The sequence below is a fragment of the Myodes glareolus genome, chromosome 10, assembly GCF_982192425.1.
Source record: "Myodes glareolus chromosome 10, mMyoGla1.1, whole genome shotgun sequence".
In the NCBI taxonomy this organism is placed as follows: domain Eukaryota; kingdom Metazoa; phylum Chordata; class Mammalia; order Rodentia; family Cricetidae; genus Myodes; species Myodes glareolus.
Genome location: NC_142035.1, coordinates 8,359,946 through 8,504,124, shown reverse-complemented (window position 1 = coordinate 8,504,124; position 144,179 = coordinate 8,359,946). Strand labels below are relative to the sequence as shown.

Here is a 144,179-nt window from a genome sequence, read left to right as displayed (position 1 = left end):
TTACTGCTTCAGCACTGTTTCGTACCTTCTGGAGCATCCTGGGCACAGATCTAAGCCTCTCACAAAATGTTTTGGTTTACAGATTCCAGTTTGTAGGGCCAAGGCTTAAATTCTGGGTTCAGAAGTGAGGGCTGTCACACGGGCTGGAGAGGGGGTGGCATGAGTTACCTCATCAGTTCCCATGTGGCCCTGCATGTTTGGGAGCCCTTTTGCCAAATGACTCACACATTCAGAGCCCAGGGGAGCGTCTAGGAGCAGAACACAGAGGGCAGGCCCACAGCATTCCCCGCTGCCAACCACCTGCCACTCCAGGGCATCCTACCGCCCTCTTCAATGAATGAATCAACCACCGATTCTAGTTCAGAGGAAGCGAAGTGTGTACAGAGCACTGACCTACTGAGAGGGGGGTCAGAGAGGCCAGGGAGGCCTGTGGCTTCCCAGTTAAAGTGTGACTTCAGCAGAAGAGGACACAGGGCATTGAGTTCACAGAGTTGTGTCAATGGAGCGAATCCCATGTGATGACTCACTTGTGCCTAAGCCATCCTGAGGCGGGCAGCTTTGGCTTGAGGACTGCATAATCTTCAGGCTCAGTGGGCTGTGAGGTGTTCACACACGGTCTTAGCAGGCAAAGACTCGTGTTGGGTGCCCCCTACCACTGCGAGGAAGCCAGGGGGGATCAAACCAATTATTCCCTTTGATGGATTGGTGGTGATTAATTCATTCCATTTCGTTATTTTTATTTAAAATTTTGTCATGTGGAGTGAAAATGCTTATGGAAGGATCGATGCTCTTGGCAGACTTGCTTGTTTGTCTTAAGGCAGGGTCTCCCTGTGTAGCCCAGGCTGGCCTGGCGCTCTTTCTTCCTCTACCTTAGCCTCCTGAATGCTGAGATTTTAGTTATGCACTGCCCACAGCACCCCTGACAGCCCTTTGAGTCCCATCATCGTCGCCTACAGGCACAGTGAACAGAGGGCAGAGGTTGTCAAGCTTCAGCGTGCCCAGCGCTCCATCTCTGGCAAGTCCATTCAGATGCAGAAGCCTGGCCCCGTGCCTCAGAGATGTACCTCATACGCATTTATTCTGGGGTCCATAGGTTACATTTTAAGATAATTAGGTGTGTGTGTGTGTGTGTGTGTATGTGTGTGTGTGTGTGTGCATGTGCACCCATGCTCACACAGTGCTTCAAACTCCCAAAGATTTGCCTGCCTTTGCTTCCCAAGTCCTGGCCTGGACAGTGTGCACCACCATGCCTGGCACCATCCATATATTCAAGTGTCACACCTACTTTGTAGAGAAATCGGTGGGAAGGAAGCAGGGAGATACGATCCGGGATGTTCCAGGGAATCGTGACTCTGTTTTGGTTACCAGTGTTTTTCAGTGATCAGTAAAGGTCACTCTGTGTTTGAATGAATGCATGGCTGGATGGGAGAACGCAAAACTACATCCCTTCAGATGTCTTCCTGCCAAGCGCCGAAATCCCCTTACACTGGTGGCACATTTGCCCTGAGCTATGATGGGACTGTGCTCCTCTGAGTTAAGTCTCTTCTCTATTGCCTGACTGAGGTAGTCCACAGAGGAAGTCTGCACAGTTCAGAAAGGAAAGCGGAAGAGCAGGCGTTTTAAAGCCCTCTGGAGGCCCACAGTGGCAGGGCCTGCCCAGCTCTCACAGGCCGTGGCTGGGCCTGCCGGCTTCTTTCCTTGGCATTGGAGCAGTGATTGCTACAGCTCCTGACATCCATGTGCCCCGCTGCCTTTTCTCATTTGAATCCTGTTCTGTGCGGATAGCTGTTTGACTTCACGGAGAGGGGCCATCTTTCATGCAGGTCACACACATGGGCATCGTTGAGAGATGGGGAGGAGACACAGCTTCCGGGCATCTTGGAGGTTTGGGGTTGTCCCCTGTCTCTCCTGCTTCACGTCCATCTTCTCTGCTGCACATCCTCCTGACCTCAGGAGCCAGCTCGGATAAGAACATGTGTCTCAGCATCTCATAATTCACTCCCCCAACAGTGTCCCCCTACCCTGACAATGTTTCCCTCCTCCTCTGCTTCCGAACACACCCTGAGCATAGTAACTAAATCGATGTACTTATTAATCCTGTCGTTTCTTCTGTTTTTCTAGTCTAACGTTTTTAGAAAAATATTAAAATAGTAAGGAAAAGTAACTCTTAAGCTCTTAGCTGTCCTGGTACCAATCAATCTCAGTAGTCATCAAGAAGAATGTTCTAGTGGGAGGGTGTCTCTCTCTCTCTCTCTCTCCCCCCTCAGGGTCTCACAAAGATGTTTGTGTTGTTTGCTTGCCCAAGAAGGATGCAAGGCAGCATCTCAGGTCTGGTTTTGCAATATGTGAACCCAGTGACTCCCGGATGAGCCCAGAAGGTGATGTGGTTCAGCGGGCAATCATTGACAGACCCGCCCCCTGCAGGGCTTGGCTTGGAGGCTGCTGCCTTGCACGGCCTTCCTGTGACTAAAGGTCAGGCCTAGTTTGAAGCCAGGTGTAGCAGATCCTAATTATCTTGGATGAGTGAGAGAAAAAAATGGAGTTTCGGAGTCAAGCAGAAGCTTGCAGATCAGATGCCTGTGTTTTCAAAGATCGGAAGAATGGAACTCACGGACCGATGAACAATAAGGGACCTGGGGCATCTTGCAGAGCTTAGACCTGCCGCATGGGAGCTCCAGGTCTGCCTCACCCCTTCTCACATCTGGTCCTGGCACACACAAGGCAAGTGTTCAACCATTGACTTCCACAGGCAATGGGAGAACATAATGAATTATTTGGCACTGGACGTTGAATGTAGCATTTCACATGCACGAGGCAGTGCTCAATCATGGGATTCTCGGTCCTGCTGCTCTGGGTCTCGTTAAATTGCTCAGGTTGACCTTGAACTCTGTAGCTCAGGCAAGACTTGAGTTTGTAATCTGCCTCCCGCACTGGCTTGAGTCTCCTCAGTAGTGGGATTGCGTATTTAGAGACCAAAGAGCTCAAATCGGCAAATTCTAGGACCCCACAAATACCCAGGTTGGCATTCTGATCTCTTTACCTTCTCCAGTTGTTATGGGGAGCCCATCAGATTGTTAAGAACCGATTGAAAGTCTTTATTCCAGCTGACTGGAACTACACACAGGTATTCAGGACTCAGATGTAGCACCCAGTGTTTACGGTAAAGGGTTTCTAAAGGCAAAAACCACAGCCTGGCATCTCACTAGGCAGCTACAGGGGGAGGTTTTGTGCAAGCAAGCAATTTAATAGGTGCTAAGATAAATTAGCTGGGGCATCTTGACCTTGGCTTTCTAGAATAGAGCTGAGTAATTTTCCACAGGATTCTCCATCAAGGAGATCAAATTCCAGTTATAGTTAAACCTAAAATGGCTGGCCTCATCAAGGATACGAGATGGAGGAATCTCTGCGCCGTCGTCTTGCCCTGTTACACGGGGATGTCTTTTGAGACTGTGAGGGGTTGTCTCCTAGCTCAACAGAAGTACAGAGGTTGTTCTCAACTTTTTTGTTTATTTGTTCTTGTCTTCATTTCTGAGGCAAAAAAGATGGTAAGAATAGTAACGAACTAACAGAACAAAACAAAAATTAAGCACGATCAATAAAAACTCAGAGACAGATACTGTGGTTCAACCTGAAGACCAGAAAAGCAAAACAGCCAGCCACTGCGCCACTGCCTCTTACCTCGACCTCAGCCAGAAAATGGAGATCCTACCTCCAGGCATCCCCAGAATGAGACTGAGACTGAGAGCTGTCTCCTCTCATTTTAAATCCCTCTCTAGTTCTGGGATTAAAGGTGTGCACCACTACCACCAGGATTCTATGGCAAACTAGTGTGGCTTCTGGAATTAAAGGTGTGTGTCACCACTACCTGGTCTGTGAGGCTGGTCAGTGGGGCTGTTTACTTCTCTGATCCGCAGACAAGCTTTGTTTATTAAAACACAAATGAAATGCCACTACACAAAAAACCCAACCTTCTCGTGACTTGTAGCATTTGCTGGCATCCCCAGTGTCCAGAGAGTCAGGGGAAAGAGTTGGAGAAGATGGACCAGGGGAGGACATGGGCGCTCTGAAACTGGGCAAGGAAGCTTCTGTTAACCAGCAGTGAGCAGGAAGTGGGCTCACACCTACACAGACAGATAAAGCCTTGAATACACAACTCAAAGCTCAAATCTGAAGATGAGTTTCTAGGACTTCCTGATGAAGTGTAACACAGTCATGTGAGCTAAGAAAAGGATTTCTGAGGGCCACATGTGGCTGGGAACCTGTGTTAGTGACTGGCGCTGAAGAACCTTCTAGTGCCTCGCTCAGCTCCAAAACAGGGCATGCATGCTCCCCTTCCCTCCCCTTCCCCCTCCTTCCCCTCCCTTCTCCTTCCCCCTCTCCCTCCCCTCCCTTCTCCCTCCCCTTCCCCCTCTCCCTCCCCTCCCTTCTCCCTCCCCTTCCCCCTCTCCCTCCCCTCCCTTCTCCCTCCCCTACCCCCTCTCCCTCCCCTTCCCCCTCTCCCTCCCCTCCCTTTTCCCTCCCTTTTCCCTCCCCTTCCTCCTCTCCCTCCCCTCCCTTCTCCCTCCCCTACCCCCTCTCCCTCCCCTTCCCTCTCTCCCTCTCCTCCCTCCTCCTTCCCCTTCCCCCTCTCCCTCCCCTCCCTTCTCCTTTCCCTTCCCCCTCTCCCTCCCCTCCCTTCTCCTCCCCCCTCTCCCTCCCCTCCCCACCCCTCCCCTTCGTGTCCTGAACTTACTGAGCCAGTGCGCCCACTGAGCACACTTTCTTCACCTTGATTCAGGCCCTGGACAAAGATAATGTTTCACTTCTGTTTCCTTCCTGCCATTCACCAGCTTGTGTTTGTTCAGCCAGGAATTCAGGAGCTGTGAAGAACCAGAGAACACTTGAATTTTTCATGCCAGCACTTTTTTATTATTAAAGAATTTTCTTTTTATAGTAAACTAGATGGAGGATGTTCAGAGTCTGGGTTCAGAGAGTACAGAGGCTTTTGGCTCAGCAGAACCCAAAATAGATTAGAAAAAAACCACAGCTTGGCAAATCTTTAATTCCCCCAGCACTATCCCTTCTCTTGATTACCACGGCCACTGTGGTGGCATCTCCCTCTGTACGGGGAATACAGCGCTGACTTGGGGTGTGGAGGTCATTCCACTTTTCATGTCTAGTTTATTTTATGTCTTGACATTCATTCGTTCGTTCGTTCTTCATTCATTCATATATTCATTCACTCAAACATCTTTAAAGCAGAGCATATGCCCAGCCTGACTCTAAGTCTGCACACTCAAGAACTCCAATTTCAAGAGGAGACGATTCATTTAAGACAGTCCCTAGGTGACAGCCCCTACCCCATTTAGTGAACACACGTGCCCACTTTACTAATTAAGTCACATGTACAAGGCATGTATATTTTGTTTACATAGAGCAAGGCATTTTCAAAATGATCATACTTCAACCTGTTCAGAATGGGAAAATTCATTGGAATAAACATTAATAGTCTGGGGTTATAATTCATTGTCAAAATGCTTGTCTGGCTTGCATGGGGCTCTGGCTTCACCCCCAGCATGGCAAAAACCAGGGTCATGGTGCACACTGTCACCCCGGCACTCTGGGTGGAGACAGAAGTGGCACATTGTCTCACGCGCAAGATTCAGGTCCACCATCGAGTACTGCTGTTGCCCTTCTGTTTTTAAATCTTTGTTATTTGTTATTGCATATGTGTGAGAGAGGACACAGGGGCTGACAGGTGCCATGGCAACTGTGTAGTGATCTGAGTCACTTCTCTGTGTCTGCACTCTGAAGCAGGGTCTCGAGTTTTGTTTCTGCTCAGCTGCACTCCCATCTAGCCGGTGTATGAGCTTCCAGCATAGTGTTGGGGTCTCTGTTCTCACCTCACCCTAGGAGCCGGGGATTATAATTATATCCTTATACTTATATAATTATGTCCTTATACTTATATAAGGATGTCCTTATACTTATGGCTCTGTTCCCACTTCACATTAGGAACTCTGGGATTGCAAGTCAGTTCCACTGCACCCAGCTGTTTTATGTGAGTCCTAAGGTTTGAACTTGGGTCTTCAAACTTGTGTGCCTAGTGCTGTTAGCAGCTGAACCATAGCATTGATCTTGCTTGCACTTCTCATGTCTTTGTGTAACATGAGGGCCGGCTTGTTAGGGTTTCTGTCCTGCCTGGTACCCCACAGCCGGCAACTCCCAAGGAAAATCACACACAAGACTCCATAAGATTATAAACTGATTGACCTATTAGGTCAGGCTTCTTATTAGCCCTTGTAACTTATATTAACCCATTATTCTGATCTATGTTAGCTATATGGCTTGGTACCTTTTCCAGCTGTCAGCTTACATCTTTCCTCTCCGGTGGTCTGGGCAGAATTGTCGAGGGAGCTTCCTGCTTTCCAGAATACTCCCAGTCTCTTTGCTCCACCCCTACTTCCTGTCTGGCTTTCCCACCTATACTGCCTGCCTGGCCAATCAGCGTTTTATTAAAATATGATTGACAGAATACAGACAATTCTCCCACACCATCTTTGTATATTTTTAAAGATTTGTTTTATTGTTTTTATCGTGTGTATGTGTGTGTGTGTGTGTGTGCGCATCGGTAGATATGTACACTTAAGTGTGGATACTTGGGGAGCCCAGAGGCATCACACATCCCCTGGAGCTGGAGTTGTAGGCAACTATGAGATGCCCCCACATGGGTGCCGCGAACTAAATTTGGGTCCTCTGCAATAGCGCTACGCACTCTACCACTGAGCCACCTCTCCAGCTCTCCCTAGAGAGTGTGCTGCTAGCTGTTCAGTGAGGCAGTCAGTGCATGCTCTCCTCATCACAGCTCACAACCAAGAGAAGTCATGTGACATTCCCGACAGAAGTAGATTCTGCATTGTTAGGAAAAAAATCCTAAGACGAGCCACTCCGCCGGTACACAAAAGTCCAATTAAAACAGATTAAAACAAATTAAAAAGCTCATGTTTTATTATACGCCACTCCCTGTGAGATTATGGGGGACAATTGCAAGCGACCAGAGCTGTAAACCTGTAACAGGAGACACTGGTGGTCTCCTCTTAGCCACGCACCCCTGGGGAGAACTGGGGTATTTTTATTATCTCATTGTTTCAGAAAACACCCCAAAATGATTCGGAAAGGAATGTTTACATATGTAAATCATCTTGGTCCTGGATAGGACAGCCATGGCAAGAACAATAGGCACTGTGTGAGGGAACCAGATTGACTTTTTAAAAAACATGGTTGAAGGTTCTAGTTTTTTATGAGGAAAACTCCTTCATGTTAGTGACTCCTTCTTCTTTTTTCCTACAGGAGGAGAGAGAAGGAATTCTGAGAGAATTTATGCCTGACCGTGCTGGCCTTGCCCAGTGGGGACGGTAAAGGCATCCTGTGTGTCCCAGAGCAAGCTGGAGAAGGGACTTCTGAGTCATTTGTGTCTAGACACATCAGAGGTCCCAGACACTTCTGTACCTGTTTTTCTAGTGCCAAACCCAGCAAGGGGAACCAACATGGCAGCCTCCCTCCTACTCACTGAGGGGAGGGGAGTTGGCAGGGTAAAAAGTTTGGCGAGAGCTGGTTTGCTCCACACAGGCAACATTCCTTCCTGTGAAGGCGAAATCATGTTGTCTCTTGCCAAATATGACCAGGTAATGAGATGATGTGGATTTTTGTCTCTGTCTCCTGGTGCCAGAGCAAACCCAAGATAGCTTTGAAAATGTTGATGAGTCTTAATCCTTATGAAGAATGTGACTGTCACTCAACAGTATAGGCAGGCAGTAAATACCTGGGCATGAATTCAAAAGAATACACCATTCAAACAAGCCACAGCTAATTAAATTAAGTTAAATTAACTCTGACAATTAATTAAAAGAAATATGGAAAAGATAAGTAGCCAAGATAAAAGGAAGGCTTTGGGTTCCTTTACAGAATAGTAGCTCAACACGTACATGTTTAAACCCTAGACTCTTGTTTCTCTCAAATTTCTTTTCTTTTCTTTTCTTTTTTTTTAAATTTCTCTATTTTTAAGTAAGTGTATGTGTGTCTATGTGGGTATGTGCACATGAGTGCAGTACCTGCAGAGGCCAAAAGAGAGCGCCAGAACTCCTGGAGCTGGAGTTACAGGTCTTTGTGAGAAGCCTCCTTAGGTGGGAGGAAACCAAACTATTCTGCAAGAGCGGCCAGTACCCTTTATCACAGCTGTCTCTCCAGTCCCCTGTTGAGTTGTTTTTGATGAGCTGTATACTCTATTTTTAGAGATAACGTGTAAGTCATTTTTACTCTTTTCGTCCTTTATAAGTCATCCAGAAATTTGGATCAAGGAAAGGAAGGATGTATATTACATTTTTAAGAATTGCTAGTAACAGCGATTGAGCCAAGCTTCCAGCATCTGCAACCTGCAAACACTTAGTTTGAAGAAACAGTCTCCTGAGCTTTTTTCTGTAATCCAGCCTTGAAACTGCCACCCTTTTACCCCAGCCTCAGGAGTCCTGGAGTTACAGGGGTGTACCACAAGACCTGACCACACTTTCTCCTTACAAATGTGCAAAATGTATCTTAGTGATATGTATAACCACATGGTGTTTTGGAAAGTTTTGCACGTGGAGAAGAGAGACTCAGGGGCTGGAGTTCAGGTTGCCACCGTCTATTTCCTATGTCTCATCAGACACTGGTGGATATATGTTAATCTCTACTGCCAATGCTGTGTCTGAAGGAACACTCAGAGAGGAGAAGCAGTGGGAAACGCCTTCATTATGGCCCCTACCGGAAAGCACCTTGCAGGTCACAGAGGTCCCGTCATATACAATGAGCTAATCTGCCCAGCCAAGGTCATTGAGCATTATTGGTTCTTAATTGTCTCAATGTCCACACGAAAAGAAGAACTCACTACTGCTTCAGCAACGGTTTTCAGAAGAATTTAAAGTCTTCATCACAAAGAATTTAAAGTCTTCATCGCAAAGAGTTCAAATTGTTTCCCCTTTAAAGTGAGAGCTCGTTTTCCTGGTTGACGCCTGGAACCATTCTGCATGTAAGGGTCCTGCCGGCTACAGAGCTCTGATCCTGGAGGAACATGATTCCCACACAGGGGGAGTCGCTTCCACACACTGTCAAGCCAGAGTCGCCCACCCACAGACCCTGTGCAGCACATCGTGGGGTGGAAAATCCTCATTATCCCTGGACTTGATCTTTAATGACTAAAACACCCACCTGAGGAGTGCACAGCTTGTACCCCCATCATCAGGGTGAGGCTGCTGGGGGGGTTAGTTGGCAATCATGTGATCATATTAGATGCTGAGCACTCAGGATGGGGTGTGGAACAATGTAGGATGGCAAAGTAAAGACAGATCATTCCTGTTTGAATGGAGTTCTCTTTGAAGCCCCCAGGGAAGGCTTCCCAGGTAACTGGTCACCGCTACAGAGTGCGGAAGGAGCCATGACTGCTGCAGAGTGGGTTCCTAACAGATTGGGATCAGGGCAGGGGTAGAGTACGAAGTTCCTTCCAACCGTATGTCTTTATAACCTTCTTCGTTAACAGACTACCATGCCATCCCCATTCAGGGCTAAGACTATTTCACTGCACCTGGCTTCCCTCCCAGTGCTGAGTCACGAATGGCTGTTTGAAATCCTGCAAGGCAAAAGGTGCCTCTGTTCCCCTCGCCATGGCTGCTCTCCCAGGGTGGTGTTCCTTGCTCTCCCTTCACCTGGAGTTTCCTGTGGTCAGGACTTTGCCTTGTTTGTGTAAGCCCGGCTTCTAGAGGTTCCCCTGTTCTCGCATCTGCTCATTCACAGAGCCGTGGTTATCTAGGGTGATCTCTGTACGGATGGGGACCATTGTGTGCAATGGAGTAAGCACGGTGAATAACCAAGATAGACTCCCCTGCCAAGAAGATTCACAATTGCACAGCCCTCAGAAATTCAGGGGTATGTGTGAGGTAGATGTAAAACCGTCAGGTTGTTATGAGTTTGTATTCCGGGGCCGTAAGGAATGTTGGGTTCCCGGGCCAGGTACATCATTCACTGAAAGGAAAAGTACCAGCACACAGGAGATGTATTTGTGCGGAAGGGACAGAGGACAGCAAGTAAGAGACAGACACAGGAGGTGGAGGATGAGGGAGAAGGGGAAGGGAAGTAGAAAAAGGGAACAGGGATGTTTGTCCCAGAGGCCAAAGGACTGCCTCTGGGTAGAAAGGAGACTGACATGGCCTGTACGAAAATGGCGGTTTATAGAGGTAAAGGGGAACCCCTGTGCTAGGATGAGGTGCTTAATTTTAATTGTCTATGTTAATTAGGTGAGCCAAAGGGGGCTATTGATTGCTGGACTTCAATACTTTGATAGCTGGACCTTGGTAGTCAGCCTCAGGAGGAGGACGTGGCCAAATAAGGGAATAGACCTTGGTGGCTGACATTAGGAATGGGGGACGATGGCAAGGCCTGCCAGAGCCATGGTTGCCATGTTCAAGCTGGCCAGAGTCCCTTCGTTTACTATTTCGGTAACCCGTGGTACATCCATCCCTTTGGTAATCACCTATTTCCTCATCTGTAAGCGGGAGATTACAGATCACTTTAGCCCATGATAAAGGAAAGATTAAAGAGGGAGAGTCCAGGGACCAGGAGACGACTGAGTGGGTAAGTGTGCTCAGCCGGTAAACATGAAGACTAGAGTTTGAATCCCCAGTAGTCATGTAAAAAGCTGGGCCTGATTCCTTGTGCCTCTAACCTTGGCATTGTGAGGTAGAGACGGTGCTCCTGAGATCTCACCTGCCAGCCAGCCTTACAAACAGTGAGCTCCAGTGAGACTCCCCCTTTCTTAAGGCAATGATGCAGAGAGGGCTGAGAAAGAGGCCTCCGGTGTAGTAGCTCCTCCTCTCCACCTCTGCCCCTCCGGCCTCTGCATAGGCACAGTGTTTTTGTGCTTCTGCAAACTAAGGCATGCCTTAGTTTGGTGTTTGAGGAGGCCCCTGCAGGTGTCAGGCAGGAAGGTGAACCCTGCACAGAGATGACAATGAGAACCCAGGGCAGATGGACTTCGTCAACCAGGACCAGACTCTGGGGAGTCTAAAGCCAGGCAGTTCAGTGTCAGCATATTTAATTTCGAACAAAGGTTTGGAAAAAGGTTTCTAGGCAACAATCAGTCCAATTCCAGGTGCACAATAAAGCTTAAGGTGGGACTCCATAGAAACTTGTGACTGTGAGGGTGGGTCCCATGGCGAAGAGACTGACAGTCTCGTGTGGTCTCTGGCCGATAGCAAGAGGCAACACAGTACGTGTGGATCTCCTCTAAGGATGGGCAACGGGCTAGGGAAAGAGTCTGGGATAATTCTTCTCGGGAATTAGGCTTCAGATAGCACAAAGGTCACCAGGTCATGAACAACATCCACTCTCAGCTCTCTGGATGGAATGAGGGTGTTTGATTTCTATCTCCCCCACTGAGGAGACAGACACCCAGCGTGACTAACACTCCTGGTTCTCCCAGAGCTTCTCTCCAAGGACCTCTGTGCCCCCAGTGCATGTTGACTTGAAGGGATAGTGAGTTTCTTGAGGTCTCGTCATGTTGCTTCAAGATCCTGGGTGCAAGCCTGTTCTACACCTTCTTCTTCTGTTGGGTCAAATTTAGCAGGCGCAGCGTTCATCCTTCCCTGCTCAGGGGCACCGTAATCCAATCCCAGTGCCGAAGTGCAATCAGCGCCCAGAGTCAAAAGACTACTGAACTCACGACTACTGGGAAGATAGTAAGAAACGAAGTTTTAAGTTCTTTCGGTGAATCTTCTAGAAAATAAGAATGATAGATAGCTACTGTTGGTTCATTTGTTTGCTTGAGACAGCATCTCAATGGTCTGGAATTTGGGATATAGCCCAAGCTGGCTTTGAACCCGTGGTCCCTCAGACTTCTAAAAGCCAGGATTTTAGGAGCCACACACAGCGGACCTTAGTGAATCTTTGACTATCACCCATTAGTTCAGGCTCCTTAGCACCTACTGTATATACAGTAGCTTGCAGGCTCAGTTGGGTGAGTACCTTAGAAGCCTATCTGAGCCCAGTTTTCATGGTTAAAAAAGGTGACGCCAGCACCCAGACCGAGCCTGCAGAATGAGTATTCACCTTAGCACCTCAATTTTCTACAAACTGTCAGAAATTGCTGGAAATTTGAGGGGGCATCCATTGGGCCACGTAAATGCATGATAGTCACCTAGGGCAGGGTGGGGGAATCTTTTTTTTCCTACAGTAGCATTTAGCAGAGGCTCCTGGTTATGTAATAAGAAATAAGATGTTTTAACTTATATAAATACGTTAACTCACTTAACATATTTAACGAATATGTCTCTAAAAACCACACTAACCACATCTTGTTCCCAAACCATTCCCCCCATTGACGGTGAGTACTGATGTAAGGTCCACAGAAATGGCTATTATTGGAAGACACTACTTACTAATCAATATATCTCCAGAGGAATTTGAACATTGGCAGGAAAGTCTGTGCATTCCCCAAGCTTTGCCTAATGCCCTGGAAAGATTCTTTCTAGATGGGATAAAGGAAAACTACACTTGGGGTCAGGATAAACTTAATTACCTTGATGGGTTACAATTTGGTTGGCCTAAAGAATTTGGCCAGAAAGCCAATTTTACTGTCAAGCCATATTGAAGAATGCGATCGCCAGCAATTGGTAACTATTTCTACAAATCTCTGGGGTTTCAGCTTCTACTGTGGACATCTGTGAAGTCTCAGGGGAGATGTAAACGTGTGCAGGAAGAATACGTATTCACTTTGGCACTCCTTCCCTTGAACAGAGTTAGCATCTGATGCTCGGTATTTTGTCGTATCCTTCAAAGGTAGTTAAAGTCAGAAAGTGTTGGTCATAGAGCTCTAGACTGTACTTCCCAGCCAGGGTGCTGTCACCTCCCGGGAGATGTGTGACGTCTTTGGTTGTCGTAACTGAGAGAGGGTGCCCTTGGCTTCTAGTGTAGCTGAGGCCGAGTGGCTGTGAAATGTCCTATCATGCACAGGGCAGTCCCTCAGCAAAGAACCAGCTGGCCCTAAACTCCAGTCGTGCTGAGGTCAAGACACTCCAACCTGCAGAGAGTAGATGCTGAGGGTAAGCGCTGGCCTGTGGTGGTGTCTTGTTTGTGCTGTAACAAATACAGCTCACCAGAGGATCAAAGCCTGAGGCCCCTTGCTTCTGAAGATTTTGGAGAGGTAAGAACTAATGGCTGGCTCTTCGCCCCTTAATATCTGACTCTGGGTTTTTACTTAGTAAGACTAATTAGTACTGTGTTGAACTGTCCTGGATAATTTACTAAAAGTAAATACTATGCAGATTCGAGGCAATGGCTCAGTTTGTAAAGTATGAGAACCTAAGCTTGATTCTCCCACTCACCCACCCCATAGAAAATCTTGGCGCAGTGGCTTGCGTTTGTAATCCTAGGGCTGGTGAAGGTTGAAGACAGGAGGCTCCCCCAGGCTCCTTAACCAGCCTGCCGAATCCGAGAGCTCCATGTGCAGTGAGAGACCCTGCTTCAGAAAGCAAACTGAGGGAGGGACTGAGGCAGACGCCTGATGCTGAACTCTGTCCTCCACACACAAGCACATGCATGTACACACGCATGAACACAGACACAGAAGCCTAGGCAACTTAAATAATGAAAGGATAGTGTTTGAGACCTTGGGCTTTACAAGGGGTGTCGTCGACTGTTCTTGCTGTGAATTCACAAGGGCACAGGCATGTCAGACTCGGAAGACACTTTTAAAGCCAGTCTCCCCGCCCTCTGACTTTTGTTACTTTCCCTTCTCCTTTACATGGTGTTCTTTGAACTCTGGGGTGGTAGTAGTGTTGGTGGTGTGTGTTTGTGTGTGTATGTGCATGTCTGTCCTGTGTGTGTGTGTGCGTGTGTGTGTGTTATGTTAGTTTTTGCCAATTTAACACAAACCTAGACATACCCAAGGAGAAGAAACCTCAGTTGATGAATTGCCTCCATCAGGCTGACCTATGGCCCTATCTGTGAGACGTTTTCTTGCTTGCTAAATGCCATAGGTGGACCTAGCCCTGTGTGGGCAGTGTCTTCCCTGAGGGAGGCCTGGGCTGTGGAAGAAGGGTAGTTGAGCATGAGTCTGGCAGCGAGTCACTTGCCAGTGTTCCTCTTTGGTTTCCTCTTCAAGCTCCATCCTTGGGGCCTGCAATGGCACCCATTGATGGCGGACCCATAAGCTGCAAGCCGCCCCTTCTGTCCCTGAGTGGCTTCTGGTCTGGTCTTTATCAGAGCAGCAGAAAAGCAGAAGAGTCATATAGGCCGCCCCTCATTTTTAAATAAAGTTTTATTAAGCGTTTGTTATTCTCAGCTGTTAATTCTGTAACTCTCACCAAACATTTTAGAAGGGACATTTTAATTTTTTTTTTTTAAATCTTACTTGCAGAAATTTTATGCCTAAGTGACAGGCACAAGTGTGAGCGACTGTGTGTGAATGGCGTCCATCTTTGGAAGGCCGAAGCACGGACTTGGGCTCCACAGCAGTTTTCCGAGAACAGCCGGAAACAGACAGCTGTGGCTGAGGTCGACATCGTGGTTGCTAACCCGTCCTTTCGCACCCCAGTCTTCTCCTCCATTCCTGTGATCAGTTTTAAAACGTCAAAACTCTAACTATGTCTTTTACGTCATCTAGATTTGGAAGAAAAGGGTTCATCTCTTGTGTCTTCTGCCCAGGCTACAGAAATGGGGATGGCGTGGGTGGGTGGGCAGGGGAAAGATAAACTAAAAGAAACACAGATAAATGAAATACCCAGGAGAGAGGGCTCAGCAGTTCAGAGTGCTGACCACTCTTTCAGGGGACCCTGGGGTTCAGTTCTCATCACTCACATTACCCTGGGCAGCTCCCAGACACCTGGAAGGCCAGTCCCCGGGGACCTGATGTTTCTGGTTGCCGTAGGCTCCTGTGCTCATGCGCACACACTCACACATGTACACATAGTTTTAAAAATCAAAGTAAATCTTTAAAAAAGAAATTAAGACATTTACCATTGAAATGAAGTACAGACCCCAAAGATTTGTCCTTTGAAAAAACTAAAAACTGTAGTCTGGTTTTTGAGGCGTAGGGGAAGCATTAAAGGCAATGCTAAGAGCCAGGCAGCAGTGGTGGCACACACCTTTAATCCCAGCACTCTTGGGAGGCAGAGGCAGGTGGATCTCTGTGAATTTGAGGCCAGCCTCATCATCTACAGAATGAGTTCTAGGACAGCCAGGGCTGTTACAAAGAGAAACCCTGTCTCAAAAAACAAACAAAACAAAACAAAACAAAACCCCAAACCCAAAACAAGACAAAACAAAAAACAAAACAAAACAAAGAACCACTGCTAAGAATAAAATCCCTTAAAATTGTAAGGTGTTTTAAAAACCACAAGTGAATATACCAAGCATCTCTGTGACATGTCTGTAAGTCTGAGGCTGACAATTTTCTATAAAGTAAAGCAACTTATTTAAACTGATCCCAAAAGACAAAGAAACCTGAACAAAACCGCAGCCATGAGAGAATAGAAGTGGTGTCCAAATGCCCACAGGGCCTGGACCAGGGCTGGCTAGCGGGAGGATGTGCTCCCAGGAGCCCTAGATTGCATTCATTGCTCAGTGGCTACCATATTGAAATTCTTAATTTTTTAAAATTTAGAGTCTCTCATATTTATCTTGTTCTGGGCACTACAGATTATTTTACAGACAAGATTCAAGTTATGTTTTAAGGTACAGATAATTTAAAGCCTTAAGAAAAGAAAAACGTCGCTGAATTTGTTTTTGACAAGATCAGTGTTACTAGTGTTCTTTGCAAACTTCCAAGGTCTCTTGGTAAAAGTCATGCAGAAATCTGTGGGTAAAATGTGATGTCATTGGACTTGCCAGGGTAGGAAGGACCCACTGAAGTATTATATTGACCTACACAATGGATAAACATCTTTCAGGGATGTTTACTGATTTTCTTCTTCTGCTTCCAACAAAGAATATGCTGGACAAGCTTTCTGTAGTTTGTGCTAGGGCAGTTGATGAGTTAACTATTTTAAGCTTTTCCGGAACTTGGAGACTTTTAAAGTCTTAATACGAATTTTTTTCCAGGTCACTGGCTAGTGAACCACGAAAAGCTTTGGCAAGTTGACATGATGCTTGCCCAAGGGAGGATTCAGCATGACTCTTCCGGAAGCTCTAAGAAAGCAGGTTGAATCGTAGTGTTAGGAACCTCACCAAGCAGTTTTCTGTAGCTATGGTCTAGCCAGCACTGTTCCTCTAGTGCATGGGTTGATTGTGGCGGATCTCTGTGAGTTCAAGGCTACCCAGGTCTACAGAGTGAGTTCTAGGACAGCTAAGGCTGTTACACAGAGAAACCCTGTCTTGAAAATTCAAAAGAAAAGAAAAAAAGAGAATTTCAGTTGTTCATTTGAATCAATAACCTGCTTTCATTATTGAGTGAAAATCCACATCACCACGACCTCAAAGCCCCGTGTCTCACCTTTTACCCACTTCTGTGTTTTCCTCCTTGCAAGGAGAATTTGTAGACTGGATTTTCTGTTTGTTGTTGTTTTGTCTTTTTGTTTTGTTGAGGTAGGGTCTCAATATGTAGCTCTGGCTGGCCTGGGACTCACTATGCCTGGAAGTCAAGGGTGGTACTACACATTCGTACTGGAAAGGTAAGGTGGGAAGCACAGGTTTGAGGCCAGTCTGAGCTACATGGAGAGAACCAGTGGGCACAGGATAATGGCCAGCTGTTACTTCATAGCTCCAGCTTTGATATCAAGAATACTAGATGAGCAAATAGAAAAACAGGCTGATTCCCTCTTCTGGTTCTGTTGACAAACATTGCCCAGAACTTGGGAACCTCTATCCTGCCTTCTCACCTAATTCCAGAAGCTTCTCCGGGCTTCTCTGGGCTGTTTCACAGGGCTGCCATCAGCCAATTGGTGTTGGGGTGTGTGTGTGTGTGTGTGTGTGTGTGTGTGTGTGTGTGTGTGACTTTCCTTATTGCTGTCCTAAAACACCAGATGAAACAACTTGAAGAAGGCAGGGTTTGTTTCGGCTTGCGATTGAGGCTGTGGGCCATCCTGGTGGGGAAGGCACGGCTGGCACCAAACATGTGATGGGGCTGCTCACACCGTGTCCACAGTGGGGAAGCAGAGGGATGGATGCTGGTGCCCAGCTGGTCTCCTCTCTATTCACTCCAGGACCCCAGCCCACGAGATGGGGCCACACACATTCTCTACTCAGTCACACCCAACTAAAAACACACCGAAAGATACACCAGAGGTGTGTTTCCATGCTTACTTGAAGTACCAGCAAATGACTGAAGAAGCATTCACCATAAATGAACTGAAACGTAAATTAAAGTAAATTCTACTTGTCGAAAGGAAAACAAATGCAGGATGAATATGTATGATGGAAATTGTAAAAGAGATAAATCTTTAAAAAGGGGAAAAGAGGGTGACGGATACAGAAGGGCAAAACAAACCATCCATTTTCTGGGTATGTAGAGAGAGCTCTTGGCTCCATATTAATCCATATTAATCCTTATGTCCTGGCCCCTTAGCCCCTCCCTCCCCCAGGGCAACTCGGTCACCTCCTCACTTTGTTCTAGGTTTGCTAAGAGCATCATTCGCCGTTTTCACTTGGGAAAAGAATGAATACATGGCAGGGAAAGGGTTCTGCCGGGCAAGTCTAAGCCATTTGACAGCGCTGGCACTGGGCACGGATGCACCTAGAAGGTCTGGGACATCAAGGTGATCAGAATGGTCTACAAGCATCACGTGCCATGGATAAAGAAGATGAAAGAGGCCTGGTGCCAACAGAGGAGGGTGTTGTTCAGAGCCAACATGGGGTGGCCAGTGAGTGGTTCTGCACCGAGGTCAAGGTCCTGCTCAGGAGATTAGAGACAAGTCAACACTTTAGCTTGAATCTCAGAATCAGAGTCTTGGCTCTTAGCCGGTCAGTTTATCCCAGATACTTGCCAATAGGCTCATTGACCCACTGAGGTACTTAAAGGGCCACAGAGTAGGGGATAGTGATCAAGGGCTGTGGAGCCTCGGTGTGAACCCGAGGTTCCTGCTCACCGTGGTTCTCTGAGCCAGAAGTTTAACTTCTCCACGCCGTTAACACAGGAAGCAGACTCCCAGCTTCTTGGAGAGGCTACTTGAGGATTAGTTGAGGAAAGGTAACAGAAGCTTCTGAAATGCTTAGAAAATGCTTAACAAATATCAGTCACTTAATCTAGATGTTTTAGCTTATTTTCCCACTGCTGCAATGAAATACTTTGACAAAAATAATTTAAGGGGAAAACAGTTTATTCTGACTCAGAGTTCAAGGCACCAGGAACTTGAAGCAGCTGGTCACTGTGGTCTACAGCGGAAGAGGACAATGGGCGCATTTCCCCATTTTACAGTCCAGGATCCCACCCAGGGAATGGTGCCATCCCAAATGGTGGGTCTTCTCACCTCAATTAGTGTGTTCCTCATAGGCCGACCTGGCGGCCCATCTCTCAGGTGATTCTGGATTCGGCCAAGCTGATCACGCAGTCATCATACTGGATATTAGTACATTTTTAGTTTGTTGGTGAAATACACAGAGAATAGAAACATCCAGGAAAACAGTCTGCAGGTATCTGAAGCCAGCCATGGCAGGTGACCTAGAGTGAAGGGTGAGTCAAGGTCAGACGCTTGTCTTGTCTGTGCAGGGCTCTGGTGGTCATCGGTGGCCTGCAGGCTTTTTTTGGTTTTCATCTGAGACAGGACCTGGTGTACCCAGGCTAGCCTTAAACTCCTTACATAGTTGGGGAGGACCTTGAGTTCCCGATCCTTCTGCAGCTACTTCCTGAGTGCTGGGATTACAGGCATGCGGCCCCACTTGTGGTTTGCCTCGGGGTTTTTGAGTCATGCAGACTGGATCTGATTTCTGTGAAAGCCAGAAGCATGCAAAGATTCATCCTATCTTTGAGGCATTACACTTTAACACAGGGATAAACCAGTCAACACAACAGACCAGCAAAGGGCGGACAGACACTCACTGTTCAGAAAGGTAGCCTTAAGGGTTTAGACATGTTGTCTTTAGTTCAGTCTTTCAATAATGCTGTCAAGCACATTGTGATGTTTTTGAAGGTGGAAAAATTGATTAAAACCATGTGCTCAGCATCCCACAGTGGAGAACCTGGAATTCAGAGTGAAGCTACCCACTCTGCACTCAGCCCTGGCCTCCTGATGGAACCACTGATTCGTGCCACACTGTATTAGAGGTTGTATTATATTGACACAATGTCAGAGAAGCTACAAGAACAATACAAAAACTTCACACATACTATTCAACCAGACTTTGATCGTCTGTATTTCTTCTTTCTCTTCCTCCCAATGCAGGATGTCTGTTTCCTCCTTCCCCTCTTCTCTACACACCTAAATCTGTAGTAGGAGGGACTGCTTGTTTGTCCCCGCTGCTCAGAGCCCCGAAATAATCACACAGAAATCATATCATTTAAATCACTGCTTGGCCCATTAGCTCTTGCTTCTTATTGGCTAGCTCTTACATATTAATTTAACCCATCTCCATTAATCTGTGTATCGTCATGTGGAAGTGGGTTACTGGCAAAGCTCTGTCCAGCATCTGTCTCCGGTGGGGGCTACATGGCTTCTCTCTGACTCCACCTTCTTTCTTCCAGCATTCTGTTTAGTTTTCCTTGTCTACCTCTATTCTTTTGCCCTATCAGGCCAAGCCAGTTTTCTTTATTAATTAACCAATCATATTCACAGCTTACAAAGGGGAAACCCACATCACAAATCTGAAGACTAAATTCCCAGAGTATCTAGACTACTACACCTAGGACCCAGATCTTGGTGTCTGAAAGCCATTCTCTGCTGAAATGAACTTGGATTTTTTTTTAAAAAAAGAAAGGAGAGAGGCTTCCTGAGCTGGAACAGGCCAGGTAGAAGAACGGATTATGACATCCTATTGTTCCTGGCGATGGGAAGCTCAAAATGTAGTACATCGAGTGCTCAGCAGGACCTACTGGTTACATAAGGACAGCTGGGATGTTACAAGGAATGCAGTGACAGATTATAGTTCATTAAACAACATATTCCTCCAGCAAGTTCACACTGGTGGGCAGTTCTGACAGAGCATCAGCTGAGGAAGCTGGAGGGATGGATGGGCTCAGAAACGTTGCTAGTGGGTACCCATCACTGAATCACATACTGTATGTCAAATTCAATGTGCAGATTTTTAGTTTTTTAATATTTGGTTTAAAATCTCATACAGAACACTGGGACTAAAATGGAGATTGTTAATTGTCTTGATAATTTTCCAGGAGAGTTAAAGTCATAATTGCCACCAAGTCTCTTAGATACCATCTATTTGTAGAGAAAACTGATTACGCTTGCTTTCCCACATCTCCTTGCCTCCAGGGCCCGGGACATCTTGTCTGACACTCCCTGCCCCTATAAAGGCACGTGTTTCATTTCTACATATTTGAGTGAGAAATATGAGTTCTGATGCCATTCTTCCTCTGAATCAAGTCCTGAACAAAATACATCCCCATCCTTCTAAGCCTCATGAGAACACAGGGACATGGACACCAAGGAATGGCTTCTCTGTGGCAGAAACCCAGGGGTAACCATCACTTCTGAAAGCCGAGTTTCCCCACTTATGCCAACTTGGACTTTGTAGGCCACAGAGTTCAAGGGTGTTTCTCTGGAGCAGAGTGACATGACGGATTTGGGTTTGGAAATCAGCAGGCAGGGGTATGGTTCCCAAGGCTTACAGTGAGGTATGGTTCCCAAGGCTTACAGTAAGCTGAGCCTGGAGCTTATACACATCAACAGTGTTAGAGGGGGTTTCCGCTCCAAAAATGACATGATGTGATCCAGTCGGGTCAAGGGTCCACATGTGTTCTGCAAGTAACACACGCCAATATCCTGGAACCACATGGCAGGGCAAGGAGCTCCCACTTTGAGATGCACACCAGAAACGAGGCTGGAGTGTAGCCGAATCCATCTCCTGTCTACCGCTCTGCTTCCGCTGGGGCTCCTGGATCTGCATGAGCCTCTCTGCCAGTCAGCCTTGTGCTCCAACTAGGACTGACTGATGGACCCCGGCTGAAGCTGGTTAAAAGGCCATTCCAGCCTGCCTTTCCTCTGTCACCTGCTTGGCAGTTTCTCTACCAATCACTCGCTTCTACCCAGAGGAGCAGTTCAGAGACACTTGTCATGGCTCTAACCAGTAAGATCAGAGTAAATTCTGGGAGACATTCTCATGGCAAGGCAAGGGGCAGCAGGCACTGTCCTCGCTCCAGTTTGACCCTCTGCTGCACTTTTCCCTTCTGTGGGCCTTCTCTGGTCTCCCGCACTCCCAGTGGCTGGCCTCTATAATAGTCCTTAAAGACAATCCTTGAGCTGGTCTTGCCCATTGGACCTGGAGCTAGTGAGAGCTAAGTGTGACTAGGAATATATCCCCATGCCATGTGTGCATGATCTGAAGTGGGCAGTTTTGAAGGATTAGAAAAGAAGGTCAGAGGCTGTGTGGTCAGAGTCCAGAGGCACTGGCGATAGCTGACGTGGGCTGAGCTATCCAGTCGGCGGATCTAGGCTTTAGGGGGCAGGGAAGGTCAGTTTGCGGAATTGGATCTTTATGTTAAAGGAGTGGAGAACCAGTCATAAAGTAGGAATGAGATGGAGTCGAGATTGAGCAGAGTTGGGCATGGTTGTACGTGGCTGTAATCCCGTATTCGGGAGATGGAGGCGGGATTAAAAGTTCAAGTTTGGCTTCATAGCAAGTCTGAAGCCAGCCTGCATTACCTGAGGGCAGAGCAGAACAAGAATGACAGAGAGACAGAAGGACAGAGAGACAGGGAGAGGCAGCCAGCAGCCAGCCAGACACATGCACGCACGCATGCACATGCACACAGACACACACAATTGGAGGACAAGCACTGAGGGTGAGTTGCTAGAGCTATAACTCCAGTGTTCGAGGGGAGAAACAGTAGAGGCTACAGCTGGCAGGATGGCGATGGTGGTCATACTATATTAATGTAAATATAAATAAACGTAAAATACCAGGTGTTCATGTGTTTGAACACTTGGTCCCCCGCTGGTGCTGTTTTGGGAGGTGGGATCTAGCTGGAGGAACCGCTAAGGGTTGTAGCCTGGTCCCACTTCCTTCTGGTGTGCAGAGATGTGAGCCAGCCGCTTTCTGCTCCTCCCGCCCCAGCAGACACAGCCTGGCTCCTGCCCGTCTACCTTCCCGGCCATGGGGAACTAACTGTATCCTCAAACTGGGAGCCAGATAAGTCCACCTCCTTACGCTGTCTCTTACCAGGTCATGGTGACCACGTAAACACTGACATTGTGGTAGGAATATGGACAAATGACCTGAAAAGCCAGGAAGAGCAGAAGCTGGGGTTTATTTCGTTATTAAGGCCCCTCTTTCAGCCAAGATCTGAACTTCCATCCTGGCGGTGAGGGCTTGTAAGATGACCACACAGTTTCTACTACTAAAACAACGTTCAACCCTTGAAGAGCAGTTGTCTGAAGCTCTTCTGAGAAAAAAAAAAAAAACTCTGGTATTTAAATTTAAATTTAAAGTTCATTCTTACTTTCAAAGAATTCAAAGATACAACATATAAGGGCTGGCTAAAGGGCTTGGTGGTAAAGGTGGTTGCTGCTAAGCTTGAGAACGGGTTTGATCCTGAGCACATGCATGCTGAAAAGAGAGAACTGACTCCCTAAGTTGTCTTCTGACCTCCCCAGGTGTGATGTGGCAGGGGTTCCCTCCAATAAATAAATGAATGAGTAAATGGAATGATTTTTTTTAGAAAGACAAATGTATAAAAACGAAATCTGACAACAAGGGTGTACTTATTTATTTTACCTTTTATTTTCTGGCAGTTCTGGGGCTTGAACCCAGGTCTCACATAGACTAGGCAAACACTCTTGCCATGGAACTACATCTTTAGTCTCTGGACTGATAACTCTAAAAATAATCTCACAAGAGAGAGAAGGCACATACCTGTACTAGTCATACACACATATTCATTCAAATGTACATATGGATGCATATTTTGAATTATCCTAAAACCATAACCTAAAAGGGAAATCTTTACCAAATATGCAGACATAAACAGTAAACTTTATAGAAAACAGTGCTGGTTAGAAAATGTGCAAGTCACACGTAAACATTTCTAAGTTTGTGAGCCGTGCATAATTCCACATTTTGCGCTGATGACGTCATGCTTTCCTGGGGGTCTCAAGTCACACTACACAAGCTGTGCAGATAGTCTCAAAGTACACATCTATTACCATTATCACTTTGAATAGACAAAAAAATTAAGGCGCGGAAAGTCCCATTCTTAGAGTTTTAATGAGTACCTTTGAGCGGTGGCTAAATCTCAGGACACAGCCCCGCACTGCAGACCCTAAATTGGGTACCCTGTGTTGTCTCTGTGAAAGCAGACTGAAGCCTAGAGCCCACAGTCACACATACATGCACACTCACACACATGTGCCAGCACACGCACAGCTTAGAAACTGCTGATTTCATTCATCCACACTCCAAGACCACAGAGGAAAGGGCACCAATGACACAAAAGCTACAGAGTCCCCTGCATGAGCAAGGCATTCTCAAACAAGGAGCTGTCGTCACTAAAGAACTTCTTAAAATGTTCAGTCTGTAATCTGGCATGAAGCAGAGTTATAATAAATGGATTGTCAGACCATCTCAGATCCCCAGACAATTAAGCCATCGTAGGACTTTCTTTGTAAACTGGCAATGAGAATTAAGGCTTGGGAGCAGAAACGCTTAGCAACCTTTGCTAGAATGGCTGACCATCAGGAATAGCTGACTGTTGGCCTCCCAGTGATATCACAGAAGAGGGATGGGCAGCAGGTTCTTGAACAAGTCCACAGAAGGGAGGAGGGTTGTGATTGGCTGATGTAAACCAGGTGAGGTCTGGGGGTGGGGTTGCCATTCCTGAGCTGATGGTCTCTGTAAACATCATTGAGTAGACAAAAGCTTCTAGAATAGTTCTGCAGAAGGCACTGTGAGCCATCCATGGCAGGCTGTCCCATCCTCAGGTCCTTGACGTTTGCCATCTAGGAACACCGAAGCCATAAGCACCATTCTTGCAGAAGGGGAGAGATTGCTGGTCTCGATCTCGGTGGGAAAAAAAAATCTGGAAAATCAAGTAGACACCCATCATAGGTCACACAGGATACTTCAATCATCCGAAAACAAAAAAACTAAAATTAAAATTACCACAGGTGTCTGCCCAAAGTGTAGCTGACTGAGCGAAATGTGCCCTCCAGCCTTGCTGATGCCTGGGGCTTGTAATTAACATGCCTTCCGCCATCACCACTTCATGTGGCCTCTCAGAGTTTGACATGTTTTCTGTCCCTTACAGACACCATGGAAGTATTTCTGTATTTCTTGGGACCTCATTCAGAAGCTCCAACAATAACTGTGTTACTCTAAATAATCCACCCACCTCCATGGCTTCCTCTTTTGACCTTAATCACATTGTTGGAAAGACAGAGCGAGAGAGATTGTCAAGCTACAAGTCAGAGATGTCACCATCCACATCAGACAGCAAAATGTTTCCATCTCACTTCTGGCCACATTACTGGTTTTGAGCTCATTGTAATGAGAGCCCAACCAGACTGACGAAGCTTGCGGCTTACTGCAGAAGCGATTTCTTAGCATAGGGCTTCAGTGACATACTCAGGCCCAAGTTAAAAGAAAGAAAACAATTCAGTAGTTTACAAAAGAACTAGTAGGAGGGGCTAGTGAGATGGCTTCACGGCCAAGGACACTTGTTGCCCTTGCAGAGAACCTGAGCTGGGTTCCCAGCACCCATGTCATCTGGGGAGCTCACAGTCACCTGTAACTCCAGATCCAGGGCATCTTATGCCCTCTTCTGACTTAAGTGGGTATCCACACTCCTGTGGCACACAAACACACTCATTCGAAATAAAATTTATTAAAAAGGAAGGAAGGAAGGAAGGAGGAAAAAGAAGGGGGAGGTAGGAAGAAATAAAGAAGAAATAAAGATAAGTCTAGACATCTTCAAGCTTGGCTCGCTCCTGGCCAGGTAAGGCACCTGAGGGCATAGGGACCCAGAAACTCACCTTAGCATCCTACCGTGGGCAGAATGCAATGGGCAGTTCCCGGTTGGGTACCAGGATGCCGAGATGCAGCATCTCGACAGGTTCATTGTCCGTAGCCACAATCTTATATTTATGGATGATCTGTAACATGCATTGAGACAAAAGCAGAATTAACTCTCCTCTCTCTCTCTCTCTCTCTCTCTCTCTCTCTCTCTCTCTCTCTCCATGCCTTGTGGAATAGCCCAGAATGTGGTTCTAGAAATCCAGTGAACTTTTACCCAGCAAAGAGCCAAGTGGAGCTGCAGCTCAGCCAGTCGACGCCCAATGCACATCCTCTTCCCAAGGCCAAAGGGGAGGTGGGCAAAGGGATTGATCTTTCTCTCCTTTTGAAGCCAGCGTTCAGGTTTAAACTGACTGGAATCTTCAAAGTTGTCTTCACTGGAGCCCAGCACCTGGGTATTTAGCATTAACACCGTCTAAAAAACACACAGAAAGAGACGATACTTTCAAAAATTAGGAGCAAAAGTAATTCACAGAAACACAATAACGATGGTGGATTGTTTGACATGTGTTAGTGAGAGTATGATATATGTGTCTATGTGTGGGGTAGCACATATACCCATGCGCACATGCAGAGGCAAGAGGAGGGCACCTGATGTCCTCTATCACACTTCACCTTAGTCCTTTGAGACAGGGTTTCTCCATGAACCTCGATTTAAGCTGGCAGTCAGCAAGGCCCACTGATCCTCTGTCTGTCCTGCACGATGCTGACCCAAACAACCACATCCGATTTTCTACACGGGTATTGGGGATTCAAATCCAGATCCTCACACATGTACAGCATAATCTGACCTACTGAAACCCCTCCCCATTCCCAGAGCTCTACATGTTTGGGTTTCATGCTCGTGATCACCTCCTTCCTATTTTCCCGATGAAGAGGAGGGTGAATCTTTCTACGGCTCTCCAGAATGAATGCTCTCCTGGTGAAAAGTTTCGGGAAGATGGGATAGACTCTTAGGAAGTGTAACCTTGTCAGGTTTTGCTAAGGAACAGATGTGTAAATTCTACTTACTCCTTTGGGCAAAGCGTAGTCACCCAGAACCGTCGGCTTGTCGAGAGTCCGAGTTGTAAACGGCACACTTGGGGTAAGCCTGAAAAATCACAACTGGAGTTGTAAAAGTGGCCACAGACCACACTTGGATGTGGCATTAGGAACAGAGACAGAGTGAGAAGGGGAGATGCTGTCAAAGTCCAGTCAGGGTGAGAAACAAATCCTCTTTCTTATCCTGAGGGACTATTGGCCACTGACAGCTGCTGGGGAACTGAGGGAAGGCAAAGGATCTGCGTGGAGTTGGGGGAGGGGGTGAATATGATCAAGACACAGTGTATGAATCCACAAAGAATTCAGTTTTTATAAAAAACAAATCCCTCCTTCTCAATATGTTTTTCTCTTCTTTCTTATCACGTTAGTTAAATTTCTTCTACAAGGCTGGCTAGTGGCTCATCGATTATTCTGTTCCATTCAATCTGTGTGCATCTCGCGCCTCACCCAAAGCCTGCATCTCTTCTACTCTATGGCTGTCTGCTCTCCACAAATGTGGTGCTGTTTCCTTTTGATTCGAAGGCTGGAAGTTTCCTTTCCAGGAAGAGCTAGAGGCTAAAAGACCAAGAGGTCTGCCTCTGTGTTTTCTTGCTTTGCCTTCATCTCCAGCCCTACAACCACAGCAGGCTCCCTCCTACTGATAGCGTCTTTCACAGGCAGGCTGTAGGGCTGGCCCCTGAGGTTTGGAAAGTGATGAATATAAACCAAGGCCCTTGTCTCTAGCTTTATAGATGCCTATAATCAGCCAGGGGAGGTATCTTGAGGGGAGCCATCTAGAGGTGTCATTGTTATGTCCTAAGAGAATTCTTTTCTAGTGACATAATGTACTGCCCAAAGCAAAAGAGACTTTCTCAAGTATTGACTCAGAGGCATGTCCTTACCTCATGGATTCTTTTAGACAGGCCTTTAAGTAGGGCATATTCCTCACATCTTCCGCCCGGGGCGTCTGGTTTCCGGGCAACACGCTCTGGATTTCCAGAAGAAGTCTTTCTTGCACATGGGGATTCCGGGATAGATTGTAGAGAACCCACAGCAAGCTGTTCGCTGTCTGAAAGGCAAACAGATAAGAGAGTCTGCCGATCAGTCCGCCATCAGGAGAGCCAAAGGTCACGTTTAGAACCACAGCGGAACCGCTTGAGCGCGAACAAATGCGCGTACTACTGACAAGAGCTGGGTAAATGTAGGGACTATCGGGGCTCGTTTCAGACCTAAACGTGACTCCTGCATGGCCTCAAAATAAGAATTGAAGTAGCACTTGTTTAGTGGGCAAAAACTGAGTACAGAAAGGGCAGAAACGCTCTAGTGGTGCCAACGAAAGGCTTTCTAAAGAGATTTTCCCAATGCAGTTGAAGGCATAACGCACTGTCTTTCTGGAATCTAACACAAGTTCTTCCGGCTACACCCTAAATTACCCACAGACATGAAAAGGGTTCTAGCCACATGCAAAATGTCTTCATTTGAGAATGCAATGCCCTGCCGAAAGAGAATGGGGGACAAGGATAAATTCTAATATCGAATTGAGTACGCTAAGAAGCCAGAGGCTGTTTTTGACAAAGACTGGTGGCCTTTCAAGGGGATCTTTGGTGTCTTTCCCGGAGGTAATCAGGAGCAGTCACCATGGTCACCAGCAGGAGCGAGATGCACATGGGGCTCCTCAGCTGACTTAAACCCAACAGTCTCCTAAACATGGCGGTCATGTCCTCCCTCTGCAGACACCAAGGCGCTGGAACTGAAGCCATGGCCCACTCTCACACTAATGGGCAGAGCACAAGACGGGCCAGAGTCAGGTGGTATTTATTATTTTTGGAAGAACATGGCTCCCAGGCAGTCTTCTTCATGTCAGAGGGCCAGTGGCTTTGGTTGCAAATAAACCGTGGATGGCGTTATTACAGGACAGGAAGAGGGTGTGGGCCTCCACATTAAAGGCAATCGAGCCTCTCTGATCCACCCAAGGTGGCTTTCAGAATGAAGGGAACTGGAAAGGAAATGGATCAGGTGTACAGCCATATCAGCGAGCAGCTCACCACAAGTGTCAAATAGGGCTCCATGGGGCTGGGTAAGTTCAGCTTTCACCACATCCCGGGGGTACTGTCTGGGCCCCTCAGGAAGACGGCAGAGCTTAATTCCAGGGGAAGTGGGTAAGGAAACCTCAAGGGCTCAGCCTGTCCTGGCACGACCTTGGTTGGGAGGGGCACCTGTCTCCTTAACTGACCTCTCTAGCAAATTCACTCTCCACCCACCAGCCACAGTCCACTTGTCAAAGCCTAAACTGGCCAGCTTACTCCCTTGCTTAGAAAATGTTCCTTCATGGCGTAAACCACTATCTGAAGTAGCCACGGGTGTGTGCCTTCACATCCACTGTCTCTCTTCACCGCTGCCATCTAAGTTCTATGAGGAACGGGACTTTGCCTCTCATTCGTAGTGGTTCTCTCTCTCTCTCTCTCTCTCTCTCTCTCTCTCTCTATATATATATATATATATATATATATATATATACACACATATCTATATACATATATGTATATAGATATATGTGTATATGTTCATAAATATGTATATATACATTCACACACATATATTCCATAGTAGGTGCTCTGTAGTTCTTGACCTCTTTCATTTGTTCAGTAAGCGTTTGTTGACCACCTTATATATGCCATGCGCTCCTTTGTGTTTCTGGAATGACGCTGTAGACAAAGCAAGGCCACAGCTTTCACGGAATTCACACTTCAAACAGAGGAGCCATGGCCCTTGATGCTCTGTGGAAAGGCCTGCCACTCAATCTCACAGGGAGATCAGATCACTTACTGCATTTGTCAATCTCCTGCAGTGGGGGGGGAGAGGGGAGGGGTGTGTTCCTAATACAGGAACCCTGCCTTTCTCCTTCCAGAAGCCTTGAAAGGGAAAAATGCAAAGAAGCAATCAACCGGGGAGGTTTCTGCCTGGAGGCTTTAAGGGGCACAGAATGTGGGACTTTGAAGAGTCTGAGTGCCTGTCACACCAGTGACAGCTTAAGACAGGAATGGGAGGCGGCTGCATGGAGAATTAGGAGAATCAGCTGATGAATTGCACACGAGCTGCTGCATTTAAATCAAAACCAAGCTGTCCCAAGCTCATCTTGTTTATACTTATAAGCAGTAAATGTATTATTAGTCTGGAGGACTGTATTCCGATTTTTATCTCATCTTATTTAAAATATAATCAGCCCACAGGCAGTCACCATGGGGTAGTCTGAGTTATTACTAAAAGGCATCAGTGTGTTTGGTGTGTGTTCATGTCAGGGCACATGTATGTACATGCATGTGGAGGTACATGCATGTGGAGGTACATGCATGTGGAGGTTGGAGGCTAACATCAGGTATCTTCCTTAACCACTCTCTACCTTATTGTTTGAGGCAGGGTCTCTCACTGGTCTAGCTACTCTGCCTGTCCCCTGCAGCCTCCTTTCTCCACGTCCCCAGCCCTGTCATTGCCCATCTGGGCCACTTCACCTGGCTTTTTTTTTTTAATCAGATCCTCATGGAGGCACAGACAGTACTTTACCAACTGAGCTATCTCTCCATCCCTCAAGCTTGAGAAACTTAAGTTATCTTGCCAGATCATGGGCTTCCAAATTCAGTCATGGTGCTGGGCAGAGCCTACTCATGGCGCTATCATTGGAGCTCACATTATTACGCACAATCCCTGCCATGCCCTTAAGCACCGAAAGGCCAAGCTTTGCGTCCCCCATGGCGCCCACTATGGAATGCTTACTGCTGGTTTCGTGAGACTGTAGCTACTCGGGTAATTCTGGTGGAGAGAATGATTTCCGCATATGCTTAAAAAGTCAGCGTTCGGCCAAGCGAGTCCCCGCCCACCCTCACCGTCTCCACCGCAGCCAGCTGGAGCTCCGTGACAGCCGCGTACAGTTCTTTCTTGGAAAGATGATTGCGGTGGTAAATGTCGCAAAGGAAATCTGCGCCAGGCTGCTGGGAATATTTCTCCAAGCGGTTGTCGATGCAAGGCTTTACTGTGTGACAGAGTCAGAAAGGAGAGAGAGCCTGAAAATTCGCGTGAGGGCAAGAACCCAAGAAGACCTTGCGACACTGAATCTTTTCAGGGACACTGATAATTTACTAGACAGGTGTCCAGTGACTGTTCTTGCTACACTGGCAAGGACTGGTCAAGGCAGACAAGGATGGATTTCTCAGGATCCGTGGGCATCTTCTAAAAGTGTTGATTCAGAATCAGTGATTGGGGAGCCTGAAGCCAGTCTCTCTCTTTCTTCAGACTGGGACTCACTATGTAGCCCTAGCTGGTCTGGAGCTTGGTCTGGACCGTGCTCTGTAGCCCAGGCTGGCCTCAGCTATCTGCCTGTCTCTGTCTCTAGAGTGCTGGTACCACCCACATAGTGTAGGCGCCACTATGTATCGCCTTGAAGTCTGCATTTCTATCAAGCCCTGCGCAGGTTCTCCTGGTCTGTAGCCACCTTTTGATGAACAAGAGCTCAGTGCCCAGAAGGGATCAGCATGAGAGGGGATGAGAACTGGCCTTATGTGCATATTCCAAGCTTGGCTGTAGATATTACTAAACATTCATACAAGTACAGTGCCTGGGAATACTGTTGACACTCAAACTATTTAGCATTTATGAAACACTCAGACAACTGTCTCTCTCACTCCAATTCGTTACGTGGGCAGACACCGAATTAAAATCACCATGGAGCCAGTGGGCAGGGTGACTGCCTGTGGTGTAGCTCACACTTCAGTCTGAAGCATGGCCTGGTCTGGAGTCTTGGGAAAGCCGCTTAAGCGTGTCTCCGGACCATTGCTTGCAGGCTCTTGGAAGAGTGAGAAGGGTTTGCGTAAGGGTTAAACATATGCACGACTCCTAACGCCCCTATCTATTTCTATCATGGAGCAGAAATAGCCCTAACCACCAAAATACTGTAATCTACCCAATGCTTGTGCGCACTAAATGTTGTACCAAAGTGGAAATTGCTGCCAGTCATTATTTTAAAGATGGAGCAATCAAGGATGAAAAGGTGGTGACACACAGGCCTAAGTCACCACACATGGACTCAAGGCTGTCTCTGAAACTCTTCCCTGAGCCACCGTCAGCTTGCAGAGTGGATGACAGAAAGCTGCTTCCCGCTGCCCCTCCCCCACCCCGCTATGCTCATGACTTTGGAAAGCTGTAGAGAGGAGCGGAAGCATCGCCATGGGAAGATCATGACGACCCAGGCAGGTAGACCACACGAGGCCTGTCCTGGATACAGGACAACTGGATTGCCGTGGGCAGGGGGAAGGGAGGCCCTCTCACCTGATTTGAAAATGGTGTCCCAGGCCAGAGTGTGCGCCTGCCACACTTTGGTGTTGAGGCTCTTGTGCAGCTCCACGGGGGTCACCATCATCTTCCCAAACGTGCTCATCATCTGGAAGAAACACAAGAACTCGGACCCTGCATTCTTCTCTCTAAGCCAGCGTTCTCTTGGAGGGGGAGGATCCTAAATTAGACTCCTGCATCTCCAAAAGGTGGGACTCAATGGCCCTCCAGCTCCCTCATATCTCAAAGATGGCTTTGTGCTCTGTGTTTAACGAAAAGTATAAGTCTCATGACCCTTCTGATACACACACACACATTCATACATATGCACACATACACACGAACATACACACACACACACACACACATTTGGTTATATTAGGACTCAAACCTAGGGCCTTTTGGTTACTAAAAAGGCATCCATTATAGAGCTAAGCTATATTCCTTTTATTTTATTTTTTTTATTTTAGACAAAGGGTCATTGCATTCCTAGGCTGCCCTTGCAGTCACTCTGCAGTCCCAACCAGTTTCAGACTTGGAATTATGTTGCCTTAGTACCTCGACCCAGCGCAGGTATGACAGGCCTGTGCCACCATCCCAGTTTTTATGTGGTCTAATTGCAAAGGAAGAAAAAAGAACTGGACAACTATAATTTGTCTAGTGAGTCCAGCTCCTGAATACCACAGAATCCTTAGCTAATCCCAAATCAATTTCACTGCGTCTATGATATCTCAGGTTACCCACACTATTCAAAAGTGTAAAACCTGAAATATTCTGAAACTTTAAAAAGGTACCTTTGAACCAAGTGACCATTAGTCGAGACACCTTAAGTATGTTTAAAATGATTTTTTGTAGTAAAATAACTTTGCTTAGACTAATAAATAATAGGCTTTTTTGTATGTTTGTGATTGGTGCACATGAATATATTAAAATACAGATATCAAAGTGAATGGACTAATTATGAAAATACTTAAGTGTGTACACTCCTCCTTGGGAGACACAGGGACAAGTTCTGTTAGGCTGCCCAGAGAGACGGCTTACCGTCTTGATGGCCGTGATGAAGGTCAGAGCTTCTTCCTCAGCATTCTCCTGGAGGAGCCCAAATCTCTTCTCGTATAATACAAGGCAGATGCCTGTCATTGAGAATAATCACTACTGTTATTGAATCATAGCATGCCAGAGTCTATGATTAGCTGGCTTTTAAAGACTGAGTCCTGTGTCTCATGGCATTGTGGTCTCTTCTGGAAGGAAAGCAACATTTCAAAGAGTGAGAAAGGAGGCCAGGGACACTCTCTTCCCCCTCGAGACATCATTTCTGGGAGCAAATGACCCATGAGCTTTCCATCCTGATGAGAGACGCACCGTCCACACCAGTCCCAGGGAGGTGAGGACAGAGGTGTATCACTGGCTCAGAGCCCTGCACTGCTTTCCACCCTGATGAGAGACGCACCGTCCACACCAGTCCCAGGGAGGTGAGGACAGAGGTGTATCACTGGCTCAGAGCCCTGCACTGCTTTGATTCATGCTATTGGAGTAGTTATTGGCTTCTGCTGCCAAACACAGGATACAGAAGTAGCCATGAGAAAAAGGGCTGGAAAGAGATGAGCTAGGGACTAAGTTCCCGTATCTGCCAGGTACTGGACCAGCACAGGACAAGCGTTTCTCTGTTCTGTTTTCCATTTAATAATGTTTCCTAGGTTCAACCTATTTTCAAATAAGATTCCTTAGTCTTTAAACCCTTTTACATAGAGAATATTTGAATTATAGGATACCCATGTCCCCTGAATTAGATGTGATGATCGAACATGTTGTTTTAATTACTTTCTCCTTGACTGTGTGTCCACACAGGGATGTATATGGGTTGGTGTGGGTGGCAGCATCTGCAACAGTGTTTAGTTCCATGATGCTTTGCATCTGTACCATAGCATTAATCTAAGAATGACGATGTTGTCCTACATGACCATGATACATTACTAATGTCCCTGAGAGCTTGACCCGTTCTTTACTAGATCCACTATGTGGTTGTTTAGAAAGCCCCCCACTTGTCTTAAAGGGTACCTTCTGTAACTGCTAACGTTCCTGACTGAATGCATCCTGTTTAAGCTTTCAGTAGCCTTTTTATCCCACAAGGCCTGACTTGGGTACCACCAGGAGCCTGTGGCACAGCTCTGGGACGTCCCCTGACTGTGAAGCAGTGTCCATCACTTATTCTCACCGCCGTGCACACAATTGTGAAGCTCATCTTAAAGTTACGAGGCGTTACTGTTTCCCTTCAAGGTAAACTTTGATCAGTGATTGGGAATGTTCCCTGACTGTCTACTAAATACAAAGGCTTTAAGTGGTCATGGAAAATCCTGTATAGGAAGAGTCATGAATGGGTAAAGAACGTTTAGAAAATGACCACTCACAAAAACTACAGTAAAATCAACATCAAACTTCCTTATTCATGAACACCTAGGTTTAATAACTAGTTGATCCTCTCTGGGAAAGTTACTTAAGATCACAGGGTTTTGAGCTTATCAGCAGAGAATGGCACCATGGACATAGCAGTTCTGACCCACTCACACTTCTCTGTGGTTTTGAAGACAAGGCAGGGAGGTGGATTCAGTCAGAAAGTGCTGCTTTCCCAATTGTGGGCATTATTTTGGGTGCACACTGCAAACTCATGCCACAAAGTTTGTACGCCTGCGCAAACGCAGCTGCTGTTTGTACAAGGTCAGCTCTCCTCTTGCTCTTACCCCAGTTTACCCCTGACTTGTACAACGCTTTTTCCCTAAGACGACTCCAGTTTTATCCAGAGCATCCAGGTAAGAAATCAGGTCTATAGGCAAGAAATCAAGGTGGATCTGGAATTCTGATAGTAATCCTGAGGCCCCAGGACAGCTTCAGTAGCTATGTGACCCATTTTTTGATAAAGGAAAATAAACTTTCCCCCTATTTTTGAGACAGGATATTGCTGTGTAGCCCAGGCTAGCCTTGAGTTCATGTCCATCTTCCTGCCCCAGTTTCCTCAATGCTAGGACTAGAGGCATGAGCTACCACACCAATCAACCAATCTACTCTTTTGACTTTTTAGATCTCTCTCTCTCTCTCTCTCTCTCTCTCTGTGTGTGTGTGTGTGTGTGTATGTGTGTGTGCCTGTGTAAAGTGTGAGATTATAGATGCATATGTGCCCCCCACACTGAGCACGTGGATATTAGAGGACAACCTTGATGTTGGTCCTTCCTTCTACGTTGTTGGAGACAGAGTCTCTTATGGATTGTGATTTCTTACACCAGTCTAGCTGGCCTGGGAGCTTCCCGGGATTCCCTTCCCCCTGCCTCTCATCTTGCCACAGGAGCACTGGGATCACAGACTTGTGCTCCTGTGTCTGACTTGGTGTGAGTTCTGGAGATTTGAACTCAGGTCTTCAGGCTTGCACGCAGACCTTTACCTGCTCAGTTACTTCCTCAGCACTCTCTGAGGTCTCTTGATGCAAAGGCAGCAGAGTAGTCTATTTTTATCTCCCGGGTTCCCTGTTGTCTCTGCGTAGAGTGCAGAGGCAAGGGAGGGGCAGCTGCTGTTGCTTTGACTCCAGCCAACACGCTAAGAACATCCTTCACTCTTGTGCCTGGGTGGGGGCTTTACACTCCCGACTCCACTGTCTGGAGCTCTCATCCAAAGAGGCCTTTCCAGCGTCCTCTTTTCCTGACTTTCGTCTGCTTAGTGGAGAGGACTCCCCTCAGGAAGGTCCATGCGAGGCCCACATGTCTGTTCTTTAGTCCTTTAAATGTCCTGGATCTGTCACTCTGGAACTGTAGGTTGTGAAGCCAAAGACACGGTCCACTTTGTCCCTCGCCGTGTCCCTAGTACTTAACAGTGCCTGGCATATAGGATTTGTTTAATAAATGCTTGTTGGATGACTTCATAAACAACCTATTTTACAAGTCATAACTAAAATGGGTTTGTATGGTTTAGTCAGAGTTGCTGATAATCTATCATTATGGAAGTGTAAGAAGAGCTCAGTTTTACTCCCCAGATCCCTTGCAAACTTAAACGAACAAGACTACAAAGTCAACTTACTTTCAAAGGACCATTTGTTCAGCTCACTGTACAAGTCTTTGATGCGGCCTCCTTCGTCACACAGCTCATCTATTCTCCCCATAAAATCAGCCAAGACCTTGAAAGAAAGCAGCCAGGAAAGACACATCTTTACGTCACTGAAGGGACAGAGAAGGTTGAATCTCGGGAGCTCATTGGAGGGTATCTCTGCTGTTGGTGGTGGCTGGCACTAATTATGCACTGCCTTCTCCAGGTCTTTCCCTCACTGTTCCCTAAGCTCTTCCTGTCACCACTGAAACTCAAACTTCAGGCTCATCTTAAGGGTATCTCTGGCAATTGTCTTATGTTCACGTGTGTGCGTGTGTGTGTATGTGAGAGAGATATGTATGTATGTAGGTATGTGTGTGGGTGGCATGTGTCAATGTGCTCATGTGTGGAGGGCAGTGGCTGACATTTGGGTCAACATTTGGTGTCTACGTCTGTTACTCTACATCCTAGTGTTTGAGTTAGGGTCTCTCATTGAACCTGGAGTTCTGAAATGTGGTTGACCAGCCAGGCCAATGAGCTCCTAGGGATCCTCCTGTTTCTACCCCCAGTCCCGCAGCCACCAGTACTGGGATTTGAACTCCATGACTGGAGTACACACACGCGCGCCAGTTCTGGGGTTTGAACTCAGGTCTCCATGAAAGAGTGCAAGCCCTTTACTGGCTGAGCCATCTCCCCAGCTCTGGTTCTGATCTTCTAAGAAGAAAAGCACCCTTTGTGGGCAGACAGGGTGGGTGAACCCGAGGGCGGAGTCAGACTAACTGAAACAGCCGCTCAGGGACTGTGGTGAGTTGGGAGAGGCATCTCCACTCTGCACTTCCACATCTGGGCAGAAGCCCGTCTTCCCACCAGCTGCTTGTGTGAAGTATGTGGAATCTGGAGCCAGGAAACCTACAAGTTCTGGACATAGCTTCCTCAGTAGATAGAGTCACAACTTTGGGACAGCCATACAAGGCCTCTAGCTGCTGGAATCCAAAACCAGAGCCTGAGGAGACTCAGGCCTCACACTTGTGAAGTGTGTCTGGGACCACACGTGGTTATAAAGTGTGTTATCTTAGCCGACCTGCACTGCAACCTTGCAAGGCAGGAGGCACAGCTAATGCTCCCATTTTCCACATCACAGATGAGAAACAGTTCAGAGACACTAAGTCACTTGTCCAAATAACTGACGACCTGCTGAACTATACCCGAGAGAAGGGGTGAGTGGTCGGAAGCCTGCAGGTAACAAACAGGCATGCTTAGCTTGCTTATGTAATGCATTTAAAAGTAATTAGAATTTTATATAAAAAAGCCAAGGGAAGAAAAAAAGAAAGCAAGAAAGAAGAAAAGCTGAGCATGGAGGTTCACCTTTAACCCAAGACTAGGGAGGCAGAAGCAGGTGGAGCTGTATGAGTTTGAAGCAAGCCTGGTCTACATAGAAAACTCCAAGCCGGTAGGGACTACATGGGGGGAGGCCCTGTCTCAAAGAAAAAGGAAAAAAAAAAGATTAAGAAAGCCCAAGAGATTTCACATACATGTATGGATTTCCCATAATCTGGCTTATTAATGTTATCTCTATTACTACCACAGGATGACCCTGGGTGTGTACCTCCACATGACAGTAGCTAGCTGGATTTGGAGCAGATATCCCCTCTAGAAAAGGCTTAACTATGCAACTTGCTAAACATCCGACTTGGGGCTTGCATTACTGTGTTATATTAATTATCCCGCTTTCAGGAGCTCCTAAGCTGTACGAGCCCATCTGGTTCCAGGTCCAACTCAAATCAACCTCCAACGTGAATAAGAGTAAGAAGAGACCACTGTATGCTTAAGCCTGCTGCATGGCCCCCTGTTGGCTCGATGCTGTTGCTAAAGTCCTTTAGCATGGTATAAAGTCATTCTTAAGGGTAAGGTTTGCCCATTGTCAGGGATCTTTTCCGGATCATCCATCGGCATGGAATGTGAAATCTCTGGTCACATCAAGCCATTTCATCCCCCACCATTGTCAGAAGACTAGCCTACAGGAGCGCTTCCCACTGGGTACCCTCAGTCTCGCCTCGGTGCGCCTATTCTGCATGCAAAGGCCCCTCAAAGGTTGAGACCCAAAGACTAATCAGCAGCTCTCTGTCCTGGAGAGCCCAGGGAAAGCTGACCCAGTACACGCACACACCTCATTGATTTTATTGTCCAGTTTCATGATCTCCACCGGCTTCATCAGTTTCTTTTGGAAGGCGCTGCGGATCCTCTGCCAATCTCTTCCTTCCCTGCGGAGACAGATTGCGTTTAGGGCGCCCGGAAAGAAGCAGCGCAGCGATTCACCGAGCACCGGTAGTAAGCTAACCCTGCAGGTCGCCTGGGAAATTCTCTGGAACTTTAGCACGCTTTGAATATGCGCGGCTGTCCATTAGGGACCCAAGAGGGGCTTCCAGAGTCCCTCTGCTCCCTGGGGGAGCTGATGGCTGTTAATGGTTGATGGGGAAGGGATAGTCATTTTTCTTCAGTAGTGTAGGCTCCGACCAAGTTGACAGGGCGCTAAATAACCCCACCCATGCTCGTGCAAGCAACCTCAGGGAATCATGAACACCTACAAAAGCGACATAAAATTAGGATGGGGAGTTGTTGGGATGGGGAGAATCCTCGCGGGAGTGAGAGGGGGATCGAAGAGAAGACGCATAATGAAAGCGACTAGAAATTATATACGTATATATATATATACATATATATTATATACATTATATACACGTATGAAATTGACGAATAAATGTTAAAACACTTGATTTGACATTATGGTTAAATCTTGCCCATATTGATACCAGGAACACGAAGCTAAATTAAAAGAGATTGGAGCGTTAGGTATGTCCTGGTGGGGATGCAGGCATGTGTAAATCCCCTCACTGTAAGGCTCTTGGGGGGGGGGCGATCCACTTCTACACTATAATTTGAGGATTGCACAGGCGTTCAACGGAGCAGGGGCTTTTGTATTCGTTCTGCGTAAGAAAAATCCAACCCTAGGAAACTCTAACTACCCCCTTCCCTACTGCCCCGCATGTCCTGGCCCCCACCGCCTCCACCCCGCGGAGGACACTCACAGGATCAGAAGCCCGTAGCCCTCGTTGCGGTGGTCCCGATAGGCTTTCCAGGGTTTGATCTCCAGTCTTTGGGGATGCGCGCTCTCCGTCCGGTATAGAGCTTCTAGCAGGCTCGGCGAGCCCAGGTGCACCGAGTCAAAGGAGCCCAGCTTCATCCGGAAAATCTGGCCGTACTTCTTGTGGTACTCAACCTGCAGAGGGGCGGGCCTAATGCCATCAGCACGCACCCTTTGGTGCTGGGGGAGCTTTTTCCTTGAGCCACTGCTGGGCTGCCTGAGCTCCCTTCCCCTTTCCCCTCGCCTGGCCACTCCGACAGGAAGGAATAGGGAAGAGGGGAGTGACAAGTTATTTACCAGAGTGTCATGCTGTTTCTTCAGGCCGCCTTTCCAAAGAATCTCCAGTAGACTGCCTAGCAGTGGCCAGTTGGTTGGTCCAGGCAGGGAGGTGGCGTCCCGACTCTCACCACCTGTCACCAGCGGGCAGAGGGGCACCTCTTTTGGCTCGCGGGAAGCGTACGCCTTGGATGTCACCCCTCTAGGGGGCTGCCCAAGGTCCCGCAGCCGGCTCAGGAAGGCGATCAGAGAACGCCTTTTGTCAATGGGACAGCTCATAGTAGCAGGAGACACTTGAGTCACGAGGAGGAGCAGGCACTGGAAGGGGTAAAGTGTTTTGGAGGTGGTGTTGGGTTCTGAAGTCTTGGCGGTTTGGGAAGAGAGGCAAACTGAACCCGCGGGTGTGGTGGAGTGGTATAGAGCAGGAGGCAGATGCCCAGGGATGCTGCAAGGTTCAGTGGCTTAGGGCACAGGTGCCTGCCCTGAGCTGGCCACAGGGGCTGGAGAAGAGCAGCCGGGGTTTGGTAGTTTTGAGTAGAGTCCTCTGTGGGTCTCCAAATTTGACTTCTCCGATCTGAAGCCACAGGATGTCAAGGAGGGTAGAAGGGACGCCGCCAGGTCGGATGCACCTCGGTGTGCCTCCTCAAGCTCCCAGACTCAGGGACCTCGTATTTATGGATACAGGGCATGCCGCGATGGCCAATGAGCATGCTGAGTAGGGCGGAGGGGGACCTGCTGGCAAAGCTGGGAGGGACGCGGGGAGTGGGGGGCGGGAGTGAGAAGAGGATGGAGTCAGCAAGGTGAATGAGGGCGCCAAGGCCTAGGGTGACCGGTGCGCTGCGCACCGTGGACTCCACCCCGGAGATAACCCGGGCAAGGCGCGTCGAGCCTAGGGTTCAGCGAGTGCGTTGCGAGCGCTCCTCCCTGCCCTCCTGCAGGCTGCAGCTGGCCTTGCAGCTGCCCGAAGCTGCGCTTGCACAATCGCCACGCAGGGCGGGCAAGGTCCCAGAGGACAGCCCGGAAGGCCGCCCGCGCCTGCCAAGCCTAGTGGAGAGCGCGATTTTTCCAGCATCCCGGGAGACAGGTTTACGCAGCCTGAGCTGGACTACTGTTGGACGAAAGTTGCCTTTTTGAGCGACTAAAGAAGAAGAGGACTTGAGACTAGTATAGAATGCACCAATAAGGGAGGCTGTGACCTTCTTACCGTGGGTCTTAAGTTAGGCAGGAAAGTCCAGTACTGTTTGCAGAATTTCTCTACCAGATTCCTAGATGCTTCAGAGAGGGTTGTTAGGGAACTGAGTAAATCAATGTGTGTTACATAGGTGTGTGTCTGCAGTGCAATCAATAAAGGGTGCTAGTGGCATTAGCTCTTCAGGAGATTGAGGAATGCGCTGGAGGGCATGGCTTAGTTTCCTTTGGACAGCTTCCCTCACTTCCCCTAAGCCTTTCCTTCTGGCGATCCACCCACCCCATGCAGAGTAGAGGCGCCCACAGATTCCCAAGAACTCCACTCACTACCTAAAGTCCACCTAAGGCAAGCAGAGCTATCCACAGATGTAATCGTACTTTTGTGGCTGGCTACAATAGGATAGGACTCACTTTCTTAATTCTGGAAAGGAAAGTGCTGGTTCCAAGTGACTCGCATTGTTTCCTGCTGATCCAGTGCAAAGCCACCAGCACCCGGGCAGGAGACAGACCCACCCCCTCCAGCTTTCCAGTCACCTGACCTAAGGTTATTGTGACCCAGGTGCATGCAAATGTTTCCCTGTGAAGCCTTCCGTAAACTTATCTGCCATTTCCAAAAAATCTTCAGTCTGATTTGTGGTTTGGGCTCCAATACTGTCATTTCAAATTTGTTCTAAGAGGCCAGGGTGAATCAAAAACAGTAGCTACACATAAATAATGATTTAGATGTAATCTACTAGATCAATTCAAATATGCACTGCAGTGTACATAAGGCACAGCTATAAATTTATATAGTCTTTTGTGTATTCATGAAACATACATCTTATTATATGTAATGTAGTGCAAGTCAGATACTGTATGAAGGTATCATATGTCATATTTCTGAGAACTTGAAACAAAATAGGAATTTTGCACCAAAATTTCACCTCAGCTCAATATGGAAAATATGGGAGCTGAAAGCAGATGCAACCCCATCCCCCACACTTAAGAAATTAAACACCCTCCCTGCCCATTGTCACAGACATCAGTGGCCCCAGCGACATTCACACCCTGCAGTCTCTGACCCGGCCTGACTCTTCAGCATAGACATTCACATGCATCATCGTTTCTATCACTTTCATGAGACAGTGTCTCATAGCCGAGGCTAGCTCAGACTCCTCATTCTCCTGACTCCACCCCTAGAATGCCAGAATGACAGGTTTGCTCCACCATGCCGAGCACCACCCTGTGAATTATATCACTGTGTCTTCAACACGAATATGTGAGACTATTGGAACTATTCCTTCAGTGACAATGTCTTTCCTGAGGAGGATGGGGTTTTAGAATGTTTTCTTTTGGTATCTAGCATAGAGTGTGGTGTAAGAGGTCTCGTGCTGCTGGTGATGGAAAAGCACATCCCTAGAGGGAGGGTCTGTTTCAGCATCTCTTCCGACAGTGTCTGGATGCTGTAAAGACTGATGTGTGGCAACTGTCTTCCTATTTCAGCCAGTGAGCTATTTTTCCTTATTCTGTTTTTATTTTGGGTGCTCAAGAAGGAGACAAGTTTCAGATGAACTAGATTTTCCTGGGGATTGTGCTTTCTCCTCGGGGCTTCCTGCTCAAACACGGAGAATTCGGATTAATTATGGAAGCTTTGCTTTAACTTAGGCTTGTCTCACTTAGTTCTTATAATTTAACCCATTTATTTTAACCTATGTTCTGTTGCGAGACTTGCCACCTCATCTCTCCATACTGCCCATGCTGCTTCTTCCTCATCTGATTGGTGACTCTGCCTTTCTTTCTCCCAGAGTCCTCTCTGTCTCTGGAAGTTCCGCCTCTACCTCCTTCCTAGCTATTGGCCTTTCAGCTTTTTATTGCACCAATCACAGCAATGTGTTTTCATACAGTGTACAAATATCCCACAACATTTCCCCTTTTAAGTCTAAATGAAAAGGAAATGCTTTAACTCTAATACAGCAAAATTATATACAATAAGAAAGATTATCAAGTAAGAGTTACATTCACAATGTCCAATCCATTTGTATTTGTAAAAGTTGAAGAAATTTATCCATCTGTCTTGATGAGTTCAAAGTTTTGTACTTAATTTACTTTCTATCATAACCAAGGAAAACTGTAAGTATAATTATCTAATCTTCAACTGCATCAGAAACCCGAGAAAGATGTAATATTACCTATGTAAACAGGAAGTGTAGAACAAGCAACTTTCAAGACTAAGGAATAACAGAGACATCTGGCTGCCTAGACAGTCACCCCAAGGTTCCTCTGTAATGCTGGGGCATCCATCTTCAGCCTACAGGCCTAACATATCTAGCAGATGTTTCTGTGAGGCAGGAACTTTGAAGGCCTAGCCTATCTTTTCAGTTCAGCAATTGCCGTCTTTTGTGTCCTTCTTGTTCAGTTTGGACAGCATACTGTCAACAGTTGAGGCAAGGGCAGTTTCTTGCCCAGTAGCTAACTTTGCCATAAATGAATGCAAACTCCATATGGGGGTTTGTCAATGCCCATCATTCTCTTTTTGAAGTAAATTGGTGCTGCCATGAGCAGATGTGCCTTACTGTCATGAAAAAAGCCTTATGTTATTAAAACATTAAAATGCTATATTCTGTAGGACTCTGAAGTGTTTGAAGACCATCTATCTATTTAAAACATGTCTCTGATTGATCTTGAAAACATGTCTAACGTAAGTTTGTTTGTTATAGATGACTAACTACTAACCTGCATTTTCTTATTATCCTAAATAGCTTTCAAGGACTAGAATGCTACATTTTTAAATGAGCTGTGTAAGTACAATGCCTGAAGCAAGAAATAGAAACATAAGATACAGTGTAACAAAAATAACCTTAAATTTTTACCAATATACAAAAATATCTTAAACAAGAGTAGAAACATATACACAGTATGACAGAATAACCTTAGTTTGTATCAATATACAAAAATCCACACAAATGTAAAAATTTGAGACTAGTTTTTTTTTTTAGTTTGAAAGTAGATTCAGTAATCTATCCTTTTATCCTATCATTTCTATATCTTCCCCTTTCTTTTCAGAATGAGATCCCTGAATCTAATTTTCTTTCCTTTGTTTCCTCCTTGACCATGACTAATAGCAGGAACTTTAGTGCTTTTTGTTTTGTTTTTGAGACAGGGTCTCACTATGTCTCCCTGGATGCCCTGGAACTTTCTATGTTGAGCAGGCTGGTCTTGAACTCACAGAGATCTTCCTTCTTCTGCCTCTCAAGTGCTGGAATTAAACTCATGTCCCACACTCTTAGCTAGTGCTTCACTTCTTCATGTAGTCCAAAAAGATACTTAGGAGGGCAGGAGATGACCAGTTAGTGTATCCGAAGGAGTATACACTACTATTCATAAAAGAAAATGGCTAGTCATGGAAGTTTGTGCCTCATGTGCACTGGAGAAAGTCTCTAGCCATTGCTATCCTGGATGGAAGTGGAAGGAAAGCGTGAAGTTCACTGAAAGTCCATTGAGTAGAACATTCCTCAGTCCTTGAAGAGGTTCATAACACTGGACGATTATGTTGTGCAGTCTCAGGAACTCATCCTTCTCCCTTGGCCTCATGCCTACTTCATTTCATAGCCTCTAGGAGTCATGCAGCCAGGGGGCCTTTCAGGATTTCCTAATAAAAGATCTGGAAGTGGCTCCTAAGTGCCAACACCATCTCCAAGACTGGTCCAGGCCACCTCTGTGGTTCTGGGAAGTCCTAGCCAAGTCCTGAAAAGATTAATTAGACCCTAGCCTTTCTACAGTGCAACCACACATGACTCTGTGTGTGTATGTATATATGAGTGTGTGTGTGTGCGGTATGTTCTTGTGCAGTGTGAGTGTATATGCTTATATGTGTGAATGTGTGTGTGTGTGTGTGTGTGTGTGTGTGGTATAACCTGTTGGAAGGCAAAGGCTTGATCCTCTGTACTGGGAAACACAAAACTCTTCTAAATATATGGATTGGCAATACAGCTTCAAGCTTCAAACTTTGACCGACCTAGGGCGAGAGTTTCAGACCCACTTTTTGACTGTGGAAACTCAGAGGGCTGACTCTTCGTTTCTTGAGCAGAGAGTGTTGGAACTAACACCATAGCCAAATGCAAACATCAGAGAAATGAGGACGGTAGCAGCAGAGGCTCCCGTGAGGACCCTGCAAAGTCCTTAGCAAAATGAGGTGTGCAGGAACTCACCATGCAGCGAGCATGTATAGCAGGCCCTGCTCTTTGAAGCTACATGGAAGGCAGGTGTTGCAATTATTATTTCCGTGCTCAGTTAAACAGTTGTAATTTGTGCTTGTGGTGCGGGTTTTGGAAACATGACCTCCTGCGTGCCAGAGAAGCGCTCTTCCACTGAACTATGTCTCTAGATCTTTAACTGTTTTGAGACAGGGTTTCACTGAGTTGCTTAGGCTGGGCTCAAACTTGCCATCTTCTTGCCTTGGGCCGTCCAAGCAGCTGACATCAAGTCGTTTTGTTTAGCAAACTGTGCAGTCGAGTTGAGCTGAAGCAGACGAGTAAAGAGGGTCCCAGTGAGGACAAAGCTAAGCTCAGTCACTCAACAGCACATATACCAGAGTCAATTTCCCCTCGCTTGAAGCCACAGTGATGCTTCCAAAAAACCATACTTGCTCTGCCGGGATTTTTCTAAAAGCGACAGGAGCAGGCCCTTGGCCTGAATCTGACTGCCCATGGAATTCATAACTATAGAAAACAGACTCTTGGATCACTGAAGTGTAGTGAGGGGCTGCAGGCAGGCCTGCTTTTCATCCCGCCCGGTTCCTGCACAGCTAGCTTAGCCCCAGAAATAACAACACACAAATTGTATTCATTTAAACACTGCCTGGCCCATTATCTCTAGAGAGTTAGTTACTGGCTAACTCTCACATCTTGATTAACCCATTTCTAATAATCTGTGTAGCACCACGAGGTGGTGGCTTACCAGGAAAGATTCAGCATGTCTGACCTGGTGGCTGACTCCATGGCGTCTGCCTCACTTCCCTTCTTCCCAGCATTGTGTTCTGTTTACTCTGCCTACCTTATTTTCTGTCCTATCAAGGGGCCAAGGCAGTCTCTTTATTAACCAATGAGAATAACACATAGAAGGCCCACCTACATCATTGAAGCCATAATATTTATGGCTTTTCTCCTGTGTTTTTCTGCCCAGTTACTTACATCTCCTCGAAATTGTAAGCTGCTGTCTTTTTGTTGTTGTTGTTGTTGATTAACCCTCCTGTAACACGTGACACAGGCTCTTTCTGTTGAACAGCACCCAATAAGCAAATAATAGGCAATTGATTACTGATTATTTCCTCATTCTCCAGCAAAACCCAGAGAGTTTACTAATAATACACCCTTTGTTTTCTGAGGAAGTTATTGGTAAACCCTGAGGATGCTTATCGGGCACCTTACGGAAAGCAACAGTTTAGCTCAACAAAAATAACAGTTTGGGCCTCATGAGGTTGGACTGAAACAGTGTTTCTCCGCTGCACTGGCTTGTGGGCTGGGGAAGGTGTCTGGCTTCTCTGAACTTAGTTTCCTCATTGGCAACACTGGAGGTCATTGCACGCTCATCCCCAGTAGGCTAAGGTGAGGAATTAAAGGTGCAGGTGAAACACAGCCTTTGTCTTCATGGAGACCATTTGGCACGGAAACTGGCTTAATGGTTTCTGAGCAGGAGTAGGTCATGTTGGTCAGTCAATATTTTTATTCCAAGTGTGGATAAAGGTATCTGGAAACCTCCAATACGGTCACACGGGAGGGGGATGGGGTTGAGTGGATTCATTGCAAAAAGAGTTGCCTTGTTATAAGACAGAGGAAGAGCAAGGCATAAATGCCTAGGTTAACAAGTCAGGGTTTTAAAGATTAATTTATTTGTATGTGTACATATGTATGTACCTATGTCACATGTATGTAGGAACCCACGGAAGTCGGAAGAGGGTGTGTGTCCAATCTGGATTTACTATTGATTGTGAGCCTCCTCACATGGGTGCAGAGCTCTGCAGGAGAAGCACACACCATAACCACTTAGCCTGGAAGGACTGGCATTATTAATATTTTATAAAAATAACACACAGTCTCCTTCTGTGGTTTAAGCTGGCCTGGTAGTTCCTAAATAGCCTAGACTGGCCCAGAACTGTGGCAGTTCCCGTCTCAGCCTCTCCAGTGTTGATACTATGAGGCCACCATGCCCATTAGCTGTCGTTAGAAACGGAGACTTTGGAAGGTTCTATTGCAGCTGTCTGATCCACAGGCCAGTTAAACCAGAGAATGAAAAAGTCCACCGATTTTTTTCCCCCCTTGTATAGTTTTATTTTGTGAGACAGGCGCTCAGGCTGGCTTTGAGCTCATTTTGCAGTTGGGAGTGATTTTAAACCCTGTCTGATCTTGAATTGATTTTTCAGACTCCACCATGAACTTCCTTCTTTTCTTTCTTCTTTTCCTTCCTTCTTTCCTTCATTTCCTTTGGTACCATATACATTTCATAATTTTTAAAATTGCATCATTGCACAGATACCTATTCTGTGCGTTTTCCTGCCTGGTATGACTTGATTAAATCTCATCCATGTGTAATGCAGGGAAATTTCATGCTGGGATTCCAACTGCAAATCCTTTAGCCCTGAAGCAGTTTGGTTTGCTCTTGTATTCCAGGAGCCTGCCTTGACGCATCTGATGGGCTGTTGACTTAGATGGGCGTTCCTGAGCACCGACTAACCTTCTCCAGAGCTCTGCAGCGAACCACCAAGCATTCACCTTACCAGGAGACTGATACACGAAGTACCTCTGTCGTCAGGGAAAGGAAATACCTGGTGGTGCGAACGTGGATGCTCCACCGCTGTTTCTTGATCGCCATACAGAGGACCACCAGAACAATTCCAGATCAATTCTGGAAGAGTCCCTTTCTCTTAAAAAATTAAAAAAAGCTCCGTCAACTGAGTATGTACTCAAACTTTGTGTGGCAGCAATTGCCCAACTGTTCTTATGACAGAGGTTGTACTACTGGCTAGTCCACCCAGGGAAAGCAGCTGTGAGAGCCCTCTGTTCTCCTTCTTAGGAGTGTGCGGCGATGAGGCGGGGCTGGCTCCGGCTTCAAGGTCACTACTGCGTGGGTAGGATAATTGGAATCCTATGTGTTTACACTTGAGCATCCAGATTCTCCCACCCTGGTGGCATTTCCCATTGAAAAATAATTTAGTAGACATCTCCAGAGATTGCTTGATCTGTTTTCACTCTCCCCAGTCAGAATGGAATTCTTTGGAGGAGTCCTCAGCAGACCTGGCTGAGTGCTTCCTGCCTGCCAGGCCCCAGACCCAGCCAGCACTGTGTGTGAGGGATTAGCAAGGATAGGGAGGCCTGTTGAGTGAGGGTGCACCCTCTGCACTCGAACCAAAGTCAAATAACACACACTTGAAAGACAGCAAAGAGCCAACCGCCATCCTCCTGACTTCTGTTCTGTAGTGGATGGTTTTGAGTCACTGCTGGGTGCTCTTTCTCTGCCATAAAGAGATGGGAAATAGTTATTTCTTGTTACTGTTTACCTTGCCCACTCTGGTAGGCCTGCTGGACCAGCTACAGCTGTCCTCACTCAGGGTCCTACAGCTAGTGACTGGAGCTGCATTCCTCTTGAAGGCTCCTCCTTCACGTCTGTCAGTGCTCGCCCACTGAGGCGGGGTGGCTGGTCTCTCCAGTCTCACTGTCTAGGACTCATGGTTTATGGCAGTTCAAGTTTGTTTTAGTTTCGTGGAGACAAAGACACCCAACTGAAGCATCACATTTGAACTCTTGGAAGGAGAGAGTTGAGAGAACGTACAGTATAAGTTTACACACACACACACACACACACACACACACACACACACGAGAAAGTGATAGAGAGAGAGAGAGAGAGAGAGAGACAGAGAGAGAGAGACAGAGAGAGAGAGAGAGAGAGAGAGAGAGAGCGAGAGCGAGCTAGAGAGCAAGCCTGAGCCTGGTGTGGGTTTTTGAAACCTCAAAGCCCACTCTGAGTTTCTCACCTCCTCAAAGCCACACCTCCTAATCCTCCCACACAGCCTACCACCTGGGAAGTAAGCATTCAAATCTGTGAGCCCATTGCGCCCATTCTCATTCAGAAGGTCATACCCATCAATGAAGAATCTCAACAAAGCTTAAAATAAGCAACATGAATCACCCACCACCATTTCCAGTTAGGTGGAATTGCTACAAAGCTTTTATGGAAATTTAATATACACCGAAATGGAATCATTTTTTTGAAATAAAAAACATGCTAATCATGGACTACTTAATGTCATAAAATTAGACACAAAGGTTCTATTTGGGGGTATGAGTTAGAGATTTATCAAAGTTCAACACACATTAATTACTTTTTCTCTCCTTCTGTTTTAAGTGGGATTAGTAAAGAGGATGATTTCACTTTAGAATTAAAATCTTCAGAGAGATCCATACGATTTATTTTAGTCAGAAAAGGAAATCGGATGTCTTCAGGTAAAAGAATTCCTTGACTCCTGACCCTAACAGATTTGCAGAGATACTCAGCTCACGCCATGTGGCAAACATCTATCAGCCCTATTTTCTTTTTCTCCATTCTTCAGTTTACCTCTTGTGCTGGCTCCGTTCCCAAGTGAATTCACTCCTATAGCAAGTGCAGCCCCAAATTGAAATAAAGGCTCTTGACTGAGGAAGATGGAGCTGATGCTAGGAGGAAAACATTCTATTGAGCGGGAGTAATTCTCGAGTCAAAAATCAGAGACTCGGATGTACACAGTTTTGTTTCCAACCCCCATCGGTGGAGAGACGTAACAAAGCGAAGCCTGCAATGAGCTAAAATCGGATAGCACATCTAGCAAGAAAAGCAACGCATGCATTATTTAAGTTGTTTTAATGTGTAAGAAAATCACTCAAATAAACCTCCCTCAGTTTGCAAACTAAGTAGCAACCACTCTAACGCTGGTACCCCTGGAGAGCAAGGTTCTGCATATGTTTGGATTCTAATCTGTTCAAGTCAAACTTCATCTGATTAAAAAAGAAGAAAACGGACGTGTGAGTCGGAAACCTCTTTACAAACAAGAGATCATATACCTTCACATATCTTAGAATAAGGTGAGTTAATTATCAAAACCATATGCATAGGCAACAGCTTAAGTGAGCAAAATAGCTCCCAATAATAAAACGTATAGATTCAGTGCATAACTATAATCTCTTGTAGCATCATGGTTTAGGGGATCAGAGCTCATCACACAGATGATTATACCTGTAGGCAGGAATTGTAGTTAATTAGTGGCTTCTTAGAAACCCCAGGCAGACACAAAGGGCTGACTTAGATCTTATTTACCCCTTGTCTTTGATAACTGGGCTCTATGATTGAGCCCAATTGGGGTGTGAGTATTAGCTGACCTTCTCTGCTGATTTTTGAAGAACAGATCATCCTGTAGTGAACTTGGAGCTTCCCATGTTTTATGGAAATAATATATCAACATTAAAAGAAATTTGAGAAAGATCAACTAAGAAAAAAAATAAGCCACCCCTCTTAGCAACTGTTAAGAGTTCTGTGGATTTCTTCCTGTGTATTCTATTTATTGTTGGGTTTTGATTTTAAGTTGGGATCACAATATGCAAATTTTATGGCTTGCTTTTGCTTTGTATCATTGTGGACGGCATATCATATTATACACTGATTAATATTAGTATGAATTTGCATCTGAAAGCGTATAAATCCATAGTCACCATGCTCCACACCTACGAGTATATGGATAGCACAAATTGGACTAGATAGGTTAGAGAGAGATCTCTTTACCTCTGAGGACTGGGATTATAGGTGTGCACCATCAATGCCAGATTTACATGGTACTGGGTGCTGTGAGTATTTCCATGCAGGTGTGTGGGTTCACCTGGGTCCGTGAAATGAAGACTCAGAGATGCATGAGAAAGAACTTAGCCTCTGTGGCTGCAGGGGCTTGATCACAGTGAACGGAAGCACTTTCCCTTCACCTCTTGGCATCTTTATTTTTTCCTATATTTACACTTTAGCTAGTAGATTTCCATATCTCAAAACAAACTGAATGAAGCTTCTGATAATACAATGCCAGGTGCAAATACCCGATTCATGAGGTACCACGATTTTCCGGGTTTCCTCTAAACTAAGTTTTGCATGGATTTTAAATCCATGGGAAACTCTCAGACAAGATTCACACAGGGCCCACAAAAGGTATCTGTAACACAAAGGATGGATTAGGTGTTGACTGAGGTTTTCTGTGTCCGCCCCCCAATGCAGTCATTCAGTCCCAAATAAACACACAGAGGTCTACATTAATTATAAACTGGTTGGCCTGTTAGCTCAGGTTTCTTATTAACTCTTATAACTTATATTAGCCCATAATTCTTATCTGTGTTAGCCATGTGGCTTGGTATTTTTTTCAGCGAGGCAGTCACATCTTGTTTCCCCTGTGTCTGGGTGACAATTGCAGACTGACCCTTTCCTCTTCCCAGAATTCTCCTGTTTTGGTCACCTTGCCTCTACTTCCCGCCTGGTCGCCCCGCCTACACTTCCTGCCTGGCTACTGACCAATCAACGTTTATTAAAATACAATTGACAAGGTACACACCATTGTCCCAGCAGATTAGGGGCTGAGTGAAAACTCTGGAGCTAGGACAAGTATAGCCCAGCAGGGTTTCATGGCTAGTGAGGGGTACTTGCTAACCCTCTGGGGCCAGGCCAGCATGAAATTCTGCCAAAATTGGGGATTCGAATTCAGAGCTTTGTGCATGCTAGGCAAGCACTCTACCCACTGGGCCACACTCCCAGGCCATTTCACTTAGGGCACCCAGGACAAGCCCAGATCTTGCCTGCTCTTCTCTTTCTCTTGTTTTTCCGCTCTGGCGCGAGTACCTCCCACTCATCCCTACTCATTACCATTGGTGCTTGTTCCATTCATTACGCTGGTTGCTATTCTGGCACCCGAGCGCAGAGCAACTCTGACGTCCTCTCTCAGCCTGTCACTCAGCATGGCCTGAGTCCACTTTACAATGGACACACTGCACAAGCTCCCAAGTGTGGGGTCTGTACAGCAGGAAGCTGAACATGAACACAGCGGGCACATGCCCTGTAGCCATGCGCAAAGAGAGGGCGGCTTTTTCCCCCTTTACATATAATTCCACCCCGGAGTCGGCTGTTTATCCACACCTCACCACAGCCTCAAGTGGAATATTGCCACATTCCCCGGTCTTCTTGATTTTCTTGGCTGGAGTTTTGGGGAATAACATTTTACTACATGTAAATTAACCTCTTCACGGCGCTTTGGGCAAACAGCACAATATCCTCTAACATCAGAGGAACTAGGAAAACGATGCCTGACGGTATTCAGACTCTAGGTTTGGTTGGGGCGTGCGGGGACAGAAAACCTCGGGGAATGACACTGAAGGCGCCTTGCTTGTTGGCTGGCTCCTAAAATCTCCCCAACTCTGAGTTCAAGTCCCTGAAGTCAACATTTTTTTCCCACTGTGGCTTCTGAGAGCTCCTGGTCCCTCTGTTCGGGTACCCTGGCCTCTGGGAACCCATTCTCTGCAGTGCCCCCCACATCTCCACTGTTTTCCCAGAATGCTTTCATTGCCCTGCTGAATCTGATTGGCTTGAGCTGGGCTTGCAGTGACTTGACGAATCTGACCGACTTATTCTGAACAGGTATAGCTAAGGTCTGGCTTTTAGAACACAGATGTAAGAATGAACCCTAGAAAAAGTTCCAAAGTGTTTTAGGAGAGTATACATAGCTAAGATGTCCACATCAGTGCAAACAGACCTGTTTGTGAGCAGCAGCCCTGTGTGTGTGTGTGTGTGTGTGTGTGTATGTGGGGTGCACGGGTAGGTGCCCAGCTACGTGCAGAGTGCAAATCCCCACTGGATGGATCACACCAGAGAACTGATATCAGGCAATAGCTGCTGATCCTAAGTGATTATTCCTTTCTCAAAGTTACAGTGGCTCGGCCAGGTACCACTGATGTAAACAGATTAATTAGATAGTGGGTTATTTTACTTTTTTTTTTCCTTTTTTTAAAAGAAATTTTTTTGTGGTTCTGGGGATTGATCACAAAGTATTATGGAAGCTAGTCAAGCCCTCTGCCCCTGAGCTGTACACAGAGCCAGAGAATGAATGGTCTATTCCATACAGGTCTAAAAATCCCATATATTCAGGATAGCTTTGGAAAAAAACATGTATCTTTCTTGGTAAAAAGAAATTACAAACTGAAACTAGCAAGAGATGGCTAGAGTGGCTTGCTTGACTTGGGCTTTTCCCACTTTGTAGTATTTATGGTTTCTAAGGCTTTGTACAGAAGAAAAATGAAAGTTTGGAGTCGTGGTGCCCCCTGGTGACGAAGTGAGGTTATTCAGGAGAGCAGCCCACAGGCCCACAGTTTGTGTGAGGCTCATGGTACTCCTCCTAGGAAAAGGAAAAAAGTGCAGACACAAATATGGACTCTTGAACATTGTAATTCAATGAATGCCCCAGCGACTATTATGCATTTTACATTACTCTCTAATCCTTAAACACACAGCTGCTTATTCTTAAATTCTTTCATGCATTTATTTACTCATTAACGAACAGGTATGATTTGTTTCCCTTGGCACTTCTGGTTTAGTAGAAGAGAGAGTTCTCAAGGAAATGGCCAGAAAGAACTATAGAGTTGCTTGCAGGGGTGGGAGTGTTTAAGGAAAGAGTCTGTACTAGTCTATGCTGCTATAACAAAGACCAAACCCCCACCCCCTGAGACTGGGTAACTGGTAATTCATAAGCAATAGAAATGTACTTCTCAGCATTGTAGAGAAGAACGATCCCAAAGCAAGGTGCTGGAAGGTTCTGTGTGTGGAGAGGGAAGAGGCCTTGCCATCCAAGATGGTGCCCTGCTCCTGTATCTTCTGGAGGGAAAGGACCCTGTGTCCTCTTAACAGAGGTAGAAAATAAAGAACCCATTATCCCACATCTTTCTGTAGTTCACCTCAAACCTGGGTCCTGGGAGCTGTAACCTTTGGGCCAGGCTCAGATGGAAGAGCTAGTGTCTGGCTGCAGTGGTCAGTGTTTGTGTGTGTGTGTGTGTGTGTGTGTGTGTGTGTGAGGAGGACGACTCATGGCATGCTGACTCGACCAAAGGCCTTTAAGTTCTCTATGTTCCTCCCAGTACTCCACCTCTCCCCACAGTCCTGTAAGGAACCTCAGTAAACCCCTTGGTTCACTAAATTGGACTCTTGTGTCCTTACTTTGTCACCCTGCCTAGGTGAGTAGATGTTTGTCCACGACTCTCCAGGAAAGGTGCCACACAATAATCAGAGAGGAAGTCTGGCCTAGTTTAGACCCTATGTGCAGTGGAAAGACATGAGAATTTCAAACCTTGTCAGGGCAAAATAATTTACACAAAAAAAATTAAGCCAAATACAAATTCTCAGGAGGTAGACTTGACTGCCTGGGGAATACAGTCATGATCCTTGGGCGCCCCCTGCAGGCACAGGATCAAATTACTTCCTGCTAGCGAGATTTGCCCATTCCTGCCATTCAGACTTACGGGCTCCCTTGCCAAGCTGAGTGAGCAGAGCCAGGCTGTAGGCTTTTTGTTTTTTTTTTTTTAATTCTTTTTCTTTTTTGGGGGTGGGGGAGGGAACACTCTCATACATACTGCCACAAAACGACGAATGCACTCATTATCCCCGTGTGACATACTCTAAAGCTGGGACGTGTTTGGACACACTAGTAAACATTGGTTTCCAGTGGATTTTGTGTTTTCTGAATCGTTTTTCATGCCTCTCCAGTGGAGTTCTCATGACAGAGTTGTATGTGTTCCTCATCTTTCTGTGCATGCTTGCTGGGGCACACAATCCTTATTTAAGTATTTGGTTTAGTTTGTCTCCTATATCGCTAGATGGCAAGTTATGAGGACAGGGTGTTTTATCTGTTTTTGATATGCAGCATCCCCAGTGCTGGCATCCTCTTGGTCCAATCAATGTGCCACTGGCTATGGAGTCTCCCATGGCCTGTAGCCAAACACTAGCTCTCCCTTCTGAGCTGCTCCAAGGGTTCCAGAGTCAAGGATTGTCTGCGGGTTGTGGTGTTATACAGATGAGCTCTTTGAAAGCGGAGCCACCGGGAGCCTCAGGTGCCGAGATTCAACTTTCTGTGTGCAGCTGCTAAAGAGCAGAGTGCAAACGGCAAAGACTCCTTGGGAGGGTGGGTTAGATCTTCTGTGAGGGGTCTGTGTTCACTTTTCTCAGAGAGCCTGCTGGTAAGCTCATAATGAGCAAGGAATACATTGTAATGATAGGACACAGATGTAGAAGGCCGCAGCCACATTCTCCATTATCAAGATGGCGCTGACATCCGGCTTCACCGCCAGGTGAACGCACATGTGCTCGGTAATTTCCCACTGAGTCCCCGCCTACTCCCGAGGCATCACCTGGGACTGGGAACAATGGACCTATCCAAGAGTGACACGTCCAAAGCAGGGTCTGTTTCCTATATAAGGGATGGGTTCCATCTTATCTGGGTCTCCGCCATGTGGCTTATGCTCTAGCTCCCAAGAGACATAAAGCTTTACTGCAGAAGGATCCTATGTGTACCGCGTGGTTCTTGCTGGCGAGATGGTAGCGCGGGACATCTGGTGCTGAAACCCGGGAAAAAGAAGAACTTTGCACCGCCGGAGACCCCTTGGACACAAGGAGGATTCAGAACTGTAGGCATGCGTGCTCAGAGAGGTACGTTCTAAAGTCCAGAGAGCATATCAGAAACTGAGCAGCAGTGGGAGGTTGTGCGCGCACCCAGATAAGTTAAAAAGGACCCTCCGGTAAAGAATGGGGGAGACAGAAAAAAAAATAAGTTAAAAAGGACCTCCCGGTGATTTTGGGAGAGTGGAGATGGGGGAAAAGGCTGATTTGCAGGGTCGAAGGCTTTATGTCGTGTTGTTCATGTTGTTTTTTGTGTACTGGACAGGAGAGGGATATTTGAATTTGGAAGCTGCTAAAAAAGGTAGTTTAGATTTAAGGCATGGGCTTAAGAGTGTGATGTTGTGGAGGAGAGGTTCTGTTTTCGCCTCCACGGAGGATGGGAGCCTAAGTACGTGCTTGAGATCCACGTGGTTTGAATCACCGAGACCTCCTGAAATGTTGTAATGTTTACCCCTAAGAATGCAACGGCCCAATAACAGCAGAAAGCAGCCAAAGAGACTAAACGACGCCCAAATTCCCTAAAAGATTAAATGAGGTCCTTTCAGTGATCGCAGATCTGCAAGCCTGCTTCTCTGAGTTCAGCTTTGCTCCATGCACCGGTTTGGGCACGGAGTGGGTGCAGCTGGGGCTGGAGGGCGGCTGGAGCGGAGCTTTGCTCTGTGGCTATGGTGGGGAGCACGTTGCGCCGGCTCAATTGGTGCAGCTCGGTTGGTGCCTGGCCTGGAGGATGTCACAGCGGTGCCACAGACAGCCGGGCCAGAAGGCTTACAATGTACCTAAAACTGTGAGGGTCTCTGAGGGTAAAATGGCTCTGATTCCATTTGGCTATGCTAAACGATGCTGACTTCAGGCAGGGCTGGTCGTATTTATCATAATAAAAGCACAATTAAGGTTTAAATGCAGTAAACAGGCAGTACCGTATTACATCTACATAGTGTGACTTAAGTTTTTAAGAACTGCTTAGCATTTTAAGAACTCAAGTCCTCCTGAAAGATTGCTGTGTATATGCTTGGCTTGTCTGGTGTTTTGGGCTCCGCAGGGAGATGGATGCGAAGGGCCCTTGGATTTTGGGGTGATTGGGTCGTTGGCTGGATCTGTGAGAGTTTATAGCCGCTTTTGCTATGGCACAGGTGTTGAGAGTTGGCTAATAGGGAAGCGGCCCTGTTCGCCGCCTCTCCCATTGGCCCCTTGAGCCGAAGGCTCTGGCGCGGACCTTGAGTTATTGCCGGCCTGTGCAGCCTTGGTCTGGGTGTCGGCTCCCGCCACACTCCGCCACCAACACAGCCTCAGACCTCAGAGAACGAGGCTAGCCCCACGGGGAAGGCAGGGGCGCCTGGGGGTGGAGCCGCCACTTCTTGGCTTGGGACACGGGGATCCGCACAGCGAGCAGGCCCAAGGCCGCACACAGCCCTTGGATGGCGGGCGGGCTCTGAAACCCAAGGCCACCGTACCAGCAAAAAATACGGGAGCCAATAAATCTTAAATCTAATATCAACAAACAGGGCCTGCTGTAATGACACAGACAAACAAGATTGCTCTTTAAAACAGAGACCTATAGGTCTCTAAGTTCAAGACCAGCCTACTTTCAGTACTGACTGTGCTAAATTTTTACACTGAGTTTTTTAATACTCTTAAATGTTATTTTGGGAGAAGAGTTTGTTTTTTTTTTTTTCTAGAAATGCTACTATTCATGCTGTGGATTCATCTGTCCAGAGGCCTGAGGACAAAGCCTCTGCTAGGGAGCTGTCTGACCAGATTGCTACAGAGCTGGCAGGTTCCTGAGGGATGGTCCAGCTCCTGCCCTTGGTCTGTCAGTTATTGCTATGTTGTTGTTGTACATTGCAATGTTGTTGCTATGCCATTGCTATGCTGCTGGATTTCCCCTTGTTTTGTCAGGTATTGCTTGCTATCAGTTTCCCTTATCCTGTCAGTTATTTCTGCTAAACACTATGGGTATCTTCAAGATAGGTTACAAAATGCCATGGTTATTTAAATTAAAAATTGGATAAATATCTATTTAAACAAAAAGGGGGGGAATAATAAAGGAACTGCCCCCGATGCCAGAATGGCCATCGCCATATATAAAGGAACTGCCCCCGATGCCAGAATGGCCATCGCCATGGCTCTGTTCACCATAAATTTTTTAAATCTGGATGATAATGGCCAAAATGCTGCAACACGACATTGTTCGGATCCGCAGCGGCCCAAAGATTTGGTTAAATGGAAAGATGTGCTTTCTAATGAATGGAAAGGCCCGGATCCCATCTTATTGAGATCCAGGGGAGCTATTTGTGTCTTCCCACAGGATCAAGAAAGCCCATTCTGGCTGCCAGAGCGATTGACCCGAACAATGAAGAGTGATCCACAACACACGGATTCGCCTGAGGACCTGGCTGCTGTTCCTCCTGCCATTTTGCGGATGGATGACAGAGCACCGATTGAGGACACTCTCAGCCTTCCTGAAGCTGTTACCAGTCAACCATAGGATGGCGATGTCTCCCCGATTTTTTACAGCCAATAAGACTCTGGGCCCCCTCCCTACCGTCCTAGAGATGATTTATAAGCTTGGCCATAGGATTACAGTCCTGGGTCATGTCTTTCTTCCCCTACTTCAAAGAATGGGTGGGGATGGAAATGTTTTGGAACAGTCCTATGCTATGGATTAGTGTTTTTCCTCTGGATGGTCTGCTGACTCAAATCCCAAAATCGTAGGGACAAAATGGTTATTGCACAAGCGCTGGCTGCCCTGGAACAGGGGCCTCTACTGATGTGTGGTTATTTATGTTAAAGCAGTAAGGTTTAAGCCAACCAGCTCCTGCACCCCTAGGACTGTGGTCCATTGCACAGGGTGGAATGCTTGGCTTAGCTAGCCCTGAAGGTTGTCGAGCTAAAGAACATCGCACAGAGAATGGCCCTCTCTGAGAGATAAGTCGCTTTGCTTAAGGGTTTCCTGCCGTATATTCCCTTTCCCAGAAAATTGGCAGAGGGCAGGCTGGATAGGTTCCAGGTGTCATGAGCCTAGGGACAGATTCCGTGTAAGCCCATTTTTATGTTTTCATTTTGGGAAGTGCGACCTCTATCTTTACCTTCCTAGGGAGTTGCCTTTCTGCAAAGAAGTAAAATTAGGGGGAGATGTAGAAGGCCGCAGCCACATTCTCCATTATCAAGATGGCGCTGACATCCGGCTTCACCGCCAGGTGAACGCACATGTGCTCGGTAATTTCCCACTGAGTCCCCGCCTACTCCCGAGGCATCACCTGGGACTGGGAACAATGGACCTATCCAAGAGTGACACGTCCAAAGCAGGGTCTGTTTCCTATATAAGGGATGGGTTCCATCTTATCTGGGTCTCCGCCATGTGGCTTATGCTCTAGCTCCCAAGAGACATAAAGCTTTACTGCAGAAGGATCCTATGTGTACCGCGTGGTTCTTGCTGGCGAGACGGTAGCGCGGGACACACAGACTGTAATCAAATGGGTACATACATTACATACTACAATAAACTGTGGGTCATGACCCATGGGGGGGTCGTCGAAGGACTCTTTCACAGGGCTCACATATCAGTTATCCCGCATAGTAGATATTTTCAGTACAATTCATAACGCTAGGAAAATTACAGTAGCAATGAAATAATTTTATGGCTGGGGGTCACCACAGCATCACAGCACGAGGAACTGTATTAAAGCGCTCGGCGTTAGGAAGGCTGAGAAACACTGCGTTGTAAGCAGACAGGTGAGCTCTGTCCCCCTCCCTCCGCTGCACGCCCTTGTGTGAGGACCTGGCGCCTGAAGAAGCCATGGGAGGGACGGCCAAGGCACAGAGGGCCCAGTCCAGTGCCCAATCCAGTGCCATGTCTTCATTGTCTGTTGCCCAAGCCCATCCCTGTCCCACATCGCTTGCCCCAATGTTCTCAGCTCTTTTCCCTCAGAGCTCAGAGCTCTGCGCGACGACGTCTCAAGGCTCAGGGCCGGTTAACAATGGTCCTGGTTACTGAGGAAAGCCTCCTGTCCACCAGGCCTCTGGGTGGACAGCCTCCTTAGGCTACCAAATTTGAGCGAGCGGCAGACATATTGCGGAACCAGTTTAGTTTTAAATGCTTAAAGGAATTCATTTCAGCTGCCCGTGGTGGAACTCACTTTTGATTGCTGCTCTGGCAGAGGCAAGAGGATCTCTGTGAGTTCAAGGCCAACTTGGTCTAGGTAGCTAGTCCCAGGAAAGCCAGAACTACGTAAAGAGACACCGTCTCCAATAGACAAACAAATACTTAGATAAAAATAAAAATAAATTTAAAATCCAGTTATCTTCCAGCAAGCTATCATATGAGCCGTTGAGTCTGTTATATTGCTCTAGAGCCTTTTGGGGTCACTGCCTTTGGCTTCACCCACTCCTGGCTGCTCATTCCATTCTAGTGTGCCCTCTGCAGTGGCCAGTGGCACACAAGTTAAGGCCAACTTCAAGTGTGGTCTGCAAGCCAGTGCCTTCAGCTTGTAGCTTCTCCCCCCGCCCCCCGCCCCCCGCCCCCCGCCCCCTTTTTTTTTTTCAATGTGGGCGTTGGGTATCGAACTCAGGGGCTCATGCTTGCGTGTAAATACTTTACCCAAGGAGCCGGAGCCACGCCCCCAGCCTCCGTAGCTCCTTTTTAGGTAGCACTGCCACTTCAAAGCTTGTAGAAGAACTGGGAAAAGAATTTCTCCCTCCTCCCGGCCCATCCAGCTGGGTGGCACCCAGCGCTCACCCCGCCGCCTGTGGCTGGACTCTCTGGCCGGATTATCGGCCGCACTTGGTGTTTATGCCGGCCGAGAGGAAAGCCGCCTGTCCCTTTAATTGGAAGGTACCAACTCTTTCCAGGTTATAGTTTCTTCCTGAGTCCTTGTCCTTGGAATTCACCGTCAGAGACCTAGTTAGAAGCAGTGTGGAGATAGGGCTGTGTTTCAGAGGGGCTTGGCTCATCGGGGCCCGAGAGGGACCTCGCGGGGTGGCGCGCGCCCGACTGGTCTTCCCCTTCGCCCCGTGGTCCAGTCCAAGATGGCGGCCACCATGAAGAAGGCGGTGAGTGTGGTTGGGCCGGGGTCCTGGGCGGCGTGGGCGCGGCGATGGGGGGCCGAGGAGATGTGGGGCGGGGTGGGGGCCGAGGAGACGAGGGGCGCTGGTGGCCGGGGGTCTGAGGAGATGAGGTATCTGAGGGCCCGGGGCCACGGGATGCGCAGTGCGGGGAAAGCGTCTAACCTGCCCGGGCTCGTGTGTCTCCTCCTCCGGGACCGGGTTGGTCTCTGCATCCCCGGGGACTCGGTGCCGCAGCCTCTGGGCTCCGTGCACGCTCCGTGCCCCGGTGCCCTTCAGGCGAAAGCTGGTGTTGATTGACGTTAGAGGAGCCGGCCCGAGGGAGTGAGGTGCTTATCCCGGATTTCCCCAACTCCTTAGGAAGGACGCGGGTCCCCCCTTCCCCTACCCTCCCCCCCCCACTCCGCTCCCCGCACTTGACAGTTAGCCATTCCCTGGTGACTCATCTGACAAGGTGCTGTGTCAGGGGATTTTTGTCTGTTCCTAAACCATGGCTCTTTATTACTTAATTATAAAACGGTGTTCCAGTCTGAAGGATGATTTTGAATTTCTGATTCTTCTGCCTCCACCACCCAGCTTGCAGTTACTGGAATTACAGGTGTTTGCCACCACATCTGGCTTTTGGTGTGCTGGTGGGGTGAGTCCAGGGCCTCATTCATGATAGGCAGCTAAACTACATGGCTATCCAATCCTCTTTGTCACACTTTGAGCAACTACATCAAGCGCAGCTTCCACGTGGGCATTATAACCCAGAGGGATTTCCACGTGTGGATTCTAAGTAGGGAAAAGAAAATCGCAGGAAAAAAATGACAGTTGGGGTTCTACGGTGTGTTCGGTACTGTTCTTAGTGTTTGTGTGTTGTTTATTTTTGTTTACTATTTAAACCTTTGAGGGATTCTGTTTTTATCCTTATTTAGCTGATGAGGAAACTGAAGCACAGAAGAAAAGCTGGGATTTAAACAGCATTCTAACTCCAGGCTCCTTGATTTTAAGTGTGTGTGTGTGTGTGTTTAAGGGGAGTTCCCTGATGAGAGCTACCTGGCTGCACACAGTTGATTTCATCCCACGGTTTTTTTTTTTTTTTTTTTTTTTTTTGAGACACGGTTTCTCTTTAGCATTGGCGCCTCTCTTGGAACTAGCTCTTGTAGACCAGGCTGGCCATGAACTCGCCGAGATCCGCATGCCCCTGCCTCCTGAGTTCTGAGATTAAAGGCATGCGCCACCACAGTCCAGCTCATCTTACTTTTTAAGACCCCTTGAGAATGTCGTTGGTGTTTTTGCTACCTAGTGACCACCGTAGGGTGATGATCAGCCCTTCCAGTTTATGCAAGAGTGGATGATCGCTGAGACTGGGAAGGCTTCAGTGTTAGGATGCTCACCCTCCTGGTCTGTCACGCACAGAGTGTTAGACAGTAGCAGCGTAAGGTCCAGGACCCTGGTGATTTGGCCAAGTAGCAAACAGGTTCCTCTTGCCTTTTTTTGTTAGATTGGACCCCTAGATGTTATACTGTTTAGTTACATGATAAACAGTGAAGTTTGTGGTTTTGTTTGTTTGTTTGAGACAAGGTCTCACTGTAGCCTTGGTTGGTCTGTAGCAGAGATCAGACTGTCAACTGAAGTTGGTGAGTTTTTTTTTTTTTTTTTCTGGGCACCCAACTCTCAGTACCTAAACTTGGCATAGAGTATGGTTTGCTTCCTCTGACACTCCCAGAAGATGCTACAAGAAAACAGTATCATCAGGGCTCGGGGCATTTTACTTTTCTCTTGGCTCTGGAGCAAATCATGTCTCTTACACCTCGCAGAACTCCCTTACATCTGTTGTGATCCCTTCCGCCATTCTTTCCTTCCCTCGTTTCCTTTCAATGGGGTCTCATTAGCTCAGGTTGGCCTCAGAGTCACTGTGTAGCTGTGGATGAACTTGGACTCTCCATTCTCCTGCCTCCACTTCCTGACTGCTAGGCCGCTGCAGGTTTGTTCCACTACGCCTGTTTTTATACAGTTCTGGGGGGACTCGGCTTCACATGTGCCGGGCGAGCACTTCAGCAGCGGAGCTAGCCCGTATTGAAGCAATACTGAGCAGACAAGGGTGTTACCGTTTGTCGAAGGGTGATTGCACGCCCAGGCCCTGTGCTTGGAACTCATTTTACCATCCCTGCAAAGGTAGGAGTACCTTCTTCATTTCACAGATGACAGACAGATGGGGTGGCTCCAGGGATCTGAGCAAATTACCTAAAGTTCTGCATGCGCGGTTTGGAGTGTGTCCTGCCCCTCTTTCACTGCTGCCTTCGGTACTAGAAAAGAACGGGTCTCAGTAGTTGCTACATCTGGCTTCAGTTAAGACAGGAGTTGCTTGCCCTCCGGGGAAAACTACCAAGACCCTTCCAGAGAATGTGCACGCTGTATCCTGGGTATGCTTACCTTGTGATCTTCGGTTCCAGGATAGCTGTGACTGTGACCCAGTACATCTGTAGATGGCATTGAGTCACAGTGTCCACGGGTTGGACACCCCTGCAGTGCCTGCCTATTGTGCATATGATGTGTGTGTGTGGGGGGCTAAACCAACTTTTTGTTGTCTTTGCATCCCAGTTAAAAGTTACTGTCTCCCTGCCAGAATGCAGTTCAAGAAATGTAGAAAGCCCGGCGGTGGTGGCGCACGCCTTTAATCCCAGCACTCGGGAGGCAGAGGCAGGTGGATCTCTGTGAGTTCAAGATCAGCCTGGTCTATAAGAGCAAGTTCCAGGACAGGCTCCAAAGCTACAGAGAAACCCTGTCTCGAAGAACCAAGGGGGAAAAAAAAAGAAAAGAAAGAAATATAGAAGCGGGGTGGGGGTGGGGCAGCTGTATGGTAGAGTGCTTGCCCAGCTTGCCCCCTTGGTTCTTCCCCTAGCACCTTAAAAAGAAACAAGATGTGTTGCAGAAGCGTCTGCCTTCAGGGCTCACAGGTGCCTATTTCTTAGCTGCTGCTGGCTCAGGGTGAAGCAGCACCCTGCCTTTAACTCACTGTCCACAGTCTTTCACCCTGGGAGAAAAAACACTTCAGGGAACTGGGTCCTAGGGGTGCCAAGTGCCTGCTTGTGGCTGCTGTTTTGTAGGGCTACACGGGGAAATGCCTGCTTTGGGAAGATAGAAAATAGCCAACCAACTTGCAGCACTCTTTGGCATCCAAATATTTAATATTCTGCTCTATCACATTCCAGTATCAGATCAGATTCCAGTTCAGAAACTTCTCTGTCTGCTTGCTTGTCAAACAGGTCCTGCTAGACCAGTGGCTCTCAACCTTTCTAACCCTGCAACCCCAGTTCCTCATGCTGTGGTGACCCCAATCATAAAATTATTTTTGTTGCTACTTCATAATTAATTTTGCTACTGTTATGAATTATAATGTAAATATCTGTGTTTTCCAATGGTCTTAGGTGACCCCTGTGAAAAGGTTGCTCAGCCTCTGTAGAAGGAACGTCGGGCTGCGTTCCTGCCGCCCGGCTCCTGGCCACCTGACTAGCTTATGCCCCGAAATAACAACACACAAATTGTATTCATTTCAACACTGCCTGGCCCATTAGCTCTAGCCTCTTACTGACTAACTCTCACATCTTGATTAACCCATTTGTAATAATCTGTATACCACCACGAAGTGGTGGCTTACTGGGAAGATTCTAACCACCGTCCATCTTGGGTAGGAGAAGCATGGCATCTGCCTGACTCTGCTTTCTTTCTCCCAGCATTCTGTTCAGTCTACTCCGCCTATCTAAATTCTGCCCTATCAAAAAGCCAAGGCAGTTTCTTTATTAACCAATGAAAGTAACACATAGACAGATGACCCTCCTACATCAAACCTCCTCCCACCATGGGAACATGACCACAGGTTGCATTAGTGCCTTTCACCTAAATTACTGTTAAAGACTTCATGGTGATAGAGTCCTCTGTAAATGCCTTCTAGGGCTTGGAGGCTCACTGTGGAAACAAAACACTGTAAACACCCAAGGTAAGCAGGAAGTCTTCAGGGTTCTCCGTCTAGGGGATTGTAATTCTCACAGGCAAAGCAACCAGGATGCCAGTCTCTTTGCCTCGGGGTCTCTCAGTGTCTAGTGCCCCTCCTTGTGTTGATAGAAGCTACAGTGTTGAATCTCTGTGCCATACACACCACGGTGGGAAGGGCTCTTCCGGCACACACTTTGGGTCTGATGACGGCTTAGTGTATGCAGAGCTGCTTCCTAGGACGAGAGCCTGATGAAGGGGAGACCTAAGTTCTGACACCTGTCTCTGTCCAGACCACTGAGCTGTGCTGCCTTTCATCCCCTGGAGAAGTCTGTGTGCGTCCCTCATGCCGTAGCTTACCAGAGACCTGGAGCTGGTGCAGTGTGGTTGTTGAGAGTTAGTGTCGCTGCTGGCAGAAGAACCAGCCGTTCTTACTGTCCCTGAATTGATTAGTTCCAATCTGAGACATTATCTGTAAATGTGATATATATATATATATATATATATATATATATATATAAATGTAGCTTCATTGAGAGTCTTTCTTTTGTAAAATGTTTTATTTATTTATTTATTTATTTATTTACTTATTTATTTTGTGTGTGTGTGGGCGCGCACGCGCATATGGGCTCATGAGGGCTTAGGGTGCCCTGGAGCTGGCATTACAACAGTTGTGAGCTGCCTGGGGTGGGTGCTGAGAACTGAGCTCGGGTCCTTTGGAAAAGCAGCAGGCATTCCTAACCATGAGCTTTCTGAGACACGGTTTCTTTATGTATCCAAAGCTAGCTTCAAACTTGTCATCCTCCTGCCTCAGTCGCTCATGCTGAGATGGGCATTATGTCCAACTAGTAGGACCCGTCTTTACACACACACACTTTTACTCCATTTTAAGCGATTGTCAAGTACTCCTGTCCTTATTTTAATAAATACTCTATAAGGAAAGTTGGTATTTAGTTTCCTTTTTGAATATACTGAAACCCCTCTAAGATTCTGAAGCAATCTAAGAACTTCTTGCCACATCTTCTAACTGATTAGGAATTATATACCTGAACACATCTGGGCATGCATATGTATACTTGACTCTGAGGACAGATGGCTGCATTAACATCAAGGTCTAACCATTTACTGGCATTGTGGGTGGCACAAGTTATCTAGGTCATCTAAGAAGTGGTGACATTGGTGAAACCCTTATGGGATGGGGGATTAGTAGGGTTCTCAGCTCTGGCAGTGTGAGCTGTTCTTGGTATTTCATAGATAATTTGTCGTCTCCATACTTTGTCTCCAGCTCTGTCGCATCAAGTATTAGCTATGAAACATTCAATTTCATCATCTTGTAGTGGGCTCACTGCATTAAAATAAATACAGATTCTAACTGTATGAGCTGGAACCGCTGAAGTGCATGGTGACTCTCTAGCCGTGTGTCAGGTTGAGAGCTGGAGCAGGACCGTGTTCCTGCCAGTACAACACGCTCATACGATTTGTACTGCAGAAACAATCTGCGAGATTCACTAAGCGGGGTTGACTGGAACATTTTGTTTCTTGGGAATGTCTTGGTGAAACAGTGACCCAGCTTGGAAAATTCTGCCTTTGGGCAAGTTGTCTTTTCTTTTATCATCGACCCGTCACCATCATCATCACCATCATCATCATCAGGACCTTTAGTCATTGCTTTTTATATTTCAAATATTTGTTCACAATAGTCCTACAGAATAATGGAGAAGATGGTAGAGTTGAGAACAGCTCATGAGCGTGACACATTGCCGTGTCTCATAGCCTTGAGCCCCTCCGCTGTCTTAGCACGTGTGGTGTACTTGCTCACTGCAGCACAACGTAAGCTGCCGACCTATAACTTCTTGATTGAAATTCTACAGAAAACTAAATATCTTTTTCAGGCTGCAGAAGATGTCAATGTTACTTTCGAAGATCAACAAAAAATAAACAAATTTGCTCGAAATACGAGTCGAATCACAGAGCTAAAGGAGGAAATAGAAGTAAAGAAGGTACTGGATGCACACATCTGTTTTAGAAGTTTGTACTGTCACCCTTAACCCCGAACTCTATTTAGCAAGTGTTTGCTTCCTCGGGGCTCCTTGTCCCTGGTGACACTGTCTGTCTGATCAGCTAAATACAAAGTCTGTTTTGTTTGTTTTGAGGTGGAGTTCTGCTCTGTCAAACTGTTCTACAGTTTACCATGTAGCTGAGGCTAGCCTCAAACTCATAGTCCTGCCTCAGCCTCCTGACTTGTCTGGTTATAGGTGACTACAGGCCCAGCTCAAGAGGTCATCTGTGCTCCTAAGGGGGAGGGGGGACAGTGAGCGAGACTCCCAGTGCAGTTCTGTACCCGTGCCTGGGGACTTGCCAGGGGATAAACTGCTCTTGTGTTTACTGATCCTGGAGCCCTACAGTCAGACGCAGGGACATGCTGGCTCCTGAGCGAGTCCATGGACACATCTCCTTGTCTGACAGTAGCTAGGATGCTGGCTCCTGAGCGAGTCCATGGACACATCTCCTTGTCTGACAGTAGCTAGGATGCTGGTCCCTCAGAGAGCCCACGTCCTTGCATTAGTCTACTTAGTCTACCTACTCTTGGTTCCTTCAGGAAATGTTGACCCTGTTTTCATGGCTGTTCTCTTGCCTGACAGAAACACCTTCAGAATTTAGAAGATGCTTGCGACGACATCATGCTGGCAGATGACGACTGCCTGATGATACCGTACCAGATTGGAGACGTTTTCATTAGCCACTCTCAAGAAGAAACCCAAGAAATGTTAGAAGAAGCAAAGGTATGTGGGCGTCTTGCCCCGGGTGACGGAATCTAATTCTCAGATCGGAGGCCTGTCATAAAGAAGACGTAATTGCTGGAGGAGGGAGTAGTGGTGCCCGCTAGCACTTAAGTGTTTGGTGCAGCGGCTTAGGCTCTGAGCACTCACAAGTGTGGTCTCATTCAATCCAAATAGCACAAATTAGAGTGAGGAGCAGAGGCCCAGAGAAGTTTCAGGACTTACAAAATGGGGCATGGCTGTGGTTGTCCGGCCCCCAGAACTTTGGTTCCAGCTGAGAACATGGAGTATGCAGTAGCATGTTACACAGTTGGAAGGACTCCCTGGGAGCCACCCCATCTGATGGCGCTGTCGGTGGTGAACCTGCTCTTCTGTTAGCCTCCCCTCCCCGTCTCCTCCCCATCCCCCTCTGAGTAACTGCTCTCTGGGTCAGTTAACATGGTGCCGGAGCACTTTCTCTATTGGATGCTTGTCTATATAGCATAGCACACTGAGTGGGAACCATGCAGACCTCCAGCACCCCACTGTCTGATGACTTGTTTGAGGCCATCTTAATGTTGTGTTGATGGGCATTGATTTGCCCACTGCGCCCTTATTAGCATTAATTTGTTTCCGATATTTTGCTGCAGTAACGTTCCACTGAGGGATCTTATACACAAGTCTTTCTAGTTCATTTACATTATCAACCACAGTCTCTCCCCCCCCCCCCCCCCCCCCCCATGACTAAGAAAGGGTAAGGCCTCCCATGGGAGTCAACAAAGCTTGGCACATTAAGTTGAGGCAGGATCAACCCCCCCCCCCCCCAAAAAAAGTTGAGCAAGGCATCTCACCATAGGGAATGGGCTCCAAAAAGCCAGTTCATACACCAGGGATAGATCCTGGTCCCACTGCCAGGGGTCCCACAAATAGACCAAGTCACACAACTGTCAGCTACATGCAGAGAGGCCAAGTTCGGTCCCATGCAGGCTCCCAGGAGCTTGGGTCAGCTGTCTCTGTGGGTTTCCCCATCATGATCTTGACTACTCCCTCCCCCCTTCTTATGCAAAAGTCTTGGTTCACAGTTAGAAGCTTATTTTGAGGAAATAGGGAGAAGTGTGGTTCGGGGTTGAAGCTGCTGCTTTAGCAGGGCCTAGTGAGAGGGCTTCCAGCCCTTGCTGAGAAGTGGGCCACAGTCGCCCCTGACACTGTTGCTTCCCTAGCGCGACTGTTAACCTAGAATGGTAGTCTCTGCTTCAGATTTCTGAGTTCCAGAGCTGGAACCTGCGTCTGATAAGCCTTGAGAAGGGGCTGGAGAGTTGACTCGGTGGTTAGGAGAACTGGCTGCTTCTCCAGGGGCCCCGAGTTCAAGTCTCAGCAGCGGCTGGGAATGCAGCCATGACACCACGATGGGCTGTATCGGCCTGAGCCGTGTGCTTGTTCAGACTTTGGCCTTGGATCCAGTGATTGCTGTCAGTTTGCCCCTGACCAGTTTAGAGCTCTTTACCTAAAATTCCTGCCAAATACGACTCCAGCCCACGTGCTCATAGTCTTCCAGCTGGAGCCAATTAATGTGACCGTTTCTTTTCCAGAGAACTTTGCAAGAAGAGATCGACGCCTTAGAGTCCAGAGTGGCGTCCACCCAGCGGGTATTAGCCGACTTGAAAGTGCAGTTATACGCGAAATTTGGCAGCAACATAAACCTTGAGGCGGATGAAAGCTAAACATTTTATAATACTTTTTTTTACCTTGTTTAATAAACTTGAATATTGTCTTAAATGATAATTTCCCTTCTTTAAATGAAACGGAAGAAAACTTTCTTTTTTTAAATTTTTCATTTAATTAATGGAAACTTGCCTATTTTCACATGTCTTGCTTATTTATTTTATATTTTTCAAAGAAGACAGTATTCATGTATGTATTTTGCATAATGATTATATCAGTTTTAGGGGCTTTATGTCATGTTATTAAAAGCAGTTAAACACTCTTTGTTTCCACATTATCATTTTAAAGTTCTAGTTGCAATTTTCATTCTTAAGGAACCTTCGGAAGCTGGGCTACAGTGATTGGTGACCTCAGGACAGGATCCCCACCCTCCCAAGCTAGGTTTCCAATTTGTGTAAAGAAAAGTTTAGAGTGGGTGTGGCCGCGCGTGCCTTTAATCCCAGCCGAGGCCTGAGGATCTCAGTGAGTTCAAGGTCTATAGAGTGATTCCAGACAGCTAATGGAACTACACAGAGAAACCAGAAAAAAAGAAAAGAAACTTTGGACCGAGCGCTCCCCACCAAATCTGAGGGCAGAGTTTGATCCCTGAGATCCACATGGTGGAAAGAGAGAAACAGCTCCCCCAAATTGTCCTCCAAATGCACCACCCATAAAATGCAATGAAGTAGCTGCTGATACTTCAGGCAAGAAGAAGAAGGATTTTTTTCATTTTTCTTTTCTTTTTCTTTTTTCTTTTCTTTTCTTTTTTTTTTTTGAGATAGGGTTTTTCTGTAGTCCTAGAACTAGCTCTTGTAGACCAGGCTGGCCTTGAACTCACAGAGATTGCCTGATTCTGCCTCCTGAGTGCTGGGATTAAAGGTGTGCACCACCACCGCCCGGCTCTTTTCATTTTTCAAAAGATTATTTTTATTCATGTGTGTTTGCAGTCACCATGGGGCTAGAGGGTATGAGATCCCTTGGATCCGAAGGCGTTGGCAGTTGTGAACTTCAGTATGTGGGTGCTGGGAACTAAACCCAGGTCTTCTAAGAGCAGAGCCAGCTCTTCTGCCTCCAGGAGAAGTTTATATCTTTTGAGATAGGATCTCACTGTGTAGTCCTGGTTAGCCTGAAACTGGCTGGCTTTGAACTCACAGAGACCCACCTGCCTGCCTTTTAAAGGCCTTTGTGTTTCGGATATTGGTAATATCTGCACTGACGATTCATGTCAATTTTCTTACAAATGAAAAGACATATTTTAGAAATTGGGGTCTAAGTGGGGCGATGGATAGACACAGGACCAAAGAAACAACAAAAACAAAAAATTGAAATCTATAGAAAGAAAATTTTTTAAAAAGGCATTTGTGTGTGTTGGCGGGGTGGGGTGTGGAGGTCAGAGACTACTTTCGGAGATTATCCCCGTCCACCTCATAGGCTTGGGATTGAACTCAGGTTTGTCAGACTTGGCTGCACTCACCTCTACCTGCTGAGCCATCTGCTGCTCCCAAGATGTTTACGCTTTTAATTAGAGTTAGTTTTAGATTTGTAGTGTAGATCACATTTGTGATCAGATGTACATATTGATAAAGACATAGAAATCAGGCCACTGTGTTTAAAAGCAAGACTTATTTTTGAGATGCATACACTCCCAACCCCTCCCTAAGAGGCTTGTCTGTTAGTAACTCATCTGTTCCTGTGAGAAAATTGTGTGGCCAAGGCAACTTACAAAAGGAACAGTTTAGAGTCTGTCGGCAGGGGAGGTATGGCAGCAGGAAGCAGAGACTGAACTGGAAGCAGGAGAGGCTACGTACATTCTCCATACCTTCTCCCACCCACAGTGAGGTACTTCCTCCAGCCAGGCCACAGCTCCTCATCACCGCTCAAATGCCTGCACCTGCTCAAATACCTGCACAAACCACCAGTGTGTCCTGGAGTTGGAGGGTCTGTGCACGACCTTCCCAGCAGATGGCACTCACGTGCCAGAATACCCAGGAAAGTGTCATCATGTAGGAACTCAGGATAAAATGGGGCTACTTTCAGTTTAAACTCCAAGGGTCAGCATTGCAATGCAATATTTTTGGTAAATGTTTGTAAATAAGCTTAAAGATGGATGGGTATATGTTTTCTAAATTCTCAACCAAGACTTGTTTTAAGATTTATTTTTAATTTGTGTGTGCCCCACTCTGGGCTTCCCTGCTGACATAGTGTAGGTGCCTGTTGAAGCCAGAAGAGAGCATCATATCCTCCAGAGCTGGAGTTGTAGGCAGTTGGGAGCTGCTTGATGAGGGATCAAAGATGCTGGGAGCCAAATCCAGGTTCTCTGAAAGCAGCAAGCAGTCCTAACCCCTAAACCTACCTCTTTAGCATCAAGGGAGACTTTATTTATTTATTTATTTTGAGATGAGTTCTCTAATATATTCCTCTGGCTGTCCTGAGACTCGTTATATAGATCAGGCTGGCCCTGAACTCATGGAGATCTGTTAAGGGGATCTTATCTATGCTGTGGTCTGTTGTCCAATTAGAGTCAGTTTTGGTTCGAAAGGCGGGGTTTCCATTCAGCTGGTCAGGATGGATTCTAGAGTTACCCCAGACTCAAGTAAGAGCCAATGCTCCACTCCCACGCCCCTAGAGGGGAGGCAGGCCCAGAGGTGGCTAGGGCCCCTTTTCTGCTGGGAGGAGATGGAGATGGTGTGTGGTGGTGGTTGTGACTGCCTCAGGTTCTCTTTTTAACGTGAGTTTTATAATAAATGTTAGAAGACATCACTGTAGCGATCCACATGCCTCTACCTCCTAAATGCTTGAATTAAAGGTATGCACCACCAGGCCTGACATCCAAGTCAAACTTAAATTGCTGCAAGAAGATTCTAGCAAATGACTCAAGGATCTTTCTTCAAGCATTTGGCTAATGTGCTGTTAGAGAAATGAGGCTGGGAGGTAATCCAGTCAGGAGATGGGTAACAAATTAGCCTGGTCCATTCGTGAGGCTGTCTCAATAGCCCAAACCAGTGGTTAAATGCCGAGAGCCAGTGCTGCTCTTGCAGAGGACACAGCACCCATGCTGGTAGCTCGCATCCACCACGAACTCAAGCCCCAGGCAATCTGACATCCTCCTCTGACCTCTAGGGGCACCTGTACCCACACACAGAAACATATACATCATTGAAAATAAAATGTAAAAAACAAAATCCAAATCCAAACCAAGAAGGAGGTTTGGGCATGAGGGTTCTGCCGCAGAAATAGATCAGTGCTACTGTAACCATTTACTATAGAATGAATCTTGTCCCTCTTGATTGTCCTTCTACCTTCCTTGGTATGGCCCAGCCAGAAGGCCCTGCTAAACTCTGGCTGTGTGCCCTGGAGCTGCCCAACCTCAGGGTTGTAAGAAGGCAGACTGTTCTTTAAAAATTACCTGCCCCAGGCAATTGGTTTTAACCATACAAGTGAACGAAAACACAAGCGTGGGGTGATTCTGAAACAGAAAACTGGTCTGATTCAAGTAATTTCATCCTTTAGGGGTCCGCAGGGGCACCAGAGCCCCACCCGACAGTCTGTAGCACAGCCCCATCCGTGGACCAGGTAACCTACAGGAGCATCTTGTTATTGGACCCAAGGACTTAGGGGTGGAGGGTGGCTGCAGGCACCCTGGCTTCTGGGAGGGAACAGATCATCAAAGATTAAACTGTGGGGGATGTGAAAATATTCTTAGAAGGGAGTTAGCGTGGAGGGAAGAAGGCAAAGCTGCAGCCAAGCGCTGGTGCTGGGTGGAAGGCAAAGTCTTAGAAGGATCATCAGTGCATCAGTTACCTGTGTCTCCAGGGTCGGATCCGCCCCCCTCCCCAGCCCTGACAAACTGGGCTTAATAGGCCAATGTAAGAGTGAAAAATAGAGTGGGAGGGAGATTTCTTCAGTGGCTGCAATCGGAAGAGGGACAAATCAACAGGTACAGTGACCTCACCCAACCTAAGTCTGCCTTTGAGAGCGCTGACATGAGACTTAGGTTTAAATACACGGCAAGGAACATGGGCAGGTAAGTGGTTCTGATCCAAGTATGTTACTGCCCCCCTCCCCCAGCTGACTATCTCTGCCTCAGCTCCAGTCTATCCTGCATTTTGGGCTTAAAGGTATTGAAATGGTTTTGACTTAATGAAAAATCCTAAGACCACCTGGGAGGAGACAGTATGGTTCATAGAATGGTTCTCTGACTCTCATTCCATAACCCAAGCTGATTTGGATCTCACTAGGAAGCTCAGGCCTGTAGATAGATTTTTCTTTTCGGGCCACCAGATCACAAAGAGTGACCTTGAGACTTCTTATTAGTTATGAAAGCTCGGCCTTAGCTTAGGCTTGTTTCTAACTGGCTCTGAGGACGTAACACATACTTTCAATCTGTGTTCTCCCACAAGCTCGTTACTTCATCTCCAGCATGCCACCCCTCCTGGTTATTCTGCATCTGGCTGGTGACTGTGTTTCTTCTTCCCAGAGTTCTCTCTGTCCAGAAGTCCTGCCTATACCTCCTGCCTAGCTATTGGCCATTTAGCTTTTTATTAAACCAATCACAGTGACACACTTTCTCTCATTGTAAAGGAATATTCTACAACACAGGCTGGACTCAAACTTTGTATCTGCACGTCTCAGCCTCCTGGAAGCTGGGATTGTATAGGTGTGCACCATGACATCTGGTGCTAATCACTTCTTATACCTTCTGCTTCCTCTCTCATCCTGCTGCATTTGGGTCAAACCCCACAAAGTTGCTGGATGTGGTGACACTCACCCCTGTGCTCCACATTCCCAGAAGGTAGGCACTCCTTCCTGGATTGGGAATCTCAGGCTAGCAAAACAAAATAAAAATCCAAGGGCCATTCTAACACTTGAACTGAGCACCAGGAGCCCCTAAAATGAGCCTGGTACTAAAAGGCCAGTGTTGCACCCCAAGTTTCAGTGAAGTAGTTTTAAGGTCTGTTACACCAGGCAGAGCAAACACCATTGCCCTGTGAACCAAAGTTCTTTTCAGAGCTGTGTCCCGTGGAAAAGTTGGGTTTTGTACACAGTTCCCTATGATGAAGATGATGCTGGGTTCATGACTATGCTTGGATGTTTTGTTTGATGTGATCTGTTACAGATGGAGTTAGAAACAGAGACTTAATGAAATACTACAAAATGGTAGAATCCCTATAGCCCTTGTATAAATAATGAGCCATGCCTTCAGACTTGCTACAGAATACACAGGTCTACTCTCAGGTTAAATAGTTTGTTGGTGCTGATCTAAATAGTCAGAGAAAGTAACATAGAACACATGCTTTCTTGAAAGTAAATATCTATTTGCTTATAGTCTGAACTATTACAGGAGTCCTTTGAAAAGCATGGAAGGAAGGGAACCCTCATCATGCTTAGATGGTATTTGTGTATCAGATTTAAATAGCTCTTCAGTGGTAACTAGTATTTGTCGCTGTCTATGTTGCCTTTAAAAGCAAACAAACACACAGGAACTGGACTGAAATTGTACACTGAGAAACTGGAAATGTTATACAGGTGTTACATGGGATCCATCAGTGCTACCCAGGATCCACCAGCGCTGCATGGGATCTACCAGTGTTACATGGGATCCATCAGTGCTACCCAGGATCCACCAGCGCTGCATGGGATCTACCAGTGTTACATGGGATCCATCAGCGCTACCCAGGATCCACCAGTGCTGCATGGGATCTACCAGTGTTACATGGGATCCATCAGTGCTACCAGGGGTTCACCAGAGTTACACAGGATCCATCAATGCTGTCCAAAATTCACCAGTGCTGCATGGGATCCATCAGCACTACATGGGGCTAACCAGTGCTACATGGGACCCACCAGTGCTACATAGGATCCACCAGAGTTATACGAGGCCCATCAGTGCTATCTAGAATCCACCAGCACTACATGGGATCCATCAGCTTTTCATGGGATTCACCAGTGCTATATAGGACCCACCAGAGTCACATGGGATCCATCAGTGCTATCCAGAATCCACCAGCATAGCATGGGATCTACCAAAGCTTCATGGGATCCACCAGTGCTACAATGGATCCACCAGTACTACTGAAAGACTCTAAATGCATTTCTGAGGCCTCTCAGCTCTAAAGACATTTTCTGAAGCCTCTTAGCATTTGGAAACGGGACAGTCACCGCCCTCCCCCCCTGCTGGACTGCTCATCCTCCTGTGTTCTTGTGAATAATCTTCAAACATAACTCCATTCTGGGAATTGAGGCAAAGACAACCCACAGATGTTGACTCAGTTCCTGATGTATTGGTTTAGTCACTAAAACAAGGTCAGGATGGACCACAGATGCTCTTATCTAACCTGACCACACAGCTATTCTGCCCTGGAATAGACCAATCACTGCTAGGAACATTTTAAATAAGCCAATGAGTTGAAAAACAACCTTCAGGTTCCCTCCCTTGGGTCTGTGGCCTTTTGCTTTAAAAGATGGACTGTAACAGCTATCGGATGTCCTTCATATCCCAAACCTGAAGGGCCCTGTCATGACAGAATAAAAATCCTCTTGCTTTTACATCAATTGTGGCTATGTGAGTGGTGTCTGGAGCAACTCCTCCCTGATGTTTGGACTTCTAGTCCAACACTACATGGGATCCACCAGTACTTCATGGAATTGGGATCAAACAGTGCTACATGGGATCCGCCAGGGTGATCAGATTGTCTTCATTCCATGTGTTTAATGGCAGCTGTGTGCCTCATGCAGGACAACCAGCAAGGGTAAAATACAGGTTAGTTTTGGCATTACAACTGCTAGTCACACAAAACCAAGGCAGCCAAAGACAATAACACACCATCCTATACAGTCAAGAATGGAAGCTTTTGTTGCTCTACAGACAAGAAATCTGAGAACAGATAACTATGACACCCAGAAAAGCCACTATCATGCAAAGAACATGGGTTACTCCATCTACGATTATTGGGTGCCTGTGGTGCTCACCAAGATGAATGGAATCAATCATGTCTTGGACTGAGGTATATTTAAACCAGAATTGCCTTGCTCAGCCTGACTCAGATGCCTCTGGTAGCTATGGAGCTCATTTAAATGAATGAAACCCTGGATAAGCAATAGCTGTGTGACTTGGAGGTGGCAGGAATTTCTAGAGCCCCATAGATTATACCGACCCTACTGTCTTAGCTACCAAGTTGCTGGCTTCTGTACCAAAGAGAGAATTTTGTTTGATGTTGAAAGCATCTTTGCTTAGACCTTTGGAATTTGGGGAGTTTGGTGGGTGTACCATGATGTAGGTGGGCCTTCTGTTATGTGTTATTTTCATTGGTTAATAAAGAGACTGCCTTGGCCCTTTGATAGGACAGAAAATTAGATAGGCAGAGTAAACAGAACAGAATGCTGGGAAGAGGGCAATGAGGCAGATGCCATGGAGCCAGCCACCAGGTCAGACATGCTGAATCTTTTCTGGTAAGCCACCACCTCGTGGTGCTACACAGATTATTAGAAATGGGTTAATCAAGATGTGAGAGTTAGCCAGTAACTAACTCTCTAGAGATAATAGGCTAGGCAGTGTTTAAATGAATACAATTTGTGTGTTATTATTTCTGGGGCTAAGCTAGCTGTGCAGGAGCTGGGTGGGATGAAAAGTAGGCCTGCCTGCAGCTCCTCACTACAGTACCAGGTGACCCAACCCATCACTAGGAGTAAACAACCTTTTGGCTTTGGCCATCTGTTGCCATGTTGGAATGCATGCAAGAACAGATAAGCCTTCTGATTGGTCGTGAGAACCTGGCATCTCAGTTTGCTTCTGTCTTAGTTTCTCCTCCGTTGCTGTGATGAAATACTCTGACCAAAAAGCAAACAAAAATGAAACAAAAGAAAACAAAATACCTCAAGTGAAAGGGGTGTTTATTCTGGCTCAGGGTTCTGGGGTACCATCCATCCTGATAGAGACATCGGAGTGGCAGGAGCTTGAGGGAGCTGGTCATCTGGTCACATGCATCCCTAGTCAAGAAGTGGAGAGCAATGAATGCAGGCTACTCAGCTCCCTTTCTGCATTACATAGTCTGTGATCCTAGCCTAGGAATGGCGTCACCCACTGTGGACAGGTCTTCTACCTCTATCCATTCATCAAGATAACCCCTGACAGGCACGCCCAGAGGCCCATCTCCCATGTGGTTCCGGACTCTGAGACTGACACTAACCATCACACTGTCCACGTGAGGCCTCTCAGTTTTCAAATGTTATCAAATCATTTCGCGATAAGACACTGACAGAAGCAGAAAGCAAGGACTCGATGACAAACGTCAGCAAACTCTAGTGCACAAACCAGCACCACACAGCAGTTCAAAAGGAAACAACAGCAGCAGCAGGGAGCCATGCACACTGACAACAACCCTTTCAATTAACTGCGGAATAAAATCAAATCTTGCCTATCTCAGATTTTTAATCAAACAACATTATTCAGTAATGTTTCCTATCTTCCACCTCAAGGAGGTCCTCTTTAAATAAATAAACATTTCAAGGATTTAAGAAAAATAACCTCCAAGGAATGGATAACTCTGGCTTTTCCTTCGCCTTGTTTAGTTGCAGTGCTGTGAAGAGTTCAAAGAGATTACAAAGACCACTCAAAGGGAAAGCAGTTCAAAAAAATGTAGCGTATAGAGTTTTTGAAAAGATGGTCAGGAGAACATCTAGACAAATTTCACCGCCACCAGAGAGTCTGCCAGTCAGTCCAGAAGGCAGGGACGTTGTTAACCTTAGGATGCGCAGCTGCTTCTTTTGTTTGCCTTTTTTTTTTTTCTTTTTAAATTGACAGTTTCCGGAAAGCCACTAAAACTATCCTCATATTTCAATTAAATTTGGGAAGCTCATGGTCCCCTCTTTTCAAAGGCTGCAAACTGGCACATAACCATAGCAGTGCCTTTTGATCTCATGGCCCAGCAGGTGAGCTGACGGAGCATTCTAGTGCTTTCCTCACTATGAGTTTCGTTAGCACTGATGGCTTCGGGAGGAGGTGACACTAACCTCACTGTGTGGAAGGGAGAGGGTAGAGCTCTTTTGGAATCTAGAGTGGCTCTCAGGTGTGCTGTCTGTAATGTTTGGGGTCTCCTTGAATTTAACTGGGGCTGACAGGGACCTTGGAGATTTTATAGAGTTCAAAGTTTAGAGAAAGGAGAACTGAGGTCCACAGTGGCTGACTCTATGAGTCAAGAGTGAAGCAGAATGAACTTTAATTCCATACCAGTGGTAGACAAGCTTCTTACTCGACTCCCATGACCCCCACCCTTTGGTGTGCATGACTCTCTCTCTCTCTCTCTCTCTCTCTCTCTCTCTCTCTCTCTCTCTCTGTTCTGACACAGGATTTCTCTGTAGCTTTGGAGCCTGTCCTGGAACTCACTCTATAGGCCAGGCTGGCCTCAAACTCAGAGAGATCCTCCTGCCTCTGCTTCCTGAGTGCTAGGATTAAAGGCCTGTGCCAGCACTCAGTACCCAGCTAGATTGGTGGACCAGTGAACTCCAAAAATAAGAAATGGGAGCTAATGAGATACCATGTGTGCCGTGTCCCAGCCCGCTCATCGCTCGAAGCCTGGCCGCTGTTGTTGCTGTTGTTATTTAAGATGATCATCTTCTGTCTTTGCGTTGACTGTCAACAGCAACTCTTGCTATAACCAAGATGTTACGAGGTGTGGATGGAATTCTTTAGGGTATCTGTCTAGGGATGTGGCATACATTGTACAGGATTAGCCTCAGAAGCCAACTGCCGCCCTCCTCATCAGATCTGCTGTGCCAACTTGAAAAATATTACAACTGGGTCTGTGGATGGTCACATTCCCTCGAAGAAGGAGAAGAGAATGAGGAAAGTCGTTGAACCCTCACCCAAGCATATAGCCATTCCTCCCAGTTCTGCCCTAATTGCAGATTGCATTTAGGTTTTGGGAGGGGCTAGGGTATGTAGACTGGTAAGGACTAGAATAAGGGGACCCATCAACACAGTCATGGTGAGGTCATCATTCATGATAGGTGTAGGCTTTCCAGTGTGGCTGTTTTGGGGTCACCCATGCTCTGTAAAGGAAACCCCATAAACTCATTGTTTTTCCAGGGGACCTTTTTCATGAAATAGAACTTTGATTGGTTGCTAGAACTGAGGAAGGGAGGAGAGAGCCATTGCCTAGATGCCCACCCCTGTCCAACCCCAACCTAGGGCAGAAATTCTCATGACAGCATATTACATAAATGGCTCATGAGAGGCCCCTCTACTGTGTCCCTCTCTAGCATCTAGTGTGACTTTGACTCTATTCAAAAATCAGACTTTTCTAGGAGAGGCTAAACATGGCCAGAAAGTGATTCATTCCTCGTTATGATAGTGAAGGAAAACATGTCCCACTTTTCTGAGGGAGTGTGTGTGTGTGTGTGTGTGTGTGTGTGTGTGCATGTGCGTGCATGCACGTGTGTGTGCTGGCCCACCAATCTCTCTTTTAGGCTTGGTTACTTTTTAAGTGCAGGGAAATAATGGAATTAAGCCTCCTCTTTCTCTTGTGCTGTAAACCTCTAGAGGGGCTGCTTCAAATGTCGTACTGACTTTGTTTCCTGAAAAACAATTTTCCCGTCAGCCTGATGGGCTCCTTTGACACAGTGTATTATTAGTCCGTGATGAATTCTTTAAAGAGCATCAAAGTGTATACCGCGGTGTATTTTTATCGCTTCACCACCTCACAGTGAATTTCCCACTCATTCCGGGGCTCTTTTCTGAGTCACTAATTATTCATAAAAGCTGGCAAGATTGCTTTATTTTATCCTGATGAAATGCATTAAAGTTTAAGGAAAACCCTTCACTGAGCTTAAAATGCCAAAGAGATGTTAGGAAATGAAAAACCATTTCCAGTTAAAATGTGAATTAAAAAAGAAGAAAGGAAAAGGAGGTGCGAGAAGGCAGGTGGTGCTTAGAAATGGTTATAGGATGGGGGCCACTGAGAGGGAAAGGGGGAGGACGGTAGGAGGTGGGCTGGGTGTTCACAGCTTCCTACCATCACTGTACAAGGTGTCATGAAAACCATCCTGGAAATGGGCGGGGATGGCTGAAATAGGGCAGCAACGACAGGGCTATTGCAGGGAGCCTCTTCAGTGTCCTCTTCTCTCTCTAATTTACTCAGAAAGAGAGGAGCTAAAAAGACTCAGATGCCATACTGCGTCCACCAAGAAGTCACTGACTCAAGCTCAGTAAATAGAGTGCTACGTTTTTGTGTGTGTTTAGATGCACGTGGGTCTGTGTGGGTGATGTTCCTTCTCATCAACCTTGTTTAATGAGGCAAGATCTCTCACTGCTCTAGCTTGCCAAAGAGGCTGGGCTGGCTGGTGGGCCAGTGAGCAGCAGGGGTCTACCTGTCTCTGCCTCCCTGGCACTGGAACCACAAATGGGACTTCACTCCTTGCTTTTCTTTGGGTAAACTCTGGTGGTTACTCTATGATGTCTCAGAAGGTGACACTTCTCTCTTTAATAACAAGCAAGTCACCCATTCTCCAACACCCCACATTTGATCCTTAACCAATGTCATGCTCTTGACCATAACCATAACCACTCACCATGCTGTGGCCTGATACCTTGTCAAAACTCCACTTTCTCTTGCCTGGGATGTACCTAACCTTGGTACTTGAGGAAGGAAGTGCTTACTCCGGCTTTTTTTTTTTGTTTTGTTTTGTTTTGTTTTTCGAGACAGGGTTTCTCTGTAGCTTTGGAGCCTGTCTTGGAACTAGCTCTTATAGATCAGGCTGGCCTTGAACTAACTCACAGAGATCCCTTCCTCTGCCTCCTGAGTGCTGGGATTAAATGCGTGCACCACCACCGCACGGCCCTGGCTCATGGTTTTAAGGCACCAGTCTAGCATAGTGGCAGGGACTTGAGGCGGCTGCTCACACTGAAACAGAAGAAGGCTGGTGCATGACTCACATTCCCTTTATTCATGGTGGGAGGGATCCCAGTCCACAGGAGAGTGTCAGCCATGGAGGGTGGGCCTTCTCCCTCAGCTAAATATTTCTAGAGACTCAAATTGGCTCATCTCTGGTATGATCCTAAGTTCCATGAAGTGGTCCTTCAAAATTAACCGGCACAGCATCCCATGTGTTCTGTTTGTCTTCTGGTCTCCGAGCTTGCTTTTCTATTGTACATGAAGAACAGCCATGGCCATCATTAAAAAGTAAATTAAATTGTATTGTTCTCCAGTTTAAAATCCTCCAGTGGCTTCTAACTGTGCTTCTAATTAAATCCGTGCTAATTACCGGGTCTTATAAGCCTTAGATCACAGGGTAGGAGACTGAGCCAATCTCACCTGGTACCATAAGTGGGGTTTACTGCAGTATAACTACGCCCATTTATTTACATATTGTCTTTGCCAAGGTTTACCTCGATGATGGCAGACATGAGTTGTTTTATGAAGACCAAAGGACTTACAGAGTCTAACTACTTCAGCCTGGCTCTGTGAGAAGGGGCTTACTAGCCCACTCCAGATGGCACGACCCTGCCTCCCTGTGTGCTCCCCCCGTGCCTTGTACTCTCTGCTGCCACCAGAGCCCCCTTTCCTTGACCTCCCACCTTTGCTTCTGCTGCAGAGTTTCAATGTGCAATAATTAGGCTCTGCCTGGAGTGGCCTCCAAGCCACTTCTTGGCTTCATCCAAGCCAGGATGAAAGTCTCCTGGTTTGTGTCACTATTTGTCACTCAGCTAATGGATTGTTTCCATCAACATCCAAGTTCTGTAGAATCAAGGCTCTCGGTGTGTATGCATGTTGGGGTGTATGTGTGTGTGCGCGTGTGTATGTGTATACACACACACACACATATATGTATTTATGTATGTATGTAGAGACCAGATTTTTGGGCATCTCCCTCAACTAATTGTCTCTGTTTTATTTTTTTCTCACTGAGCCTGGAGCTCACTGACTGGGTTAGTCTGGCTGTTTCAGAGATTTACCTAGCTCTGCTTCCTCACTGGGAATATAGGCACATGCCACCACATTTGTCTTTTTACATCATGGTTGGGGACTTTAACTTAGGTCCTCATGTTTGGGTAGCAAACTCTTTCCTGACTGAGCTGTCTACCGAGTCCCAGAGTCAAGGACCTTAAATAATTAGTCTGTACAGTATACACAGTACAGGCTATCATAGGTGCTCAGCAGATACTTTTTGGGTAAGTTTAACATAGTAACTGGCTTCTGGGTGACAGTGCTGTGCTCAGTGCCAGGCATATAAGATGGACTCATGAATTTTGTTCCCCAGGTTCTACCTGAGAACTGAGCTGGAAGGCAAGAATTTTTGGCCACAGCTTATATCAAAGGCACTGAGGTGAGATTGTAGGTTCTGGGCCCAGCATCTCTAGTTCTGGACTTCAAAATGGAAGATATGTTTCCTTTTCCTCCATTTTCTTTCTTCTTTGTGAGATAGACCCTGGAACTCAATGGAAAGAGATGACCCTGTAAATTACATGCTGTCCTCTAACACAATACACACACATATACACACACACATGCTCATGTGCACACAAACATACACACATATATACACAGACACACACTCATGTGCACACACATACACACATCCATACATGCTCATGTGCACACACACATAATACACATATACACACATATACACATGCCCATGTGCACACACATATGCACACACTCATATGCACACACATATGCACACATGCAAGCTCATATGCTCACATACACACTTGCATAAGCACATAATACATACATACACCTTAAGTATAATTTAAGGACTTTTTTAAGATGAGAAAAACTTATATATGGGCTTGGTATTATATAGTATCAAGGATTTAGTAACTCTTGCTGATGACAATGGCTTTGAGGTCACCTAAGTCCCCATTTTCCTTGGAGAAGTGTATTGAAATACAAAGGGTTGCAATGATATGGTGGCCGAGGTTTGTATTAAAGTGACCTAGCCACAGCAATGGTAGAGAAATGACCACGTGATTCCCATTTTGCAGAGAGGAGGAGGAAGACTTAGTACTTTTGCGGATTCTACAGATACTACCAGGGCTGGCACCACGTCAGTCATCTCAAAGGTGGTCTCCTGCTGTTCTCAGAACCACTGTTCTCTAGACCTTACAGGAACATTTAAGGAATGAGAAAACTTAATCCATGCCCTCCTGGTTTCCTTGACCACTCATGGAGAATCTAATGTGTTTAGGGCATACAGCTATCAGACCTGCAGCTAAGGATGAATTGGGGCGAGAGGACACTCAACATTCTACTAAAGAACTACAGGGGGACCCTAGGACCCGGGGAGAATCCAGAACACACAAAACACCCCAAGTCTTCCTCTGCGATGACTCTTCCCATCTCACCCTTCTTGCTTCCATCTCTGCCCTCCGGTCAGGATGTCTGGAAACCGGAGAGTGTCACAGGTAGGCGGGGACTGAGAGATAGCGCTCTAGACAGAATTCCAAATCTGTGTACTTGAAGTCAGATTTTCGTTTTTGTCTTTCCCATCCTTCATCTTCACTGTGTTCAATGAAGCCAAGAACATAAACAGGCAGATGGTCGGAGTGGGCGAGAGTCTGCAGTGGAGTGCTGTGAGCGCCCACCTCCTCCTCCTCCTCAGTTTGTGCTAGCAACATCCCAGCTTCCTGGCGAGCCTGAAGGCACCTTTCTGGCACTAGAGGCAAAGTGTGTGAAGGTCTCCGAATCTGTAAACCTTTGCCTGAGCGGCCTTCTGGTAAGAATCTCGGACAGGAAAGATCTTGGTGACTGGCAGCCAGCAACCTCTCATGAGAGCTGAAGGGCGGGAGAGTCCCACATGCTGGTACCAGGAGCCCTCATGGACCGAGGATTTTCTTGTTCTCAGCACCACTCAGCTCTGTTTGGTGCTTACAGCATCCTAGGGAATGAGAACGGGTCAGGTGACAGACATGCATACCCTCCTTTTTTGCAGAGTTTATTGTGTGTAAAGCATATTGTGCACAACTTGTTACAGACCTGGGGGGTCCTTTCTGCCTGCCTTGGGAATCAGCAGCTCACTTATGCTGCTGACCGTATGTTACAGGCTGTGCTTGTCGATCTCTGATTGCTTAATGCTTTCGATAATCTGCTACTGTTTTGTTTCTTTAAGACAGGGTCTCACTACATAGCCCTGGCTGTTCTAGAACTTACCGTACACACCAGGCTGGTCTTGAACTCCCAGAAATTAGCCTGCCTCTGCCTCTAGAATGCTGGGATAAACGGTGTGCGCCACCACACCCAGCCTCAATCTTTTTTGAAGTGTGGTATGTGTTGGGAAGAGTTGTTGGAGAGTATTTGTTGAAGATGTGTTACATTTTTTTTAACATTGTGGAACATTTGTTTAATGATGCAAAGCTGTGTTGCATTCTTTTATGTTGCATTTATTTAACTCTGTAAAGCTGTGTTACTTTACCTGTCTAAAACACCTGATGATCTAATAAAGAGCTGAATGATCAATAAGCAAGGCAGGAGAAAGGATAGGTGGGGCTGGCAGGCAGAGAGAATAAGTAGGAGGAGAAATATGGGAGGAAAAGATCTAGGAGAGAGAGAAGGGGGACTCTGGGGGCTAGTCACTCAGTCTTAAAGCCAGACACGGAAATAAGAAGGAAAGAAAGGATATTCAGAAATAGAGAAATGTAAAAGCCCAGAGGCAGAGGGTAGACAGAATAATTTAAGTTAAAAAAAAGCTGGCTAGAAACAAGCCAAGCTAAGCTTTGATATTCATAAGAAAGAATAAGACTCTATGTGATTTATTTGGGAGCTGGGTGGTGGGCACCCACAGAGCCAAAGAGTAAAAAAACAACCAACAACAGAAGGGAGGGGCGCATGTGCCACAGTGCATGTGTGGAGGTCAGAGGACAACCTTGCGGAGTAGATTCTCTCCTTGTGCATTTCCGTGGGTTCCAGAGGTCGAACCCAGATTATCCGGGTTGCCTGGCAAGTGCCCTTAACTGCTGAGCCGTCTTTCTGGCTCATTTCTGGCACTCTTCTGGCAAATGGTCTTTATAGATAGGTGAAATGGCATGCCACAAATTACACACTTACTAGGTAGTTGGTACTGAGTTCACACTTGCAAGCTGGTCTCTAGTTCTGTCCACAGCTAACCACTGTGCATTGCAGGTTTTCCTATGTAACATGCACACAGACAAACAATCAATGACATGAACAAGTTCAGAGTAATTATATATATTGCAATAATATATATATGTATATATATATGTATATATATATATTTTTTCTCCTTATAACTAAATGGGAACCTTTTTAGGCAGAGAGGAGGGAGAGGGGGGAAGAGGCATCTTTGGACAGTGAGGGATTGAATGGATAGTTTAATTGATTCTCTCTCTGTTCCCTTACCAGGTAAAATTTGGTGACATTTAGAGACAGTTCTGCCAAGCAGCCTGATGTGAGTGAGTACTGCCGACATCTCAAAGGGGAGGAGCTAAAGATGCCAATAAGATTTTGTCACAAGGGACAGCACCCTGTAAGGCAGGGTCCAAATGTCAGCAAGGGCCATCAGCGACGCCCTGCCTGGCGAATGGCGAGCACAGTACTGTTGTTTAAGATGCATTTTTCTCAGTGACCTGGAAATCAGCTGCCCAGAGCCTCTACCCTGTAGCCACTCCTCAGAGATGAGCATCTGAGTCTGCGCCTTCTGGAAGCCTTTCTGATGTACACAGACCTTTAAAAGAATTCTGCTCCATCTGGCTTATTCTGCTTTCTCTTCTACTCCTTTCCTCGTCAGCTCTTCCCAGGAAATGCTAATGTCTGCCTGGGGATGACAGATTTAGGCCAAAACCATGTCTCATAAAAAGCTACGAGAAAACTTGAAAGTTAAAAAGAAAAAGTGTGAATTTTACATGTCTTCCTAGACGGGATTTAAACCATGCAATTTTTGGACCCTTTAATGATGTGCCAACCTTCTATCCAGCTGCTAAACCTCCTGATTCTGTTTTCTTGACTTTAGGCTTTTATTTTACTAAGTTTTTGAAGCCAATCTCATGTAGCCCAGGCCAGCCTCAAACTCAATATGTACCAGAGGCTGCTCTTGAATTCCTGATTCTCCTGTCTTTCCTTGCCGAGTGCTAGATTGTAGGCAAGGGCCACCATGCTCATGATGCCCATGGCCCAGTGGGTTTCTATTTCTTTTAGCTCTCTGTAGGGCACACCGTTTTGTTTATTTTGTAATTTCTTTTTCATTACATTTATTTACGTAGAGAGAGAGGGAGAGGAAAAGGGAGGGAAAGAGAGAGAGAAAGAGAGAGAGAGAGGTGGTGGTGGTGGTGGTGTGTGTGTGTGTGTGTGTGAAGACTTGGGGCGGGGCAGAGAAGCCTCCTCAGAGAGATCCTCTGTAGAAGTCTTCAGTAATTACCCAAACAGAGGGGCTACTCAACTTTTACATACTTTCATGGGGGCTCAGGAAGCTTTGTACCACATGATTTGGTTCAATACAACAAGGAACACGAAGGAGCCAGGTATAAAGCCACAGCCCAGGACTGGAGAGATGCGCAGTGCTTACGAATGCACTCATCTGACAGAGGACCTAAGCTTAGCTTCCAGCACCCGTGTCTTAGTTACGGTTACTATGGCTGTGATGAAACAGCATGACTGGAAAAGCCAGTTGTGGAGGAAAGAGTTTATTTGGCCTACACTCCCATATCATTGTTCATCATGGAAGAAAATCAGGACAGGAACTCAAGGCAGGAACCCATAGGCAGGAGCTGACTGAGAGGCAAAGGAAGGGTGCTGCTTACTGGCTTGCTCCTATGACTTGCTCAGCCTGCTCTCCTATAGAACCCCGGACCACCAATCCAGGGATGGAACGACCCACAATGTGCTGGGCCTTCCCACATCAATCACTAAGTAAGAAAATGCTCTCCAGGCATGCCTAGAGTCCTAGTTTATGGAGGCATTTTCTCAGTCAAGGCTTGTAGTGAGGAAGGAGCGGTGGGCTGTGTTCTGCCCAGATCCCGGCTAGCTTACCCCCGAAATAATTACACAGAAACTGTATTCATTTAAACACTACCTAGCCCATTGTCTCCAGCCCCTTATTGGCTAACTCTCACATATAAATTAACCCATTTCTAATAATCTGTATATCACCATGAGGTTGTGGCTTACCGGGAAGATTCTAACCCACGTCCATCTTGGAGAGGGGAGCCATGGCGTCTTCCTGCCTCTGCTTTCTTTCTCCCACAATTCTGTTCTGTCTTCCCCGCCTACCTATGTTCTGACCTATCAGGCCAAGCAGTTTTCTTTATTAATTAACCAATGAAAGCAACAGATAGATATAAGACCCACCTACATCAGAGGCTCTGATGACTTTAGCTGTGTAAGTTGACATCAAACTACCCAGCACACCATGTCGGGATCTCTTGTCACAAACTCTTGAAACTCCAGCTTTGGGTGGTTAAGGCACCTGGTGTCTGAGGGCACCTGCAGGCATGCACACATACACACAGGCACATGTGCATAAAATTAAAAATAAAATAGAGCTGAAGAAGCTATCTTATGTGTGTGTGTGTTTTAAACTCTGTCCCAGAGAAGGGGGGTGGAGGGGGGGAGAGGGAAGAAGGGAGGGAGAGAGGGAGGAAGGGAAGGAGAGAGAGAGAGAGAGAGAGAGAGAGAGAGAGAGAGAGAGAGAGAATGAATTGTAGGGTGTGTGACCTGATTTCTTATGACTGTGTTTTCTGGCCTCTTAAGAGTGACTTAAAGAAGATGGCCTAAGAGTCCTGTGTCTAGAACATAAATTGAACTCTATCATAGTTATCTGTGATAGACATAGAAAAAGAATCCCTAGTTATATGTAAGATTGGCTACTATAGGCAGTTTCAAAGATTCACCGGGGAGGGGTGTCTCTGAATATACCCATTGGGAACCTGGAGAGATCGCTGTGTTTGTCCCCCAAGTCCTTACTTCTATCATCAGTTTTGATAGCTAGCTGAAGCTATTTACAGAAAGATCGCAGCAGGAGGCAGGAGAGCTATGCGCATAACCTGCTGTTGGAAGGGTCAGGCTCAGGGGTGGCAGAGATTAAACTGAAGGTGGCAGAGCTGTGGGAGGGAAATCCAGGGCACCACATTGGACCAAGGTGACCTTTCTTTTATGAGGGAAGTATAATCAAGCTTGTGGTTAAAAGCCATCAACAGAAAAGATGGATAAAAAAATAAAAGGCCTCCAAACTTCTGTGGATTCCCAAGAACTGCTCAGAGCTTTACTTGACCCCAGTGATTGCTCTGAGCACAGAGGACTGTCAGGGAGTCGGTTTATTTCTGATTCGCCTCCTTCCAAAGGCATCTTATGGAGAGTCCTTTGCAAGAAGGACAGGTGTGCTGTGATGCCTCATTTACGCAATGTTGGGCGTCCAACCCAGGGCTTCCTGTACACTAGGCAAGCGCTCTGCTAACTGAACCCCATTCCCAGCCCAGCTTCAGGACCTGCCCCTGATGATCATGAATTTGTTGAGATGCTGCTGAGACCCTCATGTGTCTCCCATGTGAGGCTATAGTGCAGATGAAGTGAACTGAGCTGGTTAAGTCAGGGCACTCACAACCATCTCTGCCCTTTGTACAGGAAGTTACCCAGCTGTTCCTCGGAGGTTGATCCCATCCTGTGGAGAGAGGTCAGCTGGTTCTGTGCAGGCTCAATGAGGGTAGGAATTACTGCACTCTGAGAGTTTTGGTGTGTGTGTGTGTATACACACATATGTGTGTATATGTGAGTGTATGTCTGTGTATGTGTTCGTGTGTGTATGTGTATTGCATGTATACGTGTGTGTATGTCTGTATATGTGTGTATGTGTTTATGTATGTGTATATACATGTGTGCTTGTATGTGTGTATATGTGTATGTGTACACTTGTGTATATATATGTGTGTATTGTGTATGTGTATATGTATGCATATATGTGTATGTGTATGTATGTGTGTGTGTTGCACAAATACATTGCCTGACCTAGCAGCAAAGGGGAAAACACATTAAACCTGGCTTTCATCATTCTTGGCAGCAGAGTTCACAGTCAAATCAGGGCTGCTCCTAATAAACCAGATGGTGAGGTAGCTCATCTGTTGGCGGCTTTGCTGTCAAGCCTGCTAACCTAAGTTCAATCCCTCAGACCCACACGGTAGAAAGAGAGAAGTGACTCCCGCTTATTGTCCCGACCTGTGCCCACTCCCACAAACAAACAAATGCAAATAAAATAAACAAAATGAAATATTATCTTCAAAGGTAGAAGAGAGCTGGCTCCTGGTTAAGACTGAACTCGGGTCATTGGTTTGGTGGCAGACATCTTTACCCACAGAGCTATTTTGCCAGCCCCTAATGTACTTTTTTAAAATCTCATATTTTCTAGTTTTCATCTCTGAAAGTCTTACTCGGTTCTTTCAGTGTCCTTTTGGGCATCAGCAGGGGTTATATAAGAAGTGTTCTGACGTCACTCTGCTTGCCTCTAACATCGGTCAGCCGTATTATTGATTTATTCCCCATTGATGTGTAGTAGTCATGCTTCTTTTCACGGTCAGTATTTATTATTTTTTAATTAGTTGGCAGATAGTATGACAACGCGTGTTTGTTGCTAGACATTTTGTCTCATGAAGGTTGCTAATCTGCACTGAGGGACGCATATTGCAGAGGTTGACAAGTGTCCGTCTGACCTGTATTGGAGTTGACTTTATTTCCTAATGCACCTTGGATGACTTCTCCAGAGCACCTTCCTGTCCATCTCCGTCTGTTCTCCATTCGATTGCTTCAATGAACTGAGCTTTTCCCACAGTCTATTTGTGGGCACGCACACTCCCAGTGCTGTGTGGCTGCCTTTCAAAGTGTGTGCTGGTGGCCTTCGGGTTGTGTTTAAGGACCCCCAAGGGATGACTCTCCTGCTGTAGGAGCCGTGAATGGGAGCTCTGTCCTGACCGCCTTCACCACAAACCCTGCATCCTCACCTGTGGAACTCTGAGCAGCTCTGTGAGGGTGGGAAGGAACTCTTAGAGGATATTCCCAAAAGAGTTCTGATGTGGTACATGCAGAATTTCAAAACGAGAGCTCATTGTTTCCCCTTTCTCCAATGTCATGCCTTTCTTTTTTAAGTATGAAATAAAATAAAAAATCCTGTTGCAGTTGAAAACTAAATCTCTGTCTCTGTCTCTCTGTCTCTCTGTCTCTCTGTCTCTCTCTCTCTCTGTCTCCGTCTCTCTCTCTCTCTCTCTCTCTCTCTCTCTCTCTCTCTCTCTCTCTCAAACACACACACACAAATTATACCAACTAGGAACCCAATTAAGGTTCTTGGCTTCTCTGTCCAATCACGGAGGAGCGAGGAACATTACCAGTTTCCCTCTGAAATGAAGAAAACTGGGTGTCTGACATCTTTCCAGTTCTATAGCAGGTGCTACAGAAGTGCTGCCCGCCCCCCTCCCGAAACGGAGCTCAGAACTCTGAGCTCAAGGGTGCCCAGAGTTTGGAATGGCAATGACAAGCTTGGCTCCAAGCCTTCTAAATCCCAGCTGCTTTCTTTACTTTCTCTGCTTCTCAGCTTCCCTACATGGACATGGAGAAGAAATGCACAACACACCTTTCCAGCAGTCCACACACATATCCTTCTGAATGATTTCATTAATTATATTGTTGAAAAAATGTCTTTCCCTCTCTTAATATAGTCAATTGAAGGTGGATTAAATGTCCCTCTTACTGTCAGGCTACTATCAGGAAAGGAAGTTGGCGGTATCATGGGAGAGAAAGGAGACTCTGTTAAGAAGATGTGCGAGGAGAGTGGTGTACAGATCCACATCTCAGAAGGGAACTGTCCTGAGAGAATTATCACTTTGACTGGACCGACTAAAGCCATCTTCAAAGCCTTCGCTATGGTCATTGATAAACTGGGAGAGGACGTAAGCAGCTCTGTGACCAATAGTACAGCTGCCAACAGACCCCAGTCACCTGACGGCTTGGGGTCCCTGCAAGTCAGTGTGGCTCTCTCATTGGAAAAGGGGGTTGTGAGATCAAGGAAATAGGAGACAGAACAGGAACTCAGGTCCAGGTGACAGGGGATGTGCTCTGCAACTCAACCGAGCGGCAATCACTACTGTGGCATTCCACAATCCATCACTGAGTGTGTCAAACAGTTCTCCATGGTCATGGTGGAGTCCCCCCAAAGGGCGTGGTCATCCCCTACCAGCCCAGGCCCTCGAGATCTCCAGTCATCTTTGCAGGTGGTCAGGCCTATACCATTCAAGGAAAGTACGCCATTCCCCAGCCAGACTTGACCAAGCTGCACCAGTTGGCAATGCAACAGTTTCATTTTCCCATGACCCATGGCAACTGGATTCAGTGGCATTGGATCCAGCTCTCCAGAGGTGAATGGCTATTGGGCAGGTTTGGATGCATCTGCTCAAACTACTTCTCATGAACTCACCATTCCAAATGATTTGATTGGCTGCATAATTGGGTGTCAGGATGTTCAAATCAGTGTGATCTGTCAGATGTCTAGGGCGCAGATCAAAATTGCAAACCTAGTGGAAGGATCTACCGATAGGCAGGTCACCATCCATCACTAGTCCTGCTGCCAAATCAGCCTGGCTCAGTATCTAATCAATGTCAGGCTTTCCTCGGAGACAGGTGTTGTGGGGAGCAACTAGAACAGTGCAGATTCATCCACAATCCCTTTAGCTGTTCACCACCACCCATGACCCATCTGTGTAGTTTCTGAGCAGTCAGCGATTCCGGTTTATAAATTTTCAGTTTCTACACACTTTTTCATTCACTCATGACTTTTTAATTGAAAGTGTTTTAATTCTTTCCCTGTTCAGCAGTTACGCTGAGATATCCATATTTAGTTTTATAAGCTTTTCCCCCATTTTACTTTTTTTGGGTTTTTTTTTGGCTCATGAATTTTTGTTTGTCATGGAAATGTAAGAGTGGAATATTAATATATTTCAGTTTAGTTATGTAATGTCAGGATTTTTTCAAAAAAAAATTAAAAGATAAAAAAAATAGTCTAGCATGGGACAGCTGGTGTAAATAACCTCCCCAGCTCCACTAATTCCTCAGCAGAAACAGCAAACCTTCCTTCACAGCGATCGCCGTAGCTGTGAGTAGATTGGCCCAGAGAGGCTTTCAGTGGGAAAATCTGGTAATTATAGTCAGCAAATAGCCCTTTGCCAACAGAACATCTTTCTTAAAAACTCCACAAAAATAGTGCTAGTGAAAGTATAGAGACATGATCTGTGAAGTCCTGAAGACCACACGACCCAATTAGGCAGATCTCTATGGAGGTGTTTGTCTAAAATACTCCATAAAAGGAGCCTTGTTGTGGCAGTTTGGGTTCTCGAGGGGCAAGCAGAAGACAGTACAGTAAATAGTAAAAGAAGTGGCATCGCATTGCTAGTGAGGTTACCGACAAGGACAGGAGAGGGAAGTGTGACGATGCTTAGTGTTGACTGGCAAGTTGACATCATCTGAAAACAAAGGAATCACTAAATACGAAGCTAAGAGTTTTCAAAACCGATGAGGACAGGCTTATTACCCAGCGGAGGCCTTCCTAGACTATGTAGTGAGTTCAAGGCTAGCCTGAGCAATTTACTGAGATTTGGAAAAGAGAGGGCTGGACTTACAGTTCAGTTGTAGAGTGTTTGCCTAGAATGCATGAACTCCCTAAAGTTCAAGCCCCAGAAACACACACACACACTCACACGCATACCCCTGTGTGGTCACCCATGCATGTATAATCTCAAGTGCTACGGATACTCATTTGAATACCTCCATCCATATAACACTACCTTTTCTAATAACTGGGTCTAGCCTCTTGAATTTTTATGCTCGGAAACCATCTAGGGTTTCTACCTGAGAGCTGAACAATCAGTCTCTGCACTTTGAGGTGAGGCATTCGGGAGAAGCAGTCGAGCTGCCTGTCAGAACCCACCCACTTCAACGTGTTCCCCCTTCCAGGGGAGCTGACAGTCCTCTAGTGGAACACAGCTACGTTCATCTCAGACCTGTGCTGTAATTAGTGGATTTCTTAATTACAGAGTGCACGGATTGCTTCATGCAGGGGAGGACGGGGAGGAAAACGCTGCTGCCCGTGGAGACGGGGGCACAGTCTCGCAGCTGGTTTGAACTCCAGGTAGTCTGCAGGCAGCTCTGATGGTCTCTCCAGGAGTGGAGGTCACTCAAAGACGACCCTTTACATCTCAGTTAAAACACAGCTCCTTCTGCTTCTGCTCACGACGACTTAATGACAAGGCTGGGTTATTATGTGTTATTTGCTGGGAATCTGAGGGCTCTGCATATCTGCTTAAGATGAATGTGATACTGTAGGTCAGGGGTGTGTGCACGCATGTGTATGTGTGTGTGTGTGAGAGAGAGAGAGAGAGAGAGAAAGAGAGAGAGAGAGAGAAGAAGAAGAAGAAGAAGAAGAAGAAGAAGAAGAAGAAGAAGAAGAAGAAGAAGAAGAAGAAGAGAGGGAGGGAGGGAGAACTTCAACTTGTTTTTTTGAGTCAAGGTCTCTTACTGGCCTGGAGCTTGCCAAGTAGGGTAGGTTGGCTGGCCAGGGAATTCCAGGGTTTGTCTTGGCTCTATCCCTTGGCACCGGGGCAGATACACTTCTCCACTGTGTCTGCATTTTTTTTAAAGAAAGCATGGGTTCTGGGGGGCGGGAACCATAGGTCCCCATGCTTGTACTGCAAGCCCTTTGCTGACTGAGCTATCTCTTCAGCTCTTTAAGAGTCTGATTCTGGGTTTGGAGAGATGGCTCAGAGGTTGAGAGCACTGGTGCTCTTCAAGAGGTCCTGAGTTCAATTCCCAGCAACCACATGGGAATTTCCAGCAACCATCTATAATGAGATCTCGTACCCTATTCTGTCAGGCAGGCATACATGCAGGCAAAACACTATATACATAATAAATAAATCTTAAAAAAAGAGTCTGATGCCACTTAGAACAACTTTGGGTGTGGATACCTTTAGACTACTGAGTACACAAGTCTAGTCTTCCTTTGCAAGTCAAGGGAGTGAAGTCCAGAATGATCTGTTGCTGGGTAGTGACATCAGGGCCAAGCCACATTTCTCTGCAGCCACACACCTCCTGATGGACACCCAGTGTACCCAGTGACAGGCTTTCTTCTACGGGGACCACAGCAGTTCAAGTGCACCCCTCTGCAGTCCTCTAACCTCATCATTAATTCTGGGATCCCCGAATTCCAGGCCAGGACTGCTCAAGTGCACCCCTCTGCGGCCCTCTAGCTTCATCCTTAGTTTTGGGGTCCCTGATGCTACAAGGAGAGGTAGACATCCTGAGAGCCTGCCAGAATTCCAGATATCAAAAGGCCACTTGAGGTGACACATTTCTCCCACTCACCTAAATGTGCCCTTCCTCAGTTTCCTCATACCCTCAGAGTTAGGGTCTAAGACTCCTCCCCACGAACTTTCACCTCTTCCATGGCAGCCTGGGAATCAGGGATACCTCCCTCCCTCCTGCAGAGAGTCATGAGAAGAGGTTTCAGGAACCTGAAGGAACTTTCATCAGAGCCTGCAGCTCTCTACGCGCCTGACAGTGTTTCCTACAACATTCCCAACTCTTCTAGTAAGCGGGTAACCCAAAGGGACAATCCCGTGGTGTCCCCCCTGGAGTCCTCACTGGAGACCTTCGAAACACAGACAATGGGGCATGGAGAAGTGCAAGGGCCCTGTAGCTTTTGCCGACTTTGATGAGCTTTTTACAGGGGCACTCCCAACGTCCGATGTCTGTACCACACCACTTGCAGGACAATCAACCCTGTTTGCCTTTTTTGGGCCACACCCCTGTCTTCTGGAAGTCTTTCCTTTCTGACAAGAACTGTGAAAGGATCCTCACTCTGCATCCTGTCAGTGACTCTGCTCTGCTACTGCTCTGCAGACACTGGCCGGAGCCACAGAACTTTTAGTTCAGATACAAGAGGCCTTTGCTAATCAGAACACTCCAGGCGGAAGGAGCCACCAGAGCTTCCTGGGTGTGTAAGGTCTCTTCTTCTCAGAGTCCCTGGCAAGACTGGGACGCAGCATATTTAGATGTGTGTGTGTGTGTGTGTGTGTGTGTGTGTGTACTTGTGTGTATGTGCGTACTCGTGTGTGCACATTTGGATGTGTGTGTGAGTGCATGCATTTGTTTGTGTGTGTATTTTTGTGTGTGTGCACGCAGGCCACAGCTAAGGAAGCCTGAGCTGAGAAATCCAGGCTTTTAGCGAGGTCAGTAGTGAATCTGCCCAAACATTGCCAAGAACTAAACATTATCATTCTTCTGTTGGTCCAGAAACCATTGACCTCCTGCCCCTGAGTGAGCAACTCTGTCCCAAGGCCTTTGTTTCACAGTCTATGCAAAGGCAGCCTGGAACAAAATCTGACAAAAAGGATCTTTTTTTTTCTTTTTAAATTTTAAACAACAGCAACAACCCCCCCCCCCCCCCCAAACCAAAAAAAACTCTTGACACTGGAGAGATAGCTCAGTGGACATTGTGATTGCCCTACAAACATGGACCTGAATTTGATCCCCAACACATAGATAAAAATCCAGGCATGGTGCTACTGAACTGTAACCCCAGGGCAGGGTGGTGGGGTAGATTCAGGTGAATCTCCAGAGCTCTACTGGCATGCAGCCTAACTGAATCGATGAGCTCCAGGGTCAGCGAGAGACCCTGTCTCAGACAAGGAGGCAGAGAGGCCGAGGGAGACCGCTGATGTTGACCTCTGACCTCCACATGCATTCGCAACACATACACAAATTCCTGAAAGCACAGTGAACACACACACACACACACACACACACACACAAACATACACACACACATGTGCATACACATGCGCACACATACACGTACACAAAAGTCTCATATCATTCACACACACACCCTTTTGGGGTGACACTGGTGTGACCCTGCGCTTCCTGTGTGTAAGCCAGATGTCCCGTGAGCAGTAGGTAAGCTGGGTTAGCACTTTCCTTCTGGCACCTTCCCACGAGGGCTGTGTCCTAGACACAGAAACTGTGGTGAGTGATTGGTAGGACAGGTGTCCTGGGAGGGTCCCAGCGACCCTTGTGAGGGACCCCAAAGTGCAGAAGCATGGACCCTGGTGGTGAAATGTCACCTGAGCACCGCAGAAGAAACCTGGCAGAAGCTGGCTCACTGGTATCACGATACGTACTTTTCAAGCATGAAATACTGACAGTTATTGTCAAATAAAGGTCTCTTTACCGGCTCAGATGTACCAACAACCAACCAACAGTAGCATGAGGCTTTGCCTAAAGAGTGCCGTCTGCCCTCGCACTGTGACATCGCGCTTAACACATCCTCACTTAAAATGCCAATTAAAGTATGATTTATCTCAAATAAATGTCCCCTTCATTTTTAATTGCCGTATGCTGTGTCAGTCACTGCGTTGGTGTGGGAAACAAGACTATTAAGGGATTATTTGTCTTCTACGCTGTGAGACAAGGCCCCACAGGAGCCAGCTCCCGACTGCCTCTAATTGGAAAGGAAGCAGGAACAAGGGAAATCGTGGGTTATTTTACTCATCTAAGATGGGGTTCTGCACATTGTTTTCGTTTCGGGGAGTCGGCAACGCCTCACTTTTGACAAAGGAGAAAGTAAAGGTTTCTTTGTCATGCCAAGCTCCACATTGGATGTCGTAATTACAGGATTTCTTCCTTCAGCCTGGCCACGAGGAGCACTGGTAGCCATAGTTCCTGCAGGCGTCCCTGCCTTCATTACAGTAATCCCGCTCTGGTTTAACTTTCTTTTTAGTGTCTGTTGACTAAGCTCTGTGATGGTCTTTATTTTACAGATTCCATTGTCCATGCAAATTCACAGCTCTCCCCTCAAAGAGACCCAGAGATGGTTTATCCTGGGTCAAATATGAGTGACTCTGGCCTAGGGACTTACATTTTTGTTCTTTCCAAATACCATGGTCCACGGGGCAAGCAGTTTCATGAGGGCTTTATAGCAACAGAACAAAGAAAAGTCATAAACCAAGATGCTTTTCAAACCCATTGGTGGGAACATTAAATGGGCTCTCCTGCAAAGTTCAGGAGCCTCAGCTCTGGGTCTTGTGTGCCATCTGATGCGTGCCCAGCCCCTTGGTTGGCACAGAATAGGGTTTTGTTAAATTAGTATGTTCCAAGGTTTTTATGTTTATCAGAGTGTTAGGTCTGACACAGAGGGGGTGAAGGAGTAGTTGTTTAGGGGGCAGAAGACAGCCCCAAAGAAGCTGGCGTTAGGCTCTGGACCTGCAGTCTTCTACCCTCTCCACAGTTTTTGAAATTTTAATCTGTTACTCATCCTTCATAAACACAGGTTCTTTCCAGTTCTCTCTTGTACTACCAAATGTATCGGAAGATTTTTCAAAACAAAGTTTTAATTTCCAGATTTTATGTAACTTAAAAAAACAATTGCGCTTATTTGGTAGCAATTTGCTGGCTTCATGCATTACTCTGAAACACTAGAAAAATAGAGTTATTTTTCCCTGCTTAAAACAATCATGGTCGAATATTCTCTCAGTCTCTCTCTCTCTCTCTCTCTCTCTCTCTCTCTCTCTCTCTCTGTGTGTGTTTTGTCTTCTTATTTCATCTTGAAGGAAAGAGGATCAAAAAAAAAGTCTTGAGAAAAATATGTTGTGATTTACTTTAACGTGTCTAAGTTAAGATGTCTGGTGTTGGACCTGGTGAGGTCACTCAGAGGCTGGAAAATCTGAGTTTGATCCTGGGTGACTTCACCAGGCTCAGCACCAGGGGACAACGCTGTGCACTCATCCCAATTGTCCTCTGTCCTTCCCATAGTGATGAGTGCACAGCATTGAACTCTGACCTCCCCATAGTGATGAGTGCACAGCGTTGTCCTCTGTCCTTCCCATAGTGATGAGTGCACAGCATTGAACTCTGACCTCCCCATAGTGATGAGTGCACAGCGTTGTCCTCTGTCCTTCCCATAGTGATGAGTGCACAGCGTTGTTCTCTGTCCTTCCCATAGTGATGAGTGCACAGCGTTGTCCTCTGTCCTTCCCATAGTGATGAGTGCACACATTGAACTCTGACCCCAACATAGTGATGAGTGCACACGTTGAACTCTGACCTCCACAGGGATGAGTGTACACATTGTCGACTGTCCTCCACATGTACACCCTGAGCAACCATGTTGGATCCCTTAAAAGTTGTCACTTTTAGCTTTCTCCCATCCCACAGCTATTAGCAGGGAGCTCTGAAGTGACACCAGCAAGAGTGACAGGGACCAGACAAGTCGTTTTTCCTCGATAATAGTTAAATCTTCTTGAGACTGAGGGTGTAAAGATATGTCCATGCCTGTTCATGTCCTGGCCACTTTCCAGGAAGAAATAGACACAGCAAAAATAAGGTCCTTCCGCAACTTGAGATCTTCATCATTAATGATGCCTGGCACAGTCACGTGCCTGTCTGGCATTCTTGGCCCATGAACTGGATGTGAAAACATCAAAAAAGGCAATCCAGGACATGTGAGTCATTTTCCTCATTGATCTAATTTACCTTGAAGGGTAATGTATTCTAAACTAATTCCAAGATTAATAACCACTTAAAAGTATAGGAAAGACACTTCGCTGATTTGAGCAGTGTGTCATAACCCCATTTATCGGCTCTTCAGTGACTTTGGGAGGCATCTGATGAGGTTTACAGGGAAGTCTGACCGCAGGGTGTTCATCTGGGGCTTTGAAGCTTAACCTCGCTAATAATAAAATCGAGAGCTTGATTTGATTGGCTGTACTGTGAGCTGCGGCAGCAAATATGTAATTTCCAGGTGCGGATCGTCTTTGTCTATTGAATGAGATAATTGAATTTGCCCTTTTGCTGCCAAGGTAAAATTGCCATTAGGGTGGCTGGTGATACACTTGTCTCTGTCTCGTTCCATTTCCTTTATTTCACTTCATTTTGTTGATTTTGTCCACACAAATAGCCAGAGGCTGAGCAACTCCGGCACACGACTGACTTGAGCAGGGGTTCACAGAGCGTTTCCCTTGTTTGTTTTTCATGGCAAGAAACAACCTGGGTTTGCATTAAGATGAACTATGATGAACTATGCCAACTCAAAAGTGGCAGAACCATACCATGAACACCATTTCCTTTCTCTTTTTACTAGTTTCCTTTCAGTTTTTCCTTCTTTCTGTTTTTGTTTCGTCTCCTATTTATTGTTTTCTGAAAAGGACATGGAATTCTTGAATTTTTTCTACTGCATTTATTAATTTACGTGTGTGTGTGTGTGTGAGAGAGAGAGAGAGAGACAGAGAGAGACAGAGAGAGAGACAGAGAGAGAGACAGAGAGAGAGAGACTCATAATGGTGCGTGTGTGGAGCTCAGAAGACAACAGGTAGGGGTCAGTTCTTCCCTTCCACCACGTAGGCTCTGGGGTTCGAACTCAGATCATCAGGCTTGGTAGCAGGCACCTTTATCCACTGAGCTATTGCACTGGCCCTTTATTTTCTATTTATCTAATTTCACTCCAAAACTAAATGCAAAGACATCACAGAGATATGACAAATGTAACTGCACAGTGAAGGAAGAAAACAGGGGAGTTAGGGCTTGGTACGCATTGGAGTGTTCCAAAAAATAGCATTCTCTCCCTCCTCCATTTAGAACCATTGTTTGCAGATAATCAAACGGAATGTAATTAAACGTGGAATTTTGGACAGATCATCACGGCCACTGCCATGTCTCTTTTGTTACTCATGCTGTCCTCCATGAGAAGGGTGGCATCACTGTTTCCCATTTTACAGAAAGGGAAGATAGTTTTTCCTATTCACATGGTATCAATGCCATCTCCTCCACAGGAAGAGCCTTTGTCCACAAGTCCAGTAGGCACGAGGGTGGGGGGACTTCCAGGCAGGTTCTGTAGCTGCTGTGCATAGCACAGCAATAGACACAGATGTGCGGAAGTTTCCAAGACAGGCTGACTCAGGGTCCATCCGTTTGGTACCAAGCAGGGAGCCTGCCTCTCTCTAAAACATAAGCTTCACCCAGTAGGTTTGGCTCATCCCTTCAGTACCTGGCAAAGGACTCAATAAAGGTCTGTTGGCTGAACGAATGAATAAACACAAACTCAGGAAAATGAGATGGCGCCAGTTTAATTTGGGCTTAGAGGAACATTTCAGATTTACTTACGTTTTTATTATTATTGTGTTTTTTGGTGCCAGCTCAGGTCTACTCTACTCTAGATCTCAGGCATTTTAAAGGACTAGGTTCAGAGAACTGAGAGATAGGATTCCTGCACTTTAAGGGAGCGCTCTCTCTCTCTCTCTCTCTCTCTCTCTCTCTCTCTCTCTCTCTCTCTCTCTCTCCATTAAGAATCTGATTCTTTTTCTAGATAGTTATAAACTTTAGTAAATTTGCCTGTTGGGAGAAGATGGAGGAAACGAATGGCTTTCTGCTTAAGTATCTTTAACCTGAATTTAATTTCATCAGTGCACAGCCTTGAATAATATGAAATAACAGAATAATGGGAAAGCGGTCAGCCCGAGGGGTGCAGAGCTCCAACTTTCCCTTTCTTTTGTTTCCTCCCTTCCCTTCCCTCCCTTCTCTTCCTTCCTCTTTCCTCTCTTCCTTCCCTCCCCGCTTCCTTCCTTTCTTCTTTCCCTCTCTCCCTCCCTCCCTCTCTCTCTCTCACACATACACACACACACACATTTGATTCCAAGTTTTCAGCTCATTTTATTTCCAAAGAGGCACTACATTGAAAGAAAAGATTTACTTTTACTCGTGTGTGTGTGTGTGTGTGTGTGTGTGTGTGTGCATGTGGGTACCTACAAAGGCCCAAAGAGAGCACCAGATCTTCTGGAGCTGTAGTTGCAGGCAGTTGTAAATGACTCAAACCACTGAGCCATCTCTCCAACCCCAACCCCAACGGGAAACATTTTTGCTTGTCCCTCTGGGACATACTGAATGTAGTCCAATTTTTCTGTCTGCTTTCCCATGAGCACTTCTTATGATTAAATATGCAACTGGGACTCAAAGCACAAGAAATTTTGCCATCAGGATGAGGCTGCCCTGTTGGCAACAGATTTAAATGTCAACACTGCTGAATGGAAGCAGAAGTAGGAATTTGTGCTGAGCCTGGAGAACCATCCACTAACCATCCCTAACCAAGTCTGAGGAGATCTGAGGGCAGCTTACAGATGGCCATTCCATTCAGGTTCATGACGGATTTATCCTGACTGATTCCAGGAATGATCTACGCACTGCCAGTATGCAGATACCATGCAAATGGTATTATTTTAGCTTGTTTATCAGCATGCCATGGCATTGCTCCCGCTTGGCACTTCTCATTGCAAATCTGACATTCTCAGGCCATCTGACAAGTCTTTGCCTGGTCTGCTGTGATGCAGTTATGAAAAATACATTCATTTGTCTCTATGGAGAGGATTTAAAAAACACAGCATTTGTCACCACTGTCTGGGTACTAAAACACGTGGATATCGGTCAGTCAGAAAATAATCTCTTCCCCACCCATTGGCAACTTTTTTTTGATTTCCAAAAGTCTAAACTGTAGAAAGATTTTTCTTAGAGACACCAGCTCACAAAAAATAACAAGGAGACTTATTAATTATGAAAGCTTGGCCTTCACTTAGGTTTGCTTGACTAGCTCTTATAACTTAAATTAATACATTTATATTAAGCTATGTTCTGTCATGTGACTTGTGCCTGTTACCTTTCCTCCTGCACATACAGCTTGCTCTGCATCTCCTGGTGTCTCTGCCTTTCTTCTTCCCAGAGTTCTCTCTCTGCCCTGAAGACCTGTCTATACTACCTGCCTAGTTATTGGCCATTCAGCTTTTTACTACACTCATCATAGCAAGACATTTTCACACAGTTGTACAAATATCCCACAACATTTCCTCGTTTCTGTCTAAATAAAAAGGAAAGGTTAAACTCTAACATTGTAAAATTGTATACAATAAGGACAATTATCAAGTAAGAATTACATTTACAATGTCCAGTCCATTTGCTTTTGGCAAATTTGGAGAATTTACTCTATAATTTGTATTATCTTGAAGAGTTCAAATTTTGTACCTAATTTATTTCCTATTATAACTTGTATTACTAATCTAAACTATCTTTTTGACCTGAAAACATTTTCTTAGATAAACAATTTAAGTTTTTATGTCTCTCAACCTTATACACTTTATACTTTTGTGAATTTCTTTTTTGTGTGTGACCTTATTTTCTGAATTTGGTAACAAGGAAAACTGTAAGTATAACTATCTAATCTTTAACTCCATCAGAGACCCAAGAAAGATATAATATTACATGAGTAAACAGGAGGTGCTGTGCAAACAACTTCCAAAACTATAGGAATGTCAGAAGCAACTGGTTGCCTGAATAGTTACACAAGTTTCCTCTGTAACACTTGGGCATCCATCTTCAGCCTACAGACCTAGAATATCTGATAGACCTTTCTGTGAGACAGGAATTTTGAAAAACTTTCCTACCTTGTCTTTCCAAAGTTTGGCAGTTGCTTTCTTTTGTGTCCTGCTTGTCAAGTTTGGACATCATATGGTCGCTAGTTGAGGAAAGGGCAGTTTCTTCTTCAATGATTAGCTCTGTCACATTGAAAGTGAGTTCCATATGGAGGTTCTTTGATGCCCATCATCTTCTCTGAAGTAGATTGGTACTTCCAGGAGCAGATGTCTCTCACTGCCATGAAAAGTGTTAGGTTATTAAAACATCTTAAATGCCATATTATGTAGATCTCTGAAGTGTTTGAAGGACCACTTGTCTATCTAAAATATGACTCTGTTTGATCTTGAAAGCATATTTAATGTGACTATAAGTTTGATTGTTATAGTTGACTTATAACCTGCATTTCTTTATTATTCTAAATAGTTTCAATAACAATTTCAAGGACTAGAAATTTACATTACATTGTTAAATGAGTTGCATAGGTACAGTACCTTAAACAAGAATAGAAATGTATGTACAATATTTTCTAACAAAAATAATCTTCAATTTATATCAATTCACAATAATGCATACCAATATAAAATGTTTAAGACTAGTAGTTGATTTTTTTAGTTTAAAAGTAGATTTAATAATCTATCCTTTTAGCCCATCATTTCTATATCCCCCTTTTTTCTTTTCAGAATGAGATCCCTGAATCTAATTTCCTTTGTTTAGTGTCCTCCTTGGTCATGACCATTAACAACTTGTGACCAATGACCCTAAGTAATGACAAACATCAAGTGACCAAAAAAATCACCCAGCCAACACGGGAATGTGGGCATCATGTTCTCTAGACTACTCCTTGTTGTCTAGGATTGATGACTTCTTTTTTCATTCCTCAGGGTAATGATATCCCCATAGGGGTATGCTGGTATTGCAGACATGTCCTAAAAACTTGCTAGCCCATCTTACAGGATGAAACTGAAGTTCAGACAATGATGGGTCGGCCCATAGTGTGGAAGATCAGAATTCAAGGCAGGAAGACTCTAGGAAGCTAATGAATCATCAAACCAGGTGCCAAAGGTAGAGTGACTACCTGGAAGACGAGCATGATCATCACAATAGATCCACCTGGCTGTGGTCTGAGAGCCCCACACAACTGGATCACTATTTCCCACCGCAGCGTTAAACTTCAGACCAGACTGCCTCCCAGGTCACACCTGCAGGCCCACATCTCTGTCACACAGCCTGGAAAAGATTCCTACCAAGGGTAACATGTCCAAATTTCTAGCAAACAGGCTTCTGGGTATCTGGATTTCTCACTGGGGAAGAGGGTTTTCCATCTTGGGAATGTCAAAGTGCTCCTGGTGTCCACACATTCTGTTTCCATCCTCCTTCCCTGCCACCTCCAGGTGCACCAGAGAGCCTGGCTGTAGGCTTGTGCTTTGGAACACTCTCATCTGAGACCTTTCATACAGCTGACTTAATCTACTCAGCAAGTTCTGACCCAAGCTGAGAAGTTGGGTCTCTCATTGTTGCTAAAGTGGTTGAGTATTCAGGACGTATTTTATTTATCCAACATCAAGATCATTAAAAAAAAGTCCCAAGTGAGTGAATAGAATTAGTCTTCACCTCTTTGACCCTTGGATATTTGGAATTATTTTATGTCTAACTTTGGTACCTTTATATATACAGTTGAAATTTTAGTTTGCATTGAACTGACCATCTTTTCTTACACACACACACACACACACACACACACACACAGAGAGAGAGAGAGAGAGAGAGAGAGAGTAATCTATTTTTTCTCCAATTTTTTCATTTGCTAAAATTAAAACATAAATGCCAGAATCCAGCCTGTGTCGCTACGAGTAGCAGGCTGTGTGGTAGCTGCTTTTTACGAAGGCACCAAGATAGCTTTGATTCTCTTTCTCACTGAATAGATCTAACAAGAAGAATTTGGGTTACTATTAAGTTCTGAAGTTTTGCCTAAAATATGTCTCCTGTAACAGACGGTGGCAGTTGTTTCTACACGGAAGGAAGTAAGATGCCATTGATGGAAAGATGCATTCAGTGTCAAACGATAGGCTCGAGGTTCCTCGCGGCTTGGATGGATTTTCTACGGGATGTAAGTGGTGGGAGTTTACCACAAATAAGCTCGGACATTTGTTTAGAGGCGGCTCTAGGTGGAGTGCAGCTGGACCTCAGGGGTGACGGGGTTCAGAGACTCTTACTGTAAATATCATTATAGTCTTTGCCCCACTTTTCTGTGGCATTCTGGTCCATTTATTCGAGGTTTTCTTGGCCTCCCCTCTTTTGGGACCCCTGGTTTTACTGCAAGGCTCTGGGAGCTCCCTGGAGCTCAGCAGTTTCATTTCTGGAATATTTTGGTCCAGACTACATTAGGAGCCCATCCCTGGCCAAGAGAACCCAGGATAGGCTACTGTGACGTCATTGTCCTGGGCCCAGTCCTGCAGATAGCTCAAAGTAGAAATCACCAAGAGGAGGCAAGGAGCAGCTGGAGAAGGCCAGGGTTGACGTACGACACTAGCAGACAAAACGGTTTTGTGGATATGGAAATCCTAGCAGCAAGCTCTAGTCTGTTTTGCCTTAAGAGTCTGAACTCCTGTTGTGCAGGTCGGTCTTGGCAGATGTCACTCCAGGCAGACGGCAGCGCTTGTGTTCTCACGCAGAGAAGAGAAATATCCCTGGGCTGTGGATGTACTTAGTGGGCAGTGTTTAAGATGGTCTCAGGTGCTGAGAATGCTCATTTGTTCTTCATTCTTTGCAGTGTGCTTTCCATGCGTTACACGGTCAACCTGGAGTCTTCTCTGAGCTCTGGAACTCTGTGCCTGGCTTTTCTTTCTTAGAGACTGGAGTGGCGGCAGTGGACAGGCGGCCAGAAGGGCAGCAGAAAGTGCTCTTTCGTGCTGTAGACGTTCAAGCCCAGGGCACAGGGATCCTTAGACCTTACTTCAATCCCCAGCCCCCATCTATTAAGGACAAACTAACAGTAGCAGCATGTATCTGGAACTCCAGTAAGGGAAGGATAGAGATAGGAGGGTCCCTGGGACTCAGTTGCCAGCAAGATTAGCTGAATCAGCGAACTCCAGGTTCAGTGAGAGATGTTGTCTCAAAACATAAGCCAGAGAGTGACTGAGCAAGACACCTATCACCAGCCTCCGGTAAGCACAAGCACATATGTGTGCACACATGCCGTAGAATATTATTTTAAGATGTGCTACATTTGTTCACACTGTGGAACATTTGTTTCTTGATGCAAGGATGTGCTGCATTCTTTTACGCTGCATTTGTTTAACTCTGTGAAGCTGTGATACTTTGCCTGTCTAAAACACCTGGTGGTCTACTAAAGAAATGAACAACCAATAGGGAGGCAGGGGAAAGGATAGATAAAACTGACAGGCTGAGAGAATAAACAGAAGGAGAAATCAGAGATCAAGGGAGAGAAGAAGGAGCAAGATAGAACAAGGAGAGGAGGATGTTAGGGGTCAGCCACATAGCCAACCGGTTAGTCACGGAGTAAGAATGAAAGCAAGATCACATAAGAAAAGGGTAAATCCCAGAGGCAAAGGGTAGATGGGATAATTTAAGATAAAAAAGCTGGCTAGAAACAAGACAAGTTAAGGTCGGGTAATTTATAAGAAAGAATAAGACTCTGTGTGTGATATATTTGGGAACTGAGTGGTGGACCCCCAAAGACCAAAGAGGTAAGAGTAAAAGAGTAAAGAAAACAACACATACAGGAACATGTCCACACACATACCACATACCACAACATGGTAGACTCAACATTGGTCCTCTGCTGTTTGTGCTTTGTTGCATTCTGGAACAAAATATCAAAAATGTAGAGATTGGATGTAAAGACCAGAGGGTAGGAGGGTTTTGTGATGTGCTGTCTTTTTGATATGACACAGTTGTCACACTCATGAACTTGGAGCAGGTTACCTTCTCAAAATCTGCCCAAGATCAAGCCAACCAGAACCACAACACTCCTTCCTGAAGAGTTATTGGCATCGGGCAGTTGTTGGAGCGGGGAGAACAATTTGTTTTTGAGGATACAGCCAATTGTGTGTTTCCCGGGCTCCAGTGGGTGGCCCCACACCTGTGTACATATAAGCAGTGCTAACTGGACTTGTGGGTTATAAAAGACATGAAATTAGGAAATATGTTGAGAAGGATGTGAGGGAGTTGGTATGGGGAAATAAGGTATATATAATTGCATTTCATTGTATACATATATGAAATGCTCAAGAATAGAGGAAATTTTTAAAAAAATACAAATTGAAATGGTCATAATTGAGTCTTTAATTTGTTATTGTTATAGTAAACCCAAAACCACAATAAATACACTTGAGGATGTTTCATAAGGCAATTCTTGAGCGGCTAATTTTATGTTAACTCGACACAGGTTACAGTCATTTGAGATGAGGGAACCCAATTGAGAAAATTCTTCCATAATATCAGACTGTAGGCAAATCTGTAGAACATTTTCCTAACTAGTGATTCATGGGGGAGGACTCAGGCTATTGTGGGTGGTACCATGCCTGGGTTGGTGGTCCTGGTTTCTATAAGCAGGTTGAGTAAGCCATAAGGAGCAAGCCGCCAGTAAACAGCACCCTCCATGGCCTCTGCATCAGCTCAGGTTCTTGCCCTGTTAAATTCCTGTCCTGGCTTCCTTCAATGATGAACATTGATTTGGGAGTGTAAGCCAAACAAACCCTTTCTTCCCCAAGTTACTTCGATCATGGTGTTTTACCATAACAATGATAACCTACTTAGGACAGAGATTGGTACCAGGATAGTAGGATTTGCTATGACAGACCTGACCATACTGTTTTGGGTAGGATCATGGAAGGACTTTGGAACTTTGGGCTAGAAAAGTCACTGAGAGTTGAGGGCTCAGACAGCTGTCCTGTAGGAGCTTGGAAGACAGAATGTTGAGAGCAGTGTAGGTGATGGAAGCCTGCTTGTGACATTTCAGAGGGAAGCAGAGACTCCACCAGGCCATTTGTGGAAAGAATTTGTGGTAGTCTTGCCAGCTGGAGCTGAGGAATTAACTGTGAAACAAGAGACCAGGATCACTAAAGTAAACTTTGTTTTTCTGGGACAATGGATGTTGGTCAACTGGGGTTGAAGAATCGGCTGTGACTAAGAAGAGACCAACATCACTGAGGTGAAGTCTTCTGGGAAATGTTTCCTCAGAGTCAGACCAAGCAAACTGAGTTCAGAGGTGGCAGGTGAATTTGGTCCTGTAAGAGTCACCCAAGTGGTACTGTTTTTGAAGGCGTGAAGGGGTCATGGAGAACAACTGAGAGCTATTGGCAAAACTGCAGCCCAGCTGCTGCATGCGACCCCAGCAGTTTGGAGATGCTGGTACCCGGCATGGCCACCAAGAACAGCAGCAGCAGTGGAGTGGAGCCAGCCTGAGCCCAGAAGACAAGCTGTGTGTGCTGCAGGGGGCGGAGCTGGAGAAGTGACCCAAGCCCCTTGGAGGAGTCCAGATCTTAAGTGAATTCCAGGTAATTGGACACTGAGTTATTTACACTGTGAAAAGGTTTTTTTTTTTTTTTTTTAAAATTGTGACTGTGGCCTGTTTTTTTCCCCTTTGAAGTAGGACAGTAGTTAAGAGTTGAGAGACTTTGAATTTTTAAAGGGGATTTTGGATTTTCAATGAGACTGCATTTTTCCAGGGCTTTAACTTTTAGAGTGTCAGAATTGGTAAAGACTGTGGGATTTTAAGTTTGTAATACATTTAATATGTTTCATATTTGTGATACTTATTAGTCTGAGGATGAACCAGAAAAGGGAAGGTTATGTCTTAAGAAGTGCTGTGTGCCAAGCTGACAACAGGTAGGTCGATAGTGCTGGCTGATTTTATACCAGCTTGACATAGGCTAGAGTCATCTGAGGAGGGAACCCCAACTGAGAAAATTCCTCCAAAATGTTGGGCTGTAGGCAAGCCTGTCAAACATTTTCTTAATTTGTGATTGACGGGGGAGGGCCCAGTCCTTGTGGGTCGTACCATCCCTGGGCTTATGGCCCTGCGTTCTAAAGAAACCAGACTGAGCAAGCCATGATGAGCAAGGCAGTAAACAACTCCGCTCTATGGCCTCTGCATCAGTTCCTGCCTCCCGGTTCCTGTCCTGACTTCCTTCAGTGATGGATGGTGATGTGGGAGTGTAAGCCAAATAAACTCTTTCCTCCCCAAGTGTTGGGGGCTGCAGACCCCTGGCCCTTAACTTTCTTTGCCCGCCTCAGACCCTTTGCCTGCTGGAGTGAACTGAGCAAAACAACTTGTTTGCCTGTGCCTGCAGCTGCTCTGAGCATGAGACTTTGACGGCAGGGGAATGGATTCTGGTGGGTTTTACAGCTGAAAATTCCAAGACCTGGGGTGTGGCTCTCAGTTAAGGATCCCTAGATAAGCTGCCTTGGAGCACAATAAAGTTGGCATTCTTGTATCAAGGATGACCCGTGTCCCCGTGTCTCTGTCTGTCTATGTGCGTGTGTTTTTACGTCTCCAGCCTAGTTCCCAGCTCTCGTACCACACTAGAGTGAAGAGCAGATGGCGTGTTTTTATACCCAAGTCGCTTTGCTCATGGTGTTTATCAGAGCAGGGACAACCCTGATTAGGACAATTCTAGAGGTACAAATTTGGAGCAGTTTTGGTTTTACTAGCTCCCATGGTTGTCATCTCTGGAGGATCTCTGAATTTACGCTGCGTTACAGAGCATCATGGGAGGCATTGGAAAGACTGAGCGAGACATCTCAAGGAAGAGTGTAAGATGCTATGAATGGCGTGTTAGGATGTATGAAGAAATGTACATTTAGGCTGAGGGGATGGCTCAATTGTGAAGGGCTTGCTGCGCACACACGAGGCCCTGCCTAGAGATTGTTAGGACCCTTGTAGAAGCTGAGTATCCATACCTGTAGCCCTGGTGCTGGGAGTGAACACAGGAGGATTAGGGGGCTTGCTGGACAGTCTAGCTGAGATAGCAAGATCCAGGTGAGAGAGGCTCTTTCCAAAAGTAAGGTGAAGGGTGATTGAGAAAACCACCTCAAACTCAGCACCTGGTTCCCCCTTTGCTCCAACAGCGTGTCGTATGTTTTTGATTTTAACAATAAAATAGGAAAATTCTTTTTTATTATTGTAGAACCATCATATTATTAACATTTAGTTGTCTAATTTGCAGATTAGACTTCATCATAGGTATGCATATGCAGAAAGACAGCATATACAGAGTTGTATTGTCTAAGTTTTGAGGCATCTTTTGGGAGGAGGTGTCTTAGAATGTATTTATTGTGGACAGTAGGGACTTCTGTCCTATCTGCTTGTGTGTACCAGTGCAGACACTCATTTTCCCACACAGATGCTTGCTACACTCAACCCCAGAGCAACCCTTGAGAGATGTTTGTAGAAGGATTTCGTGCATCAAAACAGAAACCGTGGTGAAGGATTCTGTTGGCCTATGGTTCTGGTACCCAAGTGTGAGCACCAAGCTTAATATTTGTTATTCTATAGATTCTTATTTGGCTCAGTGTCATATTTTCATGTCATATTTTAGCTTGTAAGTCCAAGCACATGTTAAAGCCTTGACCTTAAATACTGAAGCTGTGTCATTAGAGCTAGATCAGGCTAGTCTCTAGACTCTTGTATGAGGACGGTGGTGAACTGACCTGGTGAGTTCTGCCACGTCTGTTGGCGGTTAAGTAGTTAATGTTGGTTGTAAATGAAGGGTGCTTGAGCTGGGTAATTAATCAGGTACTTAGGCATTTTAAAACACTAACTACAAAATCTAATGACTGTGTCCAATGATAGGATAGCTAATAGGAAACACTGCTAACCGATGTCTGGGAAGCTTGAGTGCTTCCTGAATATTTTTCTTGTTGTTCCAGTCTAGGAAGATCAATATTCTAGAAACATGTGACTCTTATGTGTTTCTCTCTCTCTCTGTCTCTCTCGGTCTCTCTTCTCTCTCTCTCTCTCTCTCTCTCTCTCTCTCTCTCTCTCTCTCTGTGTGTGTGTGTGTGTGTGTAAAGATAGCTACTCTTAGAGGTAGGGAAGGCAGGCAGGATAGAGTGTTGCTTTTCTAGTAGGCTGCTCATACCTTGGTAATGAGCCATGGAAACAGCATTTTCCAAGGCACTGCATTGTCCTCTCATGACCCCTTTAACTCTGAAGAGCTCTTGCTCAAACCAGCGAATGTCACAGGGACATCAGACTCCACCTGCATGAAGCATTCTGCCAACGGGTTTGCACTCCAGCAAGATGTAAGAAATAAGTAAAATTGGAAGGTGCATGTGAGTTGGGAAGTTTTGTCCTGGCTACAGTGAGTGCCACAAAGAAATCTGACCTAAAACTTTCTGAACACTAATATTTGACCCAAAGCTATTTTGTGCAGTTGTGAGTCATGGATTCTCTCCTCACCATAATACAGTTTACACCCAAGTTAGGGTAGACAATAGTGACTGAGCATCGATCAGTTGGTCCATCTGAGCCTTGACACCTGTTGAGACCTCAGCAAACATTTGTGTGCTATGAGACAATTTCAGAACTTAAGGATATGCCCACAATGCCATAGATCTGTGCCCTCTGCATGTTTATCTCCTTGCTTTTGGTTTCATGTAGGGTTTACTGTGACATGAGCTCCATATGAAGATTGTAAAGGCTGAAGTGTACGATGCACCAACTGACTCATTCAGTCAACCCCAGCTCTGCCTTTGTGGGATTTTTGCCTTGTGATTTCAGAGCTCTAGAAAGAAGCTTAGAGGAATGCACATAATTCATATCCGTTAAAAAGAAAGTTGGGTTTGGTAAAATTCAATTGCTATTGCCCCGGAGATATTTAACTGTTTTGCATTTTGAGTTTAAGGCGGCTTGTAAATTCATTTCTCTTTATCCAACTATAACGTGTGACACTCTGACTCTTTTGGAACCAGTTGTAACTTCAACTGATCCCTTTATCAGAAAGTTTAAACTTTGGTACACATTCACGTGATCCATGTATGTCATAATTATATTATGCTTAAAGAGTTTTCCTTGAACGCTAACTAGGTTACCATACTCTTAGTTATAGTTGCCTGGATTCAAGGTCAGTTGTCCAACTGTATCATCTCTTGGATAATTAGGTTCACGCCTCTGGTCTACCTAAAGATGCTCCTCTGTTTCCTTGGCTGTAACCTGAGGATAACTGTAATATCTAGCCATGTTATTATGCTGTTTAAATGATAGATTATACAGAAGGTACTAATATATACTATCAACAATAGAAAGTCATGATTTGTATTGATTATCAATATTTATGGCACAGCAACTCTTTGATACTATGGAGAAACTATATATTATGCATGGCCGCTGGATTCTTGGAGCTCACAGCCTACTAACTAAAGACTTTTCACCTTGTAAATGAAAATACAAGCAGAAGAAGAGATGCAACTCATGCCTTTCCACTGTTTAAGTTGCTTTCTGATAAAGCCATGCATAATGCAAGCATTGCATCTAGACTTTTACTATTCTCCCTAAAAGTTTATCTTCAAGTTAATCTCTGCTCATGAACTATTTGAATGAAGTTGTAAGTTTTAATCTCTTTCTACTTAATGTACTTGAGATTAAGCATTATTTACAAAAGCCAAGGTGAACTGTGTTCCTCGAGGGAAATGTCATCAGTTCCTAAAATGCCAGGCCAGGGGCATTCCCAAAGCTTGTTACTAGAAATGTTGTCCGTGCTCAACAGTATTTGGTGTTCTAAGAAGGAGCCCCTTCAAAATACAAAGACTTCATAAGTTCCTCCATGATCCAAGTTGGAATGTTGACTGCCTTGGTCTTGTGTAGGCTTCATAGGGTTGGCAACCACAGCTGCTGAGGGTTCCTGTGTTGGCCCTGTTATGGCCTGAAGACACTGTTTTGTCACAGTTCTCCCTGACCTCTGACTCTTACAGTCTTTCCACCCTCTCTTCTACTGGTTTCCTGAGCCATGGGGGAGGAATAAGTTTGATACGGGTGTTCCATTTATGGTTGAGTACTCCATAGGCACCAATTATCAGTTCTTTGACCAGTTGTAAACCTCTATATTAACTGCTGTTCCCTGCAAAAGGAAGATTCTCTGGTGAGGGTGGAGGGCTATATTAACCCATGGCTATAAAGAAAAGTATTTAGAAGGCAGTTTGATACTATATCCATTTAGCAAATTAATAGTAGGAAGCTTTCTCCCAACTCGTATGTCCTCCCCAGTCATTGGTTTTATCCAAGTTTGTAATACCAGGTATGAATTTACTCCTCTAGAGCAGGCCTTGAATCCAGGCAGGAAGTGATTGGTTACCTCCAAACACTCATGCCTCTGTTGCACCAATAGCATATCATGCCAGGCTGGTCATTACTGTATCCTTGGTTGAGGCACTATAGGCAGTTGATGACTTCTAGTAGAGAGTGTTATCAGTTATATGCTATAATAAGGCCGCTTGTGGGTTCCCAGTTGCTCAGCCCCAAAATAATCACACAGAAACCATATTATTCACAATACTGTTTGGCCAATATCTTAAGCGTATTTTTGGCTAACTCATATCCTAAATTAACCCATCTCTATTAATCTGTATATCGCCACATGGCCGTGGCTTTCCGGATAAAATTCCATCCAGCGTTTGTCTCCGGCAGGGGCTACATGGCTTCTCCCTAACTCCTTACTCCTTCCTTCTCCCAGCATTCAGTTTAGTTTTCCCTGCCTAGCTCTGTTCTACCCTATCAGGTCAAGCTATTTTTCTTTATTAATTAAACAATCATATTCACAGCACACAGAGGGGAAATCCCACGTCAATTATAAGTGTAACACAGGTGACCTGAGGCTGGTCCCACGAGGGGAGTGGCAGGTCACCGAAGGCCTTGGTGGGAGACCACAAAGGGTAAGAGACCGATATACTATGCTACGGCATAAAGTTTATTTAGTGTTTTATGGAAGGGGAAGGGAAGGGAAGGAGAGAAGAGGGGAAAAGTAAGAAGGGAAGAGAAGGGGGGGGCAGAAGCTACCTCTCTAGAAGGGCAGACTGAGAGCAGGAGAGAGGACTGGAGAGGAGATGGGAGATCTGCTTGCCTTGGCCTGAAGGTGGGAAGGTTGGGAGTGGGTGGATCTTGTCTTTTAAAGGGACAGGATGCTTAGGTGACAGACAAGGCCAGCAAATTACAATAGAAGGAGTATCAGTTTTCTTCTGGGGTATGGGTCTTGATCAGTTGTCCATGCTATTGTGGATGACTCTCCACCTATGAACATATGAGTAGCACTCATTGAACTCAGTGAGTAAAAAAGAAGAAATGAAGTTGGGAGGGGGAAGGATGTTGTGAAGTGGGGGACCAGGAGGAGTTTGGTGGAGTATGGAGTGACTATGACCAAAATACATTGTATCCGTGTATGAAAATCCTCAAGAAATACAAGATACTGATTAAGGAAAAGAAAAGCGCAGAAGCTCAAGGGGTAGCCTGGACTTACTGGTAAGAATCTATGCTTGATCCCCAGGAAATTTGGAAGTATGTGAGTCTGAGAATGTTCTAGACGTCCTTCCTGATTGCCACCCTTGCGGAGTGTTCTGCAGGAACTGCCCTCAGTGCTCAGTGCTGTTCACACACACTTATTTCTCTTCTCTATTGTAACCTTGGGGCAGGGGAGTGGGGCTCCTTCCCATGCATTCATCCTGGGCTGTTAGCACTGCTGCTGCTGAAGGCCTGTTGACTTTCCTGCATGGGGTTGAGCTTCCCCACACTGTGAGCTCTGCAGAGCTCAGCCTGGAGCTGAGTATCTCCCAACACTGCCCCTCCCCCCCATTCCTTTTGAGACTTGCATGCAGTTCTGCTGACAGCTCCCATCTTGGCCTTCTGTTTCCTTCTCCTGCCTGCATTTCCCAGCCCAAAGTAGCAAGAGTTTTTGTTAGGATGCTATGAAGAAGCGTATCTAATTGGATCTGGGAGATGTGGTCAGAAAGCAGAGAATAAATTGTTAGAGTCTCCCTTCAATCTGCCATTTTAATGTCAGCGCTAAGGGAAGCGGGTAGCGGATGGAGAGATGATACACGACCCGTGCACTTGAGTATGGACAAGGCTTCCTTTCTTTCACGGATACCCAGGGAGAGGAAAAGCTGTAAGTGGTGATTGTCTGGGGCAATGTGTGCATTTCCAGGTTCCGCTCTGTGAATTGAAAAACCAACTTTGCTATTATAGACGCATCAGTGTGACCGCCTTGACTCAGCTGGCAATGACGACATCGGCTCCAGCCAAAGGCCTCCCAGCTGAGACCCAGCGAGCTTGCCAAATGGTTTCATTTCTTCTATTGTCAGATCTCATTGGCTTTCTTTGCCTTGTTTGTGCTTTCCTGCAATACCTTAAGTATATTAGCCATAAATACTAGTATTGTTTTTCTACCCCCCAAATTGAAGTCAAGAAGTCACGGGATAGTCATCCATCATGAGCTGCTGCTCGGTGGCTTGGAACAGAATGCCGAAGAGCAGCAAAGGCAGATTGTGCGGAGGTGGCCGAACACAAGCAGGCTACAGGGAAGTAAATCAAAGAAAACAGAAGCCTCCTCTCATGGCTGTAGAACTTTGGGGGTGGCTTCTCCCCCAGCACCCACGGGAAGACATTCGGCGCCTGGCACTTGTACTCTCTGTCTTATTCCTTTAAGGTATGGTCTCCCACGGAACCCAAAGCTTGTTGTGTTTGCAGCCAGTGAGCGAGCTCGGTGACCTTCCTGTCTTCCTGACCCAGGCCTCCTCCCAGCACTACGGTTATAAGCGCATGCAAGGCCATGCCTGGCTTTTCCCATGGGTACTGAGATCTGGACTCAGGTCTTCACGCTTGAGGAGCAAGAGCCATGTCTCCAGCCCCCAAACCATTGCGTTAATGAGCAGAGTAACTTCAGTCATGATATACTTCTATGTAAACTTCCGCACATCCTAGTATTACTACTGGGTGTCTGAGAACGAGTCTTTTAAACTAGTGGGCCAACTATAGGCCTGTGCAGCTGCGCTCTTAGCTTCCGGAGAACCAGGCAAACACAGGCAAAGCAGAGCCTAAGGAGGTGCTAATGCTGGATGCTCCCCGACACAACCAGCCCTGAAGCTGGTTTTCATTTTTATTTTCTAATGTGTTCCCGTTGACATAAGCTTATATTGAGGATTTTTTTAAAAAGACTTATTTATTTATTTTATATATATGAGTGTTCTGTCTGCATGTATGACTGCAGGCCAGAAGAGAGCATCAGACCCCCGCTATGGATGGTTGTGAGCCACCGTGTGGTTGTTGGGAATTGAACTTGGGGGCCTCTGGAAGAGCAGTCAGTGCCTTTAACTGCTGAGCCATGTAGTGGCATTCTAATTTTATTTTAATAAATAAAGCTTGCCTAAAGTTCAGAGAGTAAAACAGCCCCACTGGGCAGCCTTACAAGCTAGGCTGCAATAACACACATCTTTAATCCCAGTAGCCACAGTAGTTTGCCATAGAAATCGGGCAGTGCATGCAGTTAGTCTTAGTGGGGGCATGCCTTTAATCCCTGTGGCTGGTTGCTTTGCTTTTCCAATCCTCAGGTTGAACCCAATTTCACTCTCTGAGTTTTAATTGATCATGCGTTAGAGCTACCTCTTCAGCCTACATTAAACATTTTTTAAAAACTTGTCCTTAAGAATCCATATTAATACCCTCTTCCAACATACTGTCTGGTCCAGTCATTTTTTTTGTTTTGTTTTGTTTTAGTCAGAAATTGTGCAATTCACTGAAAAGCAAAATTTTTAGGAAAAGGGCATTGACTAGGTGCTGAGGACCGTCCCTCTCCACCTGAAGTTGTAATGTGAGAATAGACGTATATACCGTGCATTCTGTGGGAGCCATCTCTTGTCCCGTAAGAAATGTCCCCAAAGGACTCAGGCGATTAAACTCTTGGTCTGCAGGGGTGGTGAGAACTTTGGGGCAGTGTAGCCTTGCTGGAGGAAGTCTGACTATGGAGGCCAGCTTTGAGTGTTTACAGTCTCACCCTACTTCCTGTTTGCCCTTTCTGCTCCTGCTTGCGCTGGAAAATGACGTGAGCTCTCGGCTTCCTGCTTCCTGTTCCTGCTGCCAGGCCTATGGCTTGCTACAGAGCTTCATCGCCGCCCTGGGCTCCTTCCTCTGAGAGCAACCCAGATGCCCTTCCTTCTAAAAGCTGCCTTGGTAATGGTATTTCACTGCAGCAGGAAAGTAGCAAATGCAATCAGTTTAAGGTTCCTGTGAAGTCCTGTTCATTGTGGGGAAAATACATAATATAAGAAAATTCTTCAAAGAAGAATATGAAATGTGCATCACACTGGTCTTGACTGCAGGTCCAGGAACTTTATAGAATGTTTTCATGGGGCTCAACAGAAGCTGTGTGATCCATGACCAGTAATTCCTCACTTTCCCTACTTCTTAGCCCCAGACACCTAGTGTCCCACTCTTTGGTTCAGGGAATCTAGCCATGTTACGCATCTCAGACAAATGAATTTATGCCGCTTCTTCCTTCTGTGTCTGGTTTAATTCATTAAGCGTAGTGTCTGCCTTATGCCACACATCACTGTATCCTGCACCATTTCCTTCTGAAAGGATGAGTTGTGCCCCATTTGATTTCAAATCGCAAATGTTTTCTTCCCTGTCTTCAGGAAACGAAGCACTTTTCATCATTAGAACGAAAAGCAAACGTGGCAGCACCAATCCCATCCAGAACAAACATTTGGGGTAGATGGAGAGGTCAAGGTGGGAGGTAGAAGGTCACGGGGGTTAAACCAAATCACAGCCCCACTGATGGCTGAACACATAACAAGGTTTAGATCAAAGGGCCAAGTACAAATCCAGAGTCGTCTGTATGTCTGTCTTCCCTGAAGACGTAAGACTTGAAAACAATTCCATGTACGTGGTGGAGTAATACATAATTTGCAACTACAGTGTTACAGAAAATGGGATCCAGGTATGGAAAAGCACTTGGCATATTTTATTCATCAGTATTTCTTCTCTTTGAAAAGCCGGTACAAATGTGTCTGTCTGCAGAACACCTCATGCCACCCGTTTCTCTCTTTATTGCCTTTGGGTAGCTTCCACGTGTTGGCTCAAGTTGAACTCTTCTGTGTAGCTCTCTGAGGTCCTTCAGCAGAGGCCAGTGTGGTGGCGACACTGTGGACAGAGCAGCGAAGGACTGTGGGGTGGGTGCGTGAAGTATCTTTCCTGAAAGGGTGTGCCTCGGCAAAGTCATGACCGCTCGGTTCTCTCCCTCAGACCTTGGAAAAGAGCAGTTTTGAAATGGCTTTGCAGAGCTGGTGTCATGTCACCGGGTGGAGCTTGCACTTGTGTTGATTCTGGTTTTAAAAGAGGTAATTCCAAGAGAGTTGGAGAGATGGCTCAGCAGGGAAGAACACTTGCCCTTGCAGAGAGCTTAAGTGTAACTCCAAGCTCCCTCATTTGGTGGTTTAGAACCACCTGTAACTCTAGTTCCTGGGGATCAGGTGTCCCCTTCTGGCCTCTGCAGTCACTAACATGTAGATACCCACATACGTATACTTAATTAAACATGAATCTTAAAAACACCTTAACTTTGGCAAACAATGTTGAAGGGGGTAGTAGAAAGAGGATGTTTGATGGTGTGTGTTTCTGCCATGGACAGTGATCATGCTGCTATGTGGTGATGTTTTGAGTGGCAGAATCTCAACTCCCGTACAGATACAGATGGAGGATGGGCCAATGATTTTTATTTCAATTATTTATTAGTGAGGGAATCAATAAACTGTTACCATTGGTTTAAAGGCCCATCAAAAGAGAAGACTGATCTATAGTCCATCAAATGCTGAAATGAATTTGTCTAATGGATGTAAAATTGGTCAATATCCATTGGCTGGAGGGCTCTTCACCAAGTCCTGGATTTAGGGATGAAGTATCCTTGTGCCTTGTTTCAAAACTGTGTGCGATGCACAGTCTCCAAGAGTCTGGCTCATCTTCAGGAACTCAAAGGAAGAAGTACAGAAAAACTTTGGTGTGGGTCCAGCGGTCTGTCCATCACCGCTTCTGAGGGTTGTTGGCTGGAATTCATGTAGACATGCCCAGTTACAGCAAAGAGAAAGCACTGTTCTCCTTGTGGAGCCAGGAAGAAAAGGAAACATGGGGCTTGGGAGATGGGTCCCTTGGTAAAATGCTTGCTGTGTAAACATGAGGACCTGAGTTCAATCCCTCAACCTCAGTCAAAAGCTGGCAAGGGGTATGAGCTTGTAATCCCAGCCCTGGGGAGCAAGGCAAGTGGAATTCTGGGGTTCACTGGTTAATTAGAGACCCTGCTTCAAAAATGAAAGTCAGTATTTCTTGAAGAAAGACATCCAAAGTTGAGCTCTGTTTTTCACATACACGCAAGCATGCACATGAATGCACACACACACACACACACACACACACACACACACACACACACACTCAGTACAAGGCGTTATGTGGGATGGAGGAAGACAGCTGTTTGCAAACAAACATTCTCAGAGTCACCACTTTCCTCTGTCCTGGAGAAACTGCCTACACAATAATACCGCCAAGAGATGTGTAACATTTTTATTTTTGTTTTTAGTGTGTTGGGGAAGGTGGGTATGTGGCATGCATGCACACACATGTGCATGGGTGCCTGTGGAGGCCAGAAGGGTATGCCAAAGCCTCAGGATGGAAGCACAGACAGTTGTGGGCTGCCCAACATGGGTGCCAGGAACCAGCTGCTATCCTCTAGAAGAGCAACAAGATCCCTCACCCCGAGTCATCTCTCCAGTCCCATCGTGAGTTATTAAAGAAGGGCTTAACTTGTTGATAAGCTCAAAGAGAATGGGCACGGTGTTAACATTTGGAAATATGTTTTCAGGCCAAGCCTAATCAAAGGAGAGAGTGTGGCAGAGGGAGCTTGCAACAGCTGTCTGTCAGGTTAAACCACTGTGGGCTCAGCTGAAAACAGATATAATACTAAAAAAATTGACTTTCTGGACACAGTTTAGATCTGGCACGTTTAAATTACCATCTCCTTTCTGTTTGTAGCACTCCTAACTCCACGGTGATAACGGAATCTAAGACAACCCAGGTGCTTATGTTAACTGAGGTCAGCTTTACAGGCACGGTTTATATGTGTTCCTAGATTTTCCTATAAAAACCATGGCTTGGTGGCACTGCTTTGGCTATCTCTTAGGCATTTGCTTAGACATGGAAGTGAAGTAAAAAAGTAGATGACAGGAGCTTTAATTAACCCAATTAATCACCAGTGCTGTTGGGCAGTTTCCCTCCAGGAGCCACTGTGTCCATCCACGCAGTACAGGCCTACAATGCAATTAGCATTTATCTATTGTTCTTAGCGCACAGTGGGGAAATGCAAGCCCTAAGCACATTCGCTTTTGCACCTACTGTGTAATTTTCATGTCTTGCAATTTGAAGAATTCAAAACACTATCACAGAGGGGCAAATCATTCCTTTCAAAATCCAGCAATAGAACCTGCCATGAAGGTCAAAATTACCTAGACAGACAGAGCTAATCCCTCTGTGTAAGCTGAAACCAGGATGTGTGTTAATATGTAGGTTTATTGAAAGATTGACTTTTAGCCCATGAGTTTTTATAGATCATTAAATAACTAGGTCAAGAGAATGGGTTTAACTCAAGTCCTACCTGGGAACCAAGATAACAACCAAAGCAAGTCTGATTTCTTGCTACCAATTTATTCCATAGCTTCTGGTGTCATTGTCTTGAAATATCCCAAAACAATATTCTTTGGTTGTATATGTGTGGGTACATGTGTGTGTATGGGTACACATGTGTATGTATATGTGTGTGGTGTGAATGTGTGTATGTACACATGTGTGTAGAGTGGATGGGGTAGATGTATGCACTTGTGTGTATGCATGTGTGTGTGTGTGTGTGTGTGTGTGTGTGTGTGTAAGTGTAGGTCAGAGGACAACCACCTGTGTCATTCCTGAGAAGCTATGCACTGATGCGGGATTTCCCTCTGTATGCTGTGAATATGTTTTTTTATTACCATTGGTTATTAATAAAGAAGCTGTTTTAGCCAATGCCTTAGTAGAGTAAATCATCCAGGCAGGAAATCCAAACAGAGATATGAGAGAAAGTGGGCAGAATTGAGGAGATGCCATGTAGCTGCCGAAGGAGAAAGATGCCAGCTGCCAGCCAGAATCTTACTAGTAAGCCACAACCTCATGGTGATACACAAAATAATAGAAATGGGTTAATTTAAGTTGTAAGAGTTAGCTAGAAATAGGCTTAAGTTGTTTTTGTCTTTTGTTTCTACAGAGGACAAAAATCTGTGGATTCCTTACCAGCCAATATCGTTTGATCAAACAAGACCCCCTGAAGCAATGGCCCAGATGGTTCAACATCCATGACAGCTTCAGGACTGCTGGCTGAGATGGACCTACCACACAGGATACCCCATAAAAGACCTGATTAGAAGTGCTCCCAATAAGCAGAAAGTAGTCTAGAAAACAACCCAAATTCCCTAAATAATTGTTTATAAATGTTTGTTTACATTTAAAGGGGCACATGCTATAGAGATGAATGTTGACAGAGATTTCTGTGCCACCAAATTCAGTCCCAAACAAACACACAGAGGCTTACATTAATTATAAACTGGTTGGCTTATTAGCTCAGGCTTCTTATTAACTCATTTTTAAAAGATTTATTTAATTATTTTATGTATATGAGTGCTCTGTCTGCATGTGCACCTGCACACCAGAAAAGGGCATCTGAGCTCACTACAGATGGTTATGAGCCACCATGTGATTGCTGGGAATTGAACCACATGCATTTTTGCACATATAGAAACAGAGAGACCGCACATGTATAAAATAAGCCTAGCAACTGGTTCAAACTAACGGATGTTGGACCTATCTCCAGACACCTTCCAAACTCAAGTTTCCTCACATTTGATGTTCACACCTACGCTTTCCTACACTTTGCTGTCTCTATGGCTTGCACTGCTCTTGGGATAGAGAGGTGAGCAGAGGAGACAGAGTGTTCTCTTGAATGCCTCTTAGGTTTTCCTAGAAAATAGATACAAGGACTTCCTTGGAGGCAAAAGATGTTAAATCCAATGAATAAGAACTAGTATGGTCACAAGGATTATAATTTCAGGTCAGAATTTAGAGAGGTCATGGGCCAAGAAAATCAGGAGACAATGGGGCAGGAAGGGGTTGCACTAGTGAAACACATATAATATCTGTTGACAGTTGAGCTAAGAACAGTCCTAATTATTAACCAACTGGGTGAACCATCTTGATATTGAAGGGCTGTGGTCACAGATAATTTAACTACCAACTTCACAGTTTTCCTGTAAACCTTTTTGTTGCTTAGAAGTAGATAAATCAATAAAATATTTTAAGCACTGGAAGATTACATTTTAGAATGCAATTCAGTGATGAATACGGCAGGAAAACAGTTTCATGGGAAATGGCAAAGCATTTAAGATGTCTAAGTGATGACATGCAGCTCTTTTGTGGGTGCTTGGTGTGGATCACCGGAGGTGTTGGAAGTATATTGCTATTCCTTCTGAGAGTGTGGGCTGGGAAGATGGGCCCAGTGGATGGCGTGCTTGCTGCACAGGGGTGAGGACCAGGGTTTTGTGCCCCAGAAGTCACTCCAGTGTCAAGTGGGTGTGGTGGCCTGTCAGTAATTCTCTCATTCAGGAGGAAGCAGAGTCAGAGGAGGCTAGAAGCTAGGCTAGCTGTGTCCATAGCATAGGTTTTTAACTGAGGGACTCTGCCTCAATACATAAAGTGATGAGCTGTTGGGAAGACTTTTGGTATAAGCCTCAGGCCTCTACATGGACACGCTTGCATACTCACCCCCACATGTGCAAATGCAGACAGATGAAAAGAGATTGTCTAAAGCACAATTAATAAAAACCCAGACAGAGAAATTGGAGTTCAGCCTGAAGATCTGAATAGCAAAACAGCCAACCACTGGCTCTTACCTCGACCTCAGTCTGAAATGACGATTCTGCCTCCAGGAATCTAAGAATGAGACTGAGACTGAGAGCTGTCTCCTCCTGTTTTATATTCCTCTCTAGTTTTGGGATTAAAGGTGCATATTGCTCAGTTTCTATGGCAAAGTAGTGTGGTTACTGAGATTAAAGGTGTATGTTATTGCTTTTTGGTCTGTAAGGCTGGCCAGTGTGGCTGTTTTATTCTCTGAACTTCAGGCAAGCTTTATTTATTAAAATAAATATAAAATGCCTCTACAGATGGCTCAGTGGTTAAGAGCACTGGCTGCTCTTCAGAGGTCCTGAGTTCAATTCCCAGCAACCATCTTTAATGAGATCTAGTGGCCTCTTCTGGCCTGCAGGCATATATGCAGATAGAACAGTGTTTACATAATAAATAAATCTTTAAAAGAAAAATAATGAAGTCACTCTTAACATGATGGTTATCTTCTTATTCCATAAAAGACACCCTTTTCAATGCATGGTCCAGAAGATGTGGGCGTGAACAAAGACTTTGCTTTCATGTTTCATTGTCATGGAGGTCTAGGGAGCACAAAATAGTGGAAAACCTTGTCACACTACCTGTGTGAACTAGATTATTTCATCCCCTGCCTAACGCCCCATTGTCAGTGTGAGTCCTCCTAGAGTCCTGGTCTGTTTGTCTGCATAGAGGAAATGATGATACTTAAATCATGCAGTTGTGAGGATGAGAACAGGTGATACCAACAACTGGGAACTTACCATAAGCATGGCATGTTTTCAGCTTTGTAGACCAGGTTGCTCCCAAACCTGCTATTAATTCCTTTGACTAAAGGAGCCCTCCTCAGGGTGGTAGCTAGGACCTGCTCTATCCGGTATCCCAAGGGAGATTGATACAGGGTCTCTAACCCATGTGGCTTCAACCTCACACCTGTTAAAAGGGACTTTTACAAAGCATCCTTTGGATACTTTTGCAGACAACCATGGGGCATACCTAGGAAATGTATGACATCAATTAGCATACATATTAACTGTCAATCTTATTCTCAAAAAACTAATTTAGAACTGCCTCCCCAGCTTCTTTTCAAAACCTAACTCGGAATTGTCCAGCTCTCTCTTCTGATAGCAAAAGACACTTTTTCCTAATCACACTGCATAATCAGAAAGTGATTCTCATTTATTGTCTAATGGTTAGATAATTAAACACAAGGATCAGTCATCTCCTGTGTGTACTTGTTAAAGTTTTTAATATTTTCACTGAGTTTTAATTAAAATGAAAGCTATATATTAAATTATTATTGTGGATATGCCATTAAGTCCCCAGGAGCAGAAGACAAAATGCACAGAAGAGATGGGCTGAATAGGAAAGGGGAGGAGAAATGCCTTCAAAGCTGCCATTGCCATTTCACATTTGGGAGAGAAGCTTAATGGTTTGATAAAACAGTTGTCTGTACCTCGTTTTTGCTGCTAGTTCATTCAATGGCTCTATACTTAGGGATGGGAGCCGCCTTGGCCTCTCAATGATACCAATATAAATTACTCAACTGTTTATCTTCCTTCAAAATGTTAGGACGGCGTTGAGTGTAGAGAGGCAGTGACTGTCGTAACGAGATCCTAATAAACTCCGTGCAAGGGGCCGGAGATCTGTACTCTCTCACAACATGTCCATTCAGCCATATTCTCCTGAGGTTGGAAAGCGTCCTTCCGGAATCTGGCATGCTCCATAAATCACATCCTCTGGGCCAGGTCACCACAGAATTATGGGTGAAACTTTATGTTGAAACATAACGAAACACAGGCCACTTGCATGCCTGTCAAATGAAGCCCCCATAGTTCAGCAGTTTCAAGCCCAGAATGCAATCTACCCAATGACAGTTCGGAAGATAAAACGTTGTATAACTCAACAATGCACTAAATCTATGGGAGCCGTAGGCCTGATCTGTGGTCCTCTGAGACGCTCTATTGCTCACTGTGTCAACATCGCTCGTGAGTTACGTGTCTGTGCGTTCCTTGAGAATATAAATCCCAGTCTCTCTGGTACCATTGTATGTAGTTAGATCATTTGTGTGACGACCTTTCCCATGTGCCGAGGGGAAAAGGAGACACTTTACAGTTGCTTAAAAAATGTGTGCGGCTTCCTGGCACAAGGAAAATGATCGAGGGCCCAGAGAATCGCAACTTGTTTTCCAACTCCTGCTCATGTTGAATACTTCAATCTAAATGCCGTTTCAGTTGAGATATTTTCCTGCCCTGATCTCGCCTTCTGCATGGTTCTTGTTAAATTAAGAGTCAGAAACTAAAAGAATATTTTTTGTCAAGATGATTTTCTGTGGTTCCACTGGGACTGTGTGAACTTTTGCATACATCATTAGGGCTCAGCACAAATGATTTAGGTCCGCTTCCCCTCGGGTTTAAAAAGAAATGAGGATTTTAAGGATCTGTATTAGTGTTTGCCAGAAATGGTCAGTCAATACGTTGAGATATGATTGTCTTAGCTTTAACTGATAACTTGACTCTGCCTGGAGCTATCTAAGAGGGGAATCTCAACTGAGAGATTTCCAGTATTAGACTGGTCTGTTTGTGAGGGGATTGGCTTGATGGTTAATAGATGTAGCAGGACCCTAGCTCATTGTGGGCGGTACCATCCCCAGGCTGGTAGTCCTGGGTTTTCTGAGAAAGCTAGCTATGCCTGGATCTGTGAGCGAACCAGCAACCAATATTCTTCCATGGTTCCTGCTTGTTTTCCTATCCTGACTGTTCTTATTGACGGCCTGTGGCTTGGACGTAGAAGCCAAACCAATCCTTTCCTCCATGAAACTGCTAAAGCCAGTGTCTTATTTGACTTATTTATTTGTATCACAGCAACAGAAAGCAAATCAGAGTGACGCCCGCAGACTGAAGATGAGCACTGTCACAGCATGGCTGTCTGCTTTCATACCAGGGCCCCGTGGATCCTTTCCATCAGTTTGCAGCTGCATCACCTGCTCCTCACAGAGCTTGCGACCACCAACCGCTCCACAGTGCTTCCCTCACCCCGCCCATGCTCCATCTCTGCTTTCGCACACATGCTCGTGTCTGCTGGCTTATACATTCTCGAGACACACAGTCCTCCTTCTCCAGCTCCCACTCCCACGTGCTTGTGTGCCTTCATTGATATATTCCTTCAGGATACCATTTATGACCATCTAGTATATTCTTTCCACTACGTGTAATAGGAACAGATGTTGGGAAATTATTATAAAGCTTTCCTTATTATATAGCTCACAACAATCGATTGAGAGGCTTTTGGCGGCTGGGCCAGTATCTGTTTTTTCTAGTATCTCTAGAACATACAGTATAGCTCAAAGAAGAGGTGAGACTGTGGTCCTGAGTTTGACAGACCAGGATGTCGACCCAATTCTCCTATGGGAATGAGTTGCTGAACCTTCCTGGACTTCCATATCATCCTCTTTGAACTGGAGACAGCAATTCCTATTGTGTTGAATGGTTTTGAATATTCAATAAGGTCATATATGAAACCAACACCTCTAGCTGTCATGTGATAAGCTACATTTATTCTCATAACTGCGTGCTATGCATTTACACAGATGTCTGTTTAAACTGCCATCTTAATATGACGGGGCCCCTTCGTTCTGACCGAGAAGGACATAGGCACCTACAGTTCTACCTTCCTCCAAGAGTGACATCCCTGGAACGTGAGAGACAATCTGTAAGTAGGAGAACATGAGTCCAGGCATGATGGTGCACACATACACATGAACACACAGATGCACACACACACGTACCAACACACACATGAACATGTATATACGAACCAAAAGAAAAGTGAAGCCCTGAATTTTGGCACAAAGATAAACAAAGAAATGTAAGCGCACCATAGACCCACAGTCTAAAAATGTTAACTCTTACCGCCCCTTTACTTTTTTCGTGGAGATGATTGAAGTGTGGGAGAGCTTAGTGGGAAATTCTCATGTACTTCCAGCTGAGTTTGTGCTTCCTCCTCCAACGCTTGCCTTTGCTCAGGGAGCCGGAATTCAAGATTCCCTCTGAGAACAGGTAACAGAGCTGTTTTCTATGTCTTTCCTTGAGCAATAGTATGATTAGCGGGATGAATAATTGCCTTCTCGCGTACAATCCTTCTAATACAATGTCATAATAAATGATGCGTTTCTCCCAACATCTGGAGATTGGAATTCAAATCTGAACCAAAAGTAGATGGCATTGTCTCTATGTAGCCTGTATCAGCAGATCCTTCGTAGGGTTGACGGTGTCTCCGGGGGATACTTGGTGCAGTACAGACCAAGGTCTCAGACACAGCTGGAGTGAGGGCTTACCGAGTGAGTCGATGGAGGCAGCAAAGAGAACACCGTATGCACAGGTAGTGTCAAACTCACAGACAGTCACTACTGCTGTTTATCACAGCTGAAAGAGCAAAACAACCTCGTTTCTTATCAACAGCGGGGCCAGGGAATAAATTGCAATTTATTCAGAGCCGAGTACACCTTGGCAAATCTGTGTAAGTTCCACATTCAGAGCAAGATGAAGGCTGTTTGTCTCCCTCCTTAAAGAAGAGAGAACGGCACAGGGAAGCACAAAAATCTAACACGTATGTGCAGCCATGATCTCTCTGGAAGGAAGGAGAAGCCATGAGAAATAAGGTGCAAGTCAAACTATATTATATATATACTTTTAAATATAGATAAAACAGTTAAACTTTATAAAATATAGTCATCATTAAAACTTGCTGCCTTGTGAATTGCTGAAATTTCTGAATGATTTTTTTAATAATGACATTTCAAATGAAGGAGCAGGTATGTTCAAGGTATTTCTTGCAATGTTAGGAGCTTAACAGCCTCTATTACAGAATATGTCAAATACGGGCAGTTTTCTCCCAAACTTAACCATAACCGAAGTTATAACATGAAATAATGTTTTGTGATTTGCTGAATTTTCTTTCAGTCACAAAAAAGGCTTCCAGGTTCAGGAGCTGTTCAGTTTTTCTGCTCCTCCTACAAAGGACCAGGGTTCGGTTCCCAGCACCCACATTGGTAGCTCACAAGCAGCTGTAACCTCAGTTCCAAAATCCCGATACCCCTTATGGCTTCCATAGGCACTGTACTCACACACGCAAATACTCACACACAGACACATGCATACACATGTAGAATTTTTTAAAAAGTATAATTTAAAAGGCTTATAGGGAGATAAGAACAAATGGTGTCTTCCTCTCTTTTAGTGGCAGCCCTGACCTTCAGAGCTCAGCTGGGCATCTCCATCATTCAGCCCTACTCAACACCACTTTTAGGAAATGTATTTCTACATCTGTTCCATCGCCAGCTTAGACCCTGATGTACTATGGCTGCAATAGTAAAGGGCCACAGGTTGGGTCCTTAATCAATAATTTATTTTCCCACAATGCTACAGGCTGGAAGTCTATAGCAGTGGTGTCAGCTTGACTGATTTCTTCTGCACCTTTTCTCCTTGGCATTTAGGCAGCCAGGCTCCCTAGGTATCCTCCTACCGCCCCCTATGGTCTCTAATACCCTCATCTCCCCTTACAAGAAGTAACTCAGGGTGCTAGGAGACCGTCCTAAAAATCTCATTTTAATTTGCCTTTAAGGTTAGGGTTAAAAAGATTAAAGATTAAGATGACAAAGTCTAGGCAGCTGAGAAAGACGAAGAGGGTTGGGTATAAGATAACCAAGCTAGACAGATAAGATGAGGAACAAGGCTGTGGATCAGTGACTATAGGCTGGCTCTTCTCTCTCTAAAGCCCTGGAGGACTATATGTAAGGTGCCGCTGTCTTTCCGTGTATCCTTGCTTCTAAGGCACCTAATGACTACAGAGCAAATCACACACACACAGATGTTTCCTAAGAAGCAGCTACAATACGAACGCTCCCTAGACAAGGAGGTAAATATGAGGTAACCAAGGAAGAAGGCAGCTACATCTTGGTGGCTGGGACTCTCTACCAGGACTCTCTACCAAAGGATAGCTACAAGCTGATCGTGTAAGTGTGAGAACAAAGGGCGCTTAGTACAATCAACAACTAGAAAAACACCTGCAAGGCTGTGGTGGCCACGCCCACCCTGGCTGACAGCTAGCGGATAGCCAGAGGTCAAGATCAGCCACTAAGAAAGCACAGATGAGCAGAGAAAGGATTCAGCTACTCCCAACTGGATGGATAACACATGCCCATCTCACCAGTTGGGCCATGGGACAGGCACAGGAGCATGTGACTCTTTTATTTGATTGGTTCATGATGGCCTAGAAAATTAACTGATCTCAAGAGGTAACCTTAGCCTTTGTCCAACTTCTGCTAAGAAACCCCTAGAGAACTTAATTTGATGCTTTTTTTTCTCTCTTGGGAACGCCTCCCATTCTCTAGTGTCTCCCTTTTTTAAAAATTTCTCAATATCCTTCAGCTTCTCACTTTTGGGTAAAAATAATTAATAAAGCCTGCTTCTGCTTTGCATATGGCCGTGAAGGTCTACATAATTAACCTTCATTGGTATAGACAACAAACTCAGACTCACTGTCCTAGGTTGATCTTTGCTGACTGTGAATGTCTGGCATCTTAGGCTCTTGGTTCATATACAACTGAGCCACAAAAGATTCCATTGTTCTAGAAAAAACCAAGTTCTGTCTCTTTCTCTATCATGCATCTATCCATCTATCCATCTATCCATCTATCCATCCATCCATCCATCCATCCATCCATCCATCCATCCATCCATCCATCTATCTATCTATCTATCTATCTATCTATCTATCTATCTATCTATCTATCTATCTATCTATCTATCTATCTATTTCTATTTCTATCTTTCTCTATTATCCATCCATCCATCTATCCATCCATCCATCCATCCATCCATCCATCCATCCATCCATCCATCCATCCATCCATCCATCTATCTATCTATCTATCTATCTATCTATCTATCTATCTATCTATCTATCTATCTATCTATCTATCTATCTATCTATATCTTTCATCTATCATCCATCCATCCATCTATTTCTCCATCCACCTATAAGCTTTCTCTCTATTGTCTATCATCATTACCATTGTTTATTATCTGTGAATTACATATTATACTCTCAGGATTTATGCCCTTTTGGAACTTTATACTCAAGCCTGTTTGGAAATGGAGCTTTTGCAAGTGTAACTTGATAAGGTCCTACCTGATTAGAGTTAGCCCTAAGTCTAGTGACTGATATATCCTTATAAGGAAGAGGGGATACATAGAAAGACACCTAGAAAGGGTAATATATGGAGATGGGGGCAACGACTGGTGTGCTATGACTATGAGTCAAGGTTTTCAGGCATTTGGTGACCACTATCAGCCAGGACCAAGGCTCAGAGCACATGCTGCTGAAGCATACAGGAGGAATGTATTCTGCCCACACCCCTCTCTCCAGCTGTGATAGAACACACTGCTTTATTTTTATCAATCCAGTTTATAGTAAGTATGTAAGTGCATGGTTGTATGTGTAAATCAGGGTACATGTGTGCCATGGGCAACCTGAGTATTCATCTTCATCTTGCACCATATTTGAGAGAGCATCTCTTTTTTTGCTGCTGTGTGTGCCAGACTAGCTGGTCCCTGAGCATCTGGGGGTTCTCACGTTTCTGCCTCCTATCTTGGCATAGGAGTGCTAGGATTACAGATAAAGGCACACAGTCAAAATACCCATGCACACAATATAAAATAAAAAAATGTGATGAGATGGAGAAGCAATTGAAGAAGACACCTGATGTTAACCTCTGACCTCCACCCTCACATATGTACAAAAAGACAAAAGTCTTAATTACTAGATTTCTCTAAAAATAAAATACTTAGAACCTCGTCTACCCTGTTCTTCATCATATCCATCAAAATAGCCCTAGATGTGTAATTCAAAGTAGTTCATTGTCTTGGACATGAAGAGGAAGTGTGTGCATTTTTAGAGCTTTGAAAATAATCTCCACACTTCACATTGCATGATCTTCAAGCATCAAACAAAGGAAATGGTTCTTTTTTTCCCCTTTGAAAACTCATTTGATGTAACTATAGCAATTAGACTTTCTTTTTGATTCCAGAGTCCTCTCAGATGCTATGATCCCTTATAAGCCCGGAAGTAATTTGATATGCGAGCTTCCTGATGTAGTTATTTTAGACTGCCCACGGTGTCAGCAATTATTCTGATTTTGCATTTTGTCTGGTACGAGTCATGCCTCAGACTGTTTAATTAGATCACACGTGGGCAGAGGAGATTAACAACTTAGCATTGCTTGATTTGAGTCATGCTTACAGTTTTACAGTAACCATTGTAGATTGTGATTCAGTGAATATCTCTATCTTATCAGAAATATTAGTAAGAGAGGAAGAACATGTGTAATGATGAAGATGATTTCATCCACCACTACCGAAAATGATTCTAAATGATATTTTTATAAACCAAGTAGCAGACAGCTTTATTCCTTCAGCCATCATCTGGGAAAAGGCTTATAACTGAATGGTTAGAGATGGAAGTTCACCCTTGCAACACTGGAAAAAGGAGCTCTCAGCTGTCCTCTCTGTACTAAGCAAGCAGTGATTAATTATAAAGGTAAGCTATAAAGTGGACAAGAAGGCAGAAGACTAAGATCATAGAAAGCAGATCTGGTGCCTTCTTCTCTCTTCCATGAGCATCTGCCCTCATTCCTTCCCCCCCACAAATATCAAAATAAATATATATTTTGCATGATGCACTACTACCCATTGTAATGCTACTGGCACCAATAATACTGAAAGGAGAATTAAGCCCTCTTTTTAAATCTGGTTCTCACTTAGTGCCAGGTATTATGTTCACAGTTTATTCTCATTTCCCTGACTCTGCGAGTGCTCTCAACACTTTCAGTGTGCAGAGGATTAATTCAGGCTAGGAAGGTATTTTGTTGAAGGGGAGTTAAAAATAAGAACAGTTGTCAAGCTAGATGGCCTGGCCTGTAGATCTACATCTCAACTTCTACCCTGTCCTGGAGGAGAACCAAAGCTTAACAAGGTCAGTGCTGGCCAATGAGCGACTATGCCCATGTTCCAAAGCTGACACGGTGACTTAGAGGGGACTGGTGGAATGGCTTGTGCACAAACACATAATAAATACATTAAAACTAATAAAAAAGAAACAAACCCAGGGGCTAGAGACAAGACTCAGTGGTTAAGAACATGTATGAAGTCAGGCGTGATGGCGTACCCTTTAATCCCAGCACAAGTAGATCTCTATGAGTTCAAGGCCAGCTTGGTTTGCGTAGTGAGACTATGTCTCATAATGGGGAGGGACAGAAATAGAGAGAGAGAGAGAGAGAGAGAGAGAGAGAACACACTTGCAGAGGAGAAGAGTTCATACAGGTTGTCTCATAAACATCTGTAACTCTAGCTCACTGGGAACCCAATGCCCTCTTCTGGCCTCTGAAGGTACCTGCACACATGCACACATACCCACATATAGACACACATGCCCATACAATTTAATAAAATTTAATCCTCTGTCTTAGTTATGGTTAGTATTGCTGTGATGAAACACCATGACCAAGGCAAGTTGGGGAGGAAAGGGCTTATTTGGTTTACACTTCCACATCACTGTTCATCATCAAAGGGAGTCAGGACAGGAACTCAAGCAGGGCAGGAACCTGGAGGCAGGAGCTGATGCAGAGACCATGGAGGAATGCTGCTTACTGGCTTGCTCCCTGTGACTTACTCAGTCTACTTTCTTAAACAACCCAGGACCACTAGCCCAGGTGTGGCCCCACCCACAGTGGGCTGGGCCCTCCCATATCAGTCACTAATTAGGAACATGCCCTGTAGCTCAATCTTATGGGGGCATTGTCTCAATTGAGGTTCCCTCCTTTCAGATGACTCTAGCTTGTCTCAAGTTGACATAAAACTAGGTAGGACATCCTCCCCTCAAACAATCCCTCAAAGGATTGGAAGGAATTGTAGCCAGCTGAACACACAGCAGACCTTAGAGAGTGGCCTGCCCAGAGAGAGCACAGACGTTTCACAGTCCTGCTTCTCCTCTGGAACTTTTCATCCGCGTCCTTTTTAATGCCCTCTATAATAAGCATAGGTAACAGGTTTCTCCTTGTTCTGCGATCTACTCTAACAAGCAGATCAAATCCACAGGGCAGATCGTGGGAACCTTTGCCATAGCTGGCTGTATAAACTACATACAACTTTTGTTTGTATCTGGTGCTTGAAGTGAAGAAGCAGTGTCATTAAACCAAGCCCTCTACCTCTGGGTGCTGATACCAGCTCCTATCAGGTTGAATTATATAAAGGGCCCCTGATGATGTCCACTGAAGAGTCAGCTGCAGAGCTCTCTGTGTGGGGTGTCTTAGCTATTTTTCTATTGCTGTGACAAAATGCTAAGGGCCTAGACAACTGATCAAAGTGTTTAACTGGGCTCGTGGTTTTGGAGAGCCGAAGTTCAAGAGGATGGAGCAAAGGCATGGCAGGAGCAGCACCTTAGCACTCACATCTTGATCTGTAAGCAGGAGTCAGAGAGACGATATGAAAGGTGTGAATCTTTGGAAGCACCTCCTAGTCCTCCCCAAATAGTCCAAACTGGGGACCAAGTCTTCAAACATATGAGCCTATTGGGGGACCATTCTTATTTTAAATCATCACGGTGGGAAGAACCTAGGGTGCATCTGGTGCCTATGTTGTGAGAAAGGAGAGCCTGAGATTCTCTCAATACATCTTTTTACAGAGCCAAGCCCATGCTTTTGCCTCACTACTGCTACTATTCCTTCTAAAGAAACATGATCTCACAGGTCAGCTTCCAGCTTCCACGTGATGGGCAGGCATAATGAAAGTGTGTGTTTACGAAGTCTGAAAGGTTGTCAGGACCTGGCATGATGCTGTGGCTGGTTTATGTTATTCCTCTGTAAAAAACAACTCCTTGGTTGAGTGCGATATAAATCCTCTGCTTTGGGCACTGGATGATGATGCTGTTCTTGTTGTTACCTAGAAACAGACAGTCAAACTCGTGTTATCTGTATTAGAGGAAGTCGTTCAGAATTTGCATGGAGGTCTCTGTAGCTGGATAGCAGAACTCAGGTGCTTGAAAGAACAAATAGGAAGACAAGGAAGACAAAAACGTATCCATTTGGGGCTGGACGGATGTCTCTGAGGTTAGGAAAGCTTGCTGTTCTTCCATAGGATCCAGGTTCAGTTCCCACATGATAGCTAACAACTCTCGGAAACTCTAGGTCCAGGAGATTCAATACCTTCTTCTGACCTTTGTGTGCAGCCCTTGTTCTCAAGCTTCCTTCCAAGTCCTTCTAAATTTCTCTCTCTCTCTCTCTCTCTCTCTCTCTCTCTCTCTCTCTCTCTCTCTCTCTCTTTCTGTGTGTGTGTGTGTGTGTGTGTGTGAGAGAGAGAGAGAGAGAGAGAGAGAGAGAGAGAGATAGAGAGAGAGAGAGAGTCACAGAGATCTGCCTGCCTCTACTTCCTGAATGCTGGGATTAAACATGAAACATAATGGACTATTAAAGAGACCAAGAGCTAAGAAGGGCACACGGATAGTAACACCCTAGTTTCAGGAAATGCTAAAGGAAGTTTTTGTAGTTGAGAGGAGATGAGACTTTTTGGAATCCTTAGCCAACAGGAAACAACGGGAAGCTTTGAAAATGATAAACACACAGTGAGGTATCAAAATCCAAGTTCTCTTCAGATTTCTTTCAAAAATGTAATAAAAACAATATGACAGAGTTAGTTTATGAAGAAGTAAAATGCAAAGGTGTTAAGGACAGAGTTGATTAAGCAGGATCACACCATCACCGGTTTCTTACATTTTAAAAAAGGCATGTTAGTTGCTAGTTATGGTAGTTTGAATGTAACTGGCCCCCATAATCTCATAGGGAGTGGCACTATTAGGAGGTTTGGCTTTGTTGGAGTGGGTATGGCTTTGTTGGAGGAAGTGTGTCACTGTGGAGGCCAGCTTTGAGGATTCCTATGCTCAGGATACCCCCCGATGTCTCAGTTGGCTTCCTGTTGCCTGCATATCAAGATGTAGCTAGCACCATGTCTGCACATTGCCATGCTCCCTGTCATGACGATGATGAGCTGAACCTTTGAAGCTGCATGCAAATCACCCCAATGGCATGTTTTCTTTATAGGACTTGCTGTGATCATGGTGTATAGTGGTATATTGTTTGTGTTTTAATAAATAAAGCTTGCCTGAAGATCAGAGGGCAAAGCAATTATACAAGTCAGCCATACAAATCAGGGAGTGGTGGCATACACCTTTAATCTCAGGATTTAGGAGGCAGAGGCAGATGGATCTCTGTTAGTTCAAGGCCACCTTGTTACACTAGGTTGAATCTGTCTAAAAGAGAAACAAAGCTCACACAAAGGTGATCCCAGCACTTGGGATCCCACATCTTTAATCCCAGCACTAGGGATGTGAAGACAGGAGAGATATGGACAGGAGAGAGGAATATAAATAAGGTGGGAGGAAACAGGAGCTCAGTTGAGTTTGGATTTGTGGAGACAGGATCTTGCCCCTTCCATCTGAAGACGTGGTAGAGGTAAAAGGTCTCTAGTAGTTGGCTGCTTTGCTTTTCTGATCTTCAGGCTGAACCCCAGTATCGGTCTCTGGGGTTTTATTATTCATGCTACAATGCTGTCTCTTCACAGCAATAGAAACCCTTGCTAAGACACTAATATATTACGATAACTTAAGATTGTCCTTTTCTATAATTAAAGAAACCATCAAAAACACATCATCTGGGAGAGTCGGCGGCGTCGGCTGCCGTGTAGGAGGCGTCCGCTGGAAAAGGGCGGAATACTTGGCCTCCATCTTCGGCACCGAGAAAGACAAAGTCAACTGTTCATTTTATTTCAAAATTGGAGCATGTCGTCATGGAGACAGATGTTCTCGGTTGCACAATAAACCAACCTTTAGCCAGACCATCTTGATTCAAAACATCTATCGTAATCCCCAAAACAGTGCACAGACGGCTGACGGCTCACACTGTGCTGTGAGCGATGTGGAGATGTAGGAGCACTATGATGAGTTCTTCGAGGAAGTCTTCACCGAGATGGAAGAAAAGTAAGGAGAGGTTGAGGAGATGAATGTCTGTGACAACCTAGGAGACCACCTGGTGGGGAACGTGTATGTCAAGTTTCGACGTGAGGAGAGAAAGCTGTGATCGACTTGAATAACCGTTGGTTTAATGGTCAGCCAATCCATGCAGAGCTGTCTCCAGTGACCGACTTCAGGGAAGCCTGCTGCCACCAGTATGAGATGAGAGAATGCACAAGAGGGGGCTTTTGCAACTTCATGCATCTGAAGCCAATCTCAAGAGAGCTACGACGGGAGCTGTATGGACGCCGGCGCAAGAAGCATAGATCCAGGTCCCGATCCCAGAATGGCGGTCTCGATCCAGAGACCGCAGGCGTGGTGGCGGCGGAGGAGGTGGAGGTGGTGGAGGACGAGAGCCTGACAGGAGGCCATCAAGAGACCGCGAGGGATCTGAGCGATTCTGAGCTGAGCTGTTTTTACCGTGTGTCTGCTAGACAGTGTTGTAGTTGGTTGACAAGCCAGTTCATAATGGGATTTTTAAAAAAAAACAAAAAACAAAAACAAAAAAGTGATCCTAAAGAAGCTAAATTAGAAGGTGAACCTGAAGAAAATCATATAGTTATCCTCCTGGATATTGGAAATAAACAAGATTGCCAGGCAAACTTGGGTGCACGGGGAGGGGGGAGGGTAGGGGGGTGGAAGTAAGGGAAGATGGTTAGAGAGAAGGGAGAGGGGGAGGATTGGGGATGGCTTGGGGGAATGGGATGGGGGGAGGGAGGAAGGATGGATATGGGAGCAGGGAGGTATATATCTCAACTAAGAGAGCCATTTTAGGGTTTGCAAGAGACTTGATTCTGGAGGGGTTCCCAGGCCCAAGGAGAGGTTCCCAGATTGTTCCCTGGACAGTAGAGGAGAGGGTGCCTGAACTGGCCTTGGCCCATAACCATACTGATGAATATTTTGCATATCACCATAGAACCTTCATCGGGCGATGGATGGAGATAGAGACAGAGACACACATTGGAACACTGGACTTAACTCCCTAGGTCCAAATGAGAAGCAGATGGAGGGAGAACGTGACCTAGGAAGGCAGGATCAGAGGGAACCTTCATCCAACGATGGATGGAGACGGAGACCCACATTGGAGCACTGGACTGAGCCCCCAAGGTCCAAATGAGGAGCAGAAGGAGGGAGAACATGAAAAAGGAAGTCAGGACCACGAGGGGCGCGTTCACCCACTGATACAAGGGGAATGATCTAATGAGAGCTCACCAAGGCCAGCTGGACTGGGACTGAACGAGCATGTGATCAAACCGGATTCTCTGAATGTGGCTGACATGGGGGCTGATTGAGAAGCCATTGACAATGGCACTGGGTCTTGTTTCGTCTGCATGAACTGGCTTTTTGGGATCCTAGTCTGTTTGGATGCTCACCTTCCTAGACCTGGAGGGAGGGGGGAGGAACTTGAACTTCCCACAGGGCAGGAAACCCTGACTGCTCTTAGGACTGGAGAGGGGGAGGTGAGGGAGTGGGGGAAATGGGATGGTATTGGGAGGAGGGGAGGAAGTGGAAATTTTTTATAAATAAATGAATAAATAATAATAATAAATGGCAAAAAAGAAAATTCAAGGTTAATAAGGCATTATGTAATCTATTTCTGGGGGTAGTTTCCATCCCTTTCTGTTTGTTTAACATATCCTTTACAGTTCAGTTTCATCTTTCTACAACTGCCTGACCTGTAGGATTGTGTGGTTTACCTGTAATATGCTTTATGTTATAATAAGCAGAAAAATGTTTCATTTTCCTAGAGACATAAGCTAGACCATTATCTACCTTATTTGTGCAGGCATACCCATGATGGCCATAACTTCTAATAAATGTGTGATTACTGAATCAACAAAAAACCAAACACATCATCTGAGCTTGTGCTCTGAGGCAACTGCATGAAACATAATGGAAGATTAAAACAAATAAAGAATGTCTGGGTGGAAACAGTCAACCAGTAAAAAACACTGAAAAGAATGGGACAGGTGTAAAACCAAGAGCAAGGTGTGGACTTATCTAGCAGCATCAGAAATAAAGAAAGCACTAGGCATCACTATTAAAGTCAGTGTCAGGCTGGGAAGACACTCAGTGAGCACCTTCTCCTGCTGCACAAGTCTGAGGACCTGAGTTCAAATCCCCAGAGCCCGCCGAAAGGGCATGCCCACATGTGCATCTGTAAATGCGGTGCTGTGGGGTGGGAAATGGAGACAGGGAGATAGCTGGGACTTCCTGTCTGCCACCATAGCATGGTGAGAGATTCGGTGAGAGACCCTGTCTCAAAGGAATAAATTGGAGAGTGATGGTGTAGAGTACCTGGTCCTCTTCTGATCTCCACATGTCGTCATGTGCACACCCATACCATAGGTACCTAAAAGGTCATTGTCTCGCTGGGTTAAAAGCAAATAGAAAAATGTCCCAACTGCATGTTTTCGTTGAAAATACACTACATTTATGTTTAAACACGGAAATATTAATCCTCAAATATTAAGTGCCTTTGGCACTGAAGATTCTTAGTTACAAGCAACAGATGTCACAGTTTGTTTAAAGGGAAAGAGATTTACTGAAAGAAGCTGGGTAGCTTAGAGGATCCCTGGGCATGATGGAGCAACAGGGCTACAGACTATGGCTCCAGAAACAATGTCCCGGAATACCCTTTTGGAAACAACCCTATCGTAGGTGGACATGGACCCAGAAAGTTGGGTCACCAGTAACAGTGGTGATCCTGGAATGCTGCAGCCAGATGATGTAGATGGGCCTTCTGTCTTTGTGTTATTTTCATTGGTTAATAAAGAGACTGCCTTGGCCCTTTGATAGGACAGAAAATTAGGTAGGCGGAGTAAACAGAACAGAATGCTGGGAAGAGGAAAATGAGGCAGACGTCATGGAGCCAGCCACCAGGTCAGACATGCTGAATCTTTCCCGGTAAGCCGCCAACTCGTGGTGCTACACAGATTATTAGAAATGGGTTAATCAAGATGTGAGAGTTAGCCAGTAACTAACTCTCTAGAGATAATGGGCCAGGCAGTGTTTAAATGAATACAATTTGTGTGTTGTTATTTCCGGGGCTAAGCTAGCCATGCGGGAGCCATGCAGGGTGAAAAGCAGGCCTACCCGCAACTCGCCACTACAGATGGCACCCAACATGGATAACTGAATTCACAGAAAGCCTGAGAAAGCTTGGGAAAGAATTGAGTAAAGCATGTTTTCTTGGTAGCAGCAATTTCTCGGGTCTGCTCTGCTTGCTAGAGGCAAGCAAGGCGCTCATCTAAAAGAGGCTTCCTGACTCAGCTTTAGCTGCAAAACCTTGCAGCTCTTTTAGGAGGTCCTGCCACGAAACACTTAAACGGTGTTGATGAAAAGCTGAACGCATGCTTTTCTGTTTTCAGCTGTAGCAGGAAAAAAGCTGCACCGTTTTAAAATGCCAGCTTTCTGGGCTGTCCTGCCAGGGCAATCTCTGGCTCTTTCAGGCAGGCAGTCCGACTGAGTGTGGTCTGTGAGCAGAATGCTGCAGCTTGCTTGCTGACAGGGACCTTGAAACACTGTAGAGTTGTGACGATAAAAAATGGTTCTGGAGGTACCTCTGCCATGAGGTTGGAAAGCTAAGGAATGGGCTGGATCTATCCATCAAAGCCATGGCTTTAATCCTATCCAAAAAGGCTCATGTAGTCAGAAAGAGAGATATACAGTAAAGAGAGATTCAAAGACAAAGAAAAATCTCTAAATGGTTTACAGTGTTCTAAAAATATATGCAGGCTAAAAGTTAAGTTCTTAAAGTTAAAAAAGAGAGAGAGAGAGAGAGAAATAGAGTAGTTGGGTGTGGTGGTACACACCTTTAATCCCAACACTTGGGAAGCAGAGGTAGATTGACCTCTGTGACTTCAAGGGGCAGAGGTAGATTGACCTCTGTGACCTCAAGGTGTGGTACATGCCTTTAATCCCAATGCCTGGGAGGCAGAGACAGGCAGATCTCTGTGAGTTCAAGGACAGCCTGGTCTACAGAGTTATTCCAGGACAAAGATATACAGAGAACCTATCTCAAAAAGCTAAAAGTAAAAGTAAAAATATAAGAAATAGAGGTTAAAGGAAAGCCACATAAAGATGGAAAATAAACAGAGAATCTTGATACTGTATGCTATTATGCTCTCTTTGAATTGTTTGAATGCTGAGGAAGGAGCAACAGCTGCTAAAAGATATTTGTTTATAAATGCTGCTGAACTAATCCAAGATAGGTATTTTGAAAATACCTTGACTTCAGAATGTGGATCTAAGGATATGATACTTTGGAAAGGAGGTTCTTCTTTTGTTTTCACAGAGGATGAGACCCTGTGAATTGCTTCTATCCCAATATGGTATGATAGACCACGCCCTCCTGAAAAGTTGCTGTGAATACCCTCAAAAAATTACTTCATTCAACTGCCAACTGAGATGAACCTGGCAGACAGGTTATACCATGAAAGACCTGATTAACAGCGCCCCTATACAGCAGTAAGAAGTTTGGAGAGAAATAACTACGCCCATATTCCCAAATATTGTTTATAAATGTTCTTTTACATTTAAAGGGGGATATGATATAGATATGAATAATTTGCATTGGTATGGATTTTAGGTCAATTTTGTTATATGTATATGTATTTCTGATTTTGATTAAGGTATTGTGGTTGTGTAGTTCATTTAAAAATGCAATGTATAATTAAAAATATAGGTTGTTAATGGATAATCATTGATAATAGTCAAGCTTGTAGTAATGTTAGTTTGATTTTCTAGATGTGCATAGATATATTTAAGATAGGCATTCTTCATATCTTTCAAAGACTACAGAACATGGCATTTAATGTTTTAATAACTTAGGGCTTTTCATGACAATGAGACACATCTGCTCCTGGAAGCACCAATCTACTTCAAGAGGAAGATGGGCATCAAAGAGGCTCCTTATGAAGTTGGTTAGCCATTTGGGCAAGAAACTGCTCTTGCCTGGACTGTTGTATAAACTGGACACAGAGAACCTGCAGAGAGAGGACTGCTGAACTTGCCTAAAGGTAAGATGATCTTTCGGGGTTCCTGGTTCATGAAAGAGTCTGCGAGACATTCTGCAGGACACAGCAGATAGTGACTGAACTGCCTTTGAAATTTCCTGTTTCATGGAAATGTCTCTGGATACTATGGGCCTGTAGGCAGAAGATGGATGCCCCAATGGTACAGAGGAACTTTGGGTGACTGTCCAGGCAGCAAGATGTCTCTGTCATTTCTAGAGTTTTGGAAGTTGCTTACTTCTTGTTTACTTAGGTAATATTATATCCTTCTGGAGTCTTTGATGGAGTTGAAGAATGGTTAGTTATAGTTATAGTTTTCCATTATTATGATAAAGATAAAATAGATATAAATATTGTAACTGTAATTCTTACTTGATAACTGTTTTGTTATATGTCATTTTACTATGTTAAAGTGAAAGCCTTTCTTTTTTGTTTAAATAGAAAAAGGGGAAATGATGTAGATGGACCTTCTGTCTATGTGTTATTTTCATTGGTTAATAAAGAGACTGCCTTGGCCCTTTGATAGGACAGAAAATTAGGTAGGCGGAGTAAACAGAACAGAATGCTGGGAAGAGGAAAATGAGGCAGACGCCATGGAGCCAGCCACCAGGTCAGACATGATGAATCTTTCCCGGTAATCCACCAACTTGTGCTACACAGATTATTAGAAATGGGTTAATCAAGATGTGAGAGTTAGCCAGTAACTAACTCTCTAGAGATAATGGGCCAGGCAGTGTTTAAATGAATACAATTTGTGTGTTGTTATTTCTGGGGCTAAGCTAGCCATGGAGGAGCCATGCAGGGTGAAAAGCAGGCCTACCTGCAACTAGTCACTACAGTCAGAATCTATTTTTGCTGTGCCCTAGAGAATAGTTTCCCTTCTTGAGCAGTTTCAGCTGCCAGCATCTTCTTGTGCCACTGCAATGATCCAGTCTGGATGCTCATGTCAGAAAGTCAGAGCTTCAGAACACATGTCTGTGTATTTGTTAGTTTCGACAGACTGTTTGACAGCTTCAGAATGCACAAGGAGAAGGCAGCGCTAACTCTGAAATTGGGAACTTTTCTCCCAACAGGGAACTGGAAGGGGATGACCAATCAGGCTTGAAGCTTTCAGTCAAATATTCTGCTTATGCTATATGCCTGCCTGGTAAGACAAGCTGCTTCATGCTTTTCTAGGCATTGGTTTTGCAGAAAATGGTTTCGTGTTGAGTCAGCTCTGATTCAGCAAGATGACAGTAGTGAAGTATTTGTCACAGGACATTGTGCCCAATAGATCATTATGATGTTATTACACACAAGTCAGTAATATCACAATTGTTATTTCAGGGGACGTCATCATGGCCGGAAGCAGTGGGAGGGCCTGTCAGATTAGCTGTTAAACTTGCGTTAGAATTCACTGCAAATAGAAAGGTTGAGAAGTATTTTGCAAAGGTGGAGATGTCTCTACGTCATAGAGCCCTATCCTTTCAGCAAACCAGGTGCAGTCCTTGTGAGATCAGCTGTGTCTACTTTCAGGAGTCCATCACAGTTGGACATCCTGGACCACTGTAGACATCCCTCAAAGACAGAGAGGTGGGAAAGGTCATTGGACCCTCAATCTAATACCCAGTTACTCCTCTCTAACATCTGCATGCAATTCTGCCCTAATTGCACATGTCATGAAGTTTCAGTGAAGGGCTAGAGTCTATAGGCTGGGGCATATTACTTGAGAGGGGTTTCATCTATGAAGTCATTGAGAGCCTCATTCATATTTGGTGTTCATGTTCCAAAGTGTTTGCTGTAGGTCACCCAGTCCTTGCTTGTAACCCCTCACTCATGCTCTGTAAGAAAGCACAAAAACCTCGTTGGGTCCACAGAGTGAACTTTGGTGGGGTCAAACTTTGGCTTGTCATGCTGCTGTCGTAACTGGATGTCAGCATGCAGAAGAATGCAAATAGATCCATATCTATTTGCCCTGCACAAAACTCAAGTCCAAGCATATCAAAGAGCTCAACACGAATTCAGTTACAATGAACCTGATAGAAGAGAAAGTGGGGAATAGCCTTGAACTTATTGGTACAGGAGACCACTTCCTGAATAGAACACCAATAGCACAGACTCTGAGATTGACAATTAATAAATGGCACCTCCTGAAACTGAGAAGCTTCTGTAAGGCAAAGGACACTGTTAATTAGGACAAAACGACAGCCTGCAGAATGGGAAAAAAAATCCTCACCAATCCCACATCTAACAGAGGGTTTGTCTCCAAACTATATAAAGAACTTAAGAAAGTAGACATCAAAATACCAAATTATCCAATCTAAAAAATGCTGTACAGCTCTAAACAGAGAATTCTCAATAGAAGAATCTCAGATGACTGAAAAGTACTTAAGGAATTGTTCAACATCCTTAGCCATCAGGGAAATGCTAATAAAAATGATTCTGAGATTTCACCTTATATCTGTCAGAATGGCTAAGATCAGAAACGCAAATGACAGCTTATGCTGGAGAGTGTGGAGCAAGGGGAATACCCCTTCACTGCTGGTGGGACTGCAAACTTGTACAGCCACTTTGAAAATCAATATGGTGGTTTTTCAGAAAATTGGGACACAGTCTACCTCAAGACCTAGCTATACCAGTCTTAGAAATATACCCAAAGGATGCTCAACTATACAACAAAGACACTTGCTCAACTATGTTCATAGCTATAGCAGCATTATTCATAATAGCCAGAACCTGGAAACAATCTGGATGCCTCTCAACCAAAGAATGGATAAAGAAAATGTGGTATATTTACACAAAAGAGTATTACTCACCTGTTAAAAAACAATCGCATCAGGAAATTTGAAGGGAAATGGATGAAACTAGAAAAACCATCACGAGAGAGGTAACCCAGAGCCCAGTAAGACAAACTTGTTATGCACTGAACTCATAAGTAGATATTGACTGTAAAGTAAAGGATAACCACGCTACAATCCACAGTTCTGAGAGGCTAGGTAACAAGGACCTAAAATAGAAGAGATCTCTTGGGTAAACTGGGGTGGGTAGGAATGGGAACATGAGGGATTGAGTTGGGGGGAGACAGAGAGGGAGAGTAATGGAAGAAGTGTTTTGATGCAGGGGATTTCTGGATCAGATAGAAACCTGGTGCTAGGGAAACTCCCACGAATCCATAAGGATGACCCCAGCTAAATCTCCTAGCAATATTGGAGAGGGTGCCCGAACTGTCCATCTCCTGTCATAAGACTGATGACTACCCCAATTGTCATCAGAGAGCGTTCATCCAGTAAGTTAAGGAAACAGATGCAGAGATCCACAGCCAAGCACTGGGCAGAGCTTTAGGAATCCTGTTGAAGAGAGGGAGAAAGGATTGTATGAGCCAGGGGGTCAAAGTCAAGGTCACAAGAGAACCACAGAGACGACAAACCTGGGCTCATAGGAGTTCATAGACCCTGGACCAGCAGCTAAGGAGCTTGCAGGGCACTGTCCTAGGCCTTCTACATACATGTGACAGTTGTATAGCTTAGTCTACTTGTGAGACTCCTAGCAATGGGAGCGGGGCCTGTCTCTGATACTTTGGCAGTCTTTTGGGAACCCATTTTTCATACTGGGTTGCTGGGTTGCTTTTTCCAGGCTTTATATGAGAAGAGGAACTTAATCCTACCTCAACTTGGTATGCCATGCTTTGTTGACATCCATGGGAGGCCTGACCTTTTCTGAAAAGAAACAGAGAAGGGGTTGGGGGGAGCAGAGGGGGAGTGAGGGCAGGGAACGGAGGAGAGCAGAAGGGGAAACTGAGGTTTGGATGCAAAAATAAATAAATTTTTAAAACCCTTTGGTTTGTCACCGAAATCATAGAAGAAGGTGGGAGGCATTGCTGAGTTCCCCCTCCACTCAGGGAAAAATTTCTTGTGACAACCCATAAGAAGATCTCTGTCTGTCTGTCTGTCTATTCTCTCTCTCTCTCTCTCTCTCTCTCTCTCTCTCTCTCTCTCTCTCTCTACTTTGGAGTGGAGATAATAGACAGGAGAGGGTCCTTTGGAAGAAAGCCACACATACTTTCCTTTTTATTGAAAAGACTGAATCCACAAAAGAGCCCTTTACTTCCTGATTAAGATTTAGATCTGATAATAAAAAGGGAAATGAAGATAATACATATTTTATGCCCCAGCCTCTCTGGCAGTGATTAATATTTCTTCATGCCCCGAGGACAGAGCAGAAGCTATTGTCTCCCAGTCATTTGTGGCTATGAAATACAGTTCCCAACAGTGCACGATAGATCAGCAGCTCAGGTTTATGGTC

At 45.5% G+C, this 144,179-nt stretch overlaps 2 protein-coding genes, 1 long non-coding RNA gene and 2 pseudogenes across 3 annotated transcripts; 4 read left to right on the top strand and 1 right to left on the bottom strand.

Annotated features, from left to right (window-relative positions):
* Positions 1 to 22,863: 22,863 nt before the first annotated feature.
* Positions 22,864 to 39,634, bottom strand: Cyp24a1 (cytochrome P450 family 24 subfamily A member 1). The gene is made up of 12 exons (XM_087910947.1): positions 39,023 to 39,634; positions 38,670 to 38,860; positions 37,751 to 37,844; positions 35,578 to 35,674; positions 32,557 to 32,648; positions 31,513 to 31,624; positions 30,075 to 30,220; positions 27,096 to 27,262; positions 26,185 to 26,263; positions 25,391 to 25,588; positions 25,134 to 25,253; positions 22,864 to 24,181 (listed from the first exon to the last, which is right to left on the bottom strand). The coding sequence occupies exons 1-11, from the start codon at positions 39,278 to 39,280 to the stop codon at positions 25,143 to 25,145; spliced, it is 1,545 nt and encodes a 514-aa protein (XP_087767073.1). The 5' UTR covers positions 39,281 to 39,634; the 3' UTR covers positions 22,864 to 24,181; positions 25,134 to 25,142.
* Positions 39,635 to 54,489: 14,855 nt separating this feature from the next.
* LOC148120563 (uncharacterized) lies at positions 54,490 to 58,289 on the top strand. Its single transcript, XR_015739008.1, has 2 exons — positions 54,490 to 56,689; positions 57,189 to 58,289. It is a non-coding gene; the product is annotated as an uncharacterized LOC148120563 (long non-coding RNA).
* Positions 58,290 to 59,777: 1,488 nt separating this feature from the next.
* Pfdn4 (prefoldin subunit 4) lies at positions 59,778 to 68,454 on the top strand. The gene is made up of 4 exons (XM_087910946.1): positions 59,778 to 59,932; positions 65,812 to 65,919; positions 66,562 to 66,702; positions 68,268 to 68,454. Exons 1-4 carry the CDS (start codon positions 59,909 to 59,911, stop codon positions 68,397 to 68,399), a joined length of 405 nt encoding a protein of 134 aa, XP_087767072.1. The 5' UTR covers positions 59,778 to 59,908; the 3' UTR covers positions 68,400 to 68,454.
* Positions 68,455 to 82,756: 14,302 nt separating this feature from the next.
* Positions 82,757 to 90,819, top strand: LOC125405088 (poly(rC)-binding protein 2 pseudogene; annotated as a pseudogene).
* A 43,975-nt stretch (positions 90,820 to 134,794) lies between these two features.
* Positions 134,795 to 135,302, top strand: LOC148120562 (splicing factor U2AF 35 kDa subunit pseudogene; annotated as a pseudogene).
* Positions 135,303 to 144,179: the final 8,877 nt, after the last annotated feature.

Bases quoted from the DNA above. Each gene is read 5' to 3' on its own strand.
- Cyp24a1 (XM_087910947.1), bottom strand. From the start codon at position 39,280: ATGAGCTGTCCCATTGACAAAAGGCGTTCTCTGATCGCCTTCCTGAGC. The intron at 38,861-39,022 runs GTAAATAACTTG...GCCCCTCTGCAG, and splicing joins AGAAACAGCATGACACTCTG to GTTGAGTACCACAAGAAGTA. The intron at 31,625-32,556 runs GTAAGCCGTCTC...TGTTTCTTCCAG, and splicing joins TCATCACGGCCATCAAGACG to ATGATGAGCACGTTTGGGAA.
- Pfdn4 (XM_087910946.1), top strand. From the start codon at position 59,909: ATGGCGGCCACCATGAAGAAGGCG. The intron at 65,920-66,561 runs GTACTGGATGCA...CTTGCCTGACAG, and splicing joins AGGAAATAGAAGTAAAGAAG to AAACACCTTCAGAATTTAGA. The intron at 66,703-68,267 runs GTATGTGGGCGT...TTTCTTTTCCAG, and splicing joins AAATGTTAGAAGAAGCAAAG to AGAACTTTGCAAGAAGAGAT.